The sequence below is a fragment of the Peromyscus maniculatus genome, chromosome 8 (genome assembly GCF_049852395.1).
Source record: "Peromyscus maniculatus bairdii isolate BWxNUB_F1_BW_parent chromosome 8, HU_Pman_BW_mat_3.1, whole genome shotgun sequence".
Taxonomy (NCBI): Eukaryota; Metazoa; Chordata; class Mammalia; order Rodentia; family Cricetidae; genus Peromyscus; species Peromyscus maniculatus.
This window is the reverse complement of record NC_134859.1, coordinates 15,776,718-15,920,581: the sequence shown is the minus strand read 5'-3', so window position 1 is coordinate 15,920,581 and position 143,864 is coordinate 15,776,718. Positions and strand designations below refer to the sequence as shown.

The following is a 143,864-nucleotide window of genomic DNA, read 5'->3' as shown; positions in this document are numbered from 1 at the left end:
TGCTCTTCCAGAGGTCCTGAGTTCAATTCCCAGCACCCACAGGGTGGCTCACAACCATCTGTAATGAGATCTGGTGCCTTCTTCTGTGTACATAATAAATAAATAAATAAATCTAAAAAAACTTAATTCCTAGTTACCTGATATAGACTCAAACCTGAAATCATGTACAGAAAGTTAGATGAAGCCTTGTTCTAGAATTAGTTCTCTATATGACCATTAATATCATGACAAAAGGTTGAAAAACAAATATATGTTAATCTTATAAATTTTGATATAATATTTATACCTTAAGAAAGGTTTCAAAGAGTTAAAATAAAACCAAAGGATTATGAGATTAGTAGCAATAGAATAGTCCCTAATTTTGGTTTTTCTTATGTCCCATATCAGGTGGCGCTTCTGAGAGAGAAGATTTTGGATTTTCCTTGCAGCAAGTATACTTGGGTTTAGAGGAGAGAGCCACGCTCCAACTCCAAAGCCAGCTTTAATTTGTAATTGAACTGGGACTACAAAAAGACCATTTGCATTATATGTCTGTAGAGAATAGAAAAAAAAACAAACATTTGGGAAGATTTATGAAATTTTATCCTGTTGGAAATGTGATATACCAATAGGCCAATTTACTCTTTTTCTCAGGACATTTTCTCTGGATGATTTGTCCTTTCTCTTTAGATGTCTTATTTGTCTAGTGGCCTTCAGATTCCTTAGTTGGATGCCTTCATTCTCCTGGAAAGATAAAAACAAAAATATGCCCCAACCCTAACTTTGGGGAGCTTCTCTTTTATATGTAAGGCAAGTTATATCTGATCAGATGTAAAGCATTTGTTAGTCTTATAAGTTAGTTCAGCTTGAAAGATCATGCTGATTGAGGAACTATCACCTTTTCTAATCAAGAGGTCTCTCTTGTTCAAATATAATCTTTATCAATTTTGATGGTATCCATAGTTTTTCTTCTCCTGTGGAAACAAAAGCAAAACATCTTCCCCAATATAACACATAGCTTGGTTTCTTGCCCAGTGGCTAACTTTTGCCACAAAGGAAGTAAACTCCACATGGAATTTCTTCAATGCCCATCATCTACTCTGAAGTAGATTAGTGCTGCCAGGAATAGACATGTCTCTTATCATTAAATCATATCTTTAAAATACACAGGCTGATTTAATTCTGCAGTTTTTTCTATTAGCCAATGTCTCTACACAGTTGTCGTTACTTTCTCATTAGCATTTAGAAAATTTAAAGTTGGGCTGGAGAGATGGCTCAGCCATTAAAGTCTAGGCTTAAAACCAAAAATATAAGAAAATTTAAAGTTAATAAAGCATTATGCATCTATTTCTGGGGGGATCTTTATTACCCCTTTTTATTCTGTTTATTAAGCATATCCTTCAGAGTTTAATTAGATATTTTTATAACTGCTTATCCTGTAGGATTGTGATTGTCCTATAATATGCAAAAATGGTTTCATTTTACTAGAGACATATGCTGGAGCATTGTCAGTCTTACTTTGAACAGGTATCCCCATGATGGCCATAACTTCTAACAAATGTATGATTACAGAATCAGCCTTTTCAGAACTCAAAGCAGTTGTCCATTGAAATCCTGAATATGTATCTATGGTGTGGTGTACATATTTTAATTTTCCAAACTGCCAAATGAAACATGTCCATTTGCCAAATTTCATTTCTTTAAGTACCCTTTGGGTTACTTCCTGCAGGTAATAGAGTTTGGTTACACATGTAACAAGTAGGACATTTTCTTATAATTTCCTTGGCTTGTTGTCAAGTGATGGAAAAATCTTTTTTCAAACCTTTACTATTGACATGGTGGGGTTTTTTTTAATGAAATTCTGAGGCTTCTAGCACATTTCCCACCAATAGTTGATCAATTTCATCATTACCCTGTGCTAGAGTGCCTGGTAGACCTGTATGGGATTTAATGTGGTATAAATAAGGTATGATTTCTATTTCTGATTATTTCTTGTAACTGAATAAATAACAAAGTCAGTTCTGTATCATCTGGAATAAATTCAGCAGTTCTAATATGTAAAACAACTTTTCTGCATATTGAGAGTCAGTAATTATATTAAGAACTTCTGAAAAATATAATAATACCATGAGAATAGCACATAATCCTGACTTTTGAACAGAATCATCAGGGCTTTAAGCCACTTTATTCAAATTTCCTGATTTATAACCTGCCTTTTCTAATTTGTTTGCATCAGTATAAAATGTAGGGACTCCAGAAATTGGTGTCTCCCATACAATATGAAGAAGGATCCAATTAATTCTTTTTATAGACTGAATGTTCTTGCTTTTTGGATATTTGTTGTTAATCTTTCCCAAAAACATTACTTCAAGCTCTTTGTCAATGTTCATTTTCTGCCCAAAAAGAGGAAGTTTCAGCATTAGTAAAAGGTACTACAATTTCTGCTGGGTCTACTCTTGCTAAATGGTCAAGTCTCAATTTCCCTTTTAGAATAAACTCAGAAACCTTTTCTACATAGGTCTTTAATTTTTTACTCTGTTTATGTAGTAAAAATATCCATTCTAGGATATTATCTTCTTTCTGAATTAAAATTCCTGTAGGGGATGCATACAAGTTAAAATAACCAGAATGCAATCAAGCTCTGGATCCAAATGATCCACATGTGCATCCTATAATTTCTTTTCTACCAGAGCCAATTCTCTCTCAGCTTCAGCTGACAATTTTCTTGGATTATTTAAGTCCTTGTCACCTCTTAAGTTTTGAAACAAATTACTCTGTTCTTGAGTTGTTAATCTGATTGTGGGTCGTAGTCAATTAATGTCTTCCAGCAATTTTTGAAAGTCATTAAGAGTCTGCAATTGATCTCTCCTGATTTGTACCTTTTGGGGTTGAATTTTTTGTAAACCTATTTTATATCATAAGTAATGAATAGAACCTCCTCTTTGTATTTTTTCAGGAGCAATTTGTAATCCCCAACAAGGCAAAATTTTTCTTTATGTCTTCAAATATTTTCTCTAAACTATCTACATTTGAATCAGCTAGTAAGATTGTAAGGATTCAGTCCTTAATTACGTCATCAGCCTGCAATGGCATCCCAGCCTAAAAAGCGGTGGGCCCTCTGTGCATCCCTCTCTTTCCTTTCTGCTCCTTTCTTCTGTCTGTCTTCCCCCCTCCCTCTCTCTCTCTCCCCCTTCTCTCCCAATAAATCTCTAAACAGGTAACCATGGCTCGTGACTCTCCTCCTGCACTCTCCTCCATGGGCAGCAGCCAACCACGAGCAGCATGCTGTTTAACCAACAAAGATATCATCCATATAATGGTAAATTATAGATTGAGGAAAATATACACAAATTATTTCCAATGGCTGTCGTAGAAAATATTGGCACAGGGTGGGATTGTTGAACATCTCTTGTGGGAGAACTTTGCATTGATATCTCTTAACAGACTGAGAATTACTATAAGTAGGGACCATGAAGGCAAATTTTTTTCTATACTTTTCTTGTGAAGGTATAGTGAAGAAAAAGTCTTTCAAATAAATAACTATAATAGATCATCCTTTAGGTAATAGAGAAGGCAGAAAAATTCCAGGCTGTAGAGAGCCCATTGGTTGAATCACCTTATTAATAACTCTTAGATCTGTTACCATTTTCTATTTTCCAGATTTCTTTTTAATAACAAATACAGGAGAATTCCAAGGTCTGGTTGATTCTTCAATATGTTGAGCATTTAACTGCTCCTGTACCAGCTCTCCTAAGGACCGTAATTTTTCTAATGTCAAAGGCCATTGTTCCACTAGACAGGTTTGCCAGTTAACCATTTTAAAGGTAAGGCTATTGGTACCTTTGAAAAATCAGCAGCTGTTGTGCTCTGTTTTTGTACAACCTGAATGGTCGTTGACTGTTCTTTATAATACCTTTTAATATTTTTCCCAGAAACATAGGTTAGTTTATGGATTTGTTTCTGAGATTGGAAGAATGTTAATCTGTCTTTTCCATTGGTGTAACAAATCACATCCCCATAAATTCATTGCCATATTAGCCACATATGGCTTTAATTTTTCTCTCTGTCCTTCTGGCCCTGTACATTCAACCCATCTCATGCTTTGTTTTACGTGAAATAAAGTTCCAATCCCTAAAAGCTAGCATTTACCTTCTGAAGAGTCCAATTTGGAAGCCAAGATTCTGGTGCAAGTATTGTTACATCTGCCCCTATGTCTATAAGACCTTCAATTACAATGTCATTTATTTGTACCTTTAGCTTTAGTCTTTGGTCATTTGTGGAAGTCTGCCAAAATATTCAATTTATGGTTTTCTCCTAAAATTTTTGTTTTATCTTCTAAAGGTGTTTTGTCATCCAGAGCAGTATGGCTTTTTACAATAATCATTAGGTCCTTTAAGTACTCTGGGGAGGAGTTTCCCCCAAAGTGACAGGGAATGACTGAATAAAATTTGACATGGGAGTATGTGAGAGGCCCCTCAAGGCATTTCCCAATGGCAAAGGGTTACCCTGTCTGTCCCTTGTTGACATTCATTGGTCCAATGTTGGCCTTTGCTGCACCATCTGCATACTCCAGAAGGCAAGGGCCTCTGTTTAGATTAGTCCTACAAAAAAACATTGTTTCTAGGAATGCCCTGTCTACAATCCCTTTTTAGGTGACCTTGTTTGCCACAATTAAAACACCTGACATTTTGATTTTTCTTCAAGCTTCTAGAAATCATCTCTCCTATCCAAGCCCCATCATGGTTATGAGATTCAATATTTACTGTATCTTGGATCCATTCTTCTATGGGTGCTGATCTTGCCTTTAAAGACCTAATTACCCTTTTGCATTGTGAATTAGCATTTTCAAAAGTCAAAGATTCAATTACTATTTGTCTAGCTTCTGAATTTGGTATCTTTCTATTTATAGCTGAAGTCAATCTTTGTAAAAAAAAAAATCATTGAAGGTTTCTTTTGGGCCCTGTATAACTTTAGTAAATGACTCAGTTTTCTTTCCAACTTCTTCAATTCTGTTCCAAGCATTCAAAGCCGCTGCACAGTAGAGAGCCAGAGTGTGGTCATCATATAGAGACTGTCCTTATAGGTCAGCATAATCTCCCTCTCCAAGAAGTTGGTCTTGGGAGATTTCAATATCTCTAGCCCTACTTCATTGTTCGATGGTCCTAGCCTCATCTTTCCACCAACCAGGTCCTCCACTGTAATTGAGGACCAGGTTCCAATACTGCTATAACCAAGTCTCTACAGTCTTGTGGGACAATTCTGTTACTAGATGACCATGAATTTAACATCTGCTTCACAAAAGGTTAATGCATACCATACGAGACTATTGCTTCCTTAAATATCTCCTCAAATCTAACATTTCCACAGGAATCCAGTCAGCTCATACACAGCCTTGGGGATACCTGTCATTTGGCAATTGTTTCCATAAGAAGAGTGAATAAATTAAAGTTGGTTGTTTGATAACCTTGGGCTGTTCCTCTCTAATTTTATAATGTAATGGTGAGGTTGGTTCTCCTTTAAATATCTCTGTCTGTGTCTAAATATCTTTATCATCTGTTTTAATAAGTTTTTCTAAGGTTTGCGACTTTTGAATAGTAAGTTTTTCTAGGGTTTACATATTATCAGTCACTTTTTTGCTTTATTCAGTAAATATTTCTAGAGCTTTTATCTTATCAGTATTTGTATTAGTTGTATTAATTATTTGTAAAATTGTATTCATTGTAAAATTGTATTAATTTCCTTAGTAATTATTTGTAAGGCATGCATATTATCAGTAGTGGGCTTTTCTGAGGCCTATATCTTGGCACTCATGTAAACCAACCCTCTTAGGGATAAAACAAGAATTATCAAATCAATAATGATTATAATTAACACTATGTAAATCACAGCTAAGTTAAGTATCCCCTCATTTTAATTGTTCCACTTTTAAAACAGCCAGTGTGTAATCACACAGAGACCTAACTACCTCCATTGTAATATTATTTCCCTTTTTTTTTTTTTTTTTTTTTTTTCGAGACAGGGTTTCTCTGTGTAGTTTTGCGCCTTTCTTGGAACTCACTTTGGAGACCAGGCTGGCCTCAAACTCACAGAGATCCGCCTGCCTCTGCCTCCCGAGTGCTGGGATTAAAGGTGTGCGCCACCACCACCCGGCCCTATTTTTTAATGTGGGAAAAAACTCTTTTTTTTTTTTTTAGCTAATTCCCCACTTTAAGCATTCCCAGTTGTCTCACCAAATCTGCTGACAATGATGGTGAAGTATGAGCCTGGCTGCCACTGCATAGAGCAGTAGAAGCCTGAGCAGGTATCAAGGCAGCTACTTAGTGTGGCAGCAGCCCAAAGAGTGGGTCCAGGGAAAGCCCACAACCCACAGGGAGAGGGAGCTGTGGTCTGAAAAATGTACCTGGGATTGTGCAGAAGAAGCATGTGTGGCAGGAGCTGCCTGAAGGCTGGTGGTGAGGGGCTAACTCCAGTGAAGTTTGGAGCCCAAGTGCCTGTGGAAACTGCTGTACAGAAGCTGCAACAGAAAAATCCCAGACTCACTCAGAGGGCTTGGTGGGGACAAAAAAGGAAAACCTAGTTGGTGGGGTGGTGACTTCTGCAGCTAGATGGTGACAGCATGCAGCTCTGGTGTGTGTCAGTCACTACAAAGCCATGGGCAAGTGGCTTTTTCATGAATTTGTGCCCCCAAAGTTGGATGCCAGATGAAGTGTAAATCTAATTAATCTTATCGATAAAAACTAGGAGTCAGATATTGGGGTAAAACCTTAAAGATCAGAGAAGCAAAAGAGCAACCACCAGTGACTTCTTACTTCTCTGGATCCTTCAACCAAAAGGGGCTGAGATCCTGTCTCCACCATACCTTGTCACTTCCTGTCTCCTCTGTACGGACCTCCAGGTGTTAACTAGTGGCTAGCTCAGCCCTCTGATGTCCAGGCAAACTATATTTGTCAAAACTCAAACAAAATATCACACAACAGCATTTATCCTGACATTCTCATTTTGCACTCATAATTTGTAGACTTGGCTTTGTCATGGTGTCACCAAACTCTTGAATCTTGTGGTTTCTTATTAATCTGCCTTTGCCACTGTCTTAATGTTCCAACATGCCTTCTCCTTCCACTGGATCCATTCTGCTCTCATGGCTTAGTGAGCTGAATTTCTTTGCTTATTGGACTTTTCATTTCCAAGATTTCAGATTGATTTTTTTCAGTGTTTCTAATTCTCTGTTGAACCCTCTTTGATGGCCTGTGTTGACATCTTTACTCCATTCAGTTGTTCACTGTGTTCTTTTCTAGTTTATTCAGGAGTTTATCTGTGTCATCTTTGATTTTATTTAATATTTATTATCATAATTCTTTTGGCATTTTTGTCTGGGATTTCATCTAGTTTACTTTTGCTGCAGGCCATTACTGTGAGACTGGTAATTTTTGGAGCAGTCATGTTGCCTTGGTTCTTTGTAGCTCTTGGAACTTGTGTATATGGATTAGGATGTTGGCTGAATTCTTGTTTAATCACCCATAATCTCTTCAGTGGAAGGATTTGCAATGTTTTAGTGGAGCAGCTTGTAGTAGGATTGAGGTGTTATTTCTCTCTGCTAGACTAGGGTATATCTCAGTAGACCCTCCACCCACATGCTTAGGCACCAGCTCAATACCCTATACCACTCCAAGAGTGGAATACTCTCTGCAGAAGTCAGCACAACCAAGGAACAGGCCCACTGTGAACAACCAGTTGCAAAGCACCTTTCCCTCCAATGCTAGTACTTGTTATAGCGTAAAGGGACATGGACAGTCTGTGTGTGCTGACATATTCATCATGATTATAAAAGAAGTAAGCAGAGTAAAACTACCAACAGAAAAAAATATAAGGTGGAAAAGTAAATAGAAGGGAGATAATAAGGACAAGGGGAAGAGCTGGGGCAGCACTGGGTAAAGGTAAAATGAGCAGAGAAAAAGGTAAAGAGAAAAAGGTCACCAAGCCATTCCCACACTCAGGAAACTTAGGCAGGGAGACCTCAACTCCAGCTGTATTAGTCGGGGTTCTCTAGAGTAACAACTTATAGAATGAGTCTTTCATAGATAGATGTAGCTATAGATAGACATAGACATACATATAGATAGACAGAGACAGAGACAGAGACAGAGACAGAGACAGAGACAGAGATAGAGATAGAGATAGAGATAGAGATAGAGATAGATGGGACTTATTAGAATGACTTACAGGCTGTGGTCTAGGAATCCAGTAGTCATTCAGTGCAGGAAACTGGCTGTCTCAGCTGGTCTACAGTATACACCAGAATTCCAAAGAAGTAGGCTCTAATGTCGGTGAAGGAGTGGACCTGCCTTCGAGAGCAAGCAAGCAAAGAGTAAGGCTTCCTTCTCAGTGTGTTTATATGGGATTCCAGCAAAAGGCTTGGCCCAGATTAGAGATGGATCTTCCAAACTCAAAAGTTCTGGAGCAAAGCTGTGCCTTTCCACTTCAAATGATTTAAGTAAGCAAAAATCCCTCCTACCCCACCATTTTGGGATTTTAGTTAATTCCAGCCAAAGTAACCATCACAAGTTCACCCCTTGTCAACTTGACATGCAATCATATCTCCTTGTGTCATGCTTAATTCCCAAATGAAAACAATAACCAGGTCATATTTATATAACTATCTCACGATACACTTGCAACATATTATGTATTTTACCAGGTCAAAATTACACTTGATGCAGCTCAGGTGGGTAAAAGACACCCACAGGGTGACTTGGGTCCTCACGGTTATGATGAGCAAGTTTACAGTAGAGAAATGCAGGAGAAAGAGAGGCAGAATGGTCCATGTGCTGTGGTAAGAGGCAGAGCAAGGGCTGTGAGAAATGGATTGATGTTGGCGGCCTGCTTGCCACCAGGGACCAAGGTGACATCTGGGCCTGAGCTGCTGCCTAGGACCATGTCTGGGTCTGTGGTCCTGCCATGGCTGGGGTCTGTGTTGATGTCTATGACCTATGTTGCCACCAAGGGATGCCTGGGGTCTGGGCTGCCACCTGTGGCCATTTTGGTGCTTGAGGGCTGTACTGCCACTGGGGCCATGTTGATCTGAGTGGCCTGTGCTGCCACTGGGGACATGATGACATCCAGGCCCAAACTGCTGCCAAGGGCCATGGCAGGATCCGTGGCCCTACAACATCCAGGGTCTGTGCTGATGTCCATGGCTTCAGTAACCACCAAAGGTCATGCAGATGACTATGGTTTGGTCAGACACCTGAGTCCCATGTTGGTGTTCAAGGGCCACACTGCTACCAGGGTCATACTAATCTGGATGGCCTGTGCTGCCACCTGGGGCCATGGTAATGTCTGGTGTGGGACAATGTCTGGGCCCATGGCCCTGCAGCAGCCAGGGTCTGGGTTGATATCTGTGGCTCCTGATACCACCAAAGACTGTGCCAATACTGGGGGTCTGAACTGTCACCTGAGGCCAGGTGGGGATCTAAGGGTCATACTGCACCTGGGCCCATACAGATATGAATGGCCTGTGTTGCCACAAGGTGCCATGGTGACATCCAGTCCAGCCTGCAGCAGGGGGCCATATCTGGGTCTATGGCTCTACCACAGCAAGGGTCTGGGTTGGTGTCTGTGGCTCTTGATATCATTGAAGCCATTCAGATGCCAGGGTTATGGGTCACTGCTGTGGATATTGCTCTGTATAAATAAAATGCTGATTGGCCAGTAGCCAGGCAGGAAGTATAGGTGGGACAAGCAGAGAAAAGAATTCTGGAAAGTGGAAGGCTGAGGCAGAGAGACGCTGCCAGCCGCTGCCATGACAAGAGAGATGTAAGGTACCGGTGAGCCATGTGGCAACTTATAGACTAACAGATATGGGTTAATTTAAGATATAAGAACCAGATAGCAAGAAGCCTTCCATGGCCATACAGTTTATAAGTAATATAAGTCTCTGTGTGTTTACTCGGTTGGGTCTGAGCCACTGTGGGACTGGCAGGTGAGAGAGATTTGTCCTGACCGTAGGCCAGGAAGGACTGGAGAAAAACTCTAGCTACAGGTCACCATCACCTGGGGCCGTGTTGGTGTTCAAGGGCCAAACTGCCACTGGAGCCATGTCAATCTGAGTGTCCTGCATTGCCACCTAGGGCCATGATGATCTCTGAGCCCACGTGGCTGATGAGGACCATGTCTCGGTCTGTGATCCTACCACAGCTGGAGTCTGTGTTGATGTCTGTGGCCTGTGGTGCCATCGGAGGCCAAACAGATGCCCCAGGGTCTAGGTCACAATCTGTGGCTATGTTGGTGTCTGAGGACCATACTGTCACTGGGGACATGCCAATCTGTGTGGCCCGCACTGCTACACACAGTCATGGTGTTGTCCAGGCCTGGGCTGCTGCCTAGGGCCATGTCTAGGTCCATAGACCAGCAGCAGCCAGGGTCTGAGTTGAAGTCTGTGGCTCCTGTTACCACCAAGGGCTGTGAAGATGCCTAGGGTCTAGACAGCCCACCTGAGACCATGTTGGTGTCTAAGGGCCTTGCTGCTGCAGGGGCCATACTGATCTGGGTGGTCTGTGCTGCCAATGGGGCCATAGTGACATCTGGGACCAAGTTGCTGCTGAGTGCCATGTCTGGGTCTGTGGTCCTGCTGCAGCTGGGAGTGTGATGATGTCCATGGCCCAATTTGCCACAGGGAGTCATAGGAACCACTCAAATTAAAATCTGAGGGCTGGGCTGAGCCGTTCCTGCCCCTCACTGGCCCTGGGATAACTGGTCCTGCCCCTTGCTGGTCACTGTAGCAGGAGAGCCAGCCCTACCCTTCATGGCTGCCCCAGCCCTCCAGGCTGTTGCCACCGAGATGGTGCTGTAACTGTGTCTTCCAAAGGCCATCCCATCTTTCTATCAGGCTAGCTGCTTCAGGACGGCAGGGAACATGGTAAGATCAGTGGATTCCAAGACTGTGGGCCCACGGATGCATTTCTCTGACTGTGAAGTGAGTTCATTGGTCAGGAGCAATGCTGTGTGGAATACCATGGTCAGTGATTCAGTATTGTTCGAATCTAGATGATCTTTTAATAAAAATCCCAGAGCCAGACATCAGGGTGAAAGCTGAAAGATCAGAGAAGCAGAGCAGTCAGCCACTAGTTCTTACCTCTATGAAATCCTCAGCCTAAAGAGAGTGAGTTCCTGTTTCCTCACGCCTTATATACCTTTCTCTGCCCTGCCACCTTACTTCCTGGGATTAAAGGCGTGTGTGCTTCCCAAGCCAAGCATGAGATCTCAAGTGCTGGGATTAAAGGTGTGTACCACCATTGCCTGACCTCTATATCTAATCTAGTGGCTGGCTCTGTCCTCTGATCCTCAGGCAAGTTTATTAGGGTACACAATATATCACTACAGATCAGGCATTCTATAAGCTCACAGATGATGGTTTTGACAAAAGCATTATGTGCAGGAAAGGCAAATCCATAACCAGAATAAGTATCTACTCCAGTAAGGACAAAACACTGTCCTTCCCACAAAGGAAGCAGTCCAGTTTAGTCAACCTGCCTTCAGGCCACTGGCTGATCACCCCAGATAGTGATGCCACATCTGGGAATCAATGTTGGCCTCTGCCATTGGCGGCCCTGGCACTCAGCAGCAGCTGTGGCCAGGTCAACCTTGGTGAGTGGGAGTCCATGTTGTCAAGCCCATTCATAACCTCCAGCTCTGCCACCATGGCCACTTTGTCCATGAACCCATTGGGTAATAAGAAGAATGGCTGGAGAAAGAGGCTGACTGTCCACAGAAGGGGCCATCCTAGCTACTTGATTACTGAACTCCTCCTCAGCTGAAGTCACCTTTTGATGTGCATTTACATGGGACACAAGTATCTCCACATCCTTCACCCATTTTGAAAGATCTATACACGTACTACTTCCCCAGATGTCTTTCTCACCAATTTTCCAATCATGCTCTTTCCAGGTCCCTGGCCATGCAGTCCATGAATCAGTGAACAACTGAATACTTGGCTATTTCTCCTTCCAAACAAACTGCAATACCATGTGTACAGCCTGAAGTTCTGCCCACTGTGAAGATTTCCCTTTGCTGGTGTCTTTCAGGGTTGTCCCAGAAAGCAGTTGTAATGATGCAGCTGCCCACTTCTGGGTGGTGCCTGTACAACACAGAGAACCATCAGTAAAGCAGGCCCTATTCTTCTCTTCCTTGGTCAACTGATCATAGGACCCCACGAGGCTGTAAGTACCCGCTTGGCAGCAGAAAGCATTGTAACGGGAATAGAAACCATAGTCATTTAGGCAGCTTCTTTATGTAACATGATTGTATCTTCAGGACCTACTCCAGCCTAATCACACATTTACCACTTCTATTTGATAATAGATGGCAGCTGTGCACATCCTACTTTATGACTTAGTGAGTCAGATAACACTTAGCTCATAATGCGCAGCTCAGGTCACATGGTAATCTGGTGGCCTATTATCAAATGTTCAGTTTCCATTAAGGCCCAATAATAGACCAAGAGCTGTCTTTCAAAAGGACAGTAGTTGTCTGCAGATAATAGTAGATACTTGCTCCAAAATCCTAGTACCATCAGGTCTGCTGGATCATATGGTCCAAGTGATACAGCAGCCTGCCCAGCAGCCTGGACCTGTTGAAGAGCCTCCTCCTGTTCCAGACCCGACTCAATGTGAGCAGCTTTCTGGGTCACTTGGTATATGGCCTGAGTAGCAGGCCTAAGTGGGGGATGTGCTGTCATCTCCAGAATCCAAATAGACCCACTAAACATTGTGCTTCTTTCTTGGTAATGGGAGGGGCCAGGTGAAATAACTTATCCTTTACCTTAGAAGGAATATCTCTGCATGCCCCACACCACTGGACTCCTAAAAATCTCACTGAGGTAGAAGGTCCTTAAATTTTGTTTGGATTTATTTCCCATCTTCCAATAGCCATATGTGTTACCAGTGAGTCCAAAGTGGTTGCTTCCTCCTGCTCACTTAGTGCTTTAAGCATGATGTTGTCAATGTAGAGCATCAGTGTGATACTGTGTGGAAGACAGGCAATCAAGATCCCTTCTAACTGAGTTATGACAAAGGACTGGAGAGTTAATACATCCTTAAGGTAAAAATGTAAACATATAGCCGGGCAGTGGTAGTGCACACCTTTAATCCCAGCAGTCAGGAGGCAGAGTCAGGCAGATCTCTGTGAGTTAGAGACCAGCCTGATCTACATAGCAAGTTCCAGGAGAGCCAGGGCATACACAGACAACCCTAGTTTCAAAAACTCAAAACAAATTAAAAAAATCATCTGTAAAGGTATATTGTTGGCCTTGCCAACTAAAAGCAAAATGCTTCTGGTGGTCCTTATAGACAAGTATTGAGAAAAAAGGCTTTTGTTAGATCAATACCTGTATACCATGTACCAGGAGGTGTGTTAATCTGTTCAGTTAAGGACGCCATACCTTGTACAGCAGCTGCAGTCCAAGGCACTACTTGATTGAGCTTTGGATAGTCACCTGTCATTCTCTATAATCCACCTGTCTTCTGCTCTGGCCAGATAGGAGAGGTAAAGGGAGATGTCGAAGGGAACCACCACCCCGGCATCTTTAAAATCCTTGATGGTAGCACTAATTTCTGCAATTCCTCCGGGGATATGATACTGTTTATGATTCACTATTTTCCTTGGAAAAGACAACTCTAAAAGCTTCCATTTAGTCTTTCCAACCATAATAGCCCTCACTCCACAGGTCAGGGAACCAGTATGAGAATTTGCCAACTTCTAAGTATATCTATCCCAATTACATGTTCCGGAACTGGGGAAATAACCATAGGATGAGTTCAGGACTCACTAGACCTACTGTGAATCAGACTTCAGTCAAAACTCCATTAATCACCTGACCTCCATAAGCCCCTACTTTAACTGGAGGGCCACAGTGTTTCTTGGGGTCTTCTGGAATCAGCATCAACTCAGAACCAGTATCCAACAGACCCCAGAAAGTCTGATTGTTACTTTCCCCAGTGTATAGTTCCTCTTGTAAAAGGCTGCAGGTCTCTCTGGGAAGGCCTGGAGAACGGCTAACAGTGAAACTCTTAGGTATTTGTCAGTTTCTTTCCTCAGGGAAACCTGGCCATCCCTGCATTCAAGAGGTTCTGGATCTGCAAACTGGCTCAGGTCTGGAAACTGGTTCACAGGCTGAGATTCCCTTTTGCCATGGCCCAGTGTAGACTTTCATTTGAGAATGTTTCTGCTTATTCAGATCAAAGAGAAATGCAGTAGGCTTCTTATCTACTTCATGCCTGGAAACACCAGGACCAAAGGTCCATGTGAGCTGTGCCACCATCAAATTCTCTTTGCGTGTGCTGAGCATTATGGGTAGGCCTTTATGGACATTGTTTTGTCTGTGCTGCCCATCGATAACCACGACCACCTTGCCTGTGGCGATTCAGTTCTCCCACCCGGCCCCTGCTACCTCAGGACCCAGGTAAACCCACTGCATTTAATTCATTCAGCTGAACAGCAGTGTCTCCAACCCTCAGGTCTGGCACGAGGAAAAGGGTGACAACAAGACTCTTCAAATGTGTTGGTGCCCTGTCACCATTTTGCATCTTATAGGGTTAATGAAGGCCATGTCTTCTGGGCCTTCCCATCGTGGAGGATTAGGTTTTACACAGCATACCCACTCTAGTACTGCATTTCCCTGAGCCTTAAAATGCCTTCATCAACACTAAGCCAAGGGATATCAGGCATCTCCAGCTCCTTTTCAGTAGTCCGTCTTTTGACAAATGTTTTTAATATGAAAGCTCACATTGTTTAAAAAGTATCAAAAATTTGATAAACTATGTGAGCTTTCATATTAAATCTAGAATCTCCACTCAGTTGGCCCATATCAATGAACTCAGTCTGATCTAGTTCTATGTTCCTTCCACCGTTATCCCGCACCCTGAAAATCCATTCCCACACATATTCCCCAGACCTCTGCTTGAGTGAACTAGCAAACTCATTAAGCTCTTTAGTAGTGTAGTGCACCTCCTCGTGAACTGCACTTTCTATCTCCTCTCTAGGAGCCTGTTTAGCCTTAAGTCTGGTTATAGGTCCAGAGGCAACTGTTGGTCGGCCCTGAGGGACATCAATATGGTGTTGCCTGGCATCTCCTTCAGACAAAGTCACTGCTGGTTTAGCAGACAATGAAGGGTTAATTTCCTTAGCCAAAGGCAGAATAAGCAGTATTTCAGGGCATTGGGGTGGGAGTACATCTTCTGCTGAGGGTGGGGAGAATACTTCCTCAGGTGAGATAAACCCTTGAGAACCTGGGGGTTCAAAGTCCTCAGCTCCAATAGGGTCCTCTCACACCTCCCCATCCCAAGTTACAGGATCTCAGTCTTGACCAATTAACGCCCTGACTTTAACTGCTGACACCCTCCTAGGCTGAGACTTGAATTTCACTATAATTCAGCCAATCTTATAATGAGGTCTTTGGTTTGATTTTCTGCAACTTGAGCTCTGTGGCTGCTGGAAAGAAGATTCTCTTCAGGGTATGCTTAGAAACTTTATGTTTGTGTGCATCTGGAGTCTTGCTATGAGTTCAGCTTCTGGTCAGTTCTAAAACTGCTGGTCAGCAAACACCTTTAGAGGGTGGGGGGGAGTGTCTCTCAAGATGGCTACTGATTTTTCCTTTTCAGTGGTACATATGTGCATCAGAGCAGGACAAAGCTGACCTACTAAACTGACACTAAATAATAAAGAAGGGAAATGTAAGAGTGAAGAAGGAGGAGGCTAGAGAGATGGCTCAGTATTTAAGAGCACTTCCTGTGGGTAGCTCACGGCCACCTGCAACTCCAGCTCCAGAGAATGTAACATCCCTTTTTGTCCCTCACGGACGGACGGACACACACACACACACACACACACACACACACACACACACACACACACTAAATGTGCAAAAACCATTTTAAGGTGGAGAGCAAAGAAGACACCTGACAAAGACTTGGCCTCCACATATACATGGTCACATGTTCATGTGCACCCTGAACACACATGCACAAATACAGATGGACACATGCATATAAGCCTACACTCGAGAAGGGGAGAGCCAGGTGGATGCCATAGCCTGTGTGTGGGCTCTCATCAGAGCTCTTGTTTTGGCCTGCATCTGGATATTTTTTCATGGGGTCAAGCCATAGATACTGATCCTGCCTCTGGGCAATCCTTGGATGGTCATGGATGCAGGGCCCCACCTCTGGGCAGTCCTTGGATGGTCATGGATGCAGGGCCCCACCTCTGGGCAGTCCTTGGATGGTCATGGATGCAGGGCCCCACCTCTGGGCAGTCCTTGGATGGTCATGGATGCAGGGCCCCACCTCTGGGCAGTCCTTTGCAGTCAGGGAAAGCAGGAGCCTCTGTCTGGTGTTCCACTCCAGACTATAGCTCGTGTCAGATGCCCTTCTTGCTTTCAGCATGCAGGTCTGTCAGGGACAAGGACAGAATCTCTAGTTAGTGGAAAAATACAGACCCCCAATAAGACAGGGAACTAGATCATCTTGCGGTCAGGTTGCCTAGCAACAGGACATTGAGTCAGAGCCCTTGACCCTTTCACCCTGTAAACATCCTATACAAACATCCTGTTAGCTTGCCCCACCTTATGCAGATGACAGCTTCTTGCTCCCCCAACCCTGCAGGAACTATATAAACCCTTCTGGAGAAAAATAAAGTTGCACCTTGATCAGAATCTAGACTTGGTGTATTTCCTTGTATCTCCTGTCCCTACATTCCCTCCTTAGGGTGGTCAAGTACCCGTTGAAGCCCTGCTGGCCGGGCACAGGTTTGACTCAAAGTTCTCCACCACACTCCCATCTAGAAGTTTCAGAGTATAATCTCCTGATACTTGGTCTGGATTCCCAATAGTATGCACTTCAGACAGGGACTATGGCTCTGGAGTCACCAAGCTGTGAATGTAGCAGGGGTCTTCCTAAAATGGCTTTGGTACCAAGAAGAAAGGATGCCCTCCCTGTACCACCCTCCCACACTATCCCCCCCCCACTTCCTCCCTGTGTGTACAGCTCCGGCACAGACATCCCAGCCCCGCCTCCCGGTCCCTTTCTCTTTCCTTCCAGTCTGTCCCTGCTCTGTCCCTCATCCCTTCCTTCTCTCCTCTAATGTCCATCCCTGAAGGTACACTGCAGGTTTTCTGAGCTTCCCTCTACATCTTCAGTTGCACACCCCTTCACTGGTATCAGGCCCCAATTCTGGAAGTTAGACGAAAGCCAGCATTCTGAAAGAACTGCCAAAGGAGTCATTTCTTTTGTCCCTGCCAGAAGGGACAAGTACCCTATTCTCATACCAAAGCGCATGCCGGCCTCCAGGTAACACCAGTACCTGGTACACATTTCAAAGTCCATGCTGGCATCCTGGCTCTTCTCACCTGCCCCTTACCCTAAACTTCTCTGGCTCAGAGCTTCCCTCCTTAGCTTCTCATTCTCCTTATAGCCCATCTATTTCAGCTTTTTTGTCTTCCTCTCTCAGTCCTCTCTCCAGGCCTTCTCTGGCCCCTTTCTCTTGGTCATCACCTTCTCTTTATCATTCACTCTCCCCACCCGCTCCTCTCAGGGCCAAGTCCAGTCTGCTGGCCATGTTTAGTCGACTACTTTTTCTCTGCTCTGGACTCTTCCAGATGCCTCAGGCTACAATAAAAACCTCCCACTTAGCCACACTTGGAGCTCCCCTGTCCTTAGTTTGAACATCTGGAAGGGCAGCACTCACCAGTCTAGACTAGTTCCTACAAAGTGGACCCTGGGCGCTCCTCTGTTCAGCTCTGCAGTTTTCTTTTGAACTTTGCTATTGAAACCAGAATGTTCTCGACATCGCCCACCTCTTAGGGTAGCTGCTGTCAACTGTCCCCAGTTTGTTCCTTCTGTGTGGGTGTCACCCACTGCCCTAGTTTCTGTGATAGACCCTCTGACCAAAAGCAACAGATTTACGGCAGGGACTTGAAGCTATGGAGGACTGCTGCTGATCGGCTCATTCTTGATGGCTCACTCACCTTGCTCTCTTATATAACCCAGGACCACCAGCCCCAGATGGCACTGCCCACAGTGGGCTGGGCCTTCCCATATCAATCAGCAATCAAGAAGTGCCCCAGGGAGCTGGACAGGTGGCTCACAGGTTAAGAGCACTGGTTATTCTTCCAAAGGATCCACGTTCTATCCCCAGCACCCACATGACGGCTCCTTATTATCTGTTTGTAATTCCAGTCTCAGGGGATCAATACCTGCTTCTAACTTCTGCAGGCACCAGGAGCCCACATGAACACATACACACATAAAGCAAAACACCCATACACACAAAGTAAAAATAAAGAGGAAAAAAACTTTAAAGAAAATGTCCCACAGACATGCCCACAGGTCAATTTGGTGGAGCTAATTCTTCAATTGAGATTCCTTTCTCCAGGTGACAATAGTTAGTATCAAGTTGACAAAAACTAACCCACACAACCATCTCCCCTTTTCCCTCAATTTATTTTGTTTATTAAGTCAATTAACAAGTGTATACCTCCCTCTTTTTGGATTTTTGAAGTTGAACATTATATGATGCAATCCCAGCACTCAGGAGACAAGGCTGGAAGATCTCAAGTTCAAGGCCAGCCTCCAACTCATAGTGAGAGTCTGTCTCAAAACTGTGTGTGAGGATTCCGGATTTTGCCTTCTGCTTACCACATCACTTCCCCCATCCTACCTAGAGAAATCCCAGCTCAAATGTCACCCCCTCTCAAAGTCCATCACAGGATTTCAAGACTGGAATCTTCCCTTTCAACTGTGGCTTCCTGTAGCCCATGTTTTTGTTTTGTTTTGTTCTGTTGCTATAGCAGAATACCTGAGACCGAGTCACTTAAAAATGAAAGCAGTTACTTGAACTCAGGATTCTAGAGACTGGGAAGTCCAAGGTCAGGTGGCTGCATCTAGCACACGGGGGAGACACACACAGTGCCAGACTCACTTCATAACAGCCACTTTCTCTACAAGCTACACATTCTCAAACTCCCGTGAAAAAAAACCCTTTAATCACTGTTAATGACCTAATCACCTACATCTCATAGGCCCTGCCTTCCAATATGGCCACAATAGCAAGAAAACTTTAACACAAGTTTTGGAGAGACCAGGAATGGCATGCATTACGTTGATAAGTTTTTAGATGCTGTTTAAGCTCACTGATGCTGACTCTGGAAATGGGACTGCCCCCTCCACTTCAGTCCCAAGCATCTCAGTGTCCTCCTCGACCTGAATGGGCTGTGCCCCACTGCCTCTGTGACAGGGAAGAGAACAGCACACTGTACCCTTGAGGACCGCTAGACGGTGAACCATTTCCAACAGGTCTTATTACTATTCAATCCTTGATATAAAAGCACCTGCAGTGGGAACAGCAGGAGGTTCAGCCAGAGGAAGCTCAGCCATAAAGAGAGCGCAGAGGAACCTCTGTCAAAACCTCCAGCTGACTGCCTCGGCTTCCACGGTCGATGTCCGCTGGGGTCTATGAACCCTTGATCTGCTGGTGCTGCCTTCTGTCTGCCCCCTGGATTGGACTGCAGCAGCCACCTCGGCTGGATGCTGTGAACTCCCAGATGGATGATGTTTTACCCTCTGTCTGCTGCTTCTCAATATCCACTAATCAGTATTTATTCTTCTACTTTTGCTCCTTACAGACTTAATAAACTCACTCAGAACCAAAAGCACGGCAGCTAGCATACATCATTCTCCAGACCGTACAGAACACCAAGCATCTTCACAGCCTAGTGACGTGTTCATGTCGCTCTAGGAATAATCTGGGGCATGTGTCACGTCTGTTAGTCAGACGAAACCCTTGGCCTCAGTTCCTGAGCAGGTGCCGGTTGTGTGACCATGCATGCCTCTGGGCAGTGAGGGCTCTTGTCAGCCACTAGCTGTAGCCTGCCTGTGGGCCCTTCACAGTCATGAGCTGCAGCCCTCCTGTGTGCTGGGCCCTAAGCAGGTGACATACAGGGTGGAGGAACAGCAGATGCAGCCTGCTGCTCAGTCAGCTTTGAATGCAACTATGGAGTAGTGAGAACAGCATGCTTCCTACAGACGGGCTGCATGGATCTGGGTCCCAGATCCCTACTTAAAATCTGTGATCTTGTGATTCTGTCTTCACTAATTTGGCAATTTGCTCAGCGTGGGTTTATTTTTTGCATTAACTTTGATTTTTTAAAAAGTGTTGTATTCGTGTATTATCTTAATTATGGAGGGGTTTGGTACCCACTTTAGATGTTGCCTTTGGAACTCCATTCCATTCATGCTGCCCCCATCCTAGCCTTGTGCAATTATTTAACTCCTTCACGGGGCTGTTGAGGGGATTAACCGAGCCACTACAGGTGAGGAGCAGGCAGAGAGTTAGCTCTCATCATTATGACCGTTCCAGAAGCACAGACAGCAGCCATCAGTGTCTGCTGACAAAGGAACGCCACCACAGCTGCTGCTTGGCATCTCTCAGGACGTCCTTACACACACAGAGCTTTTGCTCAGCTGTCTGGGACCGAGATGCACTTGCTGCTCTGCACACGAGACTTGTGTCTAGTGTAATAGCAAAGCCCCTTCCCAGAAGTTAAAGATCTTCACTCCCAGCCCAGAACTCTGTTTGTCTCTGCCCATCGTCATGTCTTTCCTGCAGGCTCTGTGCTCCAGGATCCCCGCCTCAGTCGCCTCTCACCCTACAGTCACGCCTGCCCACCTCTGGCACACGGTATACTGATCCATGAAGGACATTCACAGATTCGGGTAAAGGGACTCACACCTGTTATCCCAGCGCATTAGGACACTGAAGCAGGAGCATTGCCTTGAGTTTGAAGTTATCCTAAGGATGCAGCGTGAGCTCCAGACCAGCCTGGGCTGTAGAGTATCTCAGAAGAAAGCAAAACAAAAGGCATTTGCCCAAGTGTTCTTCCAGAAACATCCTTTGTGCCCCAACACTGCCCATACTTACCACCCACCTTCTGACATCATTGGATTTGCTCAGGCACTTGCTGAGTCAGCTTGCTTTTAAAAACTCAGCCATCAGTTTCTCCAATTGAATTACCCTTCTGCTTTCTTACCCGGCAACCCGTCCCCTGCCCCCGCTTCCCGTATGACTTCTGCTTGCTTCGGTTCTGTGTCTTGGTGTTCTGTGGCTTCTGGCCCATTCAGTTCAAAAGCAACAAATATTGATTTCCATTTCCGCTTAGGACTTCCCGGTCATCTCCAGTCCCCTCTAATGCCTCCTTTGTAAAGGCCTCCGTCTTCCTGAATCCGTTTTCCTTGTGATTGGCTTCACAATGAGGGCCCATTGCCACCGCCACCGTCAGCAGCTTCGTCATCTTGGCTCCACTCCCAGGCAGCTGGTCCACTCTGGCCTTTGTCAGAGCCTCTTGCCCATCTCAGCGCCTGCAGGAAGCTCCACATTTGTCCTTAACTCATCTGAGAAGGGAAGATGGTCCCGGGGCTGGAGACACAGCCGTAAGCCCTGGACTCTGGAACATACTGAACAAATGTTAAAATGAAAATGAAAACTTTTAAAATACGCATTATTTACGTGTGCCAGCCCAGCCTACGCATGCCAAGGACAATTATTATTTCTGTGTGTGGATGTGCGTGTGCCACTCTAGCCCACTCATTGTGTGTGTGTGCATGCACGCGTGCACATGTACCACATCAGCCGATGCATGCCACAGTTACGTGTGTGTGCATGCGCGCACGCTTACGCCATGCCAGCCCAGGCATACAGACAACTTTCAGAAGCTGGTTCTTCCTCCCATCTTGTGAGGAAGGCTGTTTCATGTTCTCAGGGTGTTAATCCTGGAATCACCACTTGAGTTAACTAGTCCCTCTGTGAAGAACTCAGAGCAGCGGATCTAACAACGACCATATACAGCCTTCACAGCGGCACTATTCACATTAGCCTACATCTGGAGACCAGCCAGGCACCCATGGAACATTACCTGGGGTTTGTCTGTACAGTGGAATGTCACAGCCCACCAGTTAGAACAGCTGGACTTGAAAACAGTGAAAAACCTCAACTGCTGATAAGGAGGCAGAAAATTTGGATTTCTCATATGTTGCTAATGCTAATTTTTAAAAAAAAGCAGTGTAGGGGCCGGAGAGATGGCTTAGTGGTTTAGAGCTCTGGCTGTTTTCCCAGAGGACCCAGTTTCAATTCCCAGCACCCACATGGCAGCTCACAGCTGCCTGTAACTCCAGTTCCAGGGGATCTGATGTCTTCACACACATAAAATAAAGTTAAATAAATTTTTTTTTAAAAAGTATAGCTGGGTGTGGTAGCATGAATCTTTAAACACTGGAAAGGCAAAGGCTGGTGGATCTCTTGGAATTCAGGGGCCAGCCTGGTCTACATAGCAAGTTCCAGTTCAGCCAGTACTACAAGTGAGACCCTGTCTTGAAATAACAACATTGTAGCATAACCACTCTAGACAATAATGAGATTCTTATGTAGATACAAAATATCAGATCTAAGGAAATGTCAACAGGCCGGTGTTTGTGGTCACCAGTAAAGAAAATGGACATATATAAGAAATAAAACTTCAATGATTTTTAAAATTGTGTTTATTATAAAAGTTTTTTTTTTTTAAAGAGGGCAACATTAAAAAAAAATTAGTGGGATATTCAATGCTGTGGTTACTGCTTCAGGTCTGTGCTTCAGTGGGAGAAGTCAGTGAGTTCTCACCATGTCCTTTGTTTACTTTTGGTGTGCTTCTCTCGTGTGCACCTGTGTGTGTGTGTGTGTGTGTGTGTACCACCACAGGTGTCATTCCTCAAACCCCATCCTTCTTTTATTTTTTTTAATTTTAATTTTTCATTTTTTTCTTTTGAGACCAGGTCTCTCGCTGGCCTGGTACTCTCCAAGCAGTCTAAGCTGGACATCCAGAAAGCCCCAGTGATCTGCCCGTCTCGTCCTCCCCAAAGCTGCTACTGTAGTAAGCATGACCCACCATGCCCAGCTTCATTCTTGAAAATAGTCACTCACAAATATAAATGACGCCAACAAGTGATGACATGAGAGAGGCATGATGGGTAAGTGAGGGATGTTTGAGCCTGGGGAGCTAGACCTGAGAAGGTTAAAATTGAGTGTCAACTTGACAAGATCTGCACTCACCTCGGACACCAAAATTCTAAGCATTCCTTGGAAGGATTATCTGCATTAGGTTAACTCCCAGGCTTGCCTGTGAAGTGGAATCTAGTTTAGGTTAACTGAGGTGTGGAGAGCCACCCTGAAGGTGGGTGGCACCAGTCTGTGGACTGGGGTCCTGGACTGAGTAAGAGAGAGAAAGCAAGCTAAGCGCCATCGGCCATCTCCGGTCCTGACTGCATGCAATGTGACCAGCTGCCTCAGCTTCTGATGTCGTGATGCCCCGGCTGTGACGGACTGCACCCTCAGACTGTAAGCTGAAACAGATCCCCCCTCCTGTAAGTTGCTTTTGTCTGGTGTTTGGCTGCAGCGAGGAGATCAGTAACTAACGCAGACCTAGAGAAGCCCAGCAGGGAGATATGCTCACACCTTCCTTCCAGCTGCATGTCAGACGGCAGCTGTTCAGGTTCCTCTGAAAATGACCAACTAAGCACATTTGTGTTGGCGGAAATGAAGTCCCAGATATACAAAACTATTGAATATCTTCTTGAAAATCTTAAACTGTTATCACATCCTTAAATGGAAAAGTAAGGCTACATATTTTGTTGTTGCTGTGCACAGGGGTGTTTAGCCAATATGCCAAAAGGCGTAAAACTGTTTGCTTTCGTTAGAATTTGTTTGCTTGATTTGAACTTTGCTTGAATGTTCCATAATTTCCATCTCTTCTGTTATGATTTGAAATATTGTGTTGATAAATTGGTTTCACCTTGAAGACATTTATGTAACTCCCTTAAATGGGTATCTAAAGACCAGGGGGATGGCTCACAGGCAAAACACTCAAGCCCGAGGGCCCGAGTCAAAATTACCAGAACCCATGGAAAAAACTGGACATGGTGGCGCCTGTGCCTGTCATAACAGAACTGGAAGGTAGAGACAGGAGGCTTCCCGGCTCCTCGCCAACCAGTGAGCTCCAGATTCAGACTGCAGAGATGGCTCAGAGGTTAAGAGCACCAGCTGCTCTTTCAGAGGACCTGGGTTTGGTTCCCAGCACCCACATGGTACTTCACAACTACCTGTAACTCCAGTTCTGGGGAGTCAGTGCCCTCTTCTGGCCCTCCTCAAGCACTGCACTCACATGTGCATGTGCACACGCGCACACACACAAACCAATAATAAATCTTTCAAAATTAAATAGATAAATGGATAGATGATAGGTAGATAGATAGATAGATAGATAGATAGATAGATAGATAGATAGATAGATAGATAGATAGATAGACAGATGGATGATAGGTTACATACAATAAAATGGTTAAGTCCGTAAGCTGGTTTGGTTTTGATTTTCAAATTCTAGGCAAATTTTGGTTTTGATACCATATATGACTTGATAACTGTCAAGTCACAAATCATAAAGTCTTTCCAACATTGGACCTTGACTTAGCCATCCAAACTCAGAAAAGTAAATGTCACCATAGTCAACATGAACACTTCTAAGGAGTTCTGGGCTGGAGGGAGATAAACTGATCCCTCGGCCCTTATGAAGTTCAGTCTTGATGAGTACAGTGTGCATCACAGCTCCTTTTTTTTACCCCTTTGGTTTCTCAAGACTGGAATTCTCTGTGTAGCCTTGGCTGTCCTGGAACTCAGAGGTTCACCTGCCTCTGCCTCCCATGTGCTGGGATAAAAGGTGGGAGCCACCACCACCAGGCTGGCTGATGGTCCCCTTTGTAAGACATTTGTGCATGAGTTTTATGAGTGAGCTACACAGTGACAATTAAACATGAGTTCGACATGCCAATCATCTCTCCTATTGATTTTACAAGTCTCTCTCCCTCATGTGCCATCAGCAAGTCCCATCAGGAACTGTTCCAGACACATTTACAAGAACAAAGAAAACCACCTACCATTTTTTTTTTACTGTGGTATATAGATCTCTTGATGGAGTTGTATCTTTTTAGAAATAATTTATTTATTTTTATTTTCTGTGCATGAGTGCCTTCCCTCCATGTGATCTGAGTACCACACTCATGCTGGGTGCCCACAGAGATAAGAAGAAATCAGGTCCCCTGGAACTGGAGATACAGACTGTTGTGAGCGTCATGCAGGTGCTAGGAATTGAACCTGGGTCCTCTGGAAGAGCAGCCAGTGCTTTTGACCACCAAGCCACATCTCTTCTCCAGCTGTATCTTTGAATGGCTCTAGAGAAGCCGTATCTTCAATGACATCACACTTGCCATTGATGCTTCTGGTGAGGATGGTGGGTTGAGCCATAAGCACAGTGAGAGTTCTGCCATCCATGGCCAGAGCATGAGATTTAAAATGAGCAATTTTTAAACATTTATTATTATTATTATTATTATTATTATTATTATTATTATTATTATTATTATGGTTTTTCGAGACAGGGTTTCTCTGTGTAGCTTTGTGCCTTTCCTGGAACTCGCTCTGTAGACCAGGCTGGCCTCGAACTCACAGAGATCTGCCTGGCTCTGTCTCCCGGTTGCTGGGATTAAAGGCATGCACCACCACCGCCCGGCTAAACATTTTTTAAGATTAATTGATTGATTTTAGTGTATATGAGTGATCTATCTGCATGTACACCTTTATTCCAGAAGAGGGCCTCAGTTCCCATATCAGATGGTTGTGAGGAAATTGAACTCAGGACCTCTGGAAGAGCAGCCAGTGCTCTTAACTGCTGAGCCATCTCTCCAGCCCCCTAAAACAAGCAATTCTTTGCACCAAACGTATGTTTAGAGGTTCCCCAGTTTCTCCAGTTCACCTGGCTATAGGGTAATGTGAGTGATATTGGTAAATGGTCCTGTGTAGTCTGAGATAACTGAGAAGCTACCTCTAGAACAAGGTTGCCACACACACTTCAGATCCAAGCCTGTGTATGTCAAATACCCCTGCCCCCCACCTAAGCCCCTGTCCTCAGGCAGATCCCTGGCTCTGTAACCAGGAGAAGGAGAACAGCAAACCATCCACATGAAAAACACTGTTCCTTAAGAATGTCTGCAAGGTTCACTTCCAGCAGACACACACAGTGTGAACATGAGAGATACTTATTGGGGAGAAATGACTCGTCAGGAGGGGTTAGAGGAAAGAGATTAACGGGGAGGATGTGATCAAATTCATGGAATTGGGGAAGAATAAATATATTTGTAAAGTGGGGCTGGAGATTGGGGATGACTAAGGGTCAGGGTTGGGATGAAGAAAATAAAAGGGAGGAGTGTCCCTTATTCTCCCAGTCCTTGCTTCCTGGCCCCCAATGTAACACTCTGCTTAAAAAAAATATATTTATTATTTTATCATCTAGGGAACCTGGGCAGATGGCCAGCTAGGTGGGGCAGACAAGGGAAGGGCTGTCCCAAGGGGCCCCTGTGGAGGTCTAACCCTAGGGATGGAGTGGGGAATCAGGATGAACTGAGAGTGGAGGAAAGAGAGACCTCCCCCCTTAAGGTAGCTGTTATATGTTAGTGTTCTGACAAATAGAGCTTGCCTGGAGATCATGTGCCTGGAGCTAGCCACTAGTTAATCATAGAGGCCTGGTGGTGGTGGCTCACAACTTTGATTTCAGCACTTGGGAGGCTCATGCCTTTGATCCCAGCACTTGGGAGGTAGAGACAGGAATATAAGGCAGGTGATGACAGGATCTTCACCCCCTTTCAGTCTGAGGATTCATAGAGGTAAGAAGTCTCTAGTGACTGCTGCTCTGCTTCTCTGATCTTTCAGCTTTACCCCATATCTGACTCCAGATTTTTATTGATAAGACTAATTAGAATCATGCTTCAGGTAGCACCTCATTTTCTCCCTATAGCCGGATGGTGTGATCCTAAGTCCTGCCACACCCGGGAAGAGACATAAATAACCACCTTCTACCACCTCACCATCAGGCTGTCACCTCTGTCACCAAAGTGGACATGACATTTTGAGGAGGAGGAGGAGGAGCTACTGCATCTGACGCGTCCCCTGCAGAACCGCAGCCAGATATTTGTTTTGTTGTTGTTGTTATTTTATTTTGGTTTTGTTTGGCTTTGGTTTTGGTCTTTGGTTCTGGTTTTTTGCACCAAACATATGTTTTAATATTCCCCAGTTTCTCCAGTCCTGGCTATAGGGTAATGTTTGTGATCATCCTCTTTGAGTAGCAGGCTCAAAGAACTAAGTAAGCCAGGATTCCATGTTGCTGAAGGATATGAACTGGAACCAAATAAAAAAAAAAAGACACTCTCTTCAAGGAACCAGTGAGTGCTGGATGACCAGAGAATACAGCCCATCCTTCTGCAGCCGGAACTTTCCAGTAAGATACTGCTGTAGAACACTCAGAGATGAGGAAGAAGTTTGTCTCAACAGTGCACAGACACGGAGGTCTGTCCTGATGGTTATGTGGTAGAGGGCAGCCAAAGTTCCCTGCCACACTCCAGGTTCTGGTTGGCCAGGGCCACCCACTCTGAGGAGGCAGGCCTGCTTCCCTGGGGCTATAGATGTTCTTGAGTCTGCAGAGGGCAGGGCTGCTGGCCCACGTGGATGAGCAACTGGGGACCAGGGCCTGGACATCACAGGCACCCAGCATGAACACCAACCCAGGCTCCTCCTAAACCCTGCCTCTAGGTCCTTCTCCAGCAACATCATGATCACAGTCTCACAGTGACCACCCAGCTCCATGTCCTTCTCCAGCAACATCATTATCACAGTCTCACAGTGACCACCCAGCTCTAGGTCCTTCTCCAGCAACATCATTATCACAGTCTCACAGTGACCACCCAGCTCTAGGTCCTTCTCCAGCAGCATCATGATCACAGTCTCACAGTGACCACCCAGCTCTAGGCCCTTCTCCAGCAACATCATGATCACAGTCTCACAGTGACCACCCAGCTCTATGTCCTTCTCCAGCAACATCATGATCACAGTCTCACAGTGACCACCCAGCTCTTAGCAGGGTGACATGAGACAGACTCAGGACCACAACCTTCTTCAACAGCCCCCTTCCTTCCCCAGGATATCCACCCACGCTCCCAGAGCGGGGCTGTCACAGGTTCAGGATCTGTGCTGCCAAAACGCTTGGGCCAGAGCCCAACTCCACCTCCCAACCTCCCTTCCCTATGACCCTGCTTCTACCCCGAGTCTTCAGTGCCAGCTTGCTCAGCCACTACCATCCTCTTCTTCCTTCCAGTCACTTCTCGACCCCACTGAGTGACACCAGATCCTCAGAAGGTGAACCTAGCAAGCAGCAGGCTGGAAGAGGAGCCAGGGCTCCGTTTCCCCGGGGGTGGGGAGGGATGGCATGAATTGGCCCTCTGGCTCAGGAGCCCCTGCCGGGCTTCTGTGTCACCTTGGCCACCTACAGCCTGCCCTGGGTACTTCTATTTGTTCCTAACACTGACTTCCTGTGGGTGAGACATGACCCCTGTCCATCACTTGTTACTCATGGCCTGCCTTCCTTATTAGAATACGAGTCACAGGGTCAGGGGTGGGGGGGTCCTTACCTGTTGTGTTTGCCTCTGTCTCGAAAGCACCTTGCTCAGTGCTTGGCAGGCACTAGGTTCTTAAGGCTTGTCTACTGGAAGCAAAAGAGGGCTCCCAGTGCCACCTGCATAGTTAACCATGCTGTCTGAGTAGGCAAGGCTGAGTTACAATATGCATAGTTCATGGAGCAACCTCACAGGATTAGGTTGTCGGGGGGGAATGTTAGGAGTGGGAGGCACTGAGGAACAATCCAGAAAGAGCAACAGTTGCTCCTTTGGGGACTATTTCGTGGCTCACTGAGAGAGGCTGCCACCTTGTGGCTGAATGAGAAAGCACACCCAGTCTCCACAGGGTGATGATCAACATTTAAATGGTTACATCTTGCTGCCAGGGTCTCTCACTTCTATAATCAAGACACTGGTGACAGGTTTGATTTCTCACTGGCCTTTGGAGAATGTGATCATTGAACTGAAATGCAACCCAAAGGTTTTATTTTGTGATCAATGTGATCTTTAAAACCTGTGCACATCCATATCTATCCACTCACTTGGTAAATATCTACCGATCAGCTGCCAGGGGCAGGACAGTGCGGGGAGACCTCTGATCCTCCCATAGGAAAGGCAGTGTTTGTGTATTCAAGGCTCTTTTCTAAGGGCCTGCGGGACTGTGCTGACCTGGGGGATAATAGCCACGAGAGCCTGACACCCTCACGCAGGTACATTCTGGTTGAAAGCCGTGCAAGAAGAGGTGACTGCAATGCCAAGTGCTGTGAAGAAAATGCACACAGGAGGGAAGGGGCCGCATTAGGAAAGGCTGCTGTAAAGAAAATGCATACAGGAGGTGAAGGGGGCCGCTTTAGGAAAGGTCACAGAAGAAAGCACACTCAGACTAGAACTTTAAAGACAGGAAAAGCACTCAGGAGCCGGGAACAGCACACATAAAGGAGTGCGTTTCTAGACTTGAGAAACAGTGACTGGAGGAGGGTGCGACAGGGGAGGGGACTAGATGAGGTCAGCGGGTCATTGAAACCAGATTCTACTAATCCCTAATGGCTGCTCTTTATCCTATGTGCAGCAGGAAATCAGTGGAGAGGGGGAGATATGGAATCAGGAAGACTCTAGTCCCGTCCTCAAAGGGCGCTTTGTTTCTCAGAGGCAGCCAGAGATGATTGCATTCGGATCCCAGCTTCTCTGGTGCTGTGACCCCGGGCATCTTGTTTTCTCTCTGCAATGAGAAAATTAACGTGCTGCAGATCTGCTAGAATCGCTGTGGCTTGGCTAGGTCTGTGAGCTGGAGGCTTGACCCACACGGCAGTGTAGTGGAAGCTGTCCGAGAGGGGGCCCCCAGGAAGAGCGCCACCCACAGGAGGGATTAATACAAGTTGTCATATACAAAAGAGTGATGCTCACCCCACGCCTTTCTGGGGGCGCATCTCACTGATAATCTCTCTGCACTCCCTCCATTGTAATACACCGCCACAAGGTCCTCGCCAGAGGTCACAGGGGGCCAACCACCTGACCTTGGACCTTCGCCTTCAAAACTGCGAACTGAACAAAACCTCGTTTCTTTGTAACGCATCCAGCCTCTCACTTCCCGTAGCACATGAACTAGTACAGGCATGTTAGAGACACAGTTGACTTACATCTGACGCAGAACTTGCAATGGTGTAGATGCGGCTGGCTAGTGCCTGAAAACAGTCACATATTTCTTGGGGGTGGCAGTGAACAGCATGAGGTAGGAAGACATGCAAGCAGCATGGACGGGGTTAGTCAGGGAGGCCTTGAACACCACCTATCGAGAAGAACAGCTGTGGGCAATGGGGTCCAGGAAAGATTTCTGAGCAGGGAAGGATTGCAAGTTTCCTAAACTTGGCCACAGGAAAGAAGGAAATGGAAGAGAGACTGCACACTCCCTCCCTGCCCCTGAGACCACACGGCCTCCTCCCGTCCCAGGAGGCTCTCCCTGCATGGGATTCTGCCTTACCCAGCTCCCTCTAGCTATGATTTGCTTCACAGGCTCAAATGTCTTGGTCCCTAAGCCTTCACAGCTGTTGCTCCTGTGATGAGCATCCCTACAGAGACAGACATACAGACAGCACCTCAGCGAGAACATTTCTGTCCCCTTCTCCGTCCAATCATATCCTGGAAAAGGGCCCAGATCCATCCCGGAGACTGCTGATGAAGAGGCAGTAAACACAGGCGTCAGCCTTCCTGGCCTGCCGGTTTTTCTGTGGTCTAGGGACTGGGAGAAGTACAGCCTGCCAGCCAAGCTGACACCAACATCACAAAGGACCAGGAGCTCATTCAAGCTTGATGAAATGCCCCTCCAGTGCGTGGCCCTTCCTGCATGATCCTGCCATGCGGAACACTGCACTCCGTCAGCTCCAGCAGGGGTGATCTATGCTCTGCAGCACTTGGGCTTGCAGAATGCCTTCTGGGCCAGAAATTTGGAATAGTACCAGCTAAGGTGGGAATCTGAGCTCTATTCCTGGTCTCTGTGCACATAAAGGGTAACACCCTGCTCCCAAGATGCCTCTGAGAGACAGGAAAGTAAACAAGTCCACCCAAAAGCTGGTTTGTCCCTGGCAAGGACCCACTGTGGTCAAGCAGCCAGAGACAGGCTTATCCATCACAGAAGCATCTCTCTGGGACCTCTCTGCAAGTCTGTGCAGGGAATTTGGAGTTTAAAACAAGTAAAGCCACTCTGGCTCTTAGAAAGCTTGGAGTCTGGTGGGGGAGCTGCGTGTGTGCATGCATGTGTGCGTGCGTGTGTTGTGTGTGAACATGTAGGGATGAACATACACCCATGCAAAGACTGTGCGCACCCCTCAGGTCTGGGTCTATTCCTATAAGTAGACATTTAACAAGCGCTGGGTTGTGCAAAGCCTTGATGGTGCTGGAAATGATGATGGTGCTGATAAACAGTGCACTCTCACACCAGCCTGTAGAGGGCGCCCTGAAGACCGTGTGCCAATCATTAAATCATTGATGGCTGTGGAAATAGAGTGGATATGTAAGGTACAGCTGTTCCCTGAAGAAGTCATTTTTTTTTAGGACATTTTATTTGCATGTGTGTGAATGCAGATGCCCTCAAAGGACAGAAGAGGGCATCAGAGCCCCTGGAGCTGGAGTTACAGGTTCTGAGCCTTTCCTGGTGAGTGTGCAGAACAAGACTCAGGTCCTCTGCAAGAGTTCTTAACTGCTGAGCTGTCTCTCCAGCCCTCCTGTTCTTTAAGGAAAGAAAGAAAGAAAGAAAGAAAGAAAGAAAGAAAGAAAGAAAGAAAGAAAGAAAGAAAGAAAGAAAGAAAGAAAGGAAGGAAGGAAGGAAGGAAGGAAGGAAGGAAGGAAGGAAGGAAGGAAGAGAAAAAATTACATTTACATTTTTAAGAAAATGCGGAGGTGGCTCAACAGTGAAGGAAAAGTTTGTTTCAGAATAAACCCAAGGAGGACCCGCTATGAGAAGGTGAGACCATGAACTGAGCCTCTCTCGTGGGCTACGGATTTCATCAGAGCTGGGGGAGGGCCTGAGGTCCACTTTGGCCTGGTAGTGCTAAGGATTAAACCAGGATGTGCAGGAATGGTGTGAAGAGTGTTGACTTAGGAAACAGAAGGATTGCCACAGGAAGGAGGAGGAGGCTGTTCTGTCTGGAATGTCTGCACAGGACGGGATGGGGCTGGGATGGGCTTCCCTCCCAGTGATGGTCTTGTTGACTCGACACTCACTTGTTCCTGTGGGTGTGTACACTGGGCCGGTGTGTCGCAATGCATGTATGGAGGGCAGAGGACAATCCAGGGGTGTCTTTCCTCCTACCATATGGGCTGCAGGTCATCAGACTTGACAGCAGGCACCTTTATCCTCTGAGCCACCTCACCAGCCCCTTTTCTTCTTATTGTCTTTTCTTTTGTTTTTGTGTGTTGTTCTAAGTGGGTTTTATTGCTGTGATGAAACACCATGACCAAAACCAAATTGGAGAGGAAGGAATTTGCTTCATCTTACAACCCCCAAGTCATCTATCTGTCACTGGGGGCAGTGAGGGCAGATTGGAGAAGAGACCATGGAAGAGCACTACTCACAGGCTGCTCCCCCGGCTTGCTCAGCTGTTTTTCTTATACAACCAAGGCCCACCTGCCTAGGGACGACATCGCCCACAGTGGGCTGGGCCCTCCTTATCAATGAGCTGTCAAGAAAATGCCCTACAGCCATGCCCACAAGCCAGTCTGATGGAAGCAATTCTTCAGTGAGATTCTGTCTTCCCAGGTGTGTCTAGATTTGAGTCAAGTTGACAAAACTCTAACTACAACATGTGTGGTGTTTCTCGGTGTTTCTAGGTGTTGGGGTAAGTGCACTTCTCTGTGTGCGCATGTTGGAGTCAGTATGTTTTTCTCTGTCCCTCTCTCCCTTATTTTTTGAGACAGGGTCTCACACTGAATTTGAAGGTCATCTATTGGCTAGACTGGCTGGCCAGCAAGCTCCAGGGGCCTGTCTGTCTTGTGACCCCTTCCCCACTGGGGATTTTGCAGACATGAGCCACTGCACTCAGCTTTTCATATGGGTATTAGGGACCCAAACTCAGGTCCTCCTGCTCACACAGTAAGGATTTTATCCCTGAGGCGCCCCCCCCCAAGTCCTTGGGAACCAGAAGAGGGAGGTGACTGGTAAGGAATGAGGCTGGACATGTGATCAAGAGCTTCCAGAGGTTTGGAGTAAGGAAAACACAGTTATAGTTTGGGCATCACCAAGATTAAAGTCAAACCTGGGGGCTTCTATGAGGCTTAACTTAGCTGTTATCAGTTCAGCTGGCAGAAGATTTACAAAAATGCACATACTGTCCATGAACTACCTCCCTCAGACATGCCTTCAAGACTGTAGCTGTTCTTCTGCCCCCTGTGGATGAGAAGAGCGAGGGACTTGCCCGCGGGTAGACACAGGTTTATGGCTGGGCACAAAGTGTGGAGTCAGACGATCTGCAGGCACCACTTTATCCCAGCATTGTCATCTCAAGGCAGGGCTGCCTGTTCAAACCTCTTCAACTTCCCCGTCCGCAAACAGAAAGCGTGGCTGGTAAGTCACAGGGCTATGGTACCCTAGTAAGACGTGCGCATGTAAAGTGCCAGGCCGGTGCCAAACTCACGGGCAAACCTCAGCAAATACTAGCAGGCTGGTGAGTGGCTGGGGTAAGTTTAGAATCCAAGTGGGATTTTTCTCTCCTGCTAGAGATTTGGATCCCCTGGTGCACTTGAATTTGCAGAAGTGTTTTGTGTGGCTAGCCAAGTACCACAATAGGTAGGGGAGCCCTGCCCCCTAAGCTCTACTGACCATGTGAGTTAAGGGTTCATTTTTTTGTTTGGGGTGTTGTTGTTTCTTGTTCTGTTTTCCCAGCAGATAAACCTCAGTGCCTCCCAAGCAAAGCCTGGGTGCCCCTTTCCAGTGTGAATAGCCAACCTAAATCACATCACTAGCCCATTGTTCAGTCCCCACCCTACCTCAAAGAGGCTGCCTGCTTGGGAAAGCCCAGAAGTGTAGGTTAAGTCGCAGATTCAGAAAGGCAAGAGAAAAGGGCCGACACCCTGTATAAAATTTGACAAAGAGCTTAAACAGGCATTTTTTTCCCCTGTCACTAATCGCTGGGGAAATGCAAATAAAAGCTAGAGTGAGTCACTGATCCACACCATTGGGGTGGCTGTGGTCAAGAACAATAGAGGAAGCAGAAAGTAACAGGCTCAGGGAGCAGGGTAGAGAAGGCTGGACCTCTTGTGCACTGCTCCTGGGAAGTAAAAATGGCATGACCACCAGGCAGACAGAAGGGCAGTTCCACAAAAGAATGAACAAATCAAGACAGAATTGCCAGCAATCCAGAAATTCTACTTCCGGAGTACACCATAAAGCAAGGACTTTGAACAGATATCAGTGTGTCAACATTCCCAGCAGCCTTAGTCACAGTAGCCCAAAGGCAGTGACACTAAAGTGACCATCGGGAACATGGAAGAAGAAGATGTGTAGAGAGCGCACAGCGAAGTAGTAGTATTCAACCACAGAAAGGAAGGAGACTCTAAAGCAGATAACGAGGATGAGGATGAATCTTGAGGACACTGAGTGAAATCAGACAGACACTCAAGACAAAGGCCGAGACTGAACTTTCTTGAGTGACCCAGCATGCTTAGACTCATACAGACAGAATTCAGCAGGCAGGGGGAAAGGGTGAGGGACATGAGAGATGAGGTATATAACCGCTGCTATGGACAGGAAGTGGGACATCATAACACCATAATCTCCCCAGGCCAGGCCCACCAGGCAGGGAACGAGACACACCTGGAGGGCTGGGAACCTGGGAGCTGGGACAATGGCTGATTGCATCCAGATTCTACAGTCTATGGTTCTGCTTGTTATGGAGGTTTGCTTTGTGCCGAGGATGGCAGAAGTCAGGTGGGTCACCACATTGCCTATTTCCAGTGTGGCCAGAGGGTGCCTTGGGTGGCTGTTCTGCTGGAGAGGAAGCCTGGAGGGGATGACTGGGCCAGAGAAGGCCCTGATCCAAAATGGATGCCGCTCTCCAAGTGGGTCAGCGAAAACAGCTTAATGAAGAGTCTGTTTGTCAAGGGATGGGCCGTACCAAGGGAACCAAGGAAAGGGTCCTGTGCCCGGAACTGTGCTAGTACGAAACCGTGGCCTTTGTAAAGACAATTCAGAAGGGAGTTGGGGGAGGAGGGTTACCCAGACTTCTCCTGCCAAGGCCTCCCACCAGCCAAGTTACCCAAGCACAGGGCATCTACTGGTGAAGCCCATCAGCCCAGCCTCTACAGCCAGAGTGTGGGAAAGACGGGCAAGGAAGTCAGAAAGGTAATGGAGGGGTTCCCAGGGGGAATCAAAACCAAACTATCTGCAAGGCCTGACTGGACTGAGGGGACCCTCCTCTGGGAAATTCCTTGGCTGATCTTAGACTATGGATGGGAAGGTGCCTGGAGGGGAATCCCACCCCCACCCCCCCACGCCCCCCACCCCGCTCAGTGGCTGTGAGAACATTGACCTGAAGCCTGAACTACCCATCCATGCTGTTATGTATCATTCATTCATTCGTTCATTCATTCGGCCAGCACTGAGTGCCCAGCCAATGTTAGGAGGCGCTAGGTGAAAAAGTGTGGAGCCACTTGTAGCCTTGATTTGCTTAGTGTGGGGCAACCATGGGTTCAAACCACCTGCTCCATGAATCTGGAGGCCGCTCTCAGGTCCTCTGTAAAAGGCGATTAATCTTCCCTTATTCCCGGGTGTTCTGAGACTTTAAGCAAGCATCTGTGAAAAGGATAGGGCACAGGGCCAGGTATGGACTCACTCCACCATGGGGGGCAGGGGTTCGCTACCTACCCAGCACCCCTACTTTCGCTCACATTCGCCGCCCTTTGCAGGACCGCGAGGGCATTTTTGCAGTTTTTCTCTCCATGTCACAGACAGTGAACCCAGGAGACCTAGTCACCACTGCTTCTCCTCTGAATTCCTAGAGCTGGGGGTGGGAGACCGGATTTATAGAGACTGGAATGTCCGCGGTTCTCAGACACCGAGGGGGGTGGGCACCCGCCACCCGCCCTGAGCCCATTTCGGGCATGGAGAGCCCGAGCAAACTGCTTGGATGCGTGGGCTGATAGTCGCCAGGCCGGGGAGCGGGGGGCGGGGCGCGTCGTCCCGCCGGGCGCGGGGACAAAGGCCCGCGGGCGGACGTGGCCCGGCCAGGCCGGGCGGGCCCTTTAAGCGGGGTGGGCGGGCGGCGCGGGGGCGGGCAGGGGCGGGGCGCCGAGGGCGGCGGCGGCGGTGGCGGCTAGTGCTCGGCGGCTCGGATCGCGTTGGCCCGGCCCGGCCCGCACGGCGCTGGGCGCGGAGAACGGCCATGCCGCCGCGGCGCAGCATCGTGGAGGTGAAGGTGCTGGACGTGCAGAAGCGGCGCGTGCCCAACAAGCATTATGTGAGTCTGCGCCCGCGCCACGCGGCGACCCCAGCCCCGCGCAGAACTTGTGCCCCGCGCCCTCCCTGCCGTCTGTCTCTCCACGCGCCCCTGGTCCCCGCACCCTCCCCGCCATCTCCCCGCGCGCCCCGGGCCCCCGCGCCCTCCCTGCCATCTCTCCGCGAGCCCCCGCCCTGCCCACCCACCCGTGCAAAAGTCTGGCCCCAGCTGCTGCTGGAGACTCAGACAGAAACCAGGAGAGAGACCCACGGAGGCGCGGTTTCAGGCCACCCTCCTGTCCAGAGGCGCCCAGCCTCGTGGGACCAGCCAGCCAAGCCCCTCGTCCTTCTGAGCATGGGTCATTTGAGTGCCCCTCTCCAGTAACTTCCGTTTAACAATGTGGGAAAGTTTCCCCAGGAGTACCCCCCTCTGTGAAATGAGAATTTTGTTTGGAGCTGGCAAGGTGGGGAGGAAATGGGTTCCCGGTGTCATTTTGCGGATGGGAAGGCTGAGGGTTCTAGAACATGGACGGTGGGCCCCGGGCCCACGGTGACCCTCAGGTGGGAAGTGGCCTCCAGGGCTGCTTAGGGACCTTGTCTGCAGTTGAGGTGGCCCAGGTTCCACCTCAGAGGTTCTGAGAAGTGGGACAGTGGGTCCAGAGGAGGCCCTGGGGACTTCCCTCCAGGAGTGAAGGGAGCTGGTGTCCCTGCCTGGAAGAAGCTGCCTGTGGCAGGCAGCCCTGGAGAAGTTAACCAGGAAGGAGAAAAGCAAGAGGGAGGGAAAAAAAAATCCTAACAAAGAAATGTGGAACAATAACTAGAAAAGGGCGTTGGCTGGAGGAAGGCTGGCCAGGGGCCTCCCTGGAAGCCCCTTTGGGGTCTGTTTGTTTAAGAGAGCCGTTCTTACAAAGCAGACAGATATCCGTGCCTTCCATGAGTCGCCCATAAAATTCTGGAAGGAGATGGCCGGGAATCCACTGCGCTCTGCAAGAAGGGTGTGCTGTGTTCCCATGTATTGTTATTGGCTGGGCGTTCAGTTACTCAGTCCTGGGCCAGCCAGCGGGGGCTGCTTCCTGGACCTGCGGTATCTTTAAATAGAGCTAAGTTTTCCTTGCTTCAGAGCTCAGCTAAATTGTCTTGGTTTCCCCACACCCTACCCCCCTTTTCTCCCCTTCACTGTTGAAAATGCTGCCAGATCTTGGTTTCTTGTTGGAGCCTGCTGAGCTGCCTCTTGGGTACGGGACAGTTTTCAGTAACCCACCAACTGGAGGAAGTGGAGAATTCTCTATGCCGCCTGCCACCAGATCTGTGAGCCCACCAGATCTGTGAGCCCGCCAAACCAGAAGAGCTACAGTCACCGAGGACTGGGCATCATGGCCCACGCTCTCTCGGGCTGTCACACACCTTTAGTAGTGGTTTCTCAAGTCCGTTTCACAGGAGCAGAGCAAGTGTGTAAATCCAGGCCTGTTGGACCAAAAATTTTGTGACCACGCCTCTTCTCAGACCCCACACACCCACAGAGGCCCTGGACAAAGTCCTTTCAAAACCTGGGAATCCACGCAGGCCCACACCTCCCTGCCAGCGCTTTGCAGCTTTGAGGGGTGCCCCTGAACTTCCAGCAAATTGTTAGGGGCCCACTGAGCAGCCTAGCTTGGGGCTCAGCTCTTGGACTCCCCGGTTGCTGTTACTTCTTGGAGTCTCTGTGTCTGTCCTCAGATGAAAGATGGGGTGATGATGCCCCTCCCATCGGGAGCAGTCATGTGACCGACATGGCGTTCCTTAACTTAACGGTAGCCCCGTGGTGTCCGTGTCTCTCTGATTGGAAACATGCTGCAGTCATGCGGGAGCTTGTTCCGAGAACCCGTTCCTCTGAACGTGGGCTTAGTCACTGCTGTGACGAGGGGCCTTCTCCCTGCCTTTGATTCCCCACATGAGGAAGGGGGTGGGGATGAATGCACCCTGAGTCATCCAGAGGAGCAGATCATTTGGGACAATGGGAGGAGGGTCCCAAAGCCACCTGTCCCCCCAGCTCCGCACACCGAAGGGAGTGGGTCAGGAAAACAGGTGTTGGCAGCCTGGCTGAAGTACCCGTGCTTCTGCCCTCCATACATCAGCTCCCCTTTCCTCAGCGGTAGCAACCAAAAATATGGACAGGGGACCGTCTTAGTCTGTTTTTCATTGTGGAGCCAAGTACCTGAGGTGCAGTCCTATGTAAAGAGGTTTCTTTAGCTGCCTGGGACGCTGGAAGTCCAAGACTGGGCTGCCTCATCGGTTTGGTCCCTGGACTTCTTGGCTCCATCCCAGAGTCATAGGTGACATCATGGGGGGAGCATGTACAGTGGGAGCGATTGTATGCTGAGACTAGAAGCCGGAAAGATGGGGGAGGAGCCACTTTGCCTCTTTGTAACAACCAGCCCTTTGGGAACTGAGGTCCTGGGAGAACTACCTTAATCTCTGCTAAGACCATGCACCCAATCACCTAACTGCCTCTCCCTAGGCTCCGCCTCTTAGGTCCTACCACTTCTCAGGTCACCACACTGGGGACCAAGATTCCAACACAAAACTCTTGAACGTGGACAGACCATATCCAGACCTTAACGGGGTGACACCATGTACTTCTGCCCCTGTCACACCACCACAGTGCAATGTGCACATCCGTTTCCAGTGTCCTGGCTGCTGTGCCCCTCTGATGCCGGGCCTGGAAGAGACCCGGTCAGAGGTTCTGAGGCTTCAGTTAGACAACAGTACCTGGGCTCAGGACCAGGTCCCCCCGCTGCACCTCCATGTCAGGTTAGCAGCCTCTCCACAGGGGGCCGCCTTCACCCGTGGACAAGGCTGGTGTCACTGTGTGTCACCCATGATGTGCCTGCCCCACTCAGAGCCTGGACTTCAGAATAAATGTGAAGAGAACTCCTCAGAGTGACATCCTGGGGCCACCCTCCAACTGGAGTGTCTTCTAGCAACCTGTAGGCTCTGGAGGTCTTGATGGGATCCTCTCCCCTGTACTGATCAAGGACACACAAGGTCAAGGGAACAGTAGGGTCCCCAACCACAGCAGTACTAACTAGCCCTAGATGGAGCCTTGGGTGTGGGTTTCGTTGTCCTGATAGCTCTTTGAGAGTGGTAGACTCCCGTCATGTGACTTCAGTGTTTCAGAGGCACAGACAGAAAAAAGCCCACCCCATCCGTAGACTCTTGTCCCTGCTGGGCTGTGCATTTGTCTTAGGTCCCCTTTGTCTTTATATTTAGAATAAATAAACCACAGAGGCAGAGCCCCGTGTCCCCTTCCACTCACGTCTTTCCCCAAACCACTGCCCCACACCCGTTATTTATCATTCCCAGTTGGTAGCCCAGGCAGGCCTGGAACTAACCATGTATACCGGCTGGCCTTGAACTCACAGAGCTCTGCCTGCCTTTGCCTTCTGAGTGCTGAGATTACAGACTGCCGTGCCTGGCCCTCACTCACTTTTAAAAGACAGAGTCACAAGTTGGAGAGATGGTTCAGTGGTTAAGAGCACGTGTTGCCCTGGCAGAGGACCTGGGTTTGATTCCCAGCACCCACATGGAGCTTCACAACCATCTGTGATTCCAGTTCCTGGGGATTTGACACCTTCTTCTGGTCTCCACAGACACCAGGCACACATGTGGTGCACATACAGTCAGGCAACATCTACATACATAAAATAGGGGTTCATAGGGGTAACTTCTTTTTATTTAGCTGTCTTCTTCACATATCATTTATATACCACCACAGTGTCCCATTGCAACCATAGAGGTCACTGGCATTTGTAGAAACTGTGTAGGGCTGAATAGCCATCACCCCAGTCCAGTTTTATAACATTTCTATCACCCCATTTGCCCTCAGTATCCCCTTCCTTGTCCTTTACATGTTTTACCTGCTATCCCATCTCAATCTTGTCTTCAGTGTTTTGAAATCTTGCCCTTTTCAAATTTGTGTTAATACAGAAGCCCAGTTCATCTTCATGGCTGCATAGTACTCCATATTGAGTATTTCCATCCATTTTGAAAGTCTTCTCCTCCTGGGGACTCAGGGCTGTTCTTCCCAGCAGGTAACCTGGCCGGAACTGTTCTGTGTCTAGTCCCAGCACAGGAACTCTGCTGGGCCTTGGAGTGTTATGTTCAATTCTGCCTGTCACTGCAGGAGCCACCTCCCTGGGTTCCCTCTGTGCTGGGCCAGTCTCTCTGTTGTCAGACTTTGTAGTTGGTGGATGCCAGTCTGCTTGCTGCACGGTAGTGTCCCCTGGTGGTGCTCCTTAGCCTTTCCCTGATTGCTAATGAGGTCCAGTGGCCTTGTGTGCCTTCCTTGGCCGCCTGAGATTCCTCCTCTGTGAATTGCCTGTTTATCCTCTGCAGCTGGCTCCCTGTGTTTTGCCTTTCATCTCCTCATGATGTGAAAGGTTTATACATCTCAGATACTAATCTTGCAGGCGGTTAGATTAATGTTCTCAGTTTCCCCTTGAGGAGACTGTAGGCTCAGAGAATCCAAAGTATGGGTGTGACGTCACACAGCAGGGGAGAAACCGTGGGGACCGAGCGAGCTAGGTGTGTTTGTCTGGGAGATAGAGGCAGCTTTGTGATGCCACCACAAACCAGGGGGCTCACTGTGGCCACCTTTTCTGAGATGTCAGGGTCATCCTCCGCCCTTCTCTCCTCCCTCTGTTCATTCAGTCTACTGACATGCAAGTCATCAGCCCCTGTCACTCACTCCAAAGAAGCTCTGAGTGGATTGTCCTCATAGAGTGAGAGATTGTCAGGGCGTCCCTCCTTAACGGGTCAGGTCTAGGAGCCTAGGAGTGAGGGTGCCGGCCAAGTCCGTGTGGATGCTGTGAGGCCAGAGCTGTTCTCTGTATCGTGTGGCGGTCCCCAGATGCCGAGCTGTGTGGAGTGTAGATCTGCTGCCTGTGCACATCCACAGCCATTGCACTCCTCTGCCATCCCTGGCACCCCTTTTATGGAAACCCTCAGAGTAGGGCAGCCAGTGGGAATGTTAGAGACAAACCAGCCTAGATGCAAGTTCTTTGTGGCGGTAGGCCACCCTGTCCCATACTGGCTTCTGGCTTTGTGAGCGAGGTGGCTCCTCCTGAGAAGATAGTGTGAGAATTCGAAGGTGCTAGAATTCTGCTGGAGAAAACTGCCAGCGACTAGCACATTTCTTTCCGACTTACCTTTGCCTTGGTGGTGGCAAAGCCTGGCTTTGCATCTCATCACTGCTGGCTGAGCTAGGAGGCCTGCCAACGGCACTTCCAAGGGTTTCAGTCCTGAGCCTCAGTGCGGAGCCCAATGGATTAGTGGTGGCCACGGAGAACCACAGCGTGGCCCTGATCTGGAGCCACTGCCCCTCTGAGATGCGTTGTGTCTGCCTCGCTCTTCTGATCTCTCCTGTGGCACCTGCCAGGCTGGGCGCCAGGCTGCAGCATGAAGAGCCACTCCAGTCTCCTCTAGAGATGGTCCTGGACTTCCCCGTGTCTGTCACACAGCGGTGACACCCTCACGGCATTTTCAAAAAGAGATTTCTTATTTTTATCTATATGCGCATGTGCTTGTCTGTGTGAGGGAACGTGCAAAACTACGCTGATGTCTTCGGAGGCTAGAAGAGGGTGTTCAGTCCTCTGGAGCTGACGTTACAGATAGTTGTGAGCCTGGGTGCTGGGAACCGAACTTGGGTCATCTGGAAGAGCAGCAAATGCTCTTAACTACTTAGCCATCTCTCCAACCCCTGAGAACTTTCTTTTAAAGTGTCTGTTGCTTTCTTGAGGCTGGCAAAAAAAAAAAAAGGTGGGGTGCCCGTCACAGAAGTGATCTGTGCCGAGCAGGTGGCAAGGAAGACGGCTTCGGGATGCTCTTCTGGGGACCTTGAGAGCTGTGCCCACTGCTCCTGTCCCCTCAGCCCCAGGTGAAGGCACCAGGCCCCCCTTCACTGGAAGGCCTGCTCCTAGGGAGGTGCCTCAGCTACTTCTCTCTTACCCGGGGTCCCGCAGGTAGAAGGAGGCTGCGCCAGCATAGCTCCGAACAGTTTCAGCAGGGAATGGGTGCAGACATTGAATCTGTGCCTTCCACGCTTCTAGTGAATGGAGAAAGCCCACTAGTCAGATTGCTGCTCTGCCACTTACCAACTCTGTGACCACAGCGGGATCTATTACCCTCTCTGTGCTCAGTGTCCCCATCTATAAAATGGTGTTGTTAGTAGTTCCAGTTTGAGGAGGCCAGTGTGAGGATGATAGTGGACCCAGGCCCTGGTCCCAGCCTGGCGAGATCAAGCCTTACTAGAAACATCCATGTATGACTGTCATTTACCATAGTTGTAGGTTGGTGGCTGCTTAAATGCCCATCAGTAGGATCCGTGTGACATGCACATGCAGAATTCCAGGGGGGTAGTGTAGATACGCTTGGCTTCTGCCAGGGCATCACAGTCAAACTGGCTATGGGCACACACTCAGGCCCTTCCTGAAGATTGCCATTGAGAAGGGTGGAAATGGCCATCTACAAAGACCCAGAAAAATAACTGATAAAAAATGTTGCACTTCTTTATTTTGCTTGTCTGTGTGGTTTTTTTTTTTTTTATGTTTTCCAAATGTTCGGCAATGTACACATGGCCCTGTTTTTAGTGAAAATAAAAACCGGTGACTGCTTGTTTTTAAAAAAGAGGCTGTGCCAAGCCGAGGTGGCTCCAGCAGGTTCCCACATCCTGCTGTCACCCTGAGGTCCCTCTGCATTCTTCCTGATCCTCCAAGAGCAAGGCCTCCTCAGATGGCCTTCTGCTGGCCACCGACACTTCTTTCCATTGCTGCCACACACAAAGAGCTCGCATGTGGCTTTCCAGCCACGAGCTGAAGGAGCAAAAGCTGTGAGTGTGAAATCCCGCAGGGCAACCCGGGGCTTGATTTCCTGCCTATAGTGTGCCTTGCCCGGAGAGTCCAGTCCTTCACGGTGCCTGCAGCTGAGGCGGGGTGCAAAACCAAGCAGTCCAGAGTCCCACAGACACTCTGGTGTGCTCCCCGAGGTCGCAGGGTCCTGGAAAAGTCCTTCAGCTAGAGGTGTGCCCCGCCCCTGCTCCTGGAGTATTTTCTATGTCTGAGGGCTCCCCAACCCAGGTACCCACAATGGGCAAGTGGCACGGTTTACTGCACCTCCAGAAAGGACCAGACTAGAGATCCTCCCTTCGAGCTGCACATCCCACTCATGATGCTTGGACTCTGCTTGCAAATTACTTATCTGTCTTAGTTACGGCTGCTATTGCTGTGATGAGACACTATGACCAAAGCAGCTTGGGGAGGAAAAGGTTTATTTGGCTTCTCTATCCTGAGTCACAGTCCGTTGAGGGAAGCCAAGGCAGGAACTCAAACAGGACAGGAACCTGGAGGCAGAAGCTGATGCAGAAGCCATGGAGGGGTGCTGCTCACTGGCTTGTTCCTCATGGCTTGCTCAGCCTGCTTTCTTATGGAACCCAGGACCACCATCCCAGGGGTGGCCCCACCCACAATGGGCTGGGCCCTCCTCCATCAATCACTAATTTAGAAAATGCCCTACAGCTGGATCTTAAGGAGGCATTTTCTCAATTGAGGTTTCCTCCTTTCAGATGACTCTAGCTTGTGTCAAGTTGACAGAACACTAGCACAGCATCCTTTTTCCTTGGAGGGAAACTGGTGAATAGTCTCTTCCTTCTCATGTCTCAGTGGTCCCCGTCCCTTTGTGTCCCTGCAGTTGCAGGAAAGGGAGATGACGGTCCCTGAGTAGCCAGTGCGCCGGTGGGTGTTGGCTGAGGGGAAACGAGGCTGGTTCGGACAGCCGCGTGTGGCATCTGGAACCCAGCTCTGGGCTGGTACTGTCCTTTGTTTACTGCTGCCCATGAGATGTCCTTTCTTCAAACCTGGTGGCTTTGCCAGGATTCAGACCCTTTTTGCAGAATGCCTGGGGACACAAAATGCTGGGATGTTTGTCCTTGGAGTTTTCCTCTCCTTGGAGGAGTGTCCCAAAGCTGACACTCTGTGGTCCCTTTCCTAGAGCCCTGAGGGGTGAAACAGACGAGATCCTGCACCAAGCTGGCATTCGTTATCTCCTGGTCGAATGTGGGGACAAGGTTTGGAACAGAGTAACAGGTGGCTCAGTGGCTCAGCAGTGGTACTGTGGATGGGTGGTGTGGCTGCCCCTGCTCCCAGGACTCTGTTCCTTCCGGTCTTCCACAGGCTGTTTCACTAGAAGCTAGGGGCCCTCTGCAGCGGACTCAAGCTTTGGGGCTCCTCCCTCTTGCTTTCTGGCCCAAGCCTTCTTCAGGAGCTACAGGGAGAAGGGGCTGGGGGAGGGGCATTTCACCATCAACCTCTGCAGCCCCGTCTCGGCCCATCCCGAATGAGCAAATGAGAACCCAGTACACCCAGTACAGTGTGAATTCCAGATAAATACGTATGCAGTATCTGGACCGTGCTGATGCTCAGTGGTGACTCATCACTTAGCTGGAATTAAGTTTTACTGGGCACTGTGCTTCATCCAATGTTGCCAGAGATACCTCTTTGCAAATAGCACTCTGGAACCTTCCTACTGGGAAGTCCACTGTGCCTTGAGAATCTGTGGACAAACATAAGACACCGAGGGGCCAGGTACTCCAAAAACACAGAGACAATGTTGAGATAAACAAAGGGTCTCCAAGGAAAGAGGGCAGACAGAAAGATCACCTTGGGCTGATTCTGACCATGAACCCCAAGAAGGCAAGTAATGAAGAGATACCCTGAGGGCTGATCACCCAGCGTGGGACAGGTGATGCCCAGTGGACATGGGTAAGAAAGATTTGGCAGAGAAAGGGGGCAGAGATTGGGAAAGCAGGAGAGATGTGAGGAGTGGAGATAGAAGCCATGGATAGGAAGAAATTAAGAGACCTGGGCATCTAGGACCATGCATGTGGGCTGGCGCCAGGGCTTGTGCGCTGCATGGACCACACGCACAGTGAAAGCCACTGAGCAGAGAGAGAAGCGGATCCTCAGAGGGAAGTGGATCCTCAGAGAGAAGCTGATCCTCAGAGGGAAGTGGATCCTCAGAGAGAAGCTGGTCTTTGGGCCTCCTGCCTGCATCTCAGAAGCAGGAAGCAGACAGAGCCCATCTGGACAGTGGAGTCAAGACTGACTCTTCAGGAGACAATGTAAAAGCCACTGGGATTCTAACATTTGAGCCGTGTGCTGATAACTCTAAGTTGGTTTTGCTTTCAGAATGTAACAATGTTTTTATTGCTAATTATGATAATATCAGACACTAACTGTCATTGACCTGAGTGCTTCTCATGTGCTCAAGGGTCTCGTACCTAATGCCACTGAGTCTGTGCAACAGCGTTCCGGATTAAAAAGTTGATGCAGAGTAAGTGTCAGAGAAAAAACAAACAAACAAAAAACCGACAAAGTCTTGACCAACTTGAACCCGAGAGGAATGTCCAGAACCAAATGAACCCCTCTGCTCCCCGGCTCTGAACGAATAGGAAGTGACAGCACCACCGGTGGCGTCTGATCCCACAGCTGTAAGAGGGACTCTGATTGGCCAGATCACCCGACCCACCATCTGTGGTCGGGTGGAGGTGGGATATCCTGATTCACAATCCTACTCTTATTTCAAGTAGTGGGCAGCAAAGGTCAAGGGCGCTGGGGTTGGAAGGAGGAGGCATGGACTGGGAAGGTGACGCCATACATGCACGACACGTGAGTTCTGTCCTGGTCTGCTTCACACGTGGACACTGAGGGAGTTAGAAGGTGAGGTAGTTGCCCAGGGTCACACTGGCTGGAATTGTGGGTACCAGCAGCTTCCCAGCGCTCGCTGGAGGGAAGCCGCCTTAAAGCACACAAGGTTGGTGTGTTCAGTTCTGCTTAATTAAGCAGAATTGCACGAACCTCCTCCGCCCACAGTGCTGGCCCACAAGCCAGAACCCACGAGGTGGCGTCACTGTTTCCTCCTCTCGGGCCAGGGTGTGAATCAGCAGCTGTGGCTTTGGGCCACCCTTGGCTTCCAGTCAGTTCCACAGATGTGGCTTAATGTCTGCCCTGGGCCAGCTGTGGATCAGGGCCAGCGAGAGAAGCAGTGATGAGCAGGCACAGGGCTGTCCTTAAAGAGATCACCTCTGCTGAAGTGTGTCTGTGACGAAGAGAATGGAGGCCACAGGGCTGGGGTCCCGTTCCCGAGAGGGAAGCCAAATGGGGATGGATGTTGGGGACTGGGGAGCCAATGCTGTCTGGCAGAGGATCCTCAGCATGGGCCTAGGCCTTAGAAAAGGACTAGATCTCAGTTTTCACACCTCCCCGAGACTGCCTTCCATTCTGTCCTGATGTGACTGTCTTTCTAGGTAAATTCACTAATTTTTTTCAGTATATTTTTAATAGTTCCCTGGTCCTCATCACTGCTTAAAATCATGGTGTCACATGGTTTATTGATAGATTTTTCAAAAAGTTAATAAACATATGTCTGTTACAATTTTGCCTTTTATTTTAATAAATGGAGTTTGACTTGGTTTCATTTGGAATCCTATGTATTTTATTGATTTTTAAATCATTTTGAGATGGAGTAGTAAATTCCATGAGATTGCCAAATGAGCTCCCAGAAAGGATGAACAGCCCCTGGGTAGAATGCTCAGAGGTTGCTAGCCAGGTGGCCTGTGATAGCCTGGCTCTGTGACCTGGAGTGAGCGGCTTAGCCTCTCTGTGTCCGTTCTCCCTTCTGGGAAATGAGGGTAGGATAATGACTGAGGTGACTTAGTCACAGAGAGGGTTTAGTTCACTTCCTGGCGTCTAGAAGTGCTGAATAAATGGCTCCCTATTTTCTTTTGAAGGGTAAACATTTTGTTGAGGGCACTGAGAGCAGCGGGCTGGGCTGGGTGGTGACAGGGCTGGGCTGGGCAGTGACAGGAGTATTGCCTGCAGCCAGCTCCCTTTGAAGTCTTGGCCACACCACCGTCACTCTCGTGCTCTCGTCTTTGGGTGACCGTTCCTTCTTTTTAGGCAAGGTCTCACTCCGTAGCCTGGCTGTCCGCCTCCCGAGTGCTGGGATCAAAGCCTTGGGATTTTTAGTCGGCAGCCTCAAGTACACAACCAGTCTGGAAGGGCCACACACGAGTCCGTGTTCTAGGTGGACAAGGGTCCAGTTCACTAAAGTTCCAATTAATCAGCTTCTGTGAGGGCTGGCAGGTTAAGACATTCAGCTTTAAAATGATTCAAAATAGCTTAAATATCTACCTCCGGGAAAGAATGTGATCTACCGTGTCGCTGTGGACCAAGGAGCTTTAGAAGTGATTTGTTCAAAGCATGTTTAGTAAAATGGAGAGAGGCTCGACATACAAGGCAAATTAAAAACATAAGTCATCCTCTCGGCCTATGTGCCTCCAGTTCTGTCCACAGGCTGGAACTAACCATGGTCCGAAAATATTGAGGGGGAAAAAAAGAAAGGAAGAAAATATTGGAGGGGAGGCGATTTACTTGTTGCTGGAGTGTTCTGTGTGGTTAGGCCTGTGATGGTCATATCTGTGTTGAATGTGTAGGGCAACTGTTTACATGGTGTGCATGTTGTATTAGGTGTTTAAGTCATCTAGAGATGGTCTGAAGTGGATGGGAGGATCTGGAGGGATCCCAGAACCACGCCTTGAGGAGAGAGAGGAATGGCCGGATACGGCGTGATCTTCATTAGCAAAAGCAATTCTGTGTAGGGACAAGGTCTGGGGAGTGTGCCAAGTCGTCTCAGTGGGTGGGAATGTGGATGGTTTTAAGGCCTCAAGACTCTGCAGTTAACTAGGCCTGCTTATTGCCGTATGGATGGAGCGAGTTCCTTACCCTCCCCACATACCATCCTCATTGCAAAATACAGAGTGTAGCCTGGGTACCTCCCTGCAGAGCAGAGCAGTGGCGACCCAGACTCTGGCATGTGGTCAGCAGTCACATGAAACTGTCTTGTTTTTATGTATTATCCAGTTTTCCCGAAAGAGGAGAGGACAGGGTAGGACACCATAGGAGTCCGCACCGAGCCCTAACTGGGATGGGGGCATTCATGTCCAGCCAGCCAGCCAGGCTGGACACGGGCTGTACTCCCTGAACCTGGCCTACGAGAGTCACTTATACTTGATGCAGGAAAAGAGTCTTCCTGGCGTGTCTGAGGTGGAAGTCTCTTTGTGTAGCCCTGCTCCTTCATCCTTCTGCCCAATGCTAGAGTTTTGCTCATTAAATATGAGCCTATGGTATTTGCTGTTTTATCTTTGAAAGGAGCCATGAAGGGGCCCTATGGAGGACAAGAATTAGCTTAAGGGCTGTATGTATTAGTCAGTTTTCTATTTCTATGACAAAATGCCAGAGGTTGAGTGACTTAAAAAGAAAAAAGTGTCTTTAGCTCACAGCTGTGGAAACAAAATTAGCTCACAGGTGTGGAAACAGAAAAGGTCCAGACAGTATGCCAGCAGTGGTGAGGGCCCGTGGCTGTCCCAGGAGATGTCAGGGGCTGCCATGGGTAGGGGACAGCTGTTTGTTCCTACAGAACTCATGGAGTCTTGGCAGAGCCACTTAGTCCCCTAGAGACCCAATTACCTGGAACTAGGCCTCACCTCTTAAAGGTCCCATGGTGGCAAATTGGGGACCAAACTTCTAACACAGGACACGTGTTTTAGGAGGACCCTATCTGGATGACCAGTGGCGGATAGCAGGCTGGGCCCAGATGAAGTCATGTGGTAGAAGGGATGGCCAACTCGGCCATGAGCAGAAGGCTTCTTTGTCTTTCCTGCCACCCCAGCCTGTATCTCGCAGCTAACACCCTCATCAGGTCCCATCGCCCCTCTTGTATGGGGAGGTGCCGGGCTCCTGGCAGGGTGGGGGCCTCTGGGCTCAATTCTGTGAACCTCCAGGCTCACTCTGATAGCTGGAGTGAACCTAGGCAATAACCACTTCATTAGGTGCTGTGCATATGCTGGCACTGTGCATGTAGTCGGCTAGATGTCACCTTATAGCCAGCTTCATTGGGTGTCATATGTGTGCTGGCACTATGCGTTCAGTGGGCTAGATGTCACTTTGTGTTACAGAGGTGGAACAGAGGCTGAGGGAGGATTTGCCCGAGGCACACAGCTGGGTGGCCAGAGGGCAGGAGCTGGACACAGACGGTGAGGGAATGACAAGTGTGGAATTCTGGTATCTTAAGCACTGCCTTGTTGACTGAGCAGTCATTCTTGAGACAGTCTGGCTATGTAACTCGGGTTGGCCTGAAACTCACTATGTAGCCTAGACTGACCTGGAATTCATTCTCCTCCTGCTTCAGCCTCCCTAATGCTGGATTTCAGACGCGTGCCAGCATGCCCAACTCAGAGTGGCCACTCTTGAAAACGAAGAGGGATAGTAAGTATGGTCAGGCTAGGCTGGTTCATTTTCTCTGGCCATTAATCCTGCAGGTCACGCCTGTTCACCAGTGCTGTGCTCAGCTTTCCGTAGTGAAGTCGTTCACCTCGCCCAGTCATTCTGCATCATCTGGCCAAGTGCTGGAGGCAGGATTTTTATGTTGCTGTTGTTTTCAATATTCCTCTTTTAATCACATAATGGTCACACATGTTCATGGGGTACACACTGACATCTGAGCATGCATTTGTGTGATGACCAGATCAGGGTACTGCTATGCTCATCACCTTATATAATCATCATGGCTGTGTGAGGACGTCCCAGATCCTCTCATGAAGCTTCTTGGAAGTACACAGTTGACTGCCACCCACCGTGATTGCCCCGTGGCACTGTAGAACATTAGACATCCTCTCTCCTGTCCAATTGTATCCTATCTCCATAATCATCTTGTCTCTACCCCTCCTTCTGGCCACCTCCATTCTCTTTACCTCCATGAGATACACGGTTTTTAGGTTCTCCGTGTCTACTGGCTAGTTTCATGTCAACTTGACACGAGCTAGGGTCACTGGAGAGGAAGGAGCCTCAATTGAGAAAATGCCTCCTTAAGATCAGGCTGAAGGCAGGCCTGTAGGTCATTTTCTTAATTAGTGAGTGATGGAGGAGGGCTCAGCCCCTTGTGGGTGGTTTCACTCCTGGGCTGGTGGTCCTGAGTTCTATTAGAAAGAAGGCTGAGCAAACCATGTTGAGCAAGCCAGTAAGCAGCACCCCTCTATGGCCTCTGCATCAGCTCCTGCCTCCAGGTTCTTGGCCTGTTTGAGTTCCTGTCCTGACTTCCCTCATCAATGGACTGTCACCTGGAAGTGTAACCTGAAATAAACCTTTTCCTTCCCAAGTTGCTTTGATCATGGTGTTTCATCACAGCGACAGAAACCCTAAGACACTTTGCAAGTGAAATCATGGTGTAATTGCCTGTTGCCTTAGTTATTTCACACAACATAATGTCATCCAGGTCCATCAAGGTCGCCATATTCTTTTCCTAGACAAATAATGTCCCGTTGTGCATGGGCCACATTTTCTCATCCATCATTCATCCATTGCAGAGCTGTTCCTTGGCTGTTGTGAGCATGGGGGTCCAGCTATTTCTTCAACATACTGACTTCACTTCCTCTGAGGGCGTTTCCAGGAGCAGGCTTCTGGGTCATACGGTGATAGTTCTAGTTCTGGGGTATGGAGAGACCACCATGCTATTTCCCACAGTCTCGTTCTAGTTTACATCCCCAGGAGCCAGGCAGGAGCCTTCTCCTGCGGCATCTCGCCAGCATTTGCTATGTCTTGTCTCTTTGGTAGTCACCTGCCTGGCTGGGGTGAGGTGGTACCCCTCTGTGGTATGACTCTGCTTTTCTGCTTTGAAGGAATCCAGACCCTTGCTCTGGCACTTCCCTAACCAATCCCTGTGTGACTTCGGACACATACCGTTATAGCTTCTCTGAACGTCATTTTGGTGTGCTACAAAATGGGGTAGATCGTATGTTCCATCACACGGGTTTGGTTTCCTAGGAGGAGGGGTCATTAGTGTGGTTGCCAGATAGAAGACACTATCACCCGTCAAGACCCAGAGCAGTTACTTCTGACCTGGAAAGTGTCCCCAGGTGCCAGTAGCAGAACTAGCCCCCTTGTGTTCTTCAGAGTACCCAGATGGCCTATGGCCCACGAAGGGACCCTACTGAGGTCTCTATGAAGTAACTGCTGGGTGCTAGGTACTGTGCTAGGCCCTTTAGGTGGCTGACCACATACTGTGGGCTTTGGCTCCTGTGTCACACAGGCTGAGTACCAGTCTCAGCTCTGTCACATGTGGCTGTGTGAGCGTGGGTAAACCATTGACCCTCTGTGAGTCCAAAACCAGTGGCGTATCGTAAAGGAAGTAGTTGTGTGGCACACCTAGTGGGTGCTGTCATCGAGTCCATGGCCCTAGGCAGCCCTGTCAACGCGGGCAGCCCCAGCTGTCTTCAGCCCCCTCACATTGCCCAGGCACCTCTAAGGCCTGGCATGTCTTTGGATCTCGGCAAGCCCTGCGTGCCTGCCCTGGAGTTGTTCCTAGAGAGCCAGCCTGCAGGTTAGTGTCCTGAGCCGGGCCTTTGGCGCCAGCTTGCCACTGGAAAGTTCCCATGCCGCTCGGGCCAGATGTGTGCAGACATGTGTGAGTTGGCAGCCAAGGCCCAGCTGGAGCCACAGGCCCAAGCCAGTGGTGTTTCCAGCACTCAGTACCTCGGTCTGCAAGCAGAGTGCTTCGCCTGGCCAGTCCAATAGCAGCTCCAGCCCTTGGCCCTGAATGTCCCCCTAACATGAGGGGACATAGACCAAAGTGTGAATAGGCCCAGGTGTGCCCATGCACAAAGACCTGTGGGCTGGCTTCCCCGCTCACCAGTGCTCCACCTTCCCTGCTCACCAGTGCTCCACCTTCCCCGCTCACCAGTGCTCCACCTTCCCCGCTCACCAGTGCTCCACCTTCCCCGCTCACCAGTGCTCCACCTTCCCCGCTCACCAGTGCTCCACCTTCCCTGCTCACCAGTGCTCCACCTTCCCCGCTCACCAGTGCTCCACCTTCCCCGCTCACCAGTGCTCCACCTTCCCCGCTCACCAGTGCTCCACCTTCCCCGCTCACCAGTGCTCCACCTTCCCTGCTCACCAGTGCTCCACCTTCCCTGCTCACCAGTGCTCCACCTTCCCTGCTCACCAGTGCCCCACCTTCCCTGCTCACCAGTGCTCCACCTTCCCTGCTCACCAGTGCTCCACCTTCCCTGTTCACCAGTGCCCCACCTTCCCTGCTCACCAGTGCTCTACCTTCCCTGCTCACCAGTGCTCCACCTTCCCTGCTCACCAGTGCTCCACCTTCCCTGATCACCAGTGCTCCACCTTCCCTGATCACCAGTGCTCCACCTTCCCTGATCACCAGTGCTCCACCTTCCCTGCTCACCAGTGCTCCACCTTCCCTGATCACCAGTGCTCCACCTTCCCTGATCACCAGTGCTCCACCTTCCCTGCTCACCAGTGCTCCACCTTCCCTGCTCACCAGTGCTCCACCTTTTCCTGCTGATGTGGCTTCCACCACAGGGTCCAAGTGTGCCCAAGGGAAGGGACAGGTCATGCTGTGAGCTCCAGCCTTGGATGCTCAATTGCCAAATGAGCTTAATTTGAGCTCAAAAGCTCAAATGCTTAATTGCCAGGTCTGGGCATTGGCCTGTGACCAGACAGGACAGGCACTGTCTTCAGGCTCCTCTAACGCCCAGCAGGCCTGCATCTATAATCCCAGCACTCAACAGGGTAGAGAAAGGAGGACAGGTCAGGAGTTAAGGCCAGACTGGGCGGCTTGAGATCCCCATCTCAAAACAACACAAAACAGAACAGATCACTTTTTTGATCTAATGTTCCTTTTCTTTTTGAGATAGGGTCTCTCTGTGTATCCTTGGCTAGCCCGAAACTCGCTACATAGACCAGGCTGGCTTCAAACTCACAGAAATCCACCTGCCTCTACCTCCTGGGTGCTGGGATCAAAGGCGTGTGGCCCCATACATGACTGGTCTAATATTCCATGAGCTCTTATAAGGGCTGCTGCAGGCAGAGCCCCGGACAGTCGCGCTCTCCCAAGGAACACCCGAGTCCTCTCAGCCAGCAGGGGAGTGAAGCTCCCGTGCGGCTCCCATGACCCGAGGACGTTGTACGTCCACTACTGCTTAGAGCAGCCGGCAGAGTGAGGCTGTCCTCCAGGCTCAGCCCACGGCCGCGTTCTCCTTGTCACAAAGCGGTTCTGTTCCTCCTCCTCTTGGCAGCTGAGACGTTGACCCGTCCATTTCAGGAGCATTGTGACTGTCCAAGCACAGACCCTGAGAGAGGTCACGGTGATCTTTGACCGTGGAGCCCTGTTTGGGCTTTCCATCTCTTTGGTTGGATGTTCCAAAAGCCCGCTGTTCCCAGGCCCTGGCAGAACAGCGGTAGGACAGACTGGGCCCTGCTGCTGGAGGGGCCCGGGAGAGTAGGTGGCAGCCGGGTACGTGGCTTGGTGTTCTAGGGAACCCAGAGAGTAGTGGCCAGCTCAGACTCAGGCTGTCCTTTGAGGCTCCAGTGGGAAGTGGCGTGGTGGGAGGGCAGAGAAAGTATCCCCAGGAGAGACAGTCTTGTGCTCCTGAGGAGAAGGGATGGCTGGCTGAGGTCCTCATACCCTCTCCGTCATGTGACATTCTGCTCTGCGTGGCCACCGCCACAGTTGGTACGCAGCAGGCCTGTGTGTGTATCGGCCTTGTGAACGGATGAAGCTGAGTAGCACATTGGACAAAGAGCCCAGCTTTTCCTTTGAAGTCCCCTCCACCTCCTGCCTGCCTCCTGGCCGCACACCTGCAGACAGGTGCAACCACAGCCCTCAGCGCCAGCCCCTGCCTCGCAGTGCGCAGAGTGGACACAGGCGGCTGGGGCCCAGCCCTAAATCTGGTGCATCCTGACTGGGGCTGGGCACTGCGGACTCCCGTGTCTGGGCCCCGTTCCAACCATTCACTTAATTGAAAAAAATGGAAAAGAGAAAGAAGGAGGGAGAGAGGCTGGCAGCCTGCCATCTTCCAGGGTCTCTTTGTCTTTTCTTGCTGAGGGGTGCCTCTGAGTTTGGTGACTCCTGATGCTGACTTGGGGACAGGAAAGCTCTGGCCTGGGGCCTAGAAGAGGCGGGTGGGCTGGCTGGCGGGGAGCTAACTTGTCCTCCCCACTGGTTGATCTCAAGTATGTGTGGTTTCCTCCTGCTCTGTCTCACCCCAGGATGACCCCACCTTCCTGGCAGGTGATCTGTGAGGGCTGGGCCTAGTGGTACAGGACAGTCAACAGGCCCAGATCCAGGGCCAGAGCTCCCTGCCTTGCATGCGCCCTGGCTTGCCTACCTCGAACTTCCTAGTACTTCCTGAGTACTGAGAGGTACCAGAGCCTTCCCTCTGAGCACCCAGCATTTCCTCCTAGCACTCAGTACTCCCTCCCAGTACTCAGTACTTCCTTCTAGCACCTAGTACTCCCTCCTAGTACTCAGTACTCCCTTCTAGCACTCAGTATTATCTCCTAGCACTCAGTACTCCCTCCCAGCACTCAGTACTCACTCCCAGTACTCAGTATTCCTTCCTAGCACCCAGTGTTACCTCCTAGCATTCAGTGTTCCCCCCAGCACTCAGTACTCCCTCCTAGCACTCAGTACTCCCTGTTAGCACCCAGCACTACCCACTAGCACCCAGTGTTCCTACGCAGCACCATGAAGCTTGGCAGCATTCCTATCCAGGAATAAATTGAACATGTTTTCATTTAAGAGAAACCCACATTTTTTCAGCACTTCCTGTGGCAGGGCTGCCGTGGGGTGTTGGGAAATCAAACTGCAGCGTGTTGCAGTTTCAGAAAAAGGCTAGAGGCGCTGACCTACATAGGCCAGATGTTGGGCTGACAGCTGGAGAGAGTTGGCAGGTCGGAACCAAAGGGAACCCAGGGTCTCCAGGAGGAGCTGTGGAATCATGTTTCCCATTAGTTTAGGCCCGAAGGAGGCCAGCTGCAGCTCCCCCCCTCCCTGCGCCCGTGGTCCTCACCGCGCTTCTCCAGCCCCACTTTCCCTCTCCTTACCCCCTCCCCTCTCTTTTACCCTCTACCCCCGCCCCGCGTCTTCTCTCCCCCACCCATCTCTCTCTGACCCCTCACCCCGACTCTGCTGTCCATTTTGGGCCTCATGGCGTCAGGCTCCTTGCTGGATCTCTCAGCTTGGAAGCACAGCTGGGTGGGGCGCTTTAAGGGGAACCCACTGGCACTTTAGAGATGATTTTTGTTTTCTTTGAGACATGTCTATAGATAGCCCTGGCTGTCCTGGAACTCACTCTGTAGACCAGGCTGGCCTTGTCTAAAGAGATCCACCTATCTCTGCCTCCCAAGTGCTGGGGTTAAAGGTGTGTGCCACCATGCCCAGCTAGAGATGGTTTTTGATGCCTGAGGTCTGTGGACTCCTTAAACATATCCCTAGGTGCTCCATAACAGGAAATAGGTTTATCTGAATCACTTTAAACTACTTTTTATTGACAATTTATGGAGCACAGTGTGATGTTTGGGGTACTTGGGTACATTGTTTTGTGATCACATTGGTCATTGGTGTGTCTGCTGCCTTAAATGGTTATCTTTTCTATATCCACTCATAGCCTTTCTTCTCGCCGTTTTAAAATCTATAACCACACTGTTAACCGCAGTCACCCCACCATGCCTAGAAACACAGACACCCTCCTTCCATCTTCCTTTGGCCTGTTCCTTCCCCTGCTGCCTTCCCTCAGCCTGGCATCACTTAGCAGAGTGACTTCGGGCTTGCTTTGGTGGCAGAGCGGGCTGTGTTAGTGACTCTGGCCTGATGGCTCACTGGACTAACCATGGCCTATGGACAGAAGCCACAGCCTCTCAATAATGCTCCTTGTGCCCTCTGCACCCCCACCCCAAAAGAGCTGTATTCTTCTCAGGGATCAAGAGCAGCTTTCTAGAGGGAAGACCCTGCCCTGACCCCTGTCCTGACCCCTGCCCTAACCCCTGCCAAGGAGAGCCCTGGCTTCTGGTTCCAACCCTCCTCCTCATGGACTACATGGCCTTGGGCAACTCCCTCCAACTTTCCCTAACTATAAAGTGAAGGTTATCCTAAAGCAGGAATTTCCTCTATTAAAGTGTTGGAAACCCCTGCAGTCTGCCAAGGGCTGGGGCCCTGTCTGCAGGCTCTAGGCAATGGTTGCCCGTGGCACCGTGGACCCACAGTCTAACAATCTGGTCTGTGGGCCGCTGGTTACACCCTCTCCTACATATAGAAGAGCTAAAAGTGGCATGTGCTATGGAAACTGGGTAGACAGTCCAGAGGCCCACCCACTTGGCCTCTGCCAGATCCCGGGGCTTCTTGCAGGCCAATTTGACAGCTGGCCTAAGAGTTCTTCAGATTTACACTTCTCTGAACAAGCTATTGTGTGGAAAGCCCAAAGGTTATCTCAGAAAACCTGTAAGAAAATTCCCTGTCGTGGAAGCGGGAAGAGCCCACAGCTGAAGTGTAACCCTGAAGAAGTTGATCTCTGCAGTAGTGAGGGATGAATCTCCCCATGAAGTCTGGATTGTAGCATGCATTTCACCATCCAGCCTGCCCCGTGGCAGACGTTGCTAATGAATAACAGCACCGTCCTGCTGACGTAGCTTTCTCAACCCTCCTGTGGGGAAACAGCCTCCTCCCACTTGGGCCTTGTCTTTATATTTTTTTTTCAGTCACCCCCAGGTCACTGCAGACCACCCACCAGCACAGAAGAGGCAGGGAAGTGCTTCTGACTTTGGAAACGTCCTCCACTGGGCTATGAACAGCAGCACTCCGGATGCCGAGAGAATGGCGGGGAAGTCCGCATTCTCAGCTCTCCCGGCGGCACGGCATCATCGGAGCTTTTCTGTGCCCACAGACTGCCTTACTATATTTTCCCAGTGCAGCCTGGCTCCTCACATGCACTCTAGACAATTCAGTTACTTTTAAAGGGAAACTGTAGCCATCTACCATAAATGGAAAACCAGTAACACTAGCTAGAAATAGGACTAAGAAACTCTGGTGTTAAATCCCCCCTGCTCTGAGATGGTTGGTCCTTCATGGCAGGAGATATTCTGGGCAAGAGTGTGAGGAAGGTAAATAAGTATCAGCCTCTGGCCCTGCAGCCCCCAGTGTTACAAGTGTCCTGTGACCAGCACAGTGGACCCATCCAATCTTTGCTCTCAGCCTGGAGTTGGAGCCAAGCCCAGAACCCCCTAGAAACTCCAGCAATAGATCTGCCAATCAGAATAAGATTGGAGGATGCCCCTCAGCCTCCAAGAAACAGCTCAACGTGTTTGCAGTTCATATGATGAAACCCTTTGAGATCACAGCTGGCCGTCAGACTGGGAAATGGCCTGTCCATGTTCTGGGGCCTTTCCAGGTGCTACAGCCAAGTGCTGGGCCCTAAGCTAGTGGGTGAGCAGGAATGAGGCATGACCACTGACCCAGGACTTGGGGTCCCACAGGAGACGGCTTGGCTATCTCTGTCCTACCCCCTACTTCTACCAGGGCCCAGCTCTGATTTCTCAAGGAGCTGTACACTGGATTTTGGCTTCAGACTTTATTCTTGAAAAAAAAAAAAAAACAAAAAAAAAACCCTTTGGGGTATTGACATTAGAAATGGGCCTAGGTTCCTACATGCTTTATGGGGACCCTGTAAGGACTTGGGGCTCAAGGCCCAGGTGTAGACTTGCCAAGTAGTAAGGGTGAAGGACTGAACACCATTCAGAGAACATTTCCTACAAATCCCATCCCTAAGCTGAGATTTTATTTAGCATGTATTTCATTTCTGGAACTTTCCATCAGCTCGGGAGGTAAGGATGACCAGCATCTTTCACCTGTTTTGCAGAGAACACAAGGTTCCAAGAGACAGAAGTAACACCCTATTTCACACAATGAGTTCTGGATGCAGACTGTACAGCCAGATCTAGTTGAGGTCAGCGCTAGGCCCTGCCGTCCTGTACCTGGCATCCCTGTGGCACTGGTCACACTTGTATGCGGTGGCCTTGGGGACCAAGCAAAAAGATGCTAGCTGGGGTTCAGAACAAAGTATTTTTCGGTTTTTTTCCCAGGAGGTGATGTCTTTTTTTTTTTTCCCCTCCTAGTTAGACAATACAGATGGCCTCTGATGTGTAGCTGGTGCTGTTCAGTCAGATACTCTTATGAGGCTGTAGTGTTAAGCCACAGCTGCTGGCCAGACACACCACGGAGGGGAACAGCTGACACCACACAGGGAGCTGCGTGGCTGGTTTGGGGTGTTGGGGAGATCAGGTGGAGTCAGTACATTTTCTGCTGAAGGCTTTCGACTTAAGGGCTTATCAAGATATAGCCCATCATACATCGAGGAGCATTGGCACAGCATAAAAAAGTCTGGAAATATGAGAACGCATCAAGACCAGGGTTTTAAAAGAAATTCCTCCATACTCCTTCTAGCCCAGAGTAACTGCTAGCATGTGTGTTTACATGAACACACGCACACACATTTCTGTGTAAGTCCGTCCTCATTATTTATATTTATGAGTTTGTATGCTTGATGACATTTATCTGTGGCCCAAATCAGCACTCATGGCTTTGGGGGATGTTTACAGGCATGGGCTTGCCTGAGTGTCACAGTTCACATCATCCAGCCAGACATGACATTCTCAGCTGAGGTTGAACAGGACGACATTTGACTGTCTGGTTTTTTTCTCTTGTGTCCTGAACAAGTGTTGTTTTTTCCCACCTTTTACATTTGTGTGATTTTTGTTGTTGTTGTTAGTGATTTCACTATATTAAATGGACCCAAGCCTGGGACTGAGGTGCAGCCTGGGTCCCTGAGTGGGAAAGGCTTGCTGGGCCTCATAGGTGTGCATGGGTTAGAAAAGCTTCATTCAGGCTTGAGTGATAGAGCTGCTGGACATTGAGTTCAGTGTGAGTGAACTAATTGTACATATTGTTTATTTATTATGTATACAGTGCTCTATCTGCTGACCAGAAGAGGGTAACAGATCTCATTACAGGTAGTTGTGAGCCACCATGTGGTTGCTGGGAATTGAACTCAGGACCTCTGGAAGAACAGCCAGTGCTCTTAACCGCTGAGCCATCTCTCCAGCCCCCTAATTGTACATATTAATCAAGTGTCCTTAAACATAAGCATAGATGATCAGGTTATATATTGATCTAATGATAAAAATGCTTGAAAACTTGAAGGACCCTAAGTGTTTCTCCAAGGAGTAGTACTTAAGTACTGACCGAGTCACTGTTACTGGCAGCACTGGAGAACAGAGCTACTTCAGGTGACAAGAAGCAGCTGTGCATGTGTGTGATGTAGCATGGGTGTGTATGTGTGCATCTGTGATGCATACGTGTATACACGTATACGTACTGTGCGTATAATTACGTGCAGCTATCTCTTAGTACCCATGAGGACTTGATTCCAGCCCCTCTATCTCCACAGGCATCCATATCTGCAGATGCTTATGTGGAATAGCACATTTGCGTTGAACCCATGCACATCCTCCCACGTGCTTTCTGTATCTCTAGGTCACTCATGATGCTGGTATCTGGTCCTGATGGAGATGCTGGGTGAGCAGTGTTCGGTGTGTTGGTTGGAATAACGACTCGAAGGAAAAAGCTGTCTGTGTTCAGTACAAGCCAGTGTTGCTGACCATTCCCACCTCACATGTAGAACCTCAGGCACAGAGGCCAACTGTGGCTCCCTGAAGCCCGGGTGACTGACTTCAGTGTAAGGACTTTCCCTAACATAACCCTATGGTCAGGGCTCCCCATAGGAACCAGGAGGAGGGAGCAGAGCCCAGGCTCACTCAGCATCTAGGAACCTGTGCCTGAGCCTTGGTGAGGTGACCTAGAGGTACAGTCCTTCTGTAGCCCTGTGGGACCCAGAGAACAGAGGGGAGTCCTGGGGAGAGAGCGATGAGGTGAGGTGGAGTCATCTGGAGGGCAGACCTGCCCAATCCTACCATTTGTTCCTGTGCTCGCTGGGGTAACCGAGATGGTAACAGTTTGTCTCAACTGTCAGCTGGAAAGGTTGGATTGAGAAGCATGGAGGAGATTAGCAACACACACCTTCGTGTGTCTCGGGTGGTGTTTCCAGAGAGGGCTCTGGCCAGTGGGCGCACTGTGTCCTTTCCTGTGGCATTGCTGAGAGGCAGGCCTAGTCAGAAGTAGGCTGTCATCTGTGTGCCTCAGAGGCTGTGTCTTGCCTTGAACTCTTCCTGTTTTCCCTTTTCTCTGCTTCCTGCCACCACGGTATGTGCGGCTCTGGTCCACCATGCCCTACCTCCATGAAAGGCTGACACCTCCGAGACCATGAGTCCGATCTCTCCTCTTAAGTGGTTTATATCAGGCAATCTGTCACAGTGACTGGAGAGCTAACACAGTGACAATTAGGACAGGGCCTCACTGTGTAGCCCAGGCTGGCCTTGAACTCCCTAATCTTTCTGCTTCAACTTCCAAGTGCTGGGCTTACAGGCAGTGGTATCGTGCCCAACATGATCAGTGTTTTTCATTTCATCTGAGCTAAGAGATTCACAATTGTGCTCCTTTTCTGTTACTCTGACAGAATGCCCGAGATACACAAGATCTAGGAAGGGGAAGCTTGCTTTGGCTCGTATGTTCAGAGGTCTAGGGTTGTTATCTCCTCTGCGTTTGGATCTATGATGGCAGCGGAGATCATGGAGGGAGTGTATGGTGGAGCATATTAGCCATGAAGCAACGAGAAAGACAGGAAGAGACAGGGTTTCCAGCATGTGCTTCATGGGCAAGCCCCCAGTGACTTCACTTCCTCCTTCTGGACTCCGCCTACTGGTGGTTGCACCACAGGCTGTTGACCAGGCCTGTGGCAGGCACGTGGTCCTGGCGAGGACCCTCACCAAGCGTTGGCATGGTTTCTCATCACTGTTTTGTCTGCTTTTCTCCAGTGGCTGGCGGCACAGTCGTCTTCTCACTGGCTTTCTTGCCATCCATCTATCCACTCCAGTGACGAGGCCGATCAAGTCTTTGGTATGCCCTCTTGTAATTGAGTTAGTGGTCTTTCTGCTCATGAGTTTTGAGGCTTTTAAAAAGGCATCTCATATAGACACTGTTTCTTCACTTGGCTTTCTTCTGTGCAAGCAAATGCTTGTCATGCAGTCATTCCTCACATGGTCTTCTCCCACCAGGCCTTTTCACGAGGGAAAGGCCGACACCTCCGAGGCCATGAGTCCGATCTCCTCTAGGATGCCATTGGAGATCATGAATTCTGTCAGCCTGGCTTGGGTCAGGTGCAGGCCCCTTTTTGTAGCCAGGGCCAGACAGTGCTGTGTTTGACCAGGCATGGGAAACATGCCTCCCTATAGCAAAACAGTGAGAAAGGAGGTAATTCTCCAAGAGAAACTGGTACTGAAGCCAAAAAGGGAGGAGGGTACCAGACGGGAGCATGGGAGAAGCTAGCGAGCGCTCCTAATGCTTACCAGGCGCCAGACAAGGCCGTAGCCGTTCATTGTCATGCTTGATTCTCATGGAGGCTGCTGTCTCCATTCCAGAGTGAAGGACACCACAGCCAGAGAGGCCAGCACCTTGTGAGTGTCCCGCAGCACCAGAGCAGGTGCCTGCCCCCTTCCAGCCCTGAGCCCTCAGGACCGGTGTAGGACAAGCCTGATGACAGTCTGGCCTGTGCCTAAAGTACTGCATCAGTTGTTCAGGGCTTCGTTCCTGCAGAGCAGTGGGTGTGCTGCAGTCCAAGGACTTCAGAGACTGATAACAGGAGTCCAGGAGGGAATCACAGGCGAGGCGGCTCTCCATGTGTGGGAAGGGGCCGTGCGTCAATTTTAAGAAAAACAAAGTATTTGGCAGTCTTTCTTAATATTTTTTATTTTTCTTTTAATTTTTAATGGTAATGTCCTTGCAGCCAGCTAGCCAAATTTTGCTTGTACATCTCCAGGGACAGGGACCTTTAATACTGTGTTTTCACTTTCTAGACCTCAGTTTACCCAACTAGAAGGTAAAGTCATCAGCTTAGCTGAGTTCTACCGTTTCTTTCATTTTTAACTTCTTCAGTTTCCATCCTCAGTACCATCATGTGTGTGTGTGTGTGTGCATATGCACATGTAAATATCATACGATGTATGTCTATCATATATGTCAATCATATATATCACACACACTTGGATTTGACCACTACACGTGATATGCATACATCAGACTATCATACCATACCCCATAAATATGTACAAGTAAAAATGATAAGCTATTTTTATTATAATTATATGGGTTTATTGTAATTATACATAGCTCTCTGTGGACCAAATGGTAATTACTGGCTCAGGAAACAGGTGTCTGTAGACTTAACTTCAAGCTGAACTAGATATGGTCAGATTGCATCCTTGGAGTTTCCTTATGTGGCTTCATTCTCAGGCTGACCTCACCGCAGACATGGGAAGGTGGCCCCTGCAGCCTCAGTGGAGGAGCACTGGTCTTTCTCAAGAGTTAACGCTGGAGTCCCAGGGCTGAGGCTTACTGACCCTGATTGGTCCAGCTCAGCTCACCTCTTCCAAGACACCCTGGATAGTCCCTCCTCTGTTTCTAAGGGGCTGGGCAGGATGGAGAAGAGGGCTCCCTGGAGAAAAGTCAATGTGCTGTGGTAATCACTGCCAGCCAGAGCCAGCAGGGACCCACTGCTGTCCCCACTGAGGTATATGCCTGCCTGCCAGCAGATACCTCAGTTTCCCCAAATTTGTTATCAGTATATTGTTTCCTGTGTGTACATAACCAAGGTCAGAGACATGTCCTCTGGTTGCTAAGATGATTCATGACCTTTATTCTGTTAGTCTTTCATCTAGCTCAGGAAACACAAGAGGCAGGTGCTCACAGATGGAGAAGCTGAGACTCAAGGGACTTCTGAGTTAGCCTGAGTCCTCACTGGTGGAAACATCAGGGTGGCTGTTTTGGGGTGATAGAAGAGGTTAAGGATGCAGGCGCCCTGACTCCTCTTGATAAAGGTGAAGGTTTTAAGAATTGCTCTGAAAGAAGAGCCGCATGGGGAGCAGCCAGTCACCTTTACATTGCTAAGAGCAGCAGCTGCCCAGGCTGACCCTGTGCCGTCCCTGACACAGCTCTGTAGGCAGGGGCTGTATCCCCTTCTACTGAGGAGAGAGCTGAGGCTCCGAGACAGCAAGGGACCGGCTGGTCCAGCTGGTGTTTGGCCAAGCTGAGATTGAAATTCAGGGTTTTTCTGCCTCAAACTCCTCCTCAGTCTCAGGGATGAAGACTTTCTTAGTCTGCTTTACGTTCTTGTAATAAAATGGCACCGGTGGGTAATTGGTGATGAATGGAGGTTTATTTTCTAGAGCAGGGAAGTCCTCGATCAAACAGGGCCTTTATGACGCTTAACTCGTGGCAGAGGATGGGAGAGAGCAGGAGGGAGACGGGTGGACTGAACTCACTTTGCTGTTAACCCTCGATGGGCGCCGTGAACCCACCCTTGAGCTCATGCCTCTAACCCACTGGCGACCTCTCAAAGGTGCACGTGCCAGCACTGTTCCATGGGGATGAAATTCCCAGGACCTGGACTAGAAGAGGATGCTTTCCAACCATGTCATCCCCCTGTGGTGAACACTTGTCTCTTCTGTCCCTCCCTGCAGGTCTACATCATCCGAGTCACGTGGTCCAGTGGCACCACAGAGGCCATCTACCGGCGCTACAGCAAGTTCTTCGACCTCCAGGTAGGCATTTGTGAAGAAGGTTCATCGACTTTCCCTACACTGTGACCTGAGAGCCTTGTCTTTTCATGGTCTTGACTCTAAATTGACATCCATTACTTGGGGCATGAGTAAAGTCTTTGATTGCCCTATGTTTTTTTTTTTTTTTTTTTTTTTTTGGTTTTTTCGAGACAGGGTTTCTCTGTGTAGTTTTGCGCCTTTCCTGGGGCTCACTTGGTAGCCCAGGCTGGCCTCGAACTCACAGCGATCCGCCTGGCTCTGCCTCCCGAGTGCTGGGATTAAAGGCGTGCGCCACCACCGCCCGGCGATTGCCCTATGTTTTGATACATTTAACTAAGAGGTGCTTGTCAGCTGCCCCTGAAGGGGGCCAGTCTGGAGGCCACACATGGCTCTGGAACCATGTTGAGGTGACCATGTGGTGATCCAGGATGCCGAGTCTGCCTGGACACCTCACACACACCATGTCCCCAGACCCCCTGCTAGCTTTTACACTACTGATTCTATCTCACCTGGGATGCTACTCTGTGCTCTCCTTGTCCAGAAGCCTTGTCTGACTTTGTTCTCTGCTCATCAGGAGTCATCACCCAGTGCTGTGAACTTCTTCATATTGATGTTGTCAGCTTATCTTTTCTTCTAGACTGTGACAGTCACGGGCAGGGACCATGTCCTCCTCATCCTTTCTTTCCTTAATGTTTTTATTCAAGGCTTAGTACATAGCACATGCTCACTTAGTGATCGATGCATGTTTGACATGAGTGAGTGAAGATGTGAGTGAATGAATGAATGAATGAATGAATGAACAAATGATCAACATGTGCCACCAATCTCTCAGTGAGCTGGGGAACATGAGGACAGCTCAGTAGGAGTCATCTTCACCAGCGTGAAACAATGCTAATCCTGGGCCTGTGACTTGTCTCCAAAAGCAGGCAGCTCCTAGGAGTCTGGAGAAGTCAGGGTCCTTCAGGAGATGATGTGGCAAAGTTCTTTAGACAGTGTCCACCACAGACATTAGGGGATGTTCCTGGCTTTCTGAACTTTTGTGCATTCTCCCTACTGTGTGGTGAGGGTCCAGGGCAAGCCTCCATCCCACGATGGATGTGTGGTGCCTCCATCCCACGATGGATGTGTGGTGTCTGCCCTGCTAGTGACAGAACCAACCTAGATTTGCTTTGGGTATTTTGGCCCTGTGATTGACTGTCCCAGGAGGAGAAGGCTTCCAGACTTCAGGCACAGCTTACTGTAGGGTTTTCACTCCGTCATCCGACCTGACTTCTCCTTCTGTGTCCCCTCTTCAGTGGTATTGGCTTCGTCCTCAGTCACACGTGATTGCAAATGGCTCCAGCAACTCTGGGCTCACGCTCTGTAGGAAAGAGTAACAAAGACTTCCCACATGTCCTGGCAGGCACTTTGTGTTTCATTGGCTTAGCTCTATGCCAATCACTATGACAGCCAATGGGCTTTCCTTGGTGGCTGCTCCACCCTTGGTATCAAGGGCATAGTCTGGGTTGGGAAGGAGAATCTCGGGTTCTGGTAATATTAACTGCAGGCATCGTTGACTACATAGACCCAAGCCGTTCCTGACCATGTAGACTAGAGAATGTTCAGAGCCTTGTCCCACTATAGCAAAGGAGGGCAGACAGCCATCGGCTCTTAACGGCTTTCTCAAGTACAGCTAAATCTAATGCCTTCAGGACACACAGCCAGGAGTTGCTGCGCCTCGTAAAGCGAGTGAGATACCAGTCACTTAATTATTGAAAACATAATGAGCTCATCTGTGATGCTTTGTGTTCAGCAGCATGCAGCCACATCTAGCAGTGTCACACACAGTTATAATTTTCGGCTGTTCTGCTGCAAATGAGCTGAATATAAATAAACAGCGGGGCTATCCGTAAAACTTGCTGTGGGGCTGGGATGCAGCTAAGTGAGAGAATACATGCTTCACACACACAAAGCTGCGAGTTTGAGCCCAGCCCCGTAATAAATAAACTAACCACTGTCTAGAATGAGCAGACGGGAGAAGAAAACACAGGAAAAGGAGGCATGGGGCACTGGTGATGACTGGCACCATCCAGTGCCCTGAGCAGGTGACACAGCCCCCATGTGAGAGCGACCAATAGCATTCCGGGCTGCTCTGCCCTTTCACACAGACGGGTGATAATGCAGGTGCCCATTGCTAGGCTGCTGTTACAGGCAATGGCGTCTACCTTGGGAGCTCTGCCTTGGCGTGTGTTCAGGGGCTTCTTGCCAGCCTGGCACCTCCAAGAAGGGGGCGTGGGGCTAAGGAACAAGAGTGACATGATTGTCTTCCCAGGGTTATTTACAGCTGCAGAGCGGAGCCCACTCCACTGGTTGACACATGAAGAGAGGGGTGGATTGGATTCATGGGCAGAGCAGAGTGTTGCCTGGAACCCAAAGCAAATAGTGCTGTGACCTTGGAAGGGCCTAGTGTCTACTGGCAGCTCCTGGCCGTCTCAATGACCTCGGGCCCCTCTGTCCAACCTGCTTTATTTTCTCGCTGGCCACTCTAGACCAGCCTCTTCGCTTGTCTGTTGAGACATGCTCAGCATCTGTCTTCAAGTCAGCATGTTTCATCTCGATCAGCATCTTTCCCTGCTCTCAGGACCCTGGAGTTCCTGGGGAGAGAACCTGGTGATCTCCAGGATCCTGGGTCAGACTCCACCCCAGCCTGTCAGCCGTGGTGGGGAGCAGGTGACACTGGTCTAGGGGATGCCAGGGTGGGAGGGAGCCCTGCGAATGGGAAAGTGTCTGACCACTGGCAATGTTGAAGCATGTGGCTAGACTGTTACTTGAATTCCCTATTCCAGCCTGGCCCAAGGCTGGAGACAAACCCAAGTTCAAAACTCCGCTTTCCCCTTTCAGGTCTCAGCTTGGTGTTACCTCTGCTTCCTCCATTTCTCCTTTGCTTTTAATGGGAAAGAAAGTACTCCCATCATGTACTTGTTATGACAATGAAATGGACTTGGCTGAATACATTACCTGTCATCTGTCCCTCTATACAGCTGTGACACCTGTCGTGACCTCCTTTGCTGGGTCTGGCCACAGGTCTTCCCAACCCAAATCCTGTGTTGACTAGACCCCTGATCTCACTGATTTCTTAAAAGCCAGGTTTTCTTCCCAGCTCAGTGTAGTAATGATTGGGGGTTTGCTGGAGCAGAATTGGCTGCCTCGCGTGGCCATCCCTGGCGTGGTGAAGCTGTCCAGAGGCCCGGCTTCATCCAGTTTTAAGAAGTCCCAGATGGTGTGGCTGCAGGGTGGGAAAACCATGTAATTCTAGGGGCTCTGGTTCAAGCTAGAAGCAGCCTCCCCCCATCCATTTCCACTCAGCTCAGCTGTCCCCAAGGACGAGGCAAGGAGACCAGCCCATGTGGGGCCACGATACCCCAACAGTAGATGATTTCATGATTCTGTGTCCCATTTGGCACATGGCCTTTTTTTTTATTTTTAAAGAAGTGACTTGGCTCAGGGAGGGAGGGAGGGCTGAGGCTGGGTGGAGGAAGAGCCGCTGAACTGGTGTAAAGGAAAAAGCAGAGACCGCAGAAGACCTGGGCCCAGCCACTCCCAGCTGTGTGGCCTTGGGCCCGCTCCTTTACTCCACTGTGTCTGAGTGCTATCCTTGGTGATGTGGGGACATGTCAGTAAAAACAGCCAGCATTTCTGAAGCTCTGTTCATGGGCCCAGTCCATTCATTTCGTCCTCACAAGCAGTTTATCAGATTACGCAGATGGAAGAGCCTAGGCTCAGAGACGTCCATTCACTTGCCCAGTCATCAGCTAGTGCGACAGTTCTCGGATTTGAGGCTGCGTGATACCAAAGTCCATGCTGCTAGCCACTCTGCTCTCTGTTGCTGCTTTTACTACCAGCTACAAGTTTAAATTGATGATTGTGTCCGAAGGGGCAATCCCACGGGGCTTGGAGAAGCGGCTGATGGGCAGACAGTGGCTGTAGGTGTTGGGTATCTTTTGGGGGTGCTGAATATGTTCTAGAATTAGATAGTGGTCATGACTGCATACTGTGTAAATACATGAAAAACCACTGCGTGGTCTCTTTTAAAGGGTGGCTTTTGTGGTATGTGAGGTATAGCTCTTGAGACTATAAGAACAGGCCTGCGCTGAGTATGGAACAGGTGTCAGCTGGTAGGGTAACTGACAGACCCAGGCTGCTTAAAATCAGCAGAAGGATAAAGGGGGGACATGATACCAGTTTCTTGAGGTTCCAGACTTCAGAATTTGACAGCCGGACGTCAGTCCAGTTCTTACTGCTTTCTGGCCCAGCATCCGGTTTTTGTCAGACTGTCATGGCGCTGATAGGAGAGCCCCGGCTAGGTGGGATTCTCCCGGCTCCTGTATGTCAGCTGAGAAATCTAAGGACTTTTGGCTTTGGACACCACTAGGCCCAGGGCCACCGTGTCAAAGACTTGTCTTTCTCCACTGTTTCTGGGCCCCGTGGTGAGTTCCACGGCAGCAGCTACCGCTCCAGGCTGTGTCCAGCACATCGGCACTATTACTTTAGGGGAAAAGAATGTCCCCTATGGCTTAAGACCATCTTGGACCATAGGAGGAGGTGTTCAAGGCCAGCACAGGGACAGAAAAACAGGATCAACATCTTGATAATGTGCCTGGGTACACCAGCTGCTAGAGGGTATTGAGGAATCCAGAACCGTAGGTGTCCACTCTGGTAGGGTGGAAAATTTTAAGCAGAGGAAACAGTGTAAAGAGAGGTTGCTACTCAGGGTAGAAGGACCATGGCCCAGGCTACTTCATGGGAAAGGACACTGTCACCAGCAAAAAATGTCCCCGTAATAAGGACCCACCTTCCTGACTTCTTAGAAAAGTTGGACTCCTATGGTCATGTCTGCCATGAAGACTTGACATCTAGCCATGTGTCTTGTTCATATGAGGCTGCAGGGGCTGGAAAAGAGCCCTGAGCTTGGAATAGAAACACCTGGGGTAAGGTCCCAGCCTTTGAACAGGTCACTCAGTCTCCCTGAGCTTCACTTTCTGCCTTAGCCTGAGCTGGTGATGTAGAGTGGATAAGAACATCTTGGAGGGAGCGGACATCGAAGCAAGGCTGTGGGGATGAGTGACTGGAGTACCCACAAGGCTCAGGGCAGCACCCAGCAGAGCAGTGCATTAATATCAACTACTCTTGCCTAGAACTGTGAGGTGCCCGTCTTAAATGCCACCTCACCAGACCCTCCCTTGCCCGCATGAGGTAGCACCATGGCTGTTTCACAAGTGTCAACACTCAAGTTCAGAGCGGTAGTCACATGCCCCCAACAGCAGGGCTCTGACCACTACTTCCCTGGGACCCAGGGTTACCTTTGGGTGTGTCTGAAAAGGTGAACTTGCCCTCAGAGTCCTGTTCAAGGGTTCATGGCCACATCTCCTCCCTACAGCTTGAGCACCACCTGAGTCCTTTACAGATAAGCCCCAGACATGGGTCCACCTCACACACTGTGTTATACAGCCTTTGCATTCTGAGTCCTCCAGGTTCAGTGTGTCCCCCTGGGGGAGAGTCACAGATGTCACCACACAGAGAGACCCTGTCGCACAGAAACACAAAACAAAACAAAACAATTCCTGTACTGGCTGTAATATGATCGAACCTGAACACTGTGCCCCAGGTAGAGTATGGCCAGAGAGAAAGGGACAGATGTTTCACTACACCTGTGCAAGGTACCCAGAGTAGTCATCTGAGTCAGAAGATGGAGGTGGTGACACCAGGCAGGGTGGATGGAGAGCTATTTGGTGCTCTGGCTGATGCAAGTCTGTGGAGATGATGGAGGAGATGGTTGTCTGCTGAGTGAGTGTGCATAAGGCCACAGAACTGTGCACCATTGTATATGTGTAACACAATTAAAAAACAAAAACAAAACATGGCTAGAGAGATGTCTCTGCAGTTAAGAACACAGGCTGCTCTTCCAGAGGTCCTGAGTTCAATTCCCAGCATCCACCTGGTATCTCACAACCATCTCTAATGAGATTTGATACCTTCTACAGGCATACATGCAGACAGAGCATACATATTCATAAATAAATAAATCAAACAAAACAAACAACCAGCCTCCCAAACTACTAAATTATTCCCAAATCAGTTTCAAAGTAGTGTTTACAGCCCCCTACAGAATGTCCCTCATTTCCCAAACGGCCTCACAGGCTCGATGGATGCAGCCGGTGGAGGAAGCATCAGGATTTCACCTGAGCTATCTGCTCTAAAGGGACTTAGCTGAGGTTAGACCAGTGGTGTATAAACCAGTGTGGACATTTGTTAGCCAATGCAGACATCACTAGCCAGTGTGGGCACTCGTTAGCCAGTGTGGAGATCTAGAGAGGGTCTCAAAAGGCACCAAGAGAACAGAAGTGGCCTTGTTACTGTGCATTCTTGACAACATGCTTCTCTGTGGTGGTGGTGGTGGTGGTGGTGGTGGTGGTGGTGGTGGTGGTGGTGGTGGAGGAGGAGGAGGAGATAGATAGATTAGGCAAGAGTATCAATTTCAAGAGTGTCAATTTCAAAACCTCTGCAGCTAAGACTGATGAATTGCTTTTGAGAAGGGAATGATGTGCTGCTCACATGTGCACAGAGTATTAGGCTTACCTTGTCTGCGGCTGGTTTTCCATATCCATGTAATGTAACCCTGAAGCCAGCTAAAGAGTGGTATCAGGAGAATGTGATTAGACAAAGGTGTTTGGACACGTCATGCTGCTGCTTTGCTGTGTGGCTTAAGGCAAATTCACTTCCCTCTCTGGTCCCATGTTTCCTCATCTGTGACTTGGAACTTGTAACATTCGTTTCAGAGGGTTGTTGTAAAGATCAGATGAAACTAAATGTCAAGACTTAACTGTCAACTACAGTGCACTGTGACCATTATTATTATTATTTTATATTAGTAACACGACTGTTACTCATTAGAGTTAGTTAACTGTCCCTTGAAGTGGTCTCCTGAAGGAAAAAAAAGTTCTTTCTGTTGAATTCATTGATTCTTTTTCATTAAACTTCTGTGTTTTAGGGTAGTTTTAAATTCACCATAAAATGTCTTGGAAGGTCCAGAGTATTCTGGGGTACCACCTGGACTTGCCAGGCTCCCCCACTGTTAGCATCCGTTCTGCCTGTGTTTATTGAAAGCCTGCTCTGTGCTGATATAGAAGCACTCTTCGTAAATGAATCCATCTTTCCCAGGAGGCCCAGAGTGGCCTTGGCAGTCAGGGAAGGACAGTGGACCGAGTATTTCCCATGCAGGACGGAGTGGGGACCAGTGATGGTCAGCCGCAAATAATGCCATGGTTAACAGGACACAGGGTAGCAGTGGCTACAGCGCAGGATCTCACATAGCATGTGCAAAGCCCTTGGGTCTATCCCTAGCACTGCACATAGTAATAAAATCCATGGACAAAGCCTCCGCATACCGCAGCTGCCCGGCAAGCCGCACCGAAGCTGGCCCACTCCCCCAGGGCATGGACAGCACAGAAGAGGCCGGGAGCTCCAGCCCGACACACCTACCCTCTGCCCTCTCTGTGTCTTCCTGGCATTGCAGAGGTGCAGCCTTGCAGTGACAAACCCCCCCTGAGCTGCAGGCTCTGGCCTTGGCACACTTGGGCTGTAGGCACTGGCTCAGTTTCTTCGTCTCTAGGACCTTGGGTGCTAGTGTTCACATGATAGGGTTCTGAGAATTGGGGGGCAGGGAATCCTGCTAAGATGCAGCACCTGCCTGCTCCTTGACCACATTTCCTCCTTAACTTGTGTGCCTACTCCCTCCCGGAGCCTCTTCTCCTGGACTTTTCCAGACTTATTTCTGTCCATCAGAGAGACAGTCTGGGACGTCAGGGTGATGATCTCCCTGAAGCATCCTCCCCCTGAAGGTGGGGACGCTTGTCACCCGTCAGCCATTCTTGACAGGCTCAGGACTCCTTTCCTCCTCTCTGGCTTCCTTGTAAATTAGGAAAGATCAGGATATGCTGCTGTACCAGGTAACCTCAGGGCTGGCTCAGTGGTAGAGTACTGGCTTAGCATGTGGGGAGACCCGGGTTCAGTCCCTAACATTGCCAAAAAGAGGCTGTCGTCTATATTATTGAGCCACGCATCATGGTTGGTGGTGGCAGCCAAGACACACGCCCTTAATCCTAGCACTTGGGAGGCTAAGGCAAGCAGATCTCTGTGAGTTTGAGGCCAGCCTGGTCTACAGAGTGAGTTTCTGGATAGCCAGAGCCACATAGTGAGAGCCTCTGTCTCAAAACAAAAACAAAAACAAAAAAACAGATAGCCCCACCAGACAGTGGGGCGACTTGCATCCCACATGGGCAACCAGGCCATGGGCTGGACCATGGGTGGGGTTGCTGAGGCCCTGCACCCACCTCACCCCCGCAGGCCTGCAGACAGCGGGGAGTGTGAGTCCATCACAAGAGAGCGGGAAATAGAGAAAGGCAAACCTCCACCCTGAAGTAACCTGTGTCGCTGATCACTAGACATGGCCCATTTCAGGGGGATGGGAAAGTACAGTTCGACCCTGGCTTCAGAAACCTGGCACACAGCTGCGGACAGCTGCGGACAGGAACCTCCAGGAACCTCCCCCAGCCCAGCCTTAACTAGAGTGCAGTGCTGTGATATGCTGTCTTTATTAGGAACCAAAAGAGAAGACCTTTAAAGTTACATCAGAACCCACAAGAGTTAAGTGGCAGACCCTTGTGACTTTGAGTACCAAGCCAGACATTCCACATTAGTTCCTTTTTTCTAAAATTAATTTTTTACAAGGTCTCACCATGTAGCCCTGGCTGGCCTAGAATTCATTATGTAGACCAAGTTGGCCTTAAGCTCACTGAGCCTCACCTGCTTCTGGGATTAAAGCCACAGCCAGCTTCACTTTCTTTTCTTAAGCCATCAGAGTGTGGTTGTTTGAAAGGAAATGCCCCCCAGAGGGAGTGGCACTATTAGGAGGTATGGCCTTGTTGAAGTAAGTGTGGCTGTGTTAGAGGAAGTGTGTCACTCTAGGGGGCGGGCTTTGAGATCTCTTTTGCTCAAGCTGCGTCAATCAGTGTGACACTCAGTTCACTTCCTGTTGCCTTCTGATCAAGATGCAGCCAGCACCATGTCTGCCTGTACGCTACCATGCTCCCTGCCTTGATGATAATGGACTGAACCTCTGAACTCTAAGCCACCACCTCCATTAAATGTTGTCCCTTATAAGAGTTGCCGTGGTGGTGGTGTCTCTTCTCAGCAATAGAAACCCTAACTAAGACACAGAGATACTGGTTTTTATGGTCTGCCCCCAACTCCGTTCTCTACCCTCTGCCTGTTTCATGGTGTCTCCTACACTACTTCATAGTCACCAGATTATTTCCCAGACTCTTTTAGAGACTGCTCGTCTTCATGGCTGGCTCATGCATGCAACATACAACCAGGCACTGGGCTCTGCTGAGCAGGTTGGGGATTTCAGAGTGGGTCAGGAATAGAATGATATCATAAGCATAGGCTTAACCAGGTGAAGGGCATTTTAACACACCTGTTGCTTCTCAGAATGCAGAGTGACCTGCTGTCTGTGACACAGATGTCAGGCTATTATTCATATTTCAAGTGCCAAGGCTTAAACTCTCCAGGGGAACCAAGAATGGCGGCCTGGAGAGATGGCTCAGTGGTTAAGATCATGTACTGCCCTTGCTTGCAGAGGACCCAAGTTTGGTTCCTAACCTAATCAGATAACTCACAACTGCCTGTAAATCCACTCCAGGGGCTCTGACATTTCTGGCCTCTGGCCTCTGCATGCATGTGGTGCATATACATGTGCACATAATTTAAATATGGATCTTAAAAAGCAACAACTAAGAATGGTCCCTTGCAACTTTGAGCTTTCACAGTTTGGAAACTGTGGATGTAAACAGTTGCTCTCACATGGTCCTCAGATCCAGCCCCCATCCCCATTGCCTCAGGTTTCTGGAAAGCTGCACAGAGGGAACTTCTAATCTGTCAAATCACAAATTTCACATACCCCTCTAAGATATCAGATAATGTGTATTCCATATTGTGAACGGTCTTTGCTTTTGTTCCTGCCCTGTTTAGATGCAGATGCTGGACAAGTTCCCCATGGAAGGAGGACAGAAGGATCCCAAGCAGAGGATCATTCCATTTCTTCCAGGTGGGTAAGGTGCATGCTCTTGGACAGGGCAAGCCTGGCCACTGAAGAACAGCTCCCGATCCCCAGTAGAGCACATGAGCTCATCCCCTCTCCGGTGAGGGGAGGCGTGGGGGGGGGGGACACGGACGACATTGTTTCTCTTCTAGTTTGCTTTCCTATCGCCATGATAAACACCACAGTGGAAAAGCAGCTATGGGAGGAAAGGGTTTATTGCATCAATCACACTTCTCCGTCACAGTCTGTCATCAGAGGAAGGTGAAACAGGAACCGAAGCTGAGACTGTGGAGGAAGCTGCTTGCTAACTCACCATGGCTTGCTCCCTTCTACAGCCCGAGACCACCCGCCCAGAGGTGGCACCGCCCACAGCGGGCTGAGCCACATCACTTAGCAATGAAGAACAGGCCACTCACACACATGCATTCCCACAGGCCAATCCGATGGAGGCAATTCCTCACTTGAGTTCTCTCTTCTGGGTCCCTCCAGTTTGTGTTTCATTGACGTGGGCCTAACCATGTCAAACTAACCCGCGCGGCTCCACTGACAAGGGCCTCAGCCAAGGGCAGAGTGAGTGGCCAAGAGTGGGCACATGCCTCTTACTGTGTGACCTTGAGTGGGATCCTGCCATCTAGGATGCCCAGCTTCTCCCAGCTCTCGGGTGGGAGCTGGAGCAGAGAAGGTTTGCACAGGCAGCAGCTGGTTGGTATAACCACTGTGTTCATGATCTGTTTTCTATTCCTACGGCACAAGTTACCAACAGTTTTAACAGCGATACAACAGTGTCTCAGAGTTCTGTGGAGCAGAAGCCTTGGCAAGCTCAGCGGAGATCCCTGGTGATCCTTACAAGGCCAAAGCTAAAGTGTTAACCAGGCTACCTGGACTTGCCAGAGAAGAACGAAGGCAAAGCTAAGGTGTTAACTAGGCTACCTGGACTTGCCAGAGAAGAACCATCCAATCTCACTCACATTGTATTAGAATCAGTTCCCTGCAGTCTGCTTGACGGCTGTGAGTGGGGGGCCCTCCAGGGGGCGCTCCAGCCTCTAGAAGCTGCATTCCTCATAGGGAGCCAGTGATGGGACATAGACATCTTCTGACACTTCAAATCTTTCTAACCTCCCTGTCAGAGAAAGCTGTCTGCTTAGAAGGTTTCATGTGGTTTCCAGGCTGATCCAGGATAATGTAAGGCTTGGACTGTCCCATCATCTCTACAGACTAGGGATTACAGCAGGACATGTTGGGGCTCACAGGATACAAATCTACCACGCACCTTGAGTGCCAGGTGTCCCACCAGCTGCTGCAAAGGGTGCAGCGCAGTCTTGGCTCGTACTTGTGTGCATCCCCAGCACCCCTACATCCCTACCAAAGAGAAATGTCCAGGCTTGAGATGAAGAAGAGGGATTACTCGGAAACAGAACCTGCTCCAGGCATCAACAGCTGCTACTTACACCTGACACAAGCGCTGGGCTGAGTGCTTTACGCCGCCGGTCACCCCAGTTCATTCCCCACAGGGAGTCAGCGCCACACCCCTGTCACAAAGGAGGAACCACAAACGTGTGTGCATGGTAGGCAGAGCTGGGATGCGAGCAAAGGGGTGGCTGGCTCCAGGCTTCATGCTGGAGTCGTTTCCAGCTTTGGCACCCTGGGCACACACACACCCCTAGCCTTGGTAAATGAGTCAAGAGCAGGTGTGACTTCCTCTCTTGCCAATTGGAGATGGGAATGGTGCTATAATGCTGGTGCCCGTGAGGATGGTGTAAATGTCTGGCAGGTCACTGAGGGCCATTGCTCCCAGGGATGATGGGCACACTCACCGTCACCCTAGTCTCAGATATGCATGGTTTGGAGAGCTTATCATCTTCCTCCATTCTTGGGTCCCTGTCAGACAGTCCGCAGGTTCTCAGACACTATCAGCCTGGCTGGGTTGAACATTGGGCTAGCTGTGTTTGCTAGGAGAATCCTTTACAAAAAAAAAAAAAAAAAAAAAAAAAACAGAAACCTAACATTTCTAATCCCTCCACTGGGATAGCATCAACCACACTGGAATTTTCCCCCCACTGGAGGGAACCCATGTGCCAGCTGCAGTAGCCAAAACTCAGGGATGTAAAGCACGTGCTTTGGAATCAGCCCTCTGCAGCCCCGTGACTTTAATCACTACCCCCAGCCTCCCCCTTCCCCTGCACCTCTGTTTCCACATCTGTTAAATAAGACAGGGAATCTGCTTCGCCAGGTTTAATTCCTGGCTCAGAATAGGCTCTCAGCAGAGGCAGCAGGGGAGAGTCGGGGGGGGGGGGGGGGGCTCCCTCTGGGGGTTCTTGGTTCTGTATGTTGGCATCATCCTGGGATGACCAAGAATGTTCAAGTTCAGCCAGGCTCTAAAAGCCAGACTTTCTTCAAGAAAGAGGGGAGCAGTGAGTCGTAGCTTTCTTCTGGATGAAAGGCAAAAGTCGACTCTGGGAAACTTCCCAAGGCAGAGAACTTGAGCCCGACCCTCTCCCCAGCCCTTAAAAGCCTTTGTGGTTACGTAATTCTTTTCTAGCAAGAATTCACGCAAATGCTGCTCTCAGGGCCTAGCCCCTTTGTCCTCTGCCCATTTCCAGCTTGGGACCCCCAGGGGTCCCAGGACCTCTGGCCCATCCCTTCTGAGCTCACCTCTCAGCTATTCCCCAGGCCAATGCCACGGGCAGGAAGTAGGTCTCCTCTCCTGAGGTCAGTTCTCTACCCAGACTGCCTTGTCAGCAAGACAAAGGCGAGTTTCATGTTAGCGCACAGGCGGGGGAAGGGACCAGCCTGTGTGGACTTTCCATCCCAGGGAGAGCTGGGGAGGCCAACTTGGCAGAGGATGCGACTTGAAAACTAAGAATTGCCGTTTGGCCCTCTTCCACTGTGGAAAACAAAAGCCGCCCATTCCCACCAAAGCCGGTTTCTCTTCTGAACACCCTTTCCACTCCAGTGTGGAGGTAGCCCCACCGTCCTTCCTGATCCTCCCAAAAGACCCAGACCCTGGCCCGTGCTGGCTGTCCTCACACTTCACCAGAGAGGCATCACCAACAAGTAGGAACTGCTGAGAGCACTGACCAGGCTGCCTGGCTCCTGGCCTCAGTGTGACCTGGCTCTGATGTGGCTGGCTGGCCCCAGAAAGCTGAGGGTGGGAGAGAGGATTGATGTGTTCTTAACTAGAATGTCGTGCATCCCCGTACTGTTTGGGGGACACATAGTAACTACTCCTGGTAAGGTCTACCAGGGGCCAGGCTCTAGGTGTGTTGTGGAGGTGACCTCTAAGAACAAAGCCCTGTTCTCTGAGTTCCTCACAGTGTAGGAGGGATTGGCTGTAACCCTCTAGTGAGCTCTTCTCCTGCTACAAAGTGTCCCCAGAGGTCCCTTCAAGGCCACACCTCCGGTCCTTGTGTGGAAGCACTGTTGAGTGCCTGGGGAGTTCCCGCCCTCTCAGCTCCTAAGGTGAAGCCCTAGCATTGGGCTCTGGCTCCCTTTACTTTGCATTGCTTTGATAAAACACCATGACCAGACACAAATCTGGAGAATTTGGGTTTATTTGGCTAATACGTCCATGTCACAGTCTGTCATTGAAGTCAAGGCAGGAACTGCAGCAGAAACACAGAGGACTGCTGCTCCCTGCCTTGCTCCTGGCTCATTCAGCCACCTGTGCAGGGGTGACACCACCCACAATTGACTAACCCTCCCCGATGAATCATTAGTCAAGACAGTACCCCATAGGTTTCCCTACAGGCCAATCTTATGGAGACATGTTCTTACCTGGGCTTCCCTCTTAGATGACTCTAGCTTATGCCAAGTTAACACACACACACACACACACACACACACACACACACACACACACACACACTTTAATCAAAACAGACTCTTTAGTTGGGGAGTAGCTTTGAGACAAGTCTCTTCCTTGTGCTGTGGGTTGGCAGTAAGGCCATGCTAGTTGTAAATACTTTGAGCCCACTTACCTTTATGGTAAGAAGCCTGAATACTGCCCTCCTTCCCTGATGCACAGAAGGGAACTGCCACCAAACGGGACCACATTAGTTTTGCCTGCCGGGGGTGGGGAGATCCTCTCCCACTTTGAGAAACAGGGAACAGCAGAAAGCATTTGCTGCTCAGGGCTGCTCCATAGCCTCGCTCTTTCCTAGTCATGAAGCCTCATGGGCTTGTGGCCTTCAGTGGAGTCTAGACTGCAAACAGGCCTGCCTGCAGAGACCAGTGAAAATGAGGAGGAGGGCTATTTGATTGTCACAGTGACTGAGGCTGGCAGTTGAAATGATGGGTTGGGGACAGTCCCGCCCTGGGAATGATGCCCCACCCAGAATCCCAGCAGGGTTCCTCCATGGTAGGACAACCAGCAGGGCCTGCTGCCCCTGCCCCTGCCTGTTCCCATGGGGATGGCCCATTGAGGAAAGCACGTTGTCAATACTGCCCCCCTCTTCTGTAGGAGGATGCTTTTATGGTTCCAAAAGCAATAAATATGGTGGAAACTGTAGGAAAAGCTTAGAGCAGAAAACGTTACCTGTCGTCTGCCACTCAAAGACGGAGTACTTCAAACCCTTGGTGCATTATCGCCTAGATTTTTCTTTTCTTACAAGCCTGAGTGCAGCAGAAAGGCACAGAACCATTAAACAAATAGCTCCCAAGTTTGGGGAGCCCTTGGACAGGAGCAGAGACATGAATGAGGAAAGGAAGGGGGGCTGAGTTTCTACTCCGAGCTGCTCATGCAGCCTGAGAGCCTTGGGCTGCACGGGTTCACCTTGGAGCCCTTCCTGTGGCGGCTGTCCCACATGATTTCACACAAATGCAGAATCTGGAAAGATGACCTCATGGAAGGAGCAGGTAGAGCCGCCCGCGGTTACCAGAGCCTGGACAAGAGTGGAGAGCGCTGGGAGAGGGTGGGATTGGTTATCAGTGGGAGAAGGAAGGACTAGCAGCCGGCACTACAGGGCAGTATGGGGCCGCGCCTGACAACTGCAGATTGGGTTTTTCAAAATAGCTGGTAGAGAGGCTTTTGGGTGTTTCTAACGGGGATGAGAAATGCTGGAAGTGAGGGCCACGCCAGTCATCCTAAACACTTTAACTGCTCATATAGTTACAGTGTGGCCCATAAATATGTACAGTGACTGTGCTTTTAACCTACCCCTGGTGTGGAGGTGGGGCAGGAGTGTAATCCCATCACAGGGCATGTGCTTAGCATGAACGAGGCTCTGAGTTCAATCCTCATAACACTTAAAGCTCTTCCCCATGAGGCTCGTTTTCCTCAGCCATTGTGCTACAGTGGCAGAGTTCTGAGGAGTTCAGCTGCCCAAGCTGTCTCCCGGTGCAGCCTGGAAATGCTGAGGGCAGCCAGGAATTTTGATAGCCCTCAAGCCCGCCCCAGACAGCCACTCCAGGTGGCAGAGGGCAGGTCACTACTCCCTGCCACGCTGAATGTGTTCTCATCCCCTGCAGGCAAAATCCTCTTCCGCCGCAGCCACATCCGGGACGTGGCTGTCAAGCGCCTGATACCGATTGACGAGTACTGTAAGGTAAGCTGAGATGCCAACACCATCTTCTCTCGTGGGTGTTCTGTTTTGTTTTCCTTTCTGTGTGCCAAATGTTCATGGGAGGGTGGGAAACAAAACAGAACCAAACATACAAATTCCCCGTGCTACTGTGGCACCAACCCAAATCCACTCTCAGTGGCTGCGTGGTGTGGCCCTGGGCATGAATGTTCCAGTCAGCATTCAACCCCTATTACTGATGGAGCAGCTGGTCTCCTGCCCCTTGAATGTGCCTTCTGGTGCTATTGAATTGGACTGGGCTGGATCGGATTGGTCGGGAAGGAAGCGTGTTTTCATTTCCTTCAGTTTCTCTGTTAGGTGAGCACAGTAAGATCACAGGATGCAGGTGTCGTGTGCAGTCGCCAGTTGTTTCTCTATCCAAAAATGGAGTTAAGAACGCACCGGGGAGATGACTCAGTCAGCAGAGTGTTTGCCACACCAACACGAAGTCCTGAGTTTGGCCGCGCACCTATTTAAAATGCTGAGAGTGGCATTAAGTCCCTGTGATCCTGAGCTTAGGAGTGGAGACGGGCAGGTCCTGGGGGCTCACTGGCCTGCCAGTCCAGCCCACCAGCAAGTTCTGGGCTTCGTGAGAGACGCTGTCTAAAAACTGAGAGAAGTTCTGCTCACACCAGCTTCAAAAAATAAAAAAAAGTAAAAACCCTTAAAAATGTACTTACCCAAAAGTGCAGGGTTTCTACACTGAACCTCAAAGCACTGCCGAGCAGAGTCCAGAGAGCTCTGAGTAAAGCTAACCGTGGTAGTGATTGCCTTTATTCTGCACTCTGGGGCAGAAGCAGAACGCTCTGTGAGTTCAAGGTCAGCTTCATCTACACAGTTCTGGTAACCAGGCTTGCATGGTGAGACCCTGGCTCACAAACAAACAAACAAAAGAACTTCTAGCTGAATAGAAAGGCATTCTGTACACATAAGTTGGAAGACTAGGAGATGCAAAAGCAGCTGTCCTTCTAAAATTTCTTTCAGTCCAGACTTAATCCTGTAGAAATCCAATGGGCTTCCTAGTGGTTGTCTTAGGTTTCTGTTGCTGTGCCACAGCAACTCATATAAGGAAAACATTTAATTGTGGTGGCTCATTTACAGTTTCAGAGGCTCAGTCCATTATCATCATGATGGGGAGCATGGCTGTGTGCATGGTATAGAGAGTTAGCTGGGAGACCTACATCTTGCAGGCAACAGGAAGTCAACTGAGACTCTGGGCAATATCTGAGCATAGGAAACCTCAAAGCCCACCCCCACAGTGACACATTTCCTCCAAAAAGGCCATGCCCACTCCAACAAAGCCACACCTCCTAATAGTGCCACTTCCTATGAGATTATGGGGGCCAGTTACATTTAAACTACCACAGTGGTGCTGACAAGATCAACTGTGTGTGTGTGTGTGTGTGTGTGTGTGTGTGTGTGTGTGTGTGTGTGTGTGTGTGTGTAAATGCAAAGGACCTTGAAGGACAAGTCTTGCCATTTCCTAGATTCTGTACAAACTGCAGTAATCCAAACTCTGTGATGCTTTCCTAGGACCCAGATCACTGGACAATGTTGTGAACCAGGAGTAAATGTTCCAAATGCCAGGCTCAGTGATACTCAGCAAGATGCCAAAACAGTTCAAAGAGGGAAGAGGTGTTTTGTTTGTTTGTTTGTTTGTTTTGGTTTTATTTTGGTTTTGGTTTTGGTTTTTGGTTTTTCAAGAAGGGTTTCTTTGTGTAGCTTTGGAGACTGTCCTGGAAGTCGCTTTGTAGACCAGGCTGGCCTCAAACTCACAGAGATCCACCTGCCTCTGCCTCCCGAGTACTGGGATTAAAGGTGTGTGTCACCACCGCCCGGCTAAGAGTTTTAATAAGTAGATGGGACAACTAGCTGCTTCATAGTTTATTGGGGCCACTAGTCACTAGTGAGCAGGACGGGTTTTCTAGCACTTCTAAGAGCTTAAATGAAAGTAGCAGGGTCTCCCAGGCCTTGTCCTGGGCTAGCTGTCTGTGACTGTATGGGAGGTGTTCTCTTTATCTGCACCCTAATCCAGAGGACGCTGTTCATACGGATTAAGGCTCACCCCTAATGATTTCGTTTAATCTTCAACTACTTCTGTAAAGTCCCTTCCTAAATACATAGATCCTGAGGCGTTAGAGCTTCACTATATGGATTTGAGGGGGAAAGGAGGGCACAGTTCAGCACACAGCATCTGTACACATGCAAGGATACAATGAACTTGAGCCCTTATCTCACACTTTGTACAAAAATCCACTCAGAAGGGTCACAGGAGCTGGAGAGATGGCTCGGTGATGGGGGGAGTGTTTGCTTCTGGACCCCCAGCACCCGTGTGCAAAGCCAGATGTGACAGCACACATGTGTGATCCCTGTGCTGGGGAGGAAAGAGAGTCTCAGGGCTCAGCGACCATGTGGTTTAGCTGGATTGGTGATGTCTAGATTCAGGAAAACATCACCTCAAAAAACAAGGTGAATAGTGACAGAGGAAGACATCCAGTTAGACCGCTCACCTACACACACACACACACACACACACACACACACACACACACACACACACACCTGTACACATGCACATGAACACGTGTGAAAGCATACACAGAATGGACCACAGTCCTAAATAAAAGAGCCAAAATTGTAAAAATTCCCGAAGAAAATGTGGAGATCTTCATGACTGACCCTGCTCTAAATAATGAGTTTTTAAATGTGACACCAAAAGTAACAGCCTTAAAAAAATAATAGAGGGTCAAGTTAGCCATCATCAAACCTATTGACAAACTTCTCTGCTTTAAAAAACAAAAAACAAAAACTTGGGCATGGTGGCACACACCTTTAATTCTAGCATTTGGGAGGCAGAGGCAGGCAGATCTCCGTGAATTTGAGACCGGCCTGGTCTACAGAGTGAGTTCCAGGACAGCCAGGAATACACAGAGAGACCCTGTCTCAGTAAAAAAAAAAAAAAAAAAAAGGAAGAAAGGAAGGAAGGAAGGAAGGAAGGAAGGAAGGAAGGAAGGAAGGAAGGAAGGAAGGAAGAAAAAGAAAAAACCTCCAGAATAAAAGACTTGGGGAAGAACTCCAGCAGGGCCCTCACCAAGAAGGAACAGAGATTACAATAAACTCATGAGCTGGGCGTGGTGGTACACAACTTTAATCCCAGCACTCAGGAGACAGAGACAAGAGGAGCTCTATGATTTCAAGGCCAATCTGATCTACAAAAGAGTTCAAGGCCAGCCAGGATTACAAAGTGAGAGCCTTTTCCAAAAATAAATAAAAAAATAATAAACACATGAAGAGATGTTTAGCATTGTGAACCAGTGGAGTCATGCACACAGGGACCATAGATTGTTATTAATCATGGGGCAGTTGTGCCAGATGTTAGTGAGGATCTGGGAAAACTGGAGCCCTCATCCTGATGGGACGTAAAATGAGAAACCACATTGGGAAATAATGGGGCAGTTTCTGCGAGACTGGGATACAAAGACCACAAAATTCCAGGCCAGCCTGGATACATAACAAGAATCTATTTCAACACATCGGATGGAACTTACCACACCGTCAGCCCTGGGCCTATACATAAGAGAACGCTTATGTCCACACACAGTCTTAGATGCAAACATTCCTAGCAACATTAAGTAGTAGCCAAATGAAAAGGGCAGTCTACAGCCGGGCGGTGGTGGCGCACGCCTTTAATCCCAGCACTCGGGAGGCAGAGCCAGGCGGATCTCTGTGAGTTCGAGGCCAGCCTGGGCTACCAAGTGAGTCCCAGGAAAGGCGCAAAGCTACACAGAGAAACCCTGTCTCGAAAAATCAAAAAAAAAAAAAAAAAAAAAAAAAAAGAAAAGGGCAGTCTACAACTTGATGATATCAAGCAGTTAAATTTGGGTAGCTTCTGCAAGCTAGAGGAATTACAGAAACATGATGCTTAGTGAAAGAAACCAGACCCAGAAAGAAACTGGCTGACCAAAGGAAATGCGCAGGCAGGGCGAATTTATGAGCACAGAACACAGATGAACTGTTTCCTGGGCCCTGGGACCATGGGTGGGGAGATGGACTGCAAACTTGATGTTTGGGATGGTGGAAAAGTTCTAAAACCGAATTGTGGGGATGAGGATAGAACTCTGTAATTTACTAACTACTGAACTGGGCACTTGCAGTGAGTGAGTTTATGGCATGTAAATTATACTGTAATAAATCTGAAAATTTTTATACAAAAGGGGGTAGTGTTGGGACAGATGGCCCCTTTTGGTCAGGCGACATCTAGTAAAGGCTGAAAATCACTCCTGTTGGTGTTGTCTGCTTCTGGCCAGACATGACCTTGTTCCATCCCTCCAGTGACTAGGCAAGGTGGATTTCCATATTCCTGTTGTGTAGAGGAAGAAATGAAGCCTCCCGGCTAGGCATAGTAACAGTATCGAAGGGCTTGCAAGTTGAGCCCAGACTTAACACCCTGGGTACCGATTACTGTCTCTGAAGAAATAAAAATGCAAGAGGTAGAAGTAATCGGGCCTGGATTGTGTCGCAGTGCTATGGTCTGAATGTGGATGGAGAGTGCTCCTCAGAGGGTTCCCATGCTGGATATCTGACCTTCAGTGTAGCAGTGTTCAGGTGACAGAGCCTGTAAGAACTGGGCTTCATACTGGTCCCAAACGACTTAGTTTCCTCAAGAGCTTGCTGTTACAAAAGTCAAGACTATCTGGTGCTCTTGTTCCCTTCTGAATTTCTCTACCATGTTATGACACAGCCAGGGGCTCTGGCCAGCCCCACAATTGTGAGCCAAATAAACCTTCATCTCATTAAGGACCCAGCCTCAGTTACTTTGCTATAGCCACAGAACACAGATTGACAAAGGCGGATACACTCCTTCCTCCTAACTATCCTCTTCAGAAGGGGTAGGAGGCAGGGACACGCACTTTGCTACTGCTTTCCAATGCTCAGAGGAAAGTTCCATGTCTCCCGTTCCCTTTTTAAAACTATAAAGCCATGGGCTGGAGAGATGGCTCAGCCGTTAAAGGCTAGGCTCACAACCAAAAATATAAAACTATAAAGCCTGAAATTGCCATTCTGGAGGTAACATCCCTTTGTCCAGGCCCTGCTGGCAAGAACCTTAGGTCCTTAGGGTCACCTTGCTCTGCTGGACAATTCCTGCCTGGACATTTCCCAGAAGCTGTCCTTCCCTGCCCACATCATCCCGCCCTGTTCTCTAAGTAGCACACCCACTTCTCTCCAGCTCCAGCTGCACTGGAGCCCAGGGCTTCCGCAGCCTCTGGACATCTTACTCTGAAAAGGAGGTTTTAGAACTTGGAGCTCTAAGAGACACCAGCTGCCCGCAGCTGCCTGGGGTGAGAGATGATACAAAGACCATGAATTAACCACAAGAAAGAAGCTGCTTAGGTTCTAGGATCTGAGCCCTGCAACAAATCAGAAGAACAAAGCCATTATTTTGATGTTTTGATTGCCCAGATTCCCTGGGTCAGCCTCAAGGACCTGCCCTCTTTGGAGGAGATGAAAATGTCTCTTCTGTCACAAGATCTGCACTTTTAGATCCGCAAGTGTTCCTAACGTTTAGACATCTGTTAGGGACATTGTGAACTGACTTAAGGCAATGGGATCCATCGCACTGAGCTTAATTTTAGTAGAAAGTGATCATCCCCAACAGGTAGAAATAGGCAAGGACTGTTGGTACCCAAATCTGGCTGCCAAGTGTGTAGTAAAACACAAGAAAGTACTCTGCCGGGCATAGTGTAAAGTTACCATCAATCACGTAATTGTCACCAGGTAGAAAATCTGTTGGAAACAAATTGAGACCCCAGAAATGGACCCCTGCAGGTGGACAAGTTGACAGTGACAGAGACAAACTTTTGGATCATTGGGAAAGACTGGATTCTGGGAGAAAGGGTCTCCATATGGCGATGGGGATATGGAAGGTAACTAACCGAAGCCTCACAGCACAGTGGGACCACTCCCAGGAGCTTAAAGTCAGCCCTCTAACAGGCAGTGCTATAAAGATCTTAGAATCTCTAGGCATGGAGGGATTTTTAAAGACACAAAATGTACTGACCACAAAGAAGATATATTTATTTGGCCACAATTCATCTAAGAACTTAGAGAAAGACACAGTGAAAACATGACTCCTGAACCTGTCACAGTGATGAGCGTGTATTGTCACACGGCCTTATAAACAGCCACTCAGCTTGCTGTGGGGCTCATTGAAATCCCAGCTGTGTGTCTGGCAGCTCTGAGCATCAGCGGTTGCCCACGACAGCTGCAGCATGTTCTAGGGGCAGACCAGCTAAACCTAGCTATAAAGCCCTCAAGAAGAGGTTTGGCCCCAGGGCACCGTTACGGAGGATGTGTGAGACACAGCCTCACTGATGCTGTTCACATGGGCCAGAATGTCAGAATAGCTGTAAAATGCATCTCACTTCCTTCAGTAGAGGAAAAAAATCATGTCTAACAGCGGCAGTGCTGATGACCACAGACTACAGGATTGATCCAAGACAGACATGGCTGACACCTTGAAGGACTCCTTTCTAAAATGAATTGGGTTTTGTTCTGAGTTTGATACTGGGGAATTTTGGTTGGTTGGTTGGTTTGGTTTTTGTTTTTTGTTTTTTGTTTTTTTTTTTTTTTTCAAGACACTGTCTCACTGTGTAGCCCTGGCTGTTGTGGAACTCACCATGTAGATTAAGCTGGCCCCGAACTCACAGAGATCTGCCTGTTTCTGCCTCCCAGTGCTGGGATTAAAGGTGTGAACCACTACGACCTGCTGGTACTGGGAATTGATCCCAGGGCTTCATGAATGCTAAGCAGGTGCTCTGTCACTGAGCTACACCTCCAGCCCCAGGACATCTGAGTACAGCCCAGCTCATTTCCTGTTGCCGTAACAGATTATCTGAGACTGGATATCTAATAAGGAAGAAAGGTTTCTTTTGACTCATGGTTCTGGAAGCTGGAAAGTTGTAGAGTGTGGTTCCAGCAAGGACTTCTTAAGTATTCCCAACTCATGGTGGAAAACAAAAGAGCAAAGTGGGGGCGGGGGGGGGGGGGGGAGAAAGAAAGAAAGACTCAACTTATAGGAGTGCATTGTCCTTCCAGAGCAAAGCTCACTAGAGAGAGCCTTAGTTTATTCTTGAGAGTTCTGCTGGGAAGTCCATTGCTGTCACAGACTGGGTAGATGGACGGTGTCTGTATGCCACACAGCAGGGCATGGCACAGTTCAACTGGCATCCCATCACAACTCCCTGGTGTGGTTCAGCTGCAGAAGCTACAGGACTTCCGAGGACAGACTCACAGCGAGCCCTGGGCAGCAGCTGTCCTGGGCAGAAGGATGACCGCTCACCACCCAGAATTAGACAAAGGAGATGCATCAGAATGGGAGGTGGAGCAGGAGAGTGTGGTCCTTCTCCCTGGCAGAGGTCAGTCCTGGTGCCAGATGCAGAATAGGAGGTGCTTCATGACTGGAGAAGTGATCAACAAGGGGCTGGAGAATGGCTCAGCAGTTAGCCCTGGCTGCTCTTCCAGAGGACCTGGGTTCAATTCCCTGTGCCTACACAGTGGCTCACAACTGTCTGTGACTCCAGTCAGAGGATATCCGATGTCCTCTTCTGGCTTTGGGGGGCACTGCACACACTTGGTGCACAGATACACGTGCAGGCAAACACTCATATACATAAAAAAATAAATAAAACAAAATAAATAAAACCTCAAAAAAATTTAAACTGTCAACAAGCCACATGTCAGCATCTCTCACCCTAAGGGGTGGAAAGTGGACAGTGACCATGGAGGAGACTTGCAGCACCATTGCCCACCCCACATTATACCTTTCCACTTTAAGTTTGTGGAGGTAGCTTAGAGCTTGGGTCAAAAACTCATTCGGGACTGAGGTGGAACTCAGCAACAGAACACTTACCTAGTGTGAACATTCCTGGGACCCATCCTCAGCACTACCACCCCCTAAAAAAGTGGAGCCACCAGCCCAGCTGTTCATGGATGGATGAGGGGAATGTGATGTACATAGACAATGGAATGTTGTTCAGCCCAAAGAAAGAAATCTTGACATGGGCTGCAACAAGGGGGACCCCTGAGTGGGTGAGCATGCTCCAAGATACTAGCTGGACATGAGGAGACAAATGCTATCTGGTCCCACTCAGGAGGCGCCTAGAGGAGAAATTCACACAGAGTAGATGGTGACAAACACCCATAACCCAACAGAGGACCAAAAACCACCCACCCCACCTCTTGGGAGTGTGGGCATCATGTTCTCTAGACTGCTTCCTGCTATCTGGGGGTGATGGAATCTTTAGGGGACCCTGAAAAAATTGAGCTAATGATAAAGTCCTGGGGAAACTAGCCCTAACATGTGTTGTCCAGTCTCTGTGCAATGGGAAAGTACAAGGTTTATCTGCAGGCCTGGCCAGAATAGTCTGTGAGGCTGGACCATCTCAGCCAATAGCCTTGAAGCTATTCTGGATGCAGAACTCTGAGGAAACTGTGACAGAGGCATCTGAGAGGCTGGGTCACCTGGGTCACCCGTTTTCATTGGTATCTGGTCCCCTTGCTCCAAAAACACACAAGCTTTCAAAAAAATTAACATACATATCTGCATTAATACAAGTATGGACTGTGAGTTATACACAAGGCAGCCAAGATGATTTTTTTTTGCTTTGTTTTATGTTTGAGCAGGTAAAATATATGTCACCTGTCTTGTAGTTTGTCTAGGTTTATTTCTTTATGTCTGTAACCAGAATTTTCAAGGGGTCTCCCCCAATCAAACCTGATCTCTATCAACCTTGAATGAATCTGTGGGAAAAAAGCATAACCTCTTCCCCAAAACAATACATTTCTGACTTCCATTTTAAAGTTAAGGCATTCCTAAAGTGTCTAGGCTGGTTTAATTCAGCAGTCCCTCTCAGAGTCCCATGTCTCTCAACTGCTGTCATTCGCTCATCAGCAATGATGATTAAAAAATTCAAAGTTAACAAGGCACCAAACAGGATCCAGACTCCCTGTGTATTTTCCATCTCTACATGGCTTATCCTTTTTATATTATTTTATTCTCTCTTTAAAGACTTTATTATTTATAAACTATTTTTTCCATGACTGCCTATACCCATTTTCTTTTCTTTTAAGCCTACATACATTTTTTAAACACACTGTACCCTGTTTAGAGGTTTTTTCCCATCTGGATCTGTCTGATCTGAACTGAGCACCTGCAGTGTTCTCCGACCATGTGAGACAAATTTTAAACTACCGTGTCAGCCATCAAGCATGGCTCAGCTTAGCACATGGCGCTGGCACATGGTGCTGGTGGCTGGCTCTAGCCCACAGGCAACAGCCGGTAGCTGCGCCTCTGTACACCAAGCACCAGCCCGCCTGAGAGAAAGCTACATGCAGCTTCTTGTCCAGAACTTTTCTTAGCTTTCTCAAGCCTGGTGTGGATATTTGAGCCCCCACATTGGACACCATGTGTAGACACAGAGACTTATTATTATTAGGAAAGCTTGGTCTATATGTTAGGCTTGTCCCACTAGCTCTTATAACTTAAATTAACCCATTTATGTTAATCTATGTTTTGCCTCATAGCTTTTTACCTCCTGTTTCCTCTGTGTGTCCTCTGATGTCTCTCTCGTGCCTAGATTCATCTCCCCTCCTTCTCTCTCTGTCTGGAAGTCCCACCTAACCCTTCCTACCTAGCTATTGGACATCCAGCTCTTTATTAAACCAATCAGAAGGCACCTTGGCAAAGACACATCTTTACAGTATAGAAAAAGGTTATTGCACAACAGCCCACACACACCATAGCTGTAGTAACAGGGACCTGAACCAGCTCTACCACAAGCCCTCTGCACCCCCCGTCTTCCTGGTCCAGGACCTGCACTGGGAAAGGAGGGGACCTTGACTAAATGTGTGTTGAACTGTGGTGTTCTTTTAGTATGGTGCCACCTCTGTGATGAGCACTGGGCAGAGAAGATATCTATTAAACCCTTGAATGAATACTTGTTTGTAGATCAGCAGACAGAACAAATGCCCGTGGCCTCCTTTGCCCCTACCTCGCTTCATGCAGCCCGCCAGTAGATGTAGCCAGGCTCTGTTTTTAACCCACCTCAGCCGCTCTGCCAGATGGCTAGGAACCGGCCTGTGGAAGGCTGGCGTGCTAAGCCTCCGTCACCCTGGAGACTTCCATCCAACCTGTATCCAAATTGTTGGGATTGATAGCTTCAGCTTGGGAAATCCAGACATGTGTTGAACACACTCCAGATGCTCTCCAGTGGTGTGGTAGAGATGGCAGACAGCAGAAGATGGTGGATGAATGGAGTTCACGCTGTTAGTGAAAGGCATCTCTTTCCAAAATAGCATGTACAGTGTGGGCTGGATTATACAATATGAACATATAATGTTTGCACATGTGCCAGCAGAATGTATTATCTCCACACATCTTGGAGAGTGCATGTACATATGTGCATGTTCTCCAAGCCAAAGACGTCAGGAAGCTTGTTAAAATGCCCATCTTCAGGCCTCACCACAGGCTGCTGAATCACAAGCTTTGGTGGGCCCCAATCTCTGCTTTAGAAATCCTGTAGGGGTTGGGAATTTAGCTCAGTAGTAGAGCACTTGCCTAGCAAGTGCAAGGCCCTGGGTTCGGTCCTCAGCTCCGGGGAAAAAAAAAGAAAGGAAATCCTGTAGGGTTTTTTTGTTTGTTTGTTTGTTTGTGTTTTTTTGTTTTTTACTCTCTGAGGGTCCACCACCTAGCCCCCAAATAAATACAGGGAGATTTATTCTTACTTATGAATGGCTGGCCTTAGCTTGGCTTGTTTCTAGCTAGATTGTCTAACTGAAATTATCCCGTTTCTCTTTAACTACATTTTGCCTCTAGGCTTTTTACCTTTCTTTATTCTATATATCTTTCTTTCCTTCTTACTCCATGGCTGGCTGTGTGGTTGGGTGACTGGCCCCTGGTGTCCTCCTCTCCTCCTTTTTTTGCTCCTTGCTCTTCTCTCATGCCTAGATTTCTCCTCCTATTTATTCTCTCTGCCTGGCAGCCCTGCCTATCCCTCTCCTGCCTAGCTATTGGCCGTTCAACTCTTTATTAGACCAATCAGGTGTTTTAGGCAGGCAAAGTAACACAGCTTCACAGAGTTAAACAAACACAACATAAAAGAATGCAGCACACCTTTGTATCATTAAACAAATGTTCCACAGCATAAATGAATGTAACACATCTAAACTAATACTCCAAAACAGAATCCCCCTATGCAGTCCTAATGCCGCCTGAGTTTGAGAACCTCTGGGGACAGCATTCTCCTTCCTCGGGCTCACCCATGTCTCTGCTCCAGGCCCTGATCCAGCTGCCACCCTACATCTCTCAGTGTGATGAGGTACTGCAGTTTTTTGAGACAAGACCTGAGGACCTGAATCCTCCCAAAGAGTAAGTTGGTCTGGGGACTTACCCAGGTGACACCTCCCTCCCTCCCTCCCTCCCCTCCTACTGTGCTTTCTGACCCTCAGGGATCTAGAATCAGCAAAGTATAAACTAAGCCAGAGTTCATTGCCTTGGCCCCTGCAGGGCCTCACTGCCTGCAGCCTGCAGTCACTGCACATGGGTAAGGATGGTCCCATCTGACGGGCAGTGGAACCTGGCTAAGCATCCCTAATCCACAGTTCTTCTACACCACCACCACGCTTACCAAAGAGTGTGATGGCTGTGTAGACTGGGAGTCTTTCCTCGGGTCCCCACTCCCCCAAATGCATAGAAAACTTGGTCCCAGGATCTAAAACACTTATCAGATAGAGGCAGAATCGAAGAAGGAGTCTTTCTTAGAAGAAGCCTGGGTTCCTGGAGTGGGCTTGGATTCATCCTCTCACTAAGGATGCTGTGGGGTGGAGACTCTCAGCATCATAGTGGGATCAGATCAGTACATAACACTGAGGAATCTGTAGGGTGGAGACTCTCAGCATCCTAATGGGATCAGATCAGTACATAACACTGAGGATGCTGTGGGGTGGAGACTCAGCATCCTAATGGGATCAGATCAGTACATAACACTGAGGATGCTGTAGGGTGGAGACTCTCAGCATCCTAATGGGATCAGATCAGTATATAACACTGAGGATGCTGTGGGGTGGAGACTCTCAGCATCCTAATGGGATCAGCTCAGTACATAACACTGAGGATGCTGTAGGGTGGAGACTCTCAGCATCCTAATGGAATCAGCTCAATACATAACAAGGACTGACTGGCTGTCTCTCACTCCTCTCTCCTACACAGGGAGCATATTGGAAAGAAGAAATCAGGTAAGCATATATTCCATTCTCTTGTTCTCATTCCTGCCATGTGCCCTTGTTGGGTCCCACGCTGGGGACACAGCAATACAGATGAATGGTAGGTGGATGGATGGATAGACAGAGGGATACATGGAGAGATGGATGATGATCAGGTATGTAGTTGAATGCTTGGGTGGGTAGACAGAAAGATGATGGACAGATGGATGGATAGTTTTGTATGTGAATGATAAGATGGATGAATGGATGAGTTGATGATTGATGATTAACTAATACCTGACCCTGTCTCCCAGAAGAAGGATTTGAGGCTGTTTCATCCCTTAACAAAACTACTATGGAGTGGATGATATGAGAGTGCCCTTGTGGCATGAGATGACAGATGCCTTCCTAACCATGCTGCAGAGGGTTCTGTGCCTCTGTTCCACTTCGTACAAAGCACTGTGGACACTCAGAACCTTCTCAAGTGCTGGGAGGGTGAGAGGATGCAGGGAGAGGTGAGATGATGGAGGCCCTGAATCATGGGCACTGAGGGAGAGCTTTCCAAAGAGAGAAGGGAATTCCAGAATGAGGATACCAAGCATTGAAGCAGGGAGGTGAAGTCCGCCAAAGATCTGCTGGTTCTTTGACAACCTCAGCTCTGGCTGGCCTCTAAGCTTCCTTCAGCCCACTGTTTTGGTCAGAGCTTGGTGCCTGTCACTCAAGCCTTGCTGGGCTCCTTTCTCACACAGGAAGCTTTCAGTTCTTAGGGTGATGCCCCTCTTCTAGCAGAGGTGGTCATGGAAGAGAGAAGGAGGGGCTGGTGGGGGGATGGTCCCCACAAGCATGTGCACTCTAAAGACCAGGTCACCAGCCCCACTCCTCTTATGGTCCATGCTCCTGAGGGCCCCTGAAGCCAGTGTGGGTTTCAGAGCTTCCGGGGCCCTGGCCTCTAATCTCCTTGAACCCCAGGAAGTTTGAGAGGCTCCATGCATGGGAAGGAGGAGGAGGCACAAGCAGAGATTCCAGAAGTGAAAGCTGATGACCTTAGCTCAGTTTCCTCCTGTGCGATATCCAGGCCTGAGTGTGTGGTAGAACACTTCTCCAACATGAATAAGGCCCTGAGTTCCATTCGAGTGCACATGCATTCACATACACACACACACACACACACACACACACACACACACACACACAAATGATAATGTGCTTTATAGGATTATCAGAAGGTCTATAGTAGATCTATAGTAGTATATGATAAACACATTAATAGTAATATCTAATTGGCGCTGTTTGATTATCACTCAAGCCTGTCAATATCTCTGGGAGCAGGTCCACATTTCTGGGCTGTGGTCTCCCTTTCCTGCTGGGATCAGGGCCTGGGTCAGCTTTACCGGCCTCTAGGCTGATCATGGCGGAAAGTGAGGACAGAAGCCCTACCTCATACCTCTTTCCTTGAGGCACAGCTTTTGGCATCAGCCCAGCCCCGCTGGCTCATTGGCTGCATCCGGCTCTCCTTTGGGGTTTAGTGGGCACAACCATGGCATCCTGCTAAAGCTGCAAGTGGCCCTCACCCTGGTATAATGACACATTTCTTTTCTTAGCAAAGATCAGAGAGCAGCTGCCATTCTGGGCTGGTCTCAGAGTTTCTGGCTTTGAATGTGCAGAGGCTCCCCTAGAAGGAGAGGGAGAGGAGGAGGGGAAAGAGGGAAGAGGCAACTCTGATTAGTGAAAATGAGAGTGTCCAGCTGGAACAGGCTTGATGAGGGGACCTGTCTGGAAAAGAGAGCCGAGGCTCTCATTTGTGGTGACTGTGGTTGACATCACTCACCTGCAGTGGTGGGACTCAGGTTTATTTATAATCCCATCGGTTGGAACGTGGCACCGTTCTTCATTCAGACTCTGAACCCTCTGTCGGCTCCTTATTTATCTGACTGGTGGACACTGCCTTGACTTTTAGAGCCGGCCTTTTTGATTGAATTTTAAAGAAATGTAAATTAAAAACAGACCTTATTCCTATGACAAACCCTGGATGGAAGAAGGCTTGTCTGTCCCTGGCACTGCCCAGTCACAGCCAGCTGGCTCCTGCAGACTTGACTCATGTGGCCTCAAATTCTGCTCATCCCACAGAGGGGTGGGGGTGGCAAGACATCTTACCACAGCTGAGCAGGTCATCTGATGGCTTGCAAGAGCTTTTTTTTTCTTGATTTTTGCTTATTTACAGATTCTGCCAGCAAGCCTTGCAATTTAGTGAACTTATGAAAGGAACATAAATCTCACTTTGGCATTACTCATCATTTTAAACATTCAAGACATGTCATCAGAAAGAAAAAACACCTAACTCAAAAGTTTGTCTGGTAGAGTAGGCACTGTGTGGCTTGAGAATATTTTGAACGTTAATGACAGAAATAACTGTTCTGCTGTCGATTCCTTGTGGGTCATGTGATGTAGCCTAGGAATCTTTTGATTTCATCCTTGGCTACTTCTAGAACCTATCTGCCTCAGAGGATCCTAATACCATTCATAATGGGGCTTAGTTGCAATATCACACTCTGCCAGTAGGGGTCCCTACATGACACCTGAATGGTCATTTAAGGCTCCTGTCTAATCACGTGATACCAGGATATTATTTGTTTGTTTGCTTGTTTATTGTCATTAGTGTTGATAAATGGGGTGTTCTGAGTAAAACGCAGACAGTTTGCCCTGGAAGCAGTGCTGAAAAGCAGTTCCTTGCTCTTCCCTCTAAAGCACGCCTCAGCAAGAACCAGCAGCATGTAGCTGTCTGGCTTTGGTGAACTGTTGACGTGTGAGGAGGTGGTAGTTGACAGCTGGGAATAGTGACAATAACCTTTGAGAAACACGAAGAAAGGACACAGCTTGGCTGGATTCTGGGGTGGACTCAGGAACTGCCAGGGAAAGAAAGCCAGAGGTCTCCTCAGACATTGCCTCCTTCCCTATCGTCCTTCCTCCACTTCCACACCTGGATGGGGAGCCCATAGCCAGCTGTGTGGTTAGGGACAATTCACTCACCGTCCTCAGCCTGTTTTCTTCCCGTGACAGGCAGTGCCCACCTCAAGCACAGTGATACTGGAAAAGTTTACGATGGCCCACAGCCCATGAGGCATTCTTTTCCAGGCTTCCCCCCATCCAGCCTTCTTCAGCAACTCCATCCTTCGTCTCTTCTCTCCCTTCCCCTCATGCTCTCTCCTCTCGGGTGCAGGTGGTTAGCGCAGTCCCTGCTCAGATGCCTTCCTTTCATCCCCACAGCAGGAAAGGGTCAGTGGCCAGAACCTGCTCACAGAGCCAAGATGCAGGCTGGCCCCCACATGCCATGCCGGCCCCTTCTCTTTGACGTCTCTGAGCTGAGATGTTCCTTTTAAGTCTTCTGTGTGGTGTGTTTGTGTGTACACCCATCTGTCTTGGTGGGTAGCAGGGCTGCACAGCTCCGGGTGACACACGCATCGCTCACCAAGGAAGCCGCCTGCTTGGAAGCGCTTCCCACACTTTTCCCTTCTGGGACCACTGCTCAGCTCCAATGTCCCCGTTGCCTCTTACGACGTCACCCCCTCAGCCTGGAGTGCTCTCCCTTGCCAGCCTCTGCCTCTCTCTAATTGGCAGCCAGAGCCACTTGTCCAGCTGTAAATATTGCCATTCCCTTCAGAGAACTCTTTTCTTTTTAATTAATTTACTTATGTATACAAGTGCTCTATCTGCATGTACACCTGCAGGCCAGAAGAGGGCACCAGATCCTGTTACAGATGGTTGTGAGCCACCATGTGGTTGCTGGGGATTGAACTCAGGACCTCTGGAAGAGCAGCCAGTGCTCTTAACCACTGAGCCATCTCTCTAGCTCCGCCTTCATAGAACTCTTAATTGACGCCTCAGGATTTAAAAATCCAAACTTATCAAGTCCTTGGCCTCAGACCGGTGCCTTCCTCAGGCACTTCTCTCAGTACCCTGCCCTCCTTCTGGTAGAACTCTGCCTCCTAGCCTCCTCCTGTTCCTGAAGGTTCCCAGGCCTTCTCCATCATGGAAGACTCCACCTGCCCTGGTCCTCCCCAACTCCAAGGACACCTTTTGTCATGAATCTTGGCTTTCTGTCATTCCCTGGGATGTCTTACTGACAGATCATTTGGTACAACTTTGCCTTGCCTGTTCCTTCTCTGTCCCGCCATGCTGGATATTTCCAAACTGACACTTACATGATTTGATCTCCAGTATGTATGTGTGTGTGCATATGTATGTGTAAATGTATATTTTCCACGTGTCTATTTCCCCTATTACTTGAGACTGTCAGTCATCCATTTCATCCATTTTTGTGCCTGTGGTCCCCGGCAGAATACGTGGTGCATTAGTGGAGACTAATGAGTTCATAGGTGAGGAATTTAGGATGAAGTTAGGTGGATGGAGGCTGGCTGGATGGTGACCTCAGCATTCAAACCATCCATCCTCTTGAGCACCCCGCTACGCAGCCAGCTTCTAGGCATGTGCCACATCTTACTCACTTGGAACCTCTTGGAACTCCCAGTGCTCTTGGTAAACTTCGGTGGCTGAGTAAGCAGGTGGATGAGAGGAGGCAAGGATAGGGAGTGGGGGCGTGAAACAAACCCTGTAACAAAGGTTTTCTCTGCTTAGAAAGTCCCTGGCCCACAGGGCGGCGGCGGCGGTGGTGGCGCACGCCTTTAATCCCAGCACTCGAGAGGCAGAGCCAGGCAGATCTCTGTGAGTTTGAGGCCAGCCTGGGCTACAGAACAAGATCCAGGACAGGCACCAAAACTACACAGAGAAACCCTGTCTCAAAAAAAGAAAGAAAGGAAGCCCCCCTGACTCAACCTTTCCCCTGGTTCCTGCTCTTCCATGCATGGGCGGGAGCTAACAGGGTGTCTGATGGCATTTGCTGTCCACAGGGAGTGACCTGACCTCAGTGGACCCCATGGTCCTGGAGCAGTATGTGGTGGTGGCGGATTATCAGAAGCAGGAGAGCTCAGAGATCAGCCTCAGCGTGGGCCAAGTAGTGGACATCATTGAGAAGAATGAGTCGGGTAAGGATGTGGACCACCTCCCCCGCACCCTCCACCATCACCAAGCCCCACAAACCAGAAGCATGTGGGAGCTCCAACCTGGTCCGACTCCCCAGAGCCACTGAGGGCGGGCTCGTAGCCACTGCCTCGGCAGCCTGTTGGGTCCGATGTTACCAATGTTCTGATGCTCAGTACCATAAACATTCCCTCTGGTTTTCAAGTACTTATCAACAGAGTTGAGCGCTCCACTGACAATTTTCTTGTTGATTTCCCTTGGGAGTCCTAGAAGGCTGCAGATTTGAAAGAGATGGCACACTCCTGTAATTCCAGCACTTGTGCAATGGAGATGGGAGAGCCTCAAATTCTAGGCTACCTTGGGCTACATAGAGAGACTGTGTCCCCAAAAAAAAAAAAAAAAGAAAGAAAAAAGAAACTGTTCAGAGAAGATGGACATCTGCCTGCCCCCTCAACCAACCTGTCATCCCAGGACCACTGGTCACATCCATGGGGGGCAGGGTGACTGAGGCTGGAGGCCTGGACTCTACACTGCACATTAGTCCAGGTCACTTCCTATCTTTGGCCCCCAGCTCTGTCGTTCACAAACCACAGAAAACCATCAAAGAACCGCTGAAGGAGTAAATGACAGCGTGGAGAGAGAGACTTGGCACACAGCATGTGCTCCAGAAATGCATGTTTCCTTCCTTCTTCCTCTTCCCTTAGCTACACAGCAGCCATCATACCATGCAGGAAAAGCAGCGAGTGAGCGGCCCCTCTGCCCAGCTGGGTTTCCAGTGGCTCGTCATGTTGCTAGGGGCCAAGCTCTATGATAGCCCGGTGGCTGGTTAAGTCCACGTAACTGTGGAAGGACGATGTGTCCAGCATCCTTCAAGTTTCCATTACTCATGTTAGTCATGAGACCAGTGTTAGCCAATCAGACCCTACTGTGCAATCTAGGAATAGTCCCCGCTTCCAAGAACACAGGAAAATGGTGTTTCCGGCATCCTCCGGGTCGTGTCACCACTCGTCATGAGGCTGCTGTTAGCCAACCATACCTCCATAATTGTGCAATCTAGAAGTCATTGGCTTTGAGGACCTGGAAGGAAGTACTGCTCCAACATCATTTCAGTGTCCCAGGCTCTAACTCTTCCAAGGTCATGTCTGTGACTGTCAAAGATAGGAGGATTTCCCCCACAGCAAGCAGCACCCCATCTTCAGTGAACACCTGAAGGTCCTTTGGTCCAATTCTGTTCTGACACTGCCCACCTAGTGGTAGCATTGGATCGCAAAGGCTCAGCCCCCCAGTCCGTCCCTCGTTGCCTTAGCCAGGTACAAACCCAGTTGTTCTGTTCTGCGTCCTACAGCTGGCTATCAGGCATGGTTCACACAGCCCCCTCTGTCTCCACTAAGTGGCTTATATGACCAAGAGCAACATGCCTGCAGGGCCATTGTCAAGGATGCTCCAAAGGATATAGGTGAAGGGACGCTCAGGCAAGTGGTGGGAGACACCCTGCACTCACATACCCTCTGTGAGTGCCGCCCTCCGGGAACTTCTGGGCTCGGCAAGCTCTCCAGACCCCTGGGGTTCTCAGAGATCTCACTGCACAGTTGACAGCTGTGCTGACCTGTGATTGAATAAAAGGGGTCAGATCAAATGCTAATAGATGCTGGGGAAGCCAGCCAGGCTGCTCATCCAGACTCTTCTTGGTCTCTCTGTTGTATTTGTATTCCAGGGTATGGGGTAGGAACTCTTCCAAAATGGGATTTTATAATCTATTATCAAAGTAGGTCAGATAATTTAATTTCTTTATAGCTAGGAGCTCCAGGATGGAAAAGATTAGAGCATATTTTTTAGCTTCTATGACTTCCCTTGGAGAAGGGAAATCCTTGCTTCCATGCCTGCATTGGGCAGAAAAAGCAGATGCAAGGGGCAGGCGGGAGAAGGGCTGAGAGAGACTGCATCCCAGTCTTCTGAGGCCTAAAGTACCCCAAGAGTATTCTTGCCACTTAAGTCAAAAGCTACGGGAATAGTGACGTGTGGTTGAAAACCGAAAAATACACGTCACTTTAAACCCTGTGTTATAGCTGAATGGACCAGACTCCAGGTGACTCATCATTTGCCCCCAGGTCTCTACAGGCTGTAGAGCTGGAGTTCCACTGTTCCTAACTCTTTGTGGTTTTCTAGCTCCCAAGAGAGATGTATGCAGGTTATATGGCAAGGAGATACGAGGGGACATGAAGAAAGGAGTCCCTATTCCCTGGGCTGCCAGGATGGGTTGCTAGGAAAGATGTGAGACAGGAAGATACATTGGGTGGATAATGCTCCAGCCCCTTATATAAACAGGCAAAGTGTTTGCTTTTGACCTGTACACAACCCCCATACACTTTACATCCTCTCTAAGTGGCATTGTGCTTCATGTAATGTAGGTACCACGTGAATAGTTATTTTACTGTATGTTTAGAGCAGAGGTTCTCAACCTGTGACTCCTTTGGGATCACATATCAGATGTCCTGCATATCAGATATTTACATTACGATTCATAACAGTAGCAAAATTACAGTTCTGAAGTAGCAACAAGATAATTTGAGGGCTGGGTATCACCACAACATGAGGAACTATATTACAGGGTCACAGCATTAGGAAGGTTGAGAACCACTGGCTTAGGGAGTAACATTAAGGGTCTATGTATTCAGGACACATGGAGTTGTGGGTTTTTTAAGGTGTTTTTTTAATTTCATGGTTGGTAAACACAAATGTAAAATCCAGATACTGAGGGCTTAGAATATGGGCATCTTTAGGTGGAGGTCATTGGGCCCGCAACAGCCCTTCCTCAGAGAGCACACGGTGTGAGTGTAAAGCCTGTCAAGAAGTCAGACCTGCGGCCAGATTCCTCTTGACGTGCACCAAGTACCCTTTGAGGCCTGTGCCTTTAGGATGAAACACCGACTACAGCTCTGCCACACGCTTGATGGACATGGTCACATCTGTTACCCTCTTTGTGTCTCAGTTTCCTCATTGCGCCATGAGGACAATAATGTGAAGGTCATACAAGATCGTGCAAGTACAGTGAGCAGTCCTTTGCACACCCTACTAATGGCAAATGCTTTATAGGCTCCTTATCGGGGCGACCTCCCTCATCCCTGTCCCAGGCTCAGGATCAAGTTTCTTGTTAGCTTATTTTTCAGCAATTAGTAGCTACTATTGGTAGTTGTATTCTACCCAGTGAACTAGTTATTTTTTAGCCTAACTTGAACATTAACTGTTGAGTAACAGAATATACAGTCAGCTTCCACACCTGTGAATTCTGAATCTTTGGACTCAACCAACCATGGGTAGAAAATAGTCAAGGAAAAACAATGTGATTGTGCTGAACATGTCCAGAGCTTCCCCCCCCCCCCACCGTGACCCCCAGACATGCAGCCTAACTGTTGACAGCTTTGGCGTCCCTATTGGCAGAAGTCTCCTGCGGATGAGTTCAAGTCTACAGGGGCGTGGGGGGGTCCTAGGTGTGTCCTGTACCCTTTATATGAGGGACTGCTATATGTGAGGATCTGCTGCCCTCGGGGCACCTCTAAACAGACCTGTATGTGCCGAAGGACAGCTGGATTATTACACACACACACACACACACACACACACACACACACACACACACACACACACGCTTTGCCCCACTGACAGCACCTTGCATTCTTCTTACAGGTTGGTGGTTCGTCAGCACTGCTGAGGAGCAAGGCTGGGTCCCTGCGACCTGCCTCGAGGGCCAGGATGGTGGGCAAGATGAGTTTTCCCTCCAGCCTGAGGAAGGTAGGAGGGAGCTTCCTGGTCACCCCCTCTCGGCAGCCTCTGTTCTGGGATTGATAGCTCAGGATCCAGAGCCTGTGAACAGTTTGGGATTAGAACTATAGGGTAAGCCCATGCTTCCTTATGGGTTTGTGGGAGCTGCCCTAGGTGAGCCTTGTCAAAGCCTGGCCCTCACCCTTTTATGGGACTCCCAGCCTGGCTGCTGCTGCCACCCTCTTGAACACTGCCACAATGCCAAGCTATACTTGCCCATTTACAAGTCTTTTGACCCTGTCTGTTTAAACATGCCTGATTTTTCTGTTGGTGTTGGTGTTCCCTTCTGTCTCCCACACACTTCCTTTTCTAGGGGACATCTCATGGTAGATGATCTATGTGGTGATGCCTGACACTCCAGCAATGTGGAGACCCATGCTTCCTCTCCCTGAGAACTTTCCAAAGCAGAGGCCCTCGGTGCCTCTGGTAGCACACAGGTGTCTGAGAGTCAGACAGACCTGAGTGTGAATCTTACCTCTGCCACATACAGAGTGATCTTGGGACAGAGACACCTCTCTAAGCCTCAGCCTTCTCTGCTGACCATGGAAACGTTGTGACCTGTTTCCCCATCCTGCCTGGGGGTGGGGGAGTGTTTTTGGGGTTCAGTGGGAGGCTCTGAGGAAGCAAAGAGACAAATGAAGTATGTCAGAAAAGGGGGTAAAGAGAGGAGGGTCTAGGAACCCCAAAATTTACACACCCAAGCATCGCATGTGGCTTTGCATTTAGTTGTGACAGTGACACTCTGGGGTTTGTTTGCTCTGCTTCAGTGGCCCTCCAGGAGCTGGGGGCCAAGCTACCACAGGCTACCACAGGATGCGCCCAGATTAAAGGGAGGGGCGACACTGATGGCAGCCTGTGCCTCCTTACACAGTCTATGATGGCATGCCTGAGAAGAAACTATTAGCCCCATTTCACAGATGTGGAGTCACACTCAGAAAGGCTGATTTTTGCCCAGGGCCACACAGCTGGAGCACATCTTCCTACAGGTTTGGGCGTTTTCTTTCCCTCTACTGTGGCAGTTTATCAGTGTAATCACTCTAGGAATAGAACGTCTACTGGACACCTCTTCACTCATTCCCCGGGCACCTCCTCTCTAGGATGCCTGGACTGGGAATAGACTCAGCACCTAGAGAACATTGTTAGGTGCTCCCAGGCCTACAGCCCCTGGGAGTCAGTGTCTCTTAACTCTGCCTTCTGCCCTCCCTCCAACATGCTGCCTGGCCAGTCTCCTGGAGGTACTGCTCTCTGCCCCGGTCTGTGGGTCGCCGCCGGACTCTGGGGGACTTGTATGCCATCAGCTGGCGTCAAGGTGCCTACTGTTGGAGATTTCTTTGCATTTGGTGCTTGGAGCCAGGTCCTTGCATCTATCTGCATGAGCTCCCTGCTCTGGGATTGCCTGTGTCTGCTGCATGTGAAGAAGATAATCTCGTCATCTTGTGTGTGCAAGCATGCAGGATGGGGAGGAGTGGGTCTGGGGTAATGACGGCCTTGGGGCTCTGAAGTGTCCCCGTTTAAAAAGGTGCCTGCCTGGGTCCTCTATGATCGTGACTGGGCAGCCCCATTACTTTTACCAGACTTGTTTGAGTCACAGGAGGAAGCCACATCAACCAGATTAAGCAGAAACAAAAGTATGAAAAGCCAGGTTGGTGGTGAGTGGTTCATATGTGTGGCAGGCACTTGAAGGCTAGGATGAGATGATCATGAGTTTGAGGACCAGCTTGAGCTGCATAATGAGACGCTGTCTTTTAAGGAACAGGAAGTGTCACTAAAAAGCCAGGCTAGAACTAGCTCAAGCAAGGCTGGATGTACCCTCATCACCTGTGCCCTATTCTGTTTCATTGACACAGCTCTATTTCTCGGGACAGCAATCCCAGGCACCTATCCGGGATAGTCACCAAAAACTGAGCTTCTCCTTCAACACAAGCCCTAAGACTGGTTCCCCCTAGCCCTCCCCGCTGTGTGCCATCCCTGAACCAATTGCAATAGCCAGGCCTTGTACTGTGACTAGACCAGGGTCATACGCACTTCTCCCTCCAGGAGGTAGGGACTCAGCCACCCCTACTGCACATGGATGAGCCACGAGCAGAAAAACAGGCATTGCTTGCACAGCCTCTGAGCTCAGTCTGGAGTCACTCAGCATCTCTGGAATCCCACAGCTTGAGAACCCTCCCAGCTGGAGCCTGAGGGGACCCAGGGCTCATGGGTTTGAATGCGCTCAGATGAGGACCCAGATAGTGCCCTTCCCACCTGAACCACACAAAACTACCGTGCTTGGCTGGCAGAATCCTTCTTTCCTTCCTCCCTCCTACCCCAGCCTGGTACTTGCTGAATCAGCACAAGGGGAACTAGCTGACCATGCTGAACACAAGATGTGTGCCACAAGTCAGCACAGCCCCCTCGGTCGGTCAGCAGGCCATTTCAATAAATAAATAAATGCCTGAGTGCTTCCCATCTCCTCTGCAGCAGCTGGCTGGCAACGGATGCCTTAAGTGTTTTCCCAAGAAGCATGAGCACTGGGTCATGGTTGGCTCAGCCTCTCACCTATGAGCTGAAATGTAATCTAAGAACAGCCCTCTCTTCTCCTTGCTGGGCTCCCCTGGGACATGTGTTCATGTTTCTCTGTGTCAGCAGCCAGAGCGGACACTGGAAATGAGAACTGTTCCTTTACCCTCCCGAGCATCCTGCCCAGGGTCTGCCACTGAGCAGGATCTCTGGGCTGCTGTGATAACACAGGGGGAGGCGTGTGGGCTGTAAGGGTGGCACTGTGGCTTGTGGGGAGATGGGGTGGGAAGGAACCCAGCCATGCAGGTCATAAACGTGATTGGATCGGGGCTGCAATATGGCCGGTAAAAAGTGGAGTGTAGTCACCATCAAGATGATGAGACGTGCTCTCTGTCCCCTCCTTGGTGGTAATTTCAGCTCAACTCTTGGTCTCCATAAAGAAAGAGCTAGCAGGAGCCCAGGAGGCTTAACTCACTTTGTGAACCCGCAGGGGGGTTTCAGAACATGCTCCCTCCCTAGACAGAGGCTCATTCATAAAACAGTTACCAGCTTTGCCAGGCACATTGCAGTGCCGGAGACAGAGACATGACTCCAATAGACCAATCTCTGCCTTCATGGAGCTCATACTCTTCCCAGAGGAAGTAGAGTTAGTTAGAGGTAATTCCTGGAATTGGGGAGCTAACCTGAGGGAGGGAGATGAGGGTGCTGTGGGTCCGAATGTTGCATGAAGTCATGGACCATGACCTTGAGGTCCAGATTGGAAGGAAAGGAGGGAGGTTCTGCAATGCCAAGGCCGTCAGAAGGACTGGGGCCTCTAGAGCGCAGTGGGAGCCTGGGGAGCCAGAGATCTCGCAGAGAATTCCTCTCCTTGTGATCCCAGTTCACAGCTAGCATCCTGGACTCCTCCGGTCTCTTCCTCACCCCATCACCCTGTGTCCCTGCAGAGGAGAAGTATACGGTCATCTACCCGTACACAGCTCGTGACCAGGACGAAATGAACCTAGAACGAGGGGCTGTGGTGGAGGTCATCCAGAAGAACCTGGAAGGCTGGTGGAAGATCAGGTATCTATCTGCCTGTGCCTCCCTTGTGGTCCGGTGGGTTCTGGGTCTCGTGTGGACTCCAGCTTCACAGAGGTCTGTGAACAACTGCAGGCAGGTGGGTGACATTTCTGCCTCAGCTGTGAAAGGACACGTCTTAATGCGATTCGGCCTCCCCTCCCTTCCCATAGCTTTCCTATAAAGTCCTAACAGGCAAAACCTCTGAGTTCTCCAAGCCTCAGAGAGTAGACCACTATTATATGTCTTACACCAGAGCCAGGGTGCGTAGTGAGCTGCTCTAAGCTTGTGTAAAATGGTGTTGGCACAGGGTAAAAGTCACCTAATAAAGCATTTCTCAGAAATCACCCAGTCACTAAATGACATGTGACCGTCACGGTACCATGCTGCAGAGTAACATACCCTGGAACTCACAGCTCTGGAGTTCAGGGGGCAGTTGTCAGGGTGAGCTTAAGGGTCCTCCAAAGCTGGGAAGTATCGGAACCCATGCCCTCCTCTCCCCAGAGGCTGCTCACTCTCCCATGTGGGTTGTCTGTGCTTACGGCTCTGTGCCGCAAATGATGGCCTGAAGATGTGGATTGTGCTGCATTTTAGCTAGCTTTTTCCACTGAAAGCAAGACTTACTCCCTCTTAGAAGGCTTTTTAAGTTTGACAAATGCTTAACTGTACAGATTTCTATCTCCTTGTAAATTTGCTTCCAGTTACAAGTGACCTGTTTTCACTGAAACCCAGGCCATTTTGTTTCTAAAGTAGTTTTGTTTTGTTGTTGTTTGGGTTTTTTTTTTGTTTGTTTGTTTTGGGTTTTATTTTGTTTTGAGACAGGCTTCTACATAGCCCTGACTGTCCTGGAACTCACTCTGTAGACCAGGCTGGCCTCGAACTCACAGAGATCCGCCTGCCTCTGCCTCCCGAGTGCTGGGATTAAAGGCGTGCGCCACCACTGCCTGCTTCTTTAAGTGATTCTTTTTGTTTTGTTCTGTGTTTTGAGACAGGGTTTCTCCATGTAGTTTTGGTGCCTGTCCTGAATCTCGCTCTGTAGACCTCGAACTCACAGAGATCCTCCTGGCTCTACCTCCCGAGTGCTAGGATTAAAGGTGTGCACCACCACCTCCTGGCCTTTAAGTGATTCATAATGAGATTTGGCTCTGCCATATATCATGACTAGTCAGCTGGGTCTATTCCTTTTTCCCCAAAGGTGTGAGCACCTATTTGGAGAGATACTAGTAGCTCTCAGTGAGGTTGGCTGATTTCCATGGTGTAAATACCTGTCCTGTGGCCACTTTTAAGCCACCAATGTGATGCCACTAAATGTGGAGTTCCGAAGAAGTCTGTGCAGTGGGCTCTGGTGAGCCAGTGTGGGCTTGCTCCAGTACATCTCTGGTCCAGACAGACCTGACTGGTTATTTACGAAACCCAAGTTCTGCCATGTGAGAATTAGGCAGTTGTTGCCCTCACTGATACCCTTTTTAGGGACAGTGAGCTGGTTTGTCAGAGTCCCTGTCATTCCTCAGTTCAGTGGCCACCAACATGGAACTACACCACTCACATCTAAGTATCTTTGTGTCAGCTGACAGAGCCCTGTCTGTCAGTGGGAGGCTTTGAACCAGGGGCTGGGGCTGCTGGTAAAAGGCCACAAAGGACGAGTTAAGAGGTGTGGGTCTATTCCTGCCACAGACTTGCTTGTAAACTTGAGTGAGGTTTTTAACACCAATGGGTCTCGGGCTTCTCGTCTTTTAAACAGATCCCAATTCTGGTTGAAAATCCCGTATTGGAAACGGGAACAGAAATCTTTGGGATCTGGGATGTCTTCATCTTTGGGGAATGTGGCATGTGTGTAATGTGATGTCTTGGGGGTGAGGAGGGCCACGGGTAAACTCGATTCGCTCACTGTGTTACATATACACTGTATAAGCACAGCTGGAAGATGAGTTCATGCAAATCTAATACAGCTGCATTTTGACTGTGATCCGTCACATGAAGTCGAGTGTGGAATTTTCCATTGGTGGGGTCACGTTGGTGCTTAAAAAGCTTTGCTGGGAAGCTAGGGTCGGAGGCTGGACCTGCAGTCCCTCCTGCCAAGGTTGGCTGGGCTCAGACACACGAACAGCTGTAAAGTGCTCAGGGCAGCTGTGACAGAGGAGGTGCCAAGAGTGCTGGCTGTCACTGCTGTGACTGTTGTCACCGTCACAGTGGTACCATGGGGGACAGCTCTGATGCAGAGCTTTACCGCTGCTTGCCTATGATGTGATTTGAGCTGGGCAGCTTGGCCCCTTGGCACTTCATTTCTTTATTGAGTTCACCGATACCTGGTTGCTCGTCCCCAAGGGCTCATATTCTAACCAGAGACAGGAAAGCCACAACCAAGTGCATTTTGCAGGTGCTGGGATTACAGGGTGTGCAGAATCCAGAGGGCCATTGTGGAGACTGGGGCCTCTTTTGGGTATCAGAAGAAGACTTAATGACATTAAGTAAAGCCTGGGAAGAGGAGCAAGTGCCACCAGGAGGGAGGGGAGGAGCTTGCCAGGTAGAGGCCCACCCGAAGCAGCAGTGTGGGGGAGTGACGTGCAGTGGTGCATTTGGGAGACTGCAAGTGAAGGGGTGCGTGGGACACAGTAGCTGTTGAGAGAGACAGGTGGAGACCAGGTGGGGAAGACCTGGAAAGCTAGCATAAAGGTTTAGGTAGGGGGCTGGAGAGATGGCTCAGCAGCTAAGAGCACTGGCTGCTCTTCCAGAGGTCCTGGGTTCAATTCCCAGCACCCACATAGTGGCTCACAACCATCTGTCATGTAATCTGAACCTCTCTTCTCTCTGATGCTCTTTTCGGTCATGCAGACATACATGCAAATTACATAAAAATACATGAATAAATCATTTAAAAAAAGACTAAGGTAGGCATCCTCCAAGGGCCGTGAATTGCATGTTCTGGCCCACATGCACAGTTCGCTGTCCCACTGTCTTAGTGAGGGATTCTGTTGCTCTGAAGAGACACCATGACCACGGCAACTCTTAGAAAGGAAAACATTTAGTAGGGGTGGCTTACAGTTCAGAGAGGTTCAGTCCATTATCATCATGATGGGATATGGCAATGTGAAACCATACATGGTGCTGGAGGTAACTGAGAGTTCTTACATCTTGTCCTGCAGGCAACAGGATGTGGTTTGTCTCACTGGATGTGGCTTGAGCATATATGAGACGTCAAGGCCCACCTCCACAGTGACATATTTCCTCCAACAAGGGCACACCTCCTAATAGTGCCACTCCCTTTGGGGGCTGTTTTCTTTCAAACCACCACACCCACCATCCTGAACAAGACGTATAGAGGCATGCCTACACACACACACACACACACACACACACACACACACACACACACACACACACACACACGGACCAACCTGACCTGAATCCTTCCCCTTCCTTCCAGGTTCCAGGGCAAAGAGGGCTGGGCCCCTGCTTCCTACCTAAAGAAGAGCAGTGGGGAGCCCTTGCCCCCAAAGCTGGGCCTCAGCTCATCTGCCCACTCAGGGGCCCTCGACCTGGATGGTGTTTCTCGGCAGCAGAATGCTGTGGGCAGGGAGAAGGAGCTGCTCAACAACCAGAGGGATGGCCGTTTTGAAAGTCGCCTGGTGCCAGATGGTGAAGTTAAGCAGAGTGAGTGCCACCTACCCTTGCTCCAGACAGCTGAGGTCTGTCTGAGCTTAGAGCACCTCCCATGTCACCCTCTTCCTTTCAACAGCCTGCCATCTGTTGATGTCCTGCAGGTTAAAAACTTGGGGTCGGGCGGTGGTGGCACACGCCTTTAATCCCAGCACTCGGGAGGCAGAGGCAGGTGGATCTCTGTGAGTTCGAGGCCAGCCTGGTCTCCAAAGTGAGATCCAGGAAAGGCGCAAAGCTACACAGAGAAACCCTGTCTTGAAAAACAAAACAAAACAAAAAGAAAGAAAGAAACTTGGGGACCTTGGGTAACTTATCCAGACATTGGACCAGCAGAGTAGAGAATCTGATCCGTGTACTGGTCCTTCCCTAGATTGTCCCACTGTGTCATGATGATAAGCTCTTCGTGTGTGTCAAGAATCTCCTGGTTAGCTCACTGACTCCTCTGCCAACCTTGAGGGATGGCTTTGTTTGTTTGTTTGTCTTTTGTTTTTTGAGACAGGGTTTCTCTGTGTAGCTTTGCGCCTTTCCTGAAACTCACTCTATAGCCCAGGCTGGCCTTGAACTCACAGGAATACACCTGGCTCTGCCTCCCAAGTGCTGGGATTAAAGGTGTGCGCCGCCGCCGCCGCCGCCGCCGCCGCCGCCGCCGCCGCCGCCGCCGCCGCCGCCGCCGCCGCCGCCGCCGCCGCCGCCGCCGCCGCCGCCGCCGCCGCCGCCGCCGCCGCCGCCGCCGCCGCCGCCGCCGCCACCTGGCTTGAGGAACAGCTTTTGTTTTACAGATAAAAGTCAGAAAAATAGCCGGGTGGTGGTGACACACACCTTTAATCCCAGCACTCGGGAGGCAGAGCCAGGTGAATCTGTGAGTTCGAGGCCAGCCTGGCCTACAGAGCAAGATCCAGGATAGGCACCAAAACAACACAGAGAAACCCTGTATCGAAAAGACCAAAAAAAAAAAAAAAAAAATCAGAAAAATAGGCGATGAGACAAAGGTCATTCACCTGGTAACAGTGGGGCTGGGGTTTGAACCCAAGCCCATACCCCTCCAGTCTTCTCCATGGCCTCTCCAGGGGGAGAAAAGTCGATCCCATGTTGGGTTTGCTTCCAGCACAGGGCTTCACCCCCCCTTGCTTTTCAAAGCCTCCCTGTATGTATTTTACTGTTAGTGTTCACCATACACCCATGAGCAGGGTGACTCGTAGTTGTCTGCATTGTACTTGGAACTGTGGCCTCAGCGCAGTGCCCAGCATCCCGTACTGGTCCTGACGGCAGCAAGGATCTGTGGAGAACGGACTCCAGCCCCTCACAGAGATGAGGGCGCTGAGCTGAGATCCCTGCTCTCTGTACCAGCTTAAGTGCAAAGAGCTTCATGGGTGCCACTGGCCATGGCAGGGCTCGTTCTGTGATTCTGGACTCTCAGAGTCAAGAGCATAGTCCACTAATACTCGGGGACCTAATGAAAATCTGAAGTAACATGACTTTGTTAGGATGTTCAGATGCTAAATCAGAGTCTCCTCCCCCGAGACAGACAGACAGACAGACAGACAGACAGACAGACACACACACACACACCTAATAACAATGGCTCATTTGGTCTAGAGACTCATTTCCATTCTACACAATAGAGCAGTTTTGTGTCTATAGCTGAGATGATGCTTCCGTGCAGTCAAGGATCTTGGTCTCCTACATCTGTTTCCTGTTGACCTCATCATTCAGTGTGACCCATCACTGTCCAGCCAGTGAAAGGCAGGGAGGAGTGAAAGAACTCAAATGTTCCACCTTCCCTCATCCTCCACTGGACTTAGTCACATGGCAACACCCAGCTGCAAGGTAGTCCTTATATAGGCAGCTAAATGTCTTGGCTAGCGCTCTGTTGTATTTTCTAATATTCTTGTAGACATGGAAATCGGCATTTCACATTACCCCAGCTGCCAGGGAGAGGTATGCATTAGGCTATTCCACAAAAAATGACCTATGGCTCAGAGTCCAACAGGAATTTTGTTCTGTGCCAGGATGAGTCTGGGCCCAGCCCTGTGTGGCTCTGAGTCCATGCTTGCCCTGTGTGGACAGCCTCCCCGTACTTGAGGATCAGAGCCGTTCATCTATTGTTCCCATGTAGAAAAAAACCAGGGAAGGCCATGTTGATGGAGGGTCCTGAGCCTAGCATGAGGAGAGTCTATCAGGCTGTTCTCATGAAGGCTCGTGGAAGCACAAACATGTGGCTCCTGGACAGAGGAAGGAGGGATGAGACCCCACCTGGCTCCCACAACTGAGAAGCTGTCTGTGGAACTCTGCATGTGAGTGAAGTCTTGTTTCTCCATAGGATCACCAAAGATGAGGCAAAGACCCCCTCCTCGCCGGGACATGACCATTGTAAGTGCGCACTTGCCTTAGGGCCCCACCTTCCTGGCCTGGGGCCTGTCTGGGTTACCCATCAGACCCCACATGTCCCAGTACTTTTCAAGCAGTTCTTTTTCATGCAGCCACCCATGTGAAGCAGGCCCAAGCTTAGAAGCACAGGTCTGTCATTGGTGACATTCTGGTACTCTGATCCATTTTTAACTCTATAGGTCCATGTATTAATTCATTAATTCACTGATTTATTTATAGACAGAGTCTTACTTTATATCCCTGGTTAGCCTGGAAGTCTCTGTGTAGCCCAGGCTGGCTTCAAACTCACAGAGATTCGCCTGCCTCTGCCTCCTGAGGAGTGCTGGGATAAAAAGCTTGCACCACATATAGATAGGCCTATAGGTAACTTTTTTTTTTTTTTTTGAAAGGAGCTTTTTTTTTTTTTTCAAGATTTATTTATTATGTATTCAGTGTTCTGCCTGCATGTAGGCATACACACCAGAAGAGGGCGCCAAATCTCATTACAGATGGTTGATGAGCCACCAAGTGGTTGCTGGGAATTGAACTCAGGACCTCTGGAAGAGCAGCCAGTGCTCTTAACCTCTGAGCCATCTCTCCAGCCCCTATAGGTAACTTTTAACCAATATGCATTGAGCATCCTTAATCCAAAAAACCTAAAATGCTTCAAAATCTTGACACTTTGAGCACCAACATGACACCAAAGGTGGAATGAAAATTCCATACCTGACCTTACATGAGAGATCACAGTCAAAACACAGATGCACTAAAAATATCGTAAAATGTCATAGTTGGGCTAAATATACACGAAGCATAAATGTATTTTGTGTTTGGACTTGGATCCTATCCCCAGGATGTCTCACTACGTATACAGATATTCAAACTGTAAAACACTAGTGATCACAAGCAATTTGGAAAGGGGCCTTTTGAAAATGTCTGCCACTTCTTGGGTACCTGTCCAGCACCATAAATGTGCCAGGTGCTTCACTCAGTAGCAAATTTAATCGCCATAGCAATGTTCCGGGCCAGTAGTGTGAGGATGCCCATTCTAGAGGAGATGAAGCGGAGGCTTGACATGGTCCTTCATCAGCATTCCAGCCCACATGGGTCTGATTCAAAGACCTGTGGTCTTCCCACAGCCTCGCTGCCTCTTACAGTCGGACACTTCTACGTTTTCTCAGATTCTCCTGATACACCCGAATGTCCCATGTCGCTCCTGTTACTGTAAAGTTGAAGGGCAAGTGAGATCTCAACCAGGAGATGACAGTCAAATCCTCTGTTTTGCCCCTCAGAGACTAATTAGGCCTCCCAGCACCCCTTCAGTGGTGATTCTGTGTAACCCTAGTCCCTCCATCCCACCCTGACTCAGTCAGCTCTGTGTGTAATCCTGCCAGCCTCGAGGCCTCAACCTGCCGAAGCCTCCCATCCCACCCCAGGTGGAAGAAGAGTATTACACCATTGCAGAGTTCCAGACCACCATCCCAGACGGCATCAGCTTCCAGGCCGGCCTGAAGGTCGAGGTGAGCACACCGGCTGTCAACCTTCCTTGGCATTGCCTTCTCTCTTCTTACTCTTGCTATGGGGCAGGGGAGACGAGGTCAACGGCTTTATTAAGGTATCATCATAATCACATACCGAACTATTTGCCAAGTTAAGTGTAAAAGTCAGTGGTTTATTTTATTCAGAGTTATGTAACCATCTTTCAGTTCCAACACCCTTAGCAGAAACCCTGTCCCCCCAGCCAGCATCGCCCTTTTTACCTCAGCCCCCTAGTCCTTCTCACTAGAGTGGAATTATACAATATATGGCCCTGCGTGGCTGGCTTGTATTTCTGTTTCTTTTTTAAATTTGTATTTATTTTTATATGTATGGGTGTTTTGCCTGCCTGCTGCCTGTCTGTGTTATCTCATGTGTCCAGGGTGTCAGATCCCCGGGGACTGGCATTACAGACAGTTGTGAGCTGCCATGGGGGTGCTGGAGCTGAATCTGGGTCCTCTGGTGAAGTAGCCAGTGCTCTTACCCCCTGAACCATCTCTCCAGCCCCTCTCTTTTCCTTTTTAAGAGGATTTGTTTATTGCGTATGCGCCCAGGGCACTTACTGCATGTGGAGGTCAGAGGACAGTTTTTCTGCAATTTGGTTCTCTCCTTGTCTTTGAGGCAGTCTCCTGTTATTTCTGCTGCTGCACTCTGCATGTGAACTTCTGGCCAAGTCTCTTGTCTCTGCCTTCCATTTGCCATAGGAGTGCCGAGGCTGGGAACACAGACCTGAGCCACCACGGGTTCAAGGATCGAACTTGGGTCATTAGTGTTACCCAGCAAGTGCTTTTATCCACTGCACCCTCTCCTGGTCCTGTGTTCCTGCCACCTCCTGCCTCCCCTCTCTCATCTTCCTCTCCCATTGTCTGCATGTATGCTCTGATCCCTGGGTAACCAATGGAAGTCCTTTCTCTTCGCGTGTGTAAATTTTATCTTCACAAGTTTAGGGATGAAAGTTGTTTCCCAATGCTCTCAAGAAAGCCTGCAGGTAACAGGATAGCATCCAAGAGTGGGATGAGAAATCTGCAAAGATGCCTCCTGACAGAGCCAAGGGATCTGGCCTCTGGGCCCCCCCGCCCCACACTTCTGCTCTGTCATGAGTAAACTTTGGCCGGATGCTTCCTCCTCCACTTCAGGAGGCAGAGATTAAATCCACTCATCTCTGGGATACCTATAATCCAGTCACCCCCTCACATTCCTTTTTTTTTTTTCTCTGTCTCTTTTTGGAGCTGATGACCGAACTCAGGGCCTTGCGCTTGCTAGGCAAGCGCTCTACCACTGAGCTAAATTCCCAACCCCATCCCCCTCACATTCCTGGGATCATATCTGTGTTTTTAACGAGCATTCAAAAAGATAAGATTACAGCGGCCATTGGTGGCATACACCTTTAATCCCAGCACTTGGGAGGCAGAGGCAGGTGGATCTCTGTGAGTTCTGGGACAGCTGGAGATACACAGAGAAACTCTGTCTCAAAAAAAAAAAAGAAAGAGAGAGAAAAGAAAAAGGAAAGAAAGAAAGAAAAGATTTTATCTCTGTGGAACATATACTTTCTGGCTTGTCATTTTTCCCCCAAACAGTAACAATATAACTTTTTCCTATGTACCTCTCTATAGATGGTAGATATCATGGCCAATCTAAGATGACACATGGACTGTAGGAAGATGGGTGGCACACCCATAGGACATCCTGCCCAGTCTCTAAATTCACCAATGTGCTCTTCAGCTGTTCAGTATGTCCCTCATTGTCATTCAACAATTATGATGTTCTTTTCCAAGTCTTGTATAATATTAGAGGGACCAGCCTTAATATTATACATCCCAGGGGCTCAGGAGAAAGAACTACTAACGGCGAGGACTATTTTCAGGAAATAGAATCTCAGCACACCGAGTTCTATAGTCCACTTGCTTTAATTCCTCTGGCATAACATCCTTTATACACAGCTTTAGCTCTGTTCTCATGTCTGGTTCCTTTCTTGGCTAATTTCTCTCTATATTTATCTACTGCTTCCTCTAAGTTCTATCTTAATTCTCTTGTCTTAACTCTGCCTCATCTAGGTCCTTTTCATCTTGTTCTTACCCAGCTAGTACTTCCCCATCTGACTCTTCTTCATCTTCCATCTCGTTCCTCTGGTACTCTCCTCTAGCCCTTCAATCTAATTCTTCCCCATCTCAGTTTGTTCCTCTCTCAAGTTTTTACCCGTCTAGTTCTTCCATTCTCTTTTCTCTTCTCCGTCCTCCTGTGTCCTGGAAGTCCTGGTATATAAAGCCAGGCTTCCAGGGTCAAACGGAGGGGTGATAAGAATCACATTGAGAGGCAATAACTGTTAATTATTATTTGCAACCCCAAAGGGAAGTGACCAATGGGGAAATGAATTAACTAAAGGCTAAATTCGAGTAATATCTAAGAAGAGGGATCTTATGTGCTCAACTATAAAACTATTAAACGTGATTGGTAGAAAATGTTAAGAATCTATAAGTTGCTAGGTTAATGGGAGAAAATAAAACTGTCTTCTTTTTTCCTGTGGCTCCTATCTGTCCAAGCTATCTGCCATTTTTTTCTGCAGGGTGGGGGAGAGTGTGCTCAGTTGCTAGGCAGCCTGTGCACAGCTAGATGCCTCTGGTAATAGTTAAAGGGAGATCTGGAACCAGAGGTAAGATTTGGGAAAGGAGGAAGTAAAGCACATCTTGGCACATCTGCCAGGCCTTCTCAAACAGATAGCTTGCATGCTTAAGTCTGTTCTTAGAGAGTACAGAGGTATCTTTGATAAGGTACTTTCCTCCAACTGGGAATGGACCTGGCCGGATGCTGCTAATGATAATTACAGGGAGGCTTGAACTGGAGTTCTGGCTGAGCATAGCTGTCAGTGCAGGTTATCCAAATATTCCTAGAAGTGGTTAGGTAAGGAGTTAGCAGTCTATAAAGTTAGTAAGGCTGTAAGAAAGGAGGATCCAAGCTAAATTGTGTAAAGCTATTACTTAACATCCACCTGACCTAGGTAGTATCTCCTTGTGGAATTTACCTTAAATCAGGAAACTTGCATGTGGACTGTTATTACTGCTAGTCCTTGAAAGTGGCCAAGGGAGAATCTGATTCCAGAGAAAGCCTTTCCTGAGGTAGTTCTCCAAACACCTGGAATGTGTGTGTCCAGAGAGTGATCAGTCTACACTGTTAGCCCTTCTTAGGGAAAAGTCAATTGGGAAAACTATGAAGGCACACACGATTTTCATAACAGAATACAGCTGATATATAACAAGCCAAGTAACACCAAAAACTCCTTGGGATTTGGCTTCCTCTGGAGGAATTCCCTGATTCCTTCAGGTAGTGACTTTGCCATAACCAGCTGAGTTCTTATGTTATATTCCTGCAGCCCGCAGCATCCAAGCGTTCATCTGGATTCTTTTTTTGCAGCTGCCTGTTCTTGTTTCACCCGCCTTTGATTGACTTGATGTTCTTCTCTGTCTGTCTGACGATGGTGGTTTAACTTGCACTCCTGCCGTTACCACTGATTATCTTTTTTCCTCGGTTTCCTCAATTCTTTGTGTTGTTACTGATACTTACTGCAGTTACTCCGTGGTGTCAGTCCCTGGTTTGGGCTGCAGGGGCTAGAGCTGTAGCTCAGCAGTCGATCAGTTTCCTAGCACACGTGAGGCCCTGGGTCCCATCATCGAGCATCATAGAATGAAGTGAAAGACAAGGCAGCTCTGAGTCAGACAGTCCGTGGAAATACACGAAAGAGGTTGATCAGCTTCCAGAGCCTTCTGAGCCAGCTATGGAGCAGTGTCACATCTCTGTGACCCCAGCCTGCAGGGGGTCACAGTTGCCATCTACGGTCTACAAGAACGGGACCTAGGGCAGAGGCCAGCCAGGCTGGCTGCTTGTGTAGTGACAAGCTAGTTACTCCCAGGCATGTGCTTGCTCCTGCCCCCACCTCCCTCAGTGCCTCCCTGTCTCCTACCCTTTGCAGAACTCCCTGCCCTCTGAGAAACTGCCAGGAGTCACCTGAGGATTCTTTCTCGGTCTCTGATCCACTCCCTGCTTCCCTCTGATCTGGGCTGCAGATTCATGACTTCTTTCCTCTAATGTGTTACATAAAGAGAAGACACTGTCCATTCCATCTTGAAACCATGTAGGCTATGAAAGGCTTCTTCCCCTGAGAGCTGAAAAGCATGATGTGGTTTTAAGATACAGCTTCCCTGGGCTGGAGGCACAGCTCTGTGGTGGAGTGTAAGCCTGGTGTGCACACACAGACCCTGGATTCAGTTCAGTTCATGAAAGCTAGAGATCCTTTGACAATGTATCTCCTGCAGTTTCTACTAACACAGGGTATTGAGCAATAAGCACTGCCACCCCGGCTCAGAATGTTCAGAAGTCCACCAGGGATCCTCAGGATCTCAGCAACACATCGGCACTGAAAACGGGGGCATCAGTGGAAGTGTTGCAGCTCCTTTTCTTTCCGACCTTTCTCCTCTATTCTTGCTCAAGCTGGTCCAGCGACAAGCTTATATCTAACACCACATACACACACACACACACACACACACACACACACACACACACACACACACACACACACACACACACACACACCGCCCTGCTGTAGCCCTAGCTGCTCTGGAACTCGCTATTGTACACCAGGCTGGCCAGAACTCACAGCACCTGCTTCTGCCTCCCGAGAACTGGGATGAAAGGCATGCGCTACCATGCTCAGCCATGCCAAGCATTCTTTAACGAAATCATTGCCACCCCCACCTCGAAACTTTTTGCTTTACAGTTCCACGATGTTGATGGATCTCACCGGTGGATTTTTTTGAGGGAATAATTGCCGCTAAAGCTTGGGGCTTAAACAGTTGTTGTTTCGTGTGATGAGTTCCATACACCGCGTTTTCCTTTTTCCTCTTTTGCTTTCTGGTTCATATCTGTATAATCTCAGTCCCCCACGCTCATTAATGCATCCAGAAGCTCCTGGCAGCCAGGCTACAGTGAGACTCCCTCATTGTCCGCCCTGTTTATCTCTCACACGTTTTGAGATGGCAGTGGGGTGCCGGTGGCGATTGTACTGCTGAGGTGGCCACTTCCTTGGTGCCTTACCTACTTGATGACTGTGCTCGACAGGAGGCCGGGGAAGTCAGTGTCAGCCTGTCTCACAGATGCAACTCAGGAGTGGGTCAGTGCTCGTCTAAGGGTGCAGTTAGTGAGTGGTGGAACAGAGACTCGAACTGAGATCTGTCTGGTTTTAAAGCCCAGGTTTTTTCCTTTCCTTTAGTTCTAGCGACCTTGTGTTTGTTTCTTTCATCATAACACGTGGCTTCTGTCTATCAACAAGAACCCAAATAGGCAACAGGCATGGGTACATACACCTTTAATCCCTGCATTCAAGAGGCAGAAGTAGTCCAACCTCTATGAGCTGGAGCCAGCCTTGTTTTCATAGGAAGTTGCAGGGCAGCACAGGCTACCTAGTGAGACCTTGTCTCAAAAGAAAAAAAAAAAAAAAAAACCCAAATGGCCGGAGTTTCTGCCACTCTCCTTTCCCTGAGTGCCAGTCACAAAGCCACACTGGCATCTCCTCTTCGTCATTGTCCCATTTAGTTTCCCTCACGCTGGCTTAGTGATGGAGTTGAATTGCTGATGAAGGCCATGTATCCAGCAGTGACATTAACTGGACCCACACTACTGAGTATAATAGCATACGAGTCACATATTTGTCAGTCCGCTAGACTCACTATGTCCTGCCTGTCCACTGCATCCTTTTCTTGGTGACCTTCCCTCTGATTGGCTAATGTGGCACCTACCAACTGCAGTTGCTGCTTTCACAAAGATGGGGCGCTCTTGCGTGTCTGGGCATGAGTAAGTCTTGCCCTTGGGTGTTACCGCTGCTGTCGTCATTCACATGGCAGAGCTCTGAGCTGAAGCCCAGGGCTGCGGGCCCCAGAGTTGTCTCCCAGTGCTGAGTTTGTGCCCGCTATCCCTCCTGCCAGGCCTCAGTCCTTATGACTCCTGTAGCAGTTTCTCAGGCCAGGCTTGGCTCTTCCTAAGAGGCAGGGTCTGGCAGTCCTCAGAGCCCAGCTGCTTGCCCTCCATGCTCCCCTCCGCCATTCACTCTCTCCAGAACCCTCTGCCCAACCCTCAGCTCTCCTGAGGTTTTGCTCTCCGTTTGTAGAAAGGGATGATGGTCCTGGATCACAGGAAGGTCGTGAGTGTCACATTCCCTGTGTACAGAACCTGCTGGGGAATTGCCTTTGCTGGTTTTCTTGGGCCTGCTGTATACCTAAACACCTCAGATGGGCTAGATTAAACCCAGTGATTTACCTTCTCATGGTGCTAGAGTCTTAGGATGAAGGTGTGGCAGCATTGGTATCTCCTGTGGATTCTTTACTCGGGACATGCAGTCCCTTACTCTGTATTTCCAAATCTCTTCCTTTGAAGATATCAGTTTAGTAAACTAGAGCCTGCTCTTATGACCCATTTCCACCTAGTTACCTCCTTCAAGGCCCCATCCAGAGGCAAGGACATTTGGAGTGCTGAAGGTGAATGCTTCACACAGGGATTCGGGGGCACACTTCAGCCCATAGCATACAGTTTGTGTGTCGCTCATCTCCAAGAATTCACTCGGATGATACTAGATCAAAAAGACAAAGGGAACATCAAATCTTAAATAACATCAGCATCTCCACCCACCATTCAATCCAGTAGGTATGGGCATGAGGGAGAGATGGAGATAAGAGATGAACTCGGAGCTGGAGAGATGGCTCAGGGGTTAAGAGAACTGGCTGCTCCTCCAGAGGTCCTGAATTATATTCCCAGCAACCACGTGGTGGCTCACAACCATCTAAAATGAGATCTGGTGCCCTCTTCTGGCATGCAGGCATACATGCAGACTAGAACACTGTGTATATAATAAATAAATAAATTTGAGAGAGAGAGAGAGAGAGAGAGAGAGAGAGAGAGAGAGAGAGAGAGAGAGAGAGAGATGAACTCCCTTTATTCCACTGGCCTCTGTTCCCCTGCATGTAGGCATAGCGCGTCATCGACCTAAGTGTGATTCCTGTGTTTAAAGATTCCCATTTTTCATATGGCGTAGCTGCTCTAAACACCAGCCAGCTCCTCTAGTGTTCGGCTGAAGAAGCCAGGATCAAGGGTAGTTTTCCCTCTCCTTGGCTTTTGCTTTGTACTTCTTTGGCATTGCAGCAGGAGGCATTGGTGGCCTAGTCCTCCCAAGTTGACCTGCAGCTACCCATAGATCCCTATAGCTTCCCACCTCTCGGAGGGAAAGGGAATTAAGCCCAGGGTGCAGAGGGCCTGGATGTCAGTAAGTACCCCTCCCCCAAAGGTGACTTCTAAGGCACTGTCGGCCACATCTTTCAAAGGGTCCTCATCACAGTCCACAAGTGGACAAGAACCTGATAGATATGGCAGTGTGCACCTACAATCCCAGCTGTTCAGGTGGCTAGGACAAGAGGATGGCTGGAGCCAGGACTTAGAAGCTAGACTGGCAGTATAGCAATACTCCCATCTCAAAAATCAATATGGACAAGAATCCACCTTCAATGGGGTGTCCTGATACAGTGTCCATAGCTGGTTGTCTTAGTCACTTTCTATTGCTGTGACAAAACACCATGACCAAGGCAACTTGTAAAGCCTTTAGTTGGGATTGCAGTCTCAGGTTTCAGGAGTCCGTGATGGCAGAACAAAGGCATGGCAGCAGGAACAGCTAAGAGCTCACTTCTTGATCCACAAGCAAGAGGCAGAGAGAGACACTGGAAATGGCACGAGTCTTTTGAAACCTCAAAGCCCACCCCCAGTGACACACTTCCTCCAACAAGGGCACACCTCCTCTTCTCTCCCAAACACTTCCACTAACTGGGGACCAGGTATTCAAACATAAAGAGCCTGTGGGTCATTCTCATCCACACCACCACACTGGCCTAGCGTAGACCTCATAGGAGAATTTGCAGGGACAGAGGACAGCTTCCAGAGTACCTGTTTCATGTGGGTTCTTTCATAAATTGTGGAGCCCGCCTGGGCTGTGGTATCAGACCTACTAAGCACTTTTCCTGTCCCCCTCCTAGGTGATTGAGAAGAGTTTAAGTGGTTGGTGGTACATTCAGATGGACGATAAGGAGGGATGGGCTCCAGCAACCTTCATTGACAAGTACAAGAAGACCAGCAGTGCCTCAAGGCCCAACTTCCTGGCTCCCCTGCCCCATGAGATGACTCAGCTCCGGCTTGGGGATGCAGCTGCAATGGAGAACAGTCTGGGTCCAGAAGTAGTGGGGCCCTCCAGGCCCCTGCCTGAGGCACCACATGGTGCTATGGATTCTGGGATGCTGTGGTCCAAAGACTGGAAAGGGGGAAAAGAGGCCCCAAGAAAGGCATCTTCAGACATGTCTGCATCAGCAGGCTATGAGGAGATCTCAGACCCCACACAGGAGGAGAAGCCCAGCCTCCCTCCACGCAAAGAGTCCATCATCAAGTCCGAAGAGGAGCTGCTGGAGAGGGAGAGACAGAAGATGGAGCCACTCCGGGGCTCCTCCCCCAAGCCACCTGGCATGATTTTGCCAATGATTCCAGCCAAGCATGCCTCGCCGGCCCGGGACAGCAGGAAGCCAGAGCCCAAACCCGACAAAAGCAAGTTGTTCCAACTGAAAAATGACATGGGACTGGAGTGCGGCCACAAGGTGCTGGCCAAGGAAGTGAAGAAGCCCAACCTCCGTCCCATCCCCAGGTCCAAAGCCGAGCTGCCCGAGGAGAAGGCAGAAGCCACTCCCCAAAATCTGTTCTTGAAGTCTAGACCTCAGGTTAGGCCCAAACCAACTCCTTCCCCCAAGATGGAGCCAGCTCAGAAGGAAGATCAAGTGGACATCTACAACCTCAGGAGCAAGCTCAGACCTGCTAAGTCCCAGGAGAAAGCCTTATTGGATGGGGAGAGCCACCATGCTGCTGGGGGCCATGACACAGCTCTCAGCCGAAGCTTCCTTCCAGCGGAGGGACCTGGCCGTGGTCAGGACAGGTCTGGCAGACAGGATGGACTGAGTCCAAAGGAGACACCCTGCAGAGCCCCTCCCAGGCCAGCCAAGACCACAGACCCTGCACCCAAAAATTTGCCTATGCCTGTCCAAGAAGCCACCCAGCAAAGACCCGTGGTCCCACCTCGGAGACCCCCACCCCCCAAGAAAACCTCTTCATCACCATTGTCATGCAGGCCCCTCCCCGAGGTCAGAGGGCCACAGCGTGAAGCCAACGAAAGCAGGGCCGTGCCTGCCCCAGGCCGTGCCCTCCTCGTCCCTCCAAAAGCCAAACCCTTCCTAACCAACTCCTCGACAGGCCAGGACGACCTGCGAAGCAAAGGTGGGCTGGGGCCACGCCTGGCTGGCAAGGTGGGAGACAACAGAGAGAAAGCAGCCTCCTTCCTCAATGCCGACGGCCCAAAGGACTCACTGTATGTGGCTGTGGCCAACTTTGAAGGAGACGAAGACACCAGCAGCTTCCAAGAAGGGACAGTGTTTGAAGTCCGGGAGAAGAACAGCAGTGGCTGGTGGTTCTGCCAGGTCCTCAGCGGGGCTCCTTCCTGGGAAGGCTGGATTCCTTCCAACTACCTCCGGAAGAAACCTTAGCTTCCCCACCCTGCCCGGAGACCCCGCAGTTCCTGCCGGCCTCTCCCACGTATTTAATATGCATCTTAATTTATCTGTCTCCACACAGTTTCAAGGAAGGGGGCCACTGGGGTGCTGTGGCTTCTTCCCTCCCAGAGTGGAGAATGCTTGGTGCAGAGATGTCCTGTCACCTGGGGTCTGAATCTCCTGTTGTGGCACCCCCAAAAGGTTCGAAAGCCACAGCCTTTGCTAGGTAGAAATCACATCAACATCTTCCTCTATAGTAGCACCCGTCCTCCTAGTCGATAGCATTGTCACCTAGGAGCAGGACAGTGACACTCTCAGATCTCCAGGACTGAGACCTGTCACCTGGAGAGCTTCCAGACTGCACCCCAGTGCTCAGATGCAGCATAGAGGGACCACCCACACAGCCTGTGACAACTCCCTCTAACGTCTCCATGTTTCCGGAAGCCCGGTAGTGGCTTTGTTCAGTGTTCCCAGAATGCCTGGTACCCGGAAGAACCGTGTCCTGAAGGAATCAGCTTCCAGGCTTTCTGTTTCTAAGTCCTGCCCAGATGCAGCTTCCGTGAAGTGATCCTGGAGATTCACTCACTCATCCTGCCTCCCGTCTGCCTTGGACCGGGATCCGTCCTGAAAGAGCATGCCTCACTTCACTGCTGCAGCCTCTGGTCCATCCAGGGCTTTTAAATTACAAAAGCCTCCCAGTCCCACCTCCCCCAGTCCCTAAAACAAGTCATCTCCAAGTTTGTTTAAATAAGGGGCCCTTCACAAGGCATACAGCCTGTGAGAGCTTTTTTGCCCAGTAGGTGCCAAACTGCCCTTGGCCTTTTGCCTTCATATCCAAACCTTCCACCAGCCCCCACTATTCTATCACACCCATTTTTTAGATGAGGAAACGCAGGCTCTATGGGCCCCAGGATGTACCAGCTAGGAAGAGGAGGGGGAGGAGGTTTGAGTCCAGGCCTGCCTGATTCCAGCACCCATGTTCTTCTGGCAAGAACGAGTCGGTGAGGGAGGAGATGCCGGTTGACTGGGTACCAGGGTAGATGGCCTGGGGGCTTCCTCGTGGTATGAGCAAGGGGACAGTAGTGACTGCCCTAGACTTGTGGCTGCTTCTCCGGGGCAGGGTATGTCCTGGATCCTTGGTAGCTGGCACAGAGCTTGTAGGCTGGCACCCCATGTGGGGAAGGGGAATACGGAGAGCTGAGGCAGTGTCTCTTGGAGGGCTCTGGTGGCCAAGGACCAGCAGCTGGCTCTGTGGTAAACTAAACAGAGCAGTAGTAGCCAGGACCCTGCAGTAGCCAAGACTCTTGCCCCTGGCAGGTGTGGCTTCCTGGAGAACTGCCCAGGGCAGCCCTTCCCTATTTTGACTAAATAGACTTAACTGGGACCTCAAGAGGTCTGCTTAGCTATCACGGGGCTAAAGTCAGGACTCAGATTTCTAGCCCCCAGCCCAGAGCAAGTTGTACCTATGAACAGGCTTCCTGTAAAAGAGGGGTGGGGTTGAGAGGACAGAACTCCATCTCATCCCAAAGGCCCTGCAGAAGAGGCTGCCCTGTCCTGCTCTACGCCTACCCCAGAAGTCTCTCACTCAGACCACACCCTTTTTTTGTTAACCTGGGCTTTGGGAACCGCAAAGCCCCTTTTTCAAGATGCTTGCATCCTACCTGCAGTGCCAAAGATTTTGCGCAAGCAGATCTCTTCTGCGCCCCCACCCCTCCCCGGCCCCGTTTCTCTGCCCCTCTGACCCATGGTGGCACATGGCTCTCTTCCTCTGCTCAGCCCACCCCCCCCCCAACCCCACCCCAGAGTACTGGGCCAGGGAATGAGGCCCCTCCTGAAGGACATGCCTGCTTAGTCTATGCCCAGGGCCTCAGGAGAAAGAGGCAGTTAGGGAGAGGGGAGGCTGAGAGAGTCTTAGCACTTCTTCAAGGCCACACACACACACACACACACACACACACACACACCACTGTGCAGGAAGCCTCATAGCTTTTGTTTTGTTTTTTGAGTTTCAACACCTTCACTTGAATAGCTTTCATGAAGCTGTTTTACAGGTCTTTGAAGAGGCAAAGTTTTTTTTTATTTGATTTTTTTTTTTTTTTTTTGCATTTTTGTTTTTGTTTTTCTTGTTTGCATTTGACTCTCTGTAACCTTTTCAAGTAGTTTGCACGTCCCTGCTTTGCAGCAGGTACTAGAATTTGCCTTTTGTCCTATCCTTGTGCTGAGGTGAACTGTAGGTATGCAAGGTGCATTCTCTGCTCACTGTCCTTTTCTTGGGTCACATGCACAGCCTGGAGATTTCTGTGGCAAGCTCCATCAACCATAGTGGTCATCTTGCTCTGGTCAACTGGAAGTGAGTTGGTCTGCAGAGCCAGTGACTCACCCAGCCTCCCTTACCTGGGACTAAGCTTTTCAGCATCCAGGAACGGGGCCACTCCTCTGGGATGGAGCATGTACCAGACTCCCCTCCATCCCTGCCTTGGAAAACTTCCAAGACCATGGTAGCAGTGTCTGGACCAATCACAGATCAGATCACCGACAGAAACCTGCCACCGCCCCCCTTAATCTTCACATCAGCCCTGTCAGATGCCAAGGATCAGCCCCAATATGTAATGAGAAAGTTAAGATATGGAGGGTGATGGCACATCCAGCCTCGTCCAGATACTGGCCACCAGCAGAGAAATGTGTATAGTCTTTGCAGGCAATCAAGTGACCCAGTTTCTGAATTTAGGTGTTGCCCCTACACACCCCTGGCCAAAGATTGGCCACAGACCCCTACAGATGGGCCCTGCTCTCTGGCTCCACAACTGCGTTGTTTCTGCCTGAGAGCAGGTGTGGTGACCTGACCTCTGGAGACCTGGACTTGAAAACGGCCACTCAGTAAAATGAGACTTGGCTTATATTTTCTGGCCAGAGTCACTCGTGGCCATTTGTGTTTATATCATGACCCCAGTCCAAGACCAGGGGAGGGAGGAAATTTCTAGAGCCGTGCCAGGCATTTTCAGCCTCTGCCACCAGACTTCTCCATAGAGTAGATTTCTGTGGCACAGTTCTTGACCTTAAACTGTTTCTAAACCCACTGGGGACTTGAGTAATAGGTGGAAAGTAGGGGGCACATGTGCCTCAATAAAGAACAGGTGCCAGATCTCCCCAAGACTTAAGAAGGACAGTCCAGTGTTTATCACCAAATATGTGCTCTAAGTTCGAGGAAGGAACCACCCCTACTGTCTAGAAGCTGCCGAATGGAGGTGCTGCACTGGCCCGCATTCGTGGGGCCCCGGCTCCATCCCAGCATCACAGATAACATTAATGGCGTAGCTCCTGTCCTACCATTGAGCTCTTCAGTGCTGACATATTCTGCATCTTGGGAAGCCTTGCCATTTCTTTGAATAGCGTGGCGATCTCAGCTCCTTGACTAGCTGTCTAAACTGTCCTTCAGGGTTTTTCTGTTTCTACAGACAGCCATATCCTACCACAGACCAAAGATTCCCTGAAGCAGGGGTGTGTGGACTGAATGGGTAGGAAATTAATTTGCAGCTAGGCCTGAGGCCTTGCCTTCCCTTGGAAGAGTAGCTCCTGACTTGCTAGGGTTCAAGCAGCTGGACCGACCTGACCCCAAGCAGAGCTATAGAGTTAAGACCATGGTTCATATCCTCACCTGCTCATGGGCCACCTTCTGAACAAACTTCCCCCAGACCAGAGCTCCCTGCTGTGTGGAGTGATGCCTGGTCTCCGGTGCTAACTATCGAGGTACCAAGCCCCTTGTATGTGAGTGTTCCATCTTCCTTCCCATCTCCATCCTCTTCCCCACAGTCGCAATGAGGGCTCAGCTTTCATCAAGACCAGACCCGGTGCCATCCCAGCGGCCTTCACGCTCACGTCTATGCTTCTAACAGCAAAGGTGCCCGCCAGGCTTACTACAGCAATAAGCAATTCTAATGCAATGGAGGTGTCCATATTACGCCTGCAATGCCTTTGTGCCCTGTAATTACCAGTAGCACCTCTCTTGCTGGGTGTGTGATAAACCGTGGTCACCTTAGCCATACCCAGTTCCTGTTCCAGGGCCACTGAGGAGCTCGGTTGGTTCTCACACCCCTCTAGGAACAGTGGGCTCTGGGCAGCATGGCTTATTGTGTGTGTCTGTCCATAGATGATGCTGGGGACCCCTGGGTTCTCAGCCCGTCTCACACCCCCTAGGCCCACTGACAGATCCTGGTGTTGGCTTTTGTTTCCCGTGAGTGTTAAATGTGAGGGGGCAGGGGATAAACACCTAGCTGTAGCATGTAGAGACTGTACACCATTAGACTTTTCTTTTTTAAAATAAAATAAAATAAAATAAAAGCTTGACTGGTTTCAAGCTTAGTTGTAATGGTGGAGTGTTTGTGGATTTCATTTGGCTGAAGGGGATGTATGGCTTCATGCCCTGGTATCTGGACCTAGGGCTTTGTGTCTGAAGAATAGAAATGAACGTAAGCTGTTTGGGCACTGCCCAGAAACAGTAGTGACTCTTCCATGGGCCTTGGCACACCTTCAATCTTTTAATTATGATGTAAAAAAAAAACAAAACAAAAAAAAAACAGCCTGGCGGTGGTGTTGCACACCTTTAATCCCAACACTTGGGAGGCAGAGGCAGGTGGATCTCTATGAGTTTGAGGCCAGCTTGGTCTACAGAGTGAGTTCCAGGACAGCCAGGGCTACATAGAGAAACCCTGTCTTGAAAAGACAAAAACAAACAAAAAATAATAACAAAACCCACAAGAGAAAACCACCTTATATTTGCAGGGAATCTCAGTTCTGCCTAAGGATTAGAATTGTCACAGGGCCGGGGTGTCTTGCTCCTGCTGACACTACCTTTTGGTGAGCAAGAGTACAGGAACGTAAGGAGAGAATGCAGACATCATTGGGCTACAGGACACCCAGGTTCTCTGTTCACAAGTGGCATTTATGAATGTCTCAAAGGCAGAACCAAGGCAGAGTCTTGAGAGGAAGCCAAGGACATTTGCCACCCTCTGGCCCAGTGTTTATGACCTCCCATCTTAATCATTTTTCATAAAATATAAGTGTGCCAAAGTGTGTTTATGCAATATCTGCTTCTCAGAATGACCGAGAAGCTGTTCTGTGGTCAGTTTTATATGACTCTAGACTCTCATGAGGACCCTTCCATGTCCCCTGGGCACATGGACACATTGGCAATGGGAGATAAGGAGAAAGGGCATCAAATGCCTGATAGAACTTAACCCAGTGTTTCCAAAATGTATTGGAAGAGAGTCCTGTTGTTCCTAGGACGTTTTAGAATGCCACACAGAACAAAATCTGCTGCTGCAGAGCCTGTGTTCATCATTTACAATATCATAGTGCACTGTTGCCCTACGTCCATATCTGAAGCTTCCGGCCTTCATGCTCATGTCCTGCCCCCACAGAGCAATATGGACAAGGTTGGGGTCATGGCTTCTATTTAGAAATAAACAGCAGATTTCACTGATTTTTTTTCCCCAGACCCCTCTAAATGCTCACTTGGAGAGCCCTGTAGAATTCCTCAGAGAAGGTACTAGAGGTCTAAAAGCACTTACCTTGGAAGTGTGCAATGACCTAATGATCCTGGAGGGCTGGACTGGGCTGCACACTCAGGCTGCTGTGAAAATGGACTTAACTACAGTCCCTTCCTTGTGTTTACAGTGGCACATTACACAGTAATGTGCAGTTTACCATGTTGTACCGGATTGCTTCATCCAGCCTTAATAGAGGAGGAGGTGCCTAGTCAGTCTCACTACAACTTGATATGCCATGGCTGGCTGAGATCTATGGGAGGCCTGCCCGTTTCTGAAGAGAAACAGTGGAAGAGGAAGACTGGGTGTAGCAGGGAGGAACTGGGAAGAGGGAGAGGAGGGGAAATTTTGGTTGGGATGCAAAAACTAAATAAATAAAACAAAAAAAAATATTATTAGGCCTACCTATAGAATATCAATTAAGGCAACATGATACCCTTCAAAAGGACAATTCTCGGTGGGTAAAGGTGCTTACAGCAAGCCCAGTGACCTGAGTTCCAGGCTAGACCCACATGGTACAAGGAGAGATTTGAGTAATACAGTGCAAGTTTTCCTCTGACCTCCATTCATGTACCCTGGCGCAAGCATGTATCCACATATACATGTGCACATCACACAGAGAGAGAGAGAGAGACAGAGAGAGAGAGGCAGAGAGAGAGAGAAAGTAAATAATAAGATAATAAAAACTTAAAAATTACCATGTTGGCTGGTTCTGGTGTAGCTTGGTGGCATTATACATATTGTTAACATAGCCATCACCATCTATCTGCAGAACCTTTTCATGCAATTGAGATTCCATTCCCACTAATACAATTCTCTATTCTTCCCTTCCGAGTTCTAATCCCCATTCTACCTTCTGTCTGCATATCAGCTCTCTAGGTACCTCACATAATTAGAATCATATGGTGACAAATCGTATGGTGACATATGATTTTGCAGCTGGCTTATTTCACTTAACAGTGTTCTCATGTCTGTCTAGCTGTAGTACCTATCAGAATTCCTTTCCTTTTTAGGGCTAAATAATAACACTGTATGCATCAGTTCACACTTTCTTTATCCATTTATCAGTGACCACATGGGTTGCTTCTGTCTTTTGGCCATTGTGAATAATGCTGCCAGGGATACAAGTGTGAAGCCAGGTACATGACTCACACCTATCATCCCAGCACGTGGAAGGCTGAGGCAGGCAGAATGCCAAGAGTTCTAGGCTAGTCTGTACTACATAATGAGTTCCAGGCTAGCTTGGGCTACGGAATGAAACCCTCTCTCAAACAAACAAAGGGGAGCTGGAGAGCTGGCTCAGCAGTCAAGAGTCTGTACTGCTCTTGCCAATGATCCAAGTTCAGTTCCCAGCGACCATGATGGGCAGCAGCTCATAGTCACCTGTAACTCCAGGGGATCTCATGCTCCTGGCATCCACTGAGACCTGAACACACACACACACACACACACACACACACACACACACACACTCACACGTAATTAAAAATAAATCTTTGTAAAACAAGAACTAGTAAGATGGCTCAGCAGGTAGAGGAACTTGACACATAAGCCTGGTGAGGTGACTTCATGAGTTCAATCCCTGGAACCCACAGAAAGTGGAGAGAACCAACTCTACAAAATTGTCCTCTGACATTCATGGGGGCACTATGGCACACACACAATAATGTTTTTGTTTTTGTTTTTGTTTTTGTTTTTCTGAGACAGGTTTTCTTCATGTCCTGGAACTTGCTCTGTAGATGAGACTGGCCTCAAACTCACAGAGATGACTTTGCCTCTGCCTCCTGACTACTTGGATTAAAGGCATGAGCCACCACTGCCCAGCTTCATCCTTAACCTCTCTCCAAATTTATTTTTGAGACAAGAGGGTGTGGTGGCCTATTGTCGAGGCCTACTGTCCTTTTCTGATGGCGCCAGTCCATCTGGGTTTTGTTCTTGTTGTTTTTAATCCTTTCTGCATTCCCCCCCCCCCCCGCCTCTCTTTCTTTCTTTCTGAGAGAGGGCCTCACTATGTAGTCCTGGCTGATCTATAACTGCTGTGTAAACCAGGCTTTCCTTGAACTTAGAGCTCTGCCTGCCTCTGCCTCCCCGGTGCTGAGATTAAAGGCTTGAGACACCCACTCAAGTCTTTTTTTTTTTTTTAATCACTTTATGTTTTAAGACAAAGTTTCTCACTGAACCTGAAAGTACATCCATTGAGCTAGGCTGGTTGGCCAATGAGCTTCAGGGATCTGCCTGTCTCCAGCCACCTAAGGCTGGGGCTACAAGCATGTGCTGCCATGCTTTTGACGTGGGTCTGGAAGTGGGACCTCAGGTCCGTGTGTGTGTGTGTGTGTGTGTGTGTGTGTGTGTGTGTGTGTGGCAGGTACTGCACTGGATCAGCCATCTCGCCATCTAGAGCGCTCCATCTTACATAGGAAAGCACTTTCAGGAAGGTGTGGGTAAAGTAGGTGCTTCATGCATCGGTTTCAGCATCAACTAAAGGATCTTCCTGCTTGGGCTGAAGACAAAGCTACACTGTGGAGACTGCAAGGGGCTTTGCTGACAGGGAGATCAGCAAAGAAGCCTTCCTCTAAAGATGGCCCCTGTGTGCCCGTGCCACGAGGCCTGGTGCTGTGTCCATCAGAGGCAGAGCTTACCCCTCCCCTCCACCGGGGAGTCAGCAACATCTGCTGAGAACATGCTCTTGGCTGGGCATTTCGCTCTTACACACATCAGCTCGGAATGCAGGTCCCCTGAGGAGGCCCCTCCTCTCTGGCCCAGCAGACTCAACAGCAGACAGACTTCCTGGAGCAAGGCTGCCTTGGAAAGCAAGGCCTGGCCTTGGGGCCTATGTGGATGACCGTGGAACTTCTATTTGTGTGCCCAGGAGTGCAGAAGAACCATCTTCTTTCTGGAGTCTTCTCTAGGTCAGGAGTGTGGCTGGGAAGCCGGGGAAAGTGAGGTATGTTCTAGAGTAGCCGGGAAGCCCTGCTACAGAGGACAAGTGACCCTGGGGGAGGTTATAGGACAGCTGCAAAAAGAGTGTAAAAGGACTGAGGGGCACAAAGCAAGAGAGAAGGATCTGTTTGTACAGTGCTTGAAAGGCCAAAGCCCAGTGCATGACGGCTTCATTATTAAAACTTGACCTGTACTGGGCGGTGGTGGCACATGCCTTTAATCCCAGCACTCGGGACGCAGAGCCAGGCAGATCTCCGTGAGTTCGAGGCCAGCCTGGTCTACAGAGCAAGATCCAGGAAAGACACCAAAACAACACAGAGAAACCCTGTCTTGGAAAAAAACAAACAAAAACAAAAAAAATTGACCTGAGTGGCCCTGTCCCAGGCACTGCTGTTCCCACATTCCACCTGGACCAGCATTTTTTTTTTTTGATATTGTATTTTAAATAGATTAGCTTAGGCATTAAATGTTTCACTTTGACAGGAAGCTTTATATCTATGACAATGATTGGAAAACTTCGTATAGTTTTCCATAAATTGGAAAAAAATCTAAGTAAGTACAGTGAAAATGACTGGCATCATGTTTCCAGATAGGGGTTAGTTGCATACTAGGATTCTGACTCTGAGACCTGCTTGTTCTCTGTCAAGAGACAGGGAAGCTAGCATACTCCAGGCGGTGTTAAAGACAAGTTAACACCAAATGCAGATTGTATACGTCATTGAAACAAAAGAATGGCAAGATCACTGCAAAGTCATAACTACACAGGAACTCGGCACCAATGCCTGCATTTTGAAAATGTCACCAAATTCACCTGCCTACACCTGAAAATATGTTGGATTCCTTTCCATGCCTTGGTCAGGTCTGGAGAGCCAAAGCAATTCAACTGTTAGCCTGATGTAGTAGAAAACGAGGCAGAGGAAAATGGCTCCCTGGAAGTCAGCAGGGCAGCCTGGGGCAACAAGTCTATTTCAGAATCTCCAAGTGACAGGCGAACAGGACAGACCCATTTAAAACACCTATGCTGGGTTGAGAGATAAGTATTCAGTGAAGTCTATGGTTGAGATAACTTTGATTTTAATTGAAATTATTTGACTATCCTTTCATAATGCCACTTAATCAAATAGGTCTTTTTCAACTCTGTGTCAGAGGCAACAAACAAGAATTCTTTATAGAATGAAAGACACACAAAAGCATATAGTTGTACATACCTAAAGAATGTACACATTTCCTTCCACATTTTCTGTAGTGTGTCTGTTACTTAAAAGCTGATGTGAATACAGTGCTTCTAGATTTAAGAATTAAAATGCGTGGTGTTGTGTGTCTATAATCCCAGGACCAAGAGGCAGGCAGATCTCTGTGAGTTCAAGACCAGCCTGCTCTATATAGAAAGTCTGAGACAAGGGCTGGAGAGATGGCTCTAAGGTTAAGAGCACCAACTGCTCTCCCAGAGGTCCTGAGTTCAATTCCCAGCAACCACATGGTGGCTCACAACCATCTGTAATGAGATCTGGCACCCTCTTCTGTATACATAATAAATAAATAAATCTTTAAAAAAAAAAAAAAAAGAAAGTCTGAGACAAAATAAATCAAATGAGTTTATATTAGTTAAAAAAAAAAAAAGAATTCTTTATAGAGGCTGTAGCTGTGGCATGTGTTACACTGCACTGTGATCTGTCGTTTATGTGACTGTCACCTCCCCTGGGACCCTCTAGGCAGAGGTCTCCTGTTACTCTTTTTCTCATTACCAGTGTCTGTGGAAGAGACTTGGCTTATCACCTCCCACAGTGTTTGCTGCATGAATAGACCCCGTGGGAGGGAGTGGGTGAAGGAGAAAAGGAGTCAAGAAAAACCCTCGATTGCTTCCGATTTGTTTCCTTAGTGTGACACGGGTAGTGACGGTCTCTGTGCCACTGGGTTAGTGTCGAGATCACACTACTCAGCAGGGCTGGAGTGATTCACACAGCGCTGGGGGACAGCAAACAGTCGATGGCAGCTGCCGTTACTATCATGACTGCGTGACAGATCGTAAATAACTTAGCTTGATCGATACAATTCATAAAATGAACTTGTACAAAATTAGCCTGTAAGGACATATAGTACACCTACATGATCAGTATCTTAGGCCCCAGAATCACTTTGGAGTGCAGATTTCGAAATACTTGCATGTGCACAATGAGATATGTTAGGGAAGGGACCATGCCTAACATGAAATTCATTCTTGGCTCATCTACATATAGCCTGATGGCAGTTTTATTTTACTTTTACCAACTTTTTTTTTTTTTTTTTTTTTTTTGAGATAGGGTTTCTCTATGTAGTTTTGGTGTCTGTCCTGGATCTCGATCTGTAGACCAGGCTGGCCTTGAACTCACAAGAGATTCGCCTGGCTCTGCCTCCCGAGTGCTGGGATTAAAGGCTTGTGTCACCACCACCCAGCTTATTTTACTTTTAAAAGCTTTGTTTAGGGCTTGAGAGATGGCTCAGGAGTTAAGAGCACTGACTGCTCTTCTAGAGGTCCTGAGTTCAGTTCCCAGCAACCACATGGTGGCTCATAACTGTCTGTAACGAGATCTGGTGCCCTTTTCTGGTCATACATGCTGTATACAAAATAAAAAAATAAAAATAAAAATAAATAAAAATAAAAGCTATGTTTACTTTGTTTTAAAATTATTTTTATTTGTGTGTTTACTTACCTGGTGTATTTGTGTGATATGTATGTACGTGTGTGTGCAGGTGTGTGTCCTTGAGGAGGATGTTAGTTGTCCTGTTCTATCCCTCTTTATTCCTTTGAGATAGGGTTTATCTTAGTTTCATTTCCTGTAGCTGTGATAAAATACCCTGACAGAGCAGCTTAGGGGAAAAGGCATTATTTGGCTCACAATTCAGGTACAGCCCATCATTGCAGGGAGGTCAAGATAGCAGCAACTTGAAGCAGCTGGTCACCCACAGTACATCCATAGTCAAGAACAGTGAATTGATATATGCATGGTGCTCAGCCCCTTCCCTACGCTTACACAGCCCAGGATCCCTAACGTTCTAATTTCCTTCTGTTGCTGTCATTAAAAACACTCTAAGAGGAGCTTGGGGTGGAAAGGGTTTATTCGGCTTACACTTCTAGGTCACACTACCCATCACTGAGGAAAGTCATGGCAGGGACCATGGAGGAACCCTGCTTACTCGCTGTCTCAGCTAGGGTTTCTATTGCTCTGAAGAGACATCATGGCCACGGCAACTCTTATAAAGAAAACATTTAACTGAGGTGGCAGCTCACAGTTTCAGAGGTTCAGTCCGTTATCATCAGGGCAGAGAGTATGTCGGCTGGGAGAACGGCTCGTGCAGGCAGACATGGTGCTGGAGAATTCTTCATCTTGATCCAAAGGCAACAGGAAGTGAACTGAGACACTGTGTGTTATCTTAGGCATATATGAGACCTCAAAGCCTGCCTCCACAGTGACACATTTCCTCCAACAAGACCACACCTGCTCCAACAAGGCCACATGTCCTAACAGTGCCACTCCCTTTGGGGGCCATTTTCTTTCAAACCACCACACTGACAAGCCACTCTCTGGCTCACTCACAGGCTCATGCTTAGGTACCTTTTTGGTTTTGTTCTTGTTTTTGTTTTCAAGACAGGGTTTCTCTGTGTAGCTTTGGAGCCTGTCCTGGAACTTGCTTTGTAGACCAGGCTGGCCTCGAACTCACAGAGATACACCTGCCCCTGCCTCCTGAGTGCTGGGATTAAAGGTGTGCGCCACCACATACCAGCTAAAGCAGCTTTCTTATACAACCCAGGACCACCTGCCAAGGGATGGTGTCCCCCACAATAGGCTGGGCCCTCTTGCATCAACTAAATATCAAGATGATTCCCCAATGACATGTCCACAGGCCAGTCTGATCTAGGCCATTCCTCGGAGACTTTCCTTTCGGGTGACTCTAGGCTGTATCAGGTTGACAAAGCTAAATAGGACATCTTAGCTCACAGTGGGTGGGGCTTCCCACATCAATTAATGTAATTAAAATAATCTCTCACAGACATTCTCAGAGGCCCTTCTCCCAGGTGGTACTAGACTATGTTGAGTCAACAATTAAAACTGCCACAGTGTTTCTCTCTGAACCTGGAGCGAGGCTGGGAGCCAGCAAACCCCAGTGATCAGCAGGTTCCCACCACCATCCGCTCTATCCCCTACACACACACACAAACACACAAGCCAGCAAACCCCAGTGATGAGCAGGTTTCCACCACCATCCGCTCTATCCCCTGCGCACACACACACACACACACACACACACACACACACACACACACACACACAGGTTTTTGAGTGGATGCTGGGAACTTCAACTCAGAACTTCATGCTGTACAGCAGGCGTTCTTACCTGCTAAGCCATCTCCCCACCTGCCTCCTGGTAACAGGAAACAGTGTCGTGGTGTGGAATTTCCTGGCTGTGGCATCGTGTCAAAGCTCAAGACGTTTATGACGTTAGAGTCTTTCAGGTTTCAGACTCCTCAGGACTGTCAAGGTGTTCCACCCGTGCGTGTGTACACACACACACACGAGAGAGCTGTTGTTTGTATACAGCAGACACTTGTGAGTTTCCCCTTCAGCTGTTTAGATGGGACTAGCTTCACTCACTGGATGGCATGGGCATGTTACCTAGAGCCTGCCAATCAGTATAGCCTGGTCCAACCACAGAACTCAAGCCACGCTGGTAGGACTTAAGCCTAGGACCTTTGCTGCACAGTTTGATAGAGGAAAAAAAAAATTTTTATTTTCTCCTTTTTAAATGGGGTCTCACTATGTATGTAGCTCAGGCTGGACTCAAATTGATCATCTCCCTGCCTCAATTTCCCACTTGCTGCCATGCTGGCTAAGAGCTTTCTGCTTCAAGGTCTGTTAAGCTAGCAGGATTTAATCTACATGCTTTCTGTTGCACTGTCGTTTCAAGGACAGAGCTTGCCTGAGAAAAGCTGAACCCAAGCGTAACATCTGAGTGACACTATGTAAAACTCCGGTCTAGCTGTGCTGAAGGTCAATCAATGAATCCGTGATCGGCTGCTTTTTCTTTAGTCGGTTTGAGGCAAGTTTCTGTCACTGGACACCCAAGAACCACGAGAAACACAGAGATTTCGCTTATCTTCAGTCTTTCGGTTTTTGGACCAGACCCATTTGGAGATTACAAGTTGTACCAATTCAATTCAACAATTGAGCAATAAGGGTGTTGCGGGGATGCGTGGAGGAAACAGGGACCACGAGATGAAGAGGACAGTCTCTATCCTCAGGTTCCCTGGAAGGGAATATACACAAAGCAACTCTGTTTTGTAGTCAGGCCATGACGCTCACTGGTGGAGCCTGAGCCCAAAGGAAGAGCACAAGGCTGGAGATGCAGCTCAGAGGAAAAGTGCTTGCCTTGCATTCGCAAGGCCTGCCAGGCTCAATACTACCAAAACCCAGCAACACCAACCAACCCCAAATGAACAGCAGGTGTGGTGACTTACATTTATAGTTCCAGCACCTGGGAGGTGGAGGCGGGAGTTCAGGACCGGCCTCACTATGTAGTGAATTTGAAGGTAGTGTGGGCTAGATGAGACCCTATCTCAAAAAAAAAACAAACAAAAAAAAAAAAAAAAAAAAAAACCGGGAGGTAGGAAGAACACGTCTGCTATAGTGTTTTAATTATGAAAGAATTTGCATTTCATAGTGTTCTCTGGCCTGGGTTCTGAAAGCCACTTTCAGGATTCCTACTTCAATTAGATTGTAATCACACTCAGCTAGTGTATTCCAGTGTTACCGGTGCAGAATGAGACGGGTTTCCGGTCAGCTTAGTGTATGCGCAGGCCTGCAGTGTGAATACCTGAGCAGTCTTCCGCCAGGAGCAGGGCACCCAGTGGGTGCAGGCAGAGACCCTGCCCCTTGCCTGCCTAGGGAGACCTTGGAACTCGGCTGTGACTCTGTCCTATCATCAGAGGGTGTGTGATTCCAGATGGAAGAGGTGCGGGTTTCATGTTGGCCTTGCTTGCTTTTGAGGGCAGCGGGAGTACCAAGCCTTTCTCCCCTAGAGCGCGGACACAGGGTGCCTGTGTCTCTACTGCCTCAACTGCCCAGGAGCAAATCTGAAGCCACTCACTCCGCATGCCAGGGGAGTTCTTCACCATGTGTGTGTCACTTTCCTCCGGGCTGTGATCAAATACCTGACCACGAGCAGCTTAAGGAGGAAGGGATTACTTCCGGTCATGGTTGGAGAGGGTGGACTCCATCCTGGCAGAGAAGGCTTGGCAGGAGGCAGCTCAGGATAGTGTGAGTGTGAGGAAGCTGTTGGCTCCATGGCACAGGCCAGGAAGCAGAGGGAAATCTGGCTAGGGAGGGAAGACAGCCCATAAGGCCTGCCTCAGCAACTCTCTGCCTCCAGCGAGACCTTCCCCGAAAAATCCCATAACCTTCTAAAACAGGGCCAGTCTCTTGATCAAGGAAAAGCAGTTTTGTGGAGATATTTCTATTCAATTAAATTACATTTAAAGTTTACAGGCCTGGGGGGGGGCATAGCTCCATTCAACATGTGCCTAGCTAGAGTGTACAAGGCTCCAGATTCCCTCTCTAGTGACAAAAACAAACTTAAAATGTAAGGTGTACGATCTGATGCTCTTGGTAGCTTTTCTGTGGTATGTAGGGTGATGGCTGATCCTGGTTGTCAACTCGACACACCAAGGAAGAGGGAACCCCAACTGAGAAATTGCCTCCATCAGATTGGCCTGTAGGCACAATCTGTGAGGCATTTCCTTGATGGCTGATTCGATGTGAGAGGGCCCAGCCCACTGTGGGTGGTAACATCCCTAGGCAAGTGGGCCTGGGCTGTATAAGAAAGGTAGTTTGAACATGAGCCTGGAAGCAAGCCAACAAATAGTGTTTCTCCAGGGTCTCCACTTCAGTTCCTGCTTCAATTTCCCTCAATGACAGATTGTAATCTCTAAACCAAATAAACCTCTACATCCCCCATACTGTGTGTACTATTACAGCCACAGAAGGCAAACTAGGACAGTAGGTATATATAACTTCTCTCCTTTTTTTCATCTCTCTCTTTTTTTTTTTTTGTCTTTCAAGATGGTTTCTCTGTGTAGTCCTGGCTGTCCTGGAACTCACTCTGTAGACCAGTCTGGCTTTCAACTCAGAGATCTGCCTGCCTCTGCCTCCCAAGTGCTGGGATTTAAGGTGTGTGCCACCACTGCTACAACTTTATATTATTTTCAACATTCAACAACAACAACAAAAACCTCACACCCATTAGCAGCCATTTCTCCCTTCTCTGCAGCCACGCACAACCACCCATCTGCTTTTTGTCTGTTTAGACTTGGCTGCTTTTGAACACTGCCCATCAATGGAGTCATTTGGGAAGTGGTCTTGGATGTGTATAGTGCTGTATCTGTAAGGCCCACAGGCTGAATGAAGTAGGAGGGTCACAAGTCCAAGTTTGTCCTGAACTATAAAGCAAGACCCTGTCTCAAAAAAGCCACAAGGTAAATAAATTAAAGAAAAAATGGGTGACCTTTTGTGACTTGCTTCTTTCCCTAAGCATAGTATTTCAAGGCTCATTGGAGTTGTGACATGTACAGCTGTTGTTACCGCGAGACCACGCTTTGCTACCTCTCATCATTGGAAGGGCATTTGGATGGTTCCCCCCTTTTGCTTGTCTTGAGTATAGCTGCTATGAATATTCACGTATAAGCTTTTGTGTGGATTCATGTTTTTCACACACACACACACACACACACACACACACACACACGAATGGAACTTCTGGTTCACACAGCAACTATAAATTTTTGAGGAATTGCCAAACTCTTTTGCAAAGAAGCTGTACCCATCTTCGTTGATGCCAATGTTTGGGGATTCCCGTTTCACCAGATCTTTACTGAAAGTTGTATTGTCCACGTATCTCTTTAATCTTAGCCATCATAATGTGTTTTAAATGGTATCTAATTGTGGTTTTGATATGCATTTTTCTTTTAGAAAAAATTTATTTTTATTCTGTGTATGAATTTTTTGTCTGTCTGTATGTCTGTGTACCACATGCATGACTGTGGCCTCAGAGGCCAGAAGAAAGCATCTGATCTTCACTGGAATTACAGATGTTTGTGAGCCACCAAGGGGTACTGGGAATCAAACCAGAGTACCCAGGAAGAGCAACCACTTTTTTTTTTTTTTCTGAGACAAGGTTTCTCTGTGTAACAGCCCTAGCTGTTCTGGAACTTGATTTGTAGACCAGGCTGGCCTCAAACTCACAGAGATCCTCTTGCCTCTGCCTCCTGAGTGCTGGGATTAAGGTATGCGCCACCATTGCCCAGCTTCATCCTTAACCTCTCTCCAAATTTATTTTTGAGACAAGAGGGTGTGGTGGCCTATTGTCGAGGCCTACTGTCCCTTTCTGATGGCGCCAGTCCATCTGGGTTTTGTTCTTGTTGTTTTTAATCCTTTCTGCATTTCCCCCTTCTTTGCACTGGGACTTGAACCTATGGTTTTTCCCCTTGCTGTTGAAGTAGCATCTGAGAAACCATCACCCAGCCCTGGGTCATAGGGAGTGACCCCTTTGTTTTCATCTAGACTCCCATGCTTTTAGCTTTTGTTTCTAGATTCTTTGATTCATTTTGGATTAATTTTTATCTATGATGTGATAGAGGAACTCAACTTCATTCTTTTGCATGAGGAAATCCAATTATCCTTCTGTTGTTTGTTGAAAAGGCTGCCCATTCCCCCACTGAATTGTCTTGGCTCCTTTGTGGACGCTCAATTGACCACAAACAACAGGGCTTTCTTCCCGGCATTCAGCTCCTGGTGTAGTTTTAATTACCTTGTACTTCTTTCATTTTGAGTTCTATGTGTAAAGCTTATTTTAGTTTTGCTGTGTGTGAGTTGTCTGATTGCTTTTGCCAAATTTTTAACAGGATGTCTGCAGATCATTTTCCTCCTGAGCTTTCAAAGGTTTTCAAATATTAGAAAAATCCATCCTTTGTGACTCAAAGTTCAAGTAGTGTCTTCCTGTTGGTCACTTATCTTTTGATTTGGATTGTGATGTGTTTTAGTCATGTAAAAAGTTTTTATTTATTTTTTGTAATCAAGTGAATCAATGTTTTGCTATACCTTGTTTTGAGGCATATTTTAACAGCACTTCCTGCACCCAAGCTGCAGAACAATTCAGCCATCCTTTCAAAGCGTAGCCCTTGCCAGACATCTAGCTTTATATTTTATTTTGTGACTAAAGCTGTAATCCGATTGGAAGTTATCCTTGTTTGTGAGGTTAGGAGAGAATCTAATTTTAATTTTTTTTTCAAGTGGTTTTCCATTTATCCTAATATTATTAAAAAGTTCACCTTTGGCTCAATCTCTGGTAGGTGAATCATACTCTAGTGGGTGGCCCTATCCCATGACTATGTGAGCAGCACAAATCAGAGCTAGTGCTATAAAAAGGTAAGAAGACAGCAAGTTGGGAAGCGGAAAGAGTGGATCTAGAAGGAGAAGTGGGGTATGAATATGATCAAAATACATCGTATGCATGTACGAAATTCTCAAAAATTAGAGAAATTATATTTTAAATGCCGCCTTTAGGCTAGGGATATAGCTCAGTAGTAGAATATAATATGTACAGGACTCCAGGTTTGTTAATCCCACTGGGCAAGAATAAGACCACTACTACAATTTTTGAGCCAAATTTGAAGCAAGCGTTATTAAATACCGGCCAGGTCCATATCCAGGATTCCCAGAGTATGGCACCAAATTACATTAGTCAGGGGCTTTATAAAGGCAAAACCCACGAGGCTACATACTTTCTGCCATTGTCCAATCAGGGCAAGCATACATCTTGATGTACTTCTTGCCAATGTACTTCCCACCTACAAGATGTGATCAAGCACATCTTGTACAGTTGGGGCAACCAAGCCTGTTTACAGAGCAAAAACACAGGGCTTATTATCTTCCATGAACAGCCTCCAGCATTCCAGAAAGTTATCTGTCCTTGGGCAAATGGGGTTTACAGCTTAGAAGCATTTTTGTTTAATGGATCTCTTTTTTTGTTTGTTTGTTTTCCGAGACAGGGTTTCTCTATGTAGCTTTGCGACTTTCCTGGAACTTGCTTTGTAGACCAGGCTGGCTTCGAACTCACAGAGATCCGCCTGGCTCTACCTCCCGAGTGCTGGGATTAAAGGCGTGCACCACTACCGCCCAGCTGTTTAATAGATCTCTTAAGCACAGTAATTTAAAACATAATGTTAGCTCTCAAAGGTTCCATTCCCAGCATCACCATACACACACACACACACACACACACACACACACACACACACACACACACACAGAGAGTTCCAGCTGGACCTGGACCTGATAGCTCATACCTGTAATACCAGCACCTTGGAGGCTGAGGGAGGTGATTGACTGGGAGTTTGAGGATAGCCTGGGATACCAAGTGAGACTGAAAGACAAAGCAAAACACAAAGTTCCATCTTTATGATTTACAGCGCAATGTCAATCTACCCACCTCATTAAAAATGTTGGTGAAAATATTTGTGAATATCATTTGTAAAGGACTTACTGAGAATACACAGAGAACTCGTACGGGATCGTGTTAATCTCAGCATTGGGGAGGCAGAGGCAGGCATAGCTCTGTAGTTCCAGGCCAGCCAGGGAATTTCCTTTTTTTTTTTTTTTTTTTTTCAAGACAGGGTTTCTCTTATGTAGCCCTGGCTGTCCCGGAGCTCTCTTTGTAGACCAGGCTGGCCATGGACTCACAGAGATCTGCCTGCCTCTGCCTCCCCAGTGCTGGGATTAAAGGCGTGCACTACCACCACCCAGCCGAGAAACCCACCTTGAAAAAAACAAAGTAGTTGATCTCCTTTCTTTAAGGCTTTCCCATACATCCCCACTCCACTGCTCTTCCCTCTCTCCCTTACCTTCTCCCCTCCGCCTCCCCCTCCCCTGTGTGTGACATAGTTTTCTCAATTTTTATGCTTAGCTTAACTTTCTAATAATTTTTTATTTTGTTTTATGTTTATGGATGTTTTGCCTACATGTATGTTTATGCACCATGGGCATATCTGGTGCTCACAAAGGCCAGAAGAAGGAGTTTGATCCCCTAGAACTGGAGTTACATTGTAAGCCACCATGTGGGTGCTGGGAATCATGTTCGGTCCCCTAGAAAAGCAGCTGGTGATCTTCCCAAGCCATCTATCCAGCCCTCTAGCTTAACTTTTCTTGTTTAATTGCATTAGCTTATATCTCCAGCACAATGCTAAGTAGTAGCGGAGGTGAGTGTGTTCTTGCTTTGTTCCTGGGCTGTAATGTTTGGGGACTATAATTTATGTTAAGAAATTATTGTATATACCATTTTTTGTTAGCTTTAGGTGTTAGTGTCTACCTGGTTAATAATAAGAATTTGGTCTAGGGCAGCCAGATCTACATAGTGAGACCATTGTCTGGAAAAAAAAAAGAGAATTTGGAAATTTACCCTTGTTTACTCTATTCTGGAACACTTTATGTAGCAATATGACTTTTAGTGACTAGACACAATCCTCCTGTGAGGCTGAGCATGGTAGTGTGGTGTCTGCTGCCATGGGGAGCCCCTCAGTACTGATACTGTTCCTATCAGTCCTTTGATATTGATTTAACTTTTCATCTTCGGTAAGGTCAAATTTTGTCAACTGTATTTTCCTAAGACATTCATTCCATTACATTTGTCCCCCACCCTGGAGGTTTCTTTTATCATTCTATTAGGTTTTCACAAATGTTGTGCAGGCTGACAGTATTGGGGGATGGATCTATAGGGTGGTGGTGATCTGCTCAAAGGGTCAAGGCCTCCTGGATGAGACTGGTAACTTTATAAACAAAAAGACCCATGGGCAAATGTGGTGCCACGTGCCCATAATTCCTATACTTGTGAGACAGAAGCAGGAGAAACTCTGAAAGTTCAAGGCCAGCCTGGTATACATAGTCAGGTCAAGGTGTCATCTATGAACTGGGAAGTGGTCCCACTCTACTCTGAATTCCTAACTGCTAGCATCTGTAAACTCTCCAGGTTCAGTATTTTGTTACAATATCCAAATGGACCAAGACAAAGTCGGTGTGTAATGAAGTCACCTTTTTGGCTTCTTCAACAATAAGAGCTTCTTCCCTGGACATTTCCTACTCCATATATTTGTACTTTATCCTCCACCACATGCACACTTTTAAAGTTGAATTATCTAGTAGATTGTCTATTTTATGATATTCAAAGAACCAGAATTTTGATTTATTTTGGTCCGCTGGGTTTTTTTTTCAGTTCTCCACTTTTACCTTCCCTTTTTGTCTTTATTATTTTGTTTATACTTTCTTTTCTATTCTTTATAGCTTGAGAAGTCAATTAAAATTCAGTTCACTTTAATTTTGATCGCTGCATGCTTTGGGGCCACACATTTTCCTTGGGTGTGCAGATGTTCTTGGGCTAGCTCATGGATTCCAATGTGCAGCAGCCCTGTGCTGTCTGAAAGTCTCACTACACAGGGATTGTGAGGTGCACCGTTTTCAAATTTTCTGACTGAAAAATACACCATCGATCACATGTTTGAATCTCAGGTCTGAAGTCGGCTTGTCCGATACATGGGAAGGGACATGTTTAGCTTTGACAGTAGAGGGCACTGTCTCCTTTGCTCACTTTCTAGCTCCCTGGATCCCGAAGCAAAGGTGGCTTCTCTGGTGCCAAGTTCCTGGACGTGGACGGCCTCTCCAGAGCCTGCCTCGTGGTTGAGAGAACTTCTTTGGTAAGCAGTCCATGCGGCTGCTCCAGCCCCAGCTCTGCAGTGATGGCTGCTTCTCCCTTCAATGCTCAGAAGCAACACCATGAGCAACCAGCTGCTTGGCGTCATCTCATAACCAAAAGACTCATTCCAGTGAGGCCTGTCCTACCAACAGCTGCTCCATATTCACAAGGCAAATCTCCAGCCAATCCCAGGGGATGATTTCCAGCAACTTCCAGTAATGTAGCACACCAGGAACTTACTTCTCTGCTGCTCACCAAGCCATGTTCTCTTTAAGGTCTGGCTCTCCTTACAGGGGCTCCTTGTCATGCTGGCTTAGACTGACAGAGTGACTGCTTATTCTCTGCCATTCCTGTTATTTGGAGGTCCCTTTGTCTTCCATAAAGTCAAAACATTGAGGAGGAGGCAGGAGAGGGTGCAGGAGCTAGCCAGAACAAAGAAAGAGATTCAGTGAGTGTTCTTTGAATAGAGGACAGGGGCTTGACCATGGCTTGAGTGTGTGTGGGAAAGGACAGAGATGGAGAAATGGCCTGCAACTTGTAGATTTAGGGCTTATGGAAATGAACGGACAGCAAAGAGAAAAACGTCCCAAACAAAACACAGCTTGGCATGGAGGGTGAGAACTAAAGTTTGTTCTGGACAAAAAGTCCATCTGTGGACCAAATTCCAGTAGGAAATGCCTGCTGTGCGGGTTAAAAACAGTGGTTCCCAGGATCCACTCCAGACCAACTGAATCAGAACCTCTGGGAAAAAAGATTGTCACAGGCTGCCCACGAAACTGACTCCATTCCAAGGCTTGTCACTATGGCACCTCATTCTCTCTTCCCTTCTTCCCTTCTCTCCTCCCCTCCCCCATTCTTGCTTCCTGGAAATGGCTGAGTAAAGATGGCAATGGGGACATAGCAATCTTAAACATATCACAACACAGATGCCCCAAATAACGCGAGGCAAAGAT

At 48.7% G+C, this 143,864-nt stretch overlaps 1 protein-coding gene across 1 annotated transcript; it reads left to right on the top strand.

The window, feature by feature from the left end:
• Nucleotides 1–36,325: 36,325 nt before the first annotated feature.
• On the top strand, nucleotides 36,326–126,023 carry Sh3pxd2b (SH3 and PX domains 2B). Its single transcript, XM_006978873.3, has 13 exons — nucleotides 36,326–36,493; nucleotides 64,038–64,118; nucleotides 74,184–74,259; nucleotides 79,720–79,796; nucleotides 91,145–91,236; nucleotides 92,077–92,102; nucleotides 96,974–97,108; nucleotides 100,788–100,892; nucleotides 104,369–104,486; nucleotides 107,905–108,131; nucleotides 110,458–110,507; nucleotides 111,899–112,024; nucleotides 120,107–126,023. Exons 1-13 carry the CDS (start codon nucleotides 36,419–36,421, stop codon nucleotides 121,649–121,651), a joined length of 2,733 nt encoding a protein of 910 aa, XP_006978935.2. The 5' UTR covers nucleotides 36,326–36,418; the 3' UTR covers nucleotides 121,652–126,023.
• Nucleotides 126,024–143,864: the final 17,841 nt, after the last annotated feature.

Bases quoted from the DNA above. Each gene is read 5' to 3' on its own strand.
- Sh3pxd2b (XM_006978873.3), top strand. From the start codon at position 36,419: ATGCCGCCGCGGCGCAGCATCGTGGAGGTGAAGGTGCTGGACGTGCAG. The intron at 36,494-64,037 runs GTGAGTCTGCGC...CCCTCCCTGCAG, and splicing joins GCGTGCCCAACAAGCATTAT to GTCTACATCATCCGAGTCAC. The intron at 97,109-100,787 runs GTAAGGATGTGG...TTCTTCTTACAG, and splicing joins CATTGAGAAGAATGAGTCGG to GTTGGTGGTTCGTCAGCACT.